The sequence below is a fragment of the Podarcis melisellensis genome (assembly GCF_964234715.1).
Source record: "Podarcis melisellensis genome assembly, chromosome: 12".
NCBI lineage: Eukaryota > Metazoa > Chordata > Lepidosauria > Squamata > Lacertidae > Podarcis > Podarcis melisellensis.
The window spans coordinates 31,705,141-31,833,948 of record NC_138544.1 but is presented as its reverse complement, the minus strand read 5'-3'; the positions used below and the strand labels follow the sequence as shown (position 1 = coordinate 31,833,948).

The 128,808-nt window shown below is 42.1% G+C and overlaps 1 protein-coding gene and 1 long non-coding RNA gene across 8 annotated transcripts; one reads left to right on the top strand and one right to left on the bottom strand.

Annotated features, from left to right (window-relative positions):
* Nucleotides 1-7,142: 7,142 nt before the first annotated feature.
* Nucleotides 7,143-73,814, bottom strand: ICA1 (islet cell autoantigen 1). 7 transcript variants are annotated; one of them, XM_081882864.1, is made up of 15 exons: nt 73,557-73,814; nt 62,794-62,832; nt 62,294-62,465; nt 60,034-60,106; nt 58,163-58,286; nt 55,045-55,243; nt 30,361-30,486; nt 30,079-30,177; nt 23,416-23,513; nt 21,042-21,091; nt 19,484-19,546; nt 19,248-19,289; nt 13,016-13,288; nt 8,585-8,680; nt 7,143-7,427 (listed from the first exon to the last, which is right to left on the bottom strand). In XM_081882864.1, exons 2-15 carry the CDS (start codon nt 62,808-62,810, stop codon nt 7,306-7,308), a joined length of 1,554 nt encoding a protein of 517 aa, XP_081738990.1. In that variant the 5' UTR covers nt 62,811-62,832; nt 73,557-73,814; the 3' UTR covers nt 7,143-7,305. The 7 variants fall into 7 exon arrangements, with proteins under 7 accessions (XP_081738990.1, XP_081738993.1, XP_081738995.1 ...); XM_081882867.1 differs by having other exon boundaries at nt 62,294-62,462; nt 73,557-73,813; XM_081882869.1 differs by lacking the exon at nt 73,557-73,814 and adding an exon at nt 73,371-73,537 and having other exon boundaries at nt 13,016-13,285.
* On the top strand, nt 13,295-18,471 carry LOC309353546. Its single transcript, XR_014161930.1, has 2 exons — nt 13,295-14,964; nt 15,165-18,471. It is a non-coding gene; the product is annotated as an uncharacterized lncRNA (long non-coding RNA).
* Nucleotides 73,815-128,808: the final 54,994 nt, after the last annotated feature.

The following is a 128,808-nucleotide window of genomic DNA, read 5'->3' as shown; positions in this document are numbered from 1 at the left end:
ATAGTGATCGTAAGAGCAGAAGATTTCTTAGTGGTGGTCTCATGCCTTTGGAATATTGTACTGGAAGAAACACCCTGTCAGCCTTGCCTTTAGAACGCCTTTCACCATAATTAATTTTTTTTAAAAAAACAAACCCCTCATTTTTAGTGTTGCCTTTCATTGCCTTTTGGGTCACTGCTCTCATTTTTTAAATGGTTGTTTTAACCTGTGTGCTTTTTAAAAAATATACCCCTTTGTTTAGTGTATGCCCATGTTGAGCCGCTCTGAACGGAGCATAAATAATAAATCGAGTGATTTGAAACTTCACCCTGAACTGGCTCTTGGAAGTGATAGAAGAGGGGAAATCGTTGCAGGGAGACAATGGTGAAAGGATAGAATGAAAAGCTTGCAGCACACTAAGGCCACTTATCCCATCATCTGTCCCAGTGTCCCATCAAAATCCCCCCCCCCCCCCAATAAATTGGCCTGGAAACTGAGCATCTCAGTTAAGCAGTTAAGTTTGGCTCATCCAAGAGGGCAATCTCTTTGAGAATTGAACACCTATGCATACCTCATGGCAGCTTACAGCAGTTAAAGTACCGTAACTCTAAATAAAGAACGGACTCTGTCACAATGTCAAAGAAATGAGCTGTGATAAAAGTTTTATCACAGAAAACATCTGCCTAGCAAGGCACCAGAAACAGTCTTCACCTCAGACAAGGTAAGCTACAATCTGTTTTTATCTTTGTGTAAACCAGCTGTGTCGATCAGCTCCAGCCAATTGGCACCATTATTCTCTGGGAGGAAGTTATGACTGTTTAAAGAGGTATAATGGTGCTTTAAATGGTGTGGATGTGACCTAAGTCATACTCTGATTAGTCCCATTGAAATATATGGACTTGAGTTAACCAGGATTATCTTAAATGTATACATGGATTCCATGTATCTGATTTGGAGTATGTCTTAGTTGGGTATCACCCATCTTGTTCTCATGGTGCCAACCAGCCTGAGTGCAAGTGCCCTCTCCTCACCTGTGGTTCCCAGAAATTGACTCACAGTGGAATTACAACTTAGCCTTAGCTGCCATGAATGAGTCTAATCCCTTTTTTAAAAAAGCCATTCAACTTGGTGTTCATCAGTACATCGTGTGGGAGCAAACCAGTTAAGTAGGTCCTTTGTGAAGAAGTATGTTCTCTTGTCTTTCCTGAATCTTCCAACATTCAGCTTCACTGAATGACCCTGAATTCTAGTATACAGGAGGAAACATGACTCCATACCTCTATAATAATACTTTTGAACACATTTCCGGTGGCCAACATAATACTGGAATTCTAAATTTGATTCTTTTTTTTTAAGCATCAACAATTCATGAAGGAAGAATACCAATAGAAAAAGTATTTCAGGAACTATATTTTCATGCCAGAGGAAATTCTTTTGTTTGAAGAGAAAGGGGAGGAATACTCACCCCACCCACATTAAACTCCAATTATGCTTCTGTGTTGCATTTTCCTTGGCTGTGTGTTTACACCTCCATAAGAGACTGCAAACAGCAGAAAGCAACTGCCTAAGCTCTCCTTCAGAATTTTATTTTGCAGAGTAATTATATATAGCCTGTTATCCTTCAGAGGCTATTCTCAGTTCTTCACATTAACCTTCCTGTGCAGGCCAGGAGACTGGTTCTCTGCAGGGTTTCCTGGCATCCAACTTTCTGTGCAGAAGCATTTCTACGTATCTCCATGTGCCCAGTTGACTTGAGATGTGGGTACAGCTCTCGTAATCATTAGTACGGAGTGTTCTTAATAGAACTTGCATCAGGACTAGGGTGTACACTAAGGTTTAGTAACCATGGTGGCACTTTCGAGGTTGCAATGAATGTTTCTGTAGCATTACCTAGATGACATCTTGACTCTCTAATGCACTGTAGAACAGGGAGTGCAGAATATTCAGACAGAACTGATTGGTCTCAAGACGTTCCATAACAAATAGGGCAAATTGCTCCCTATTTTCAGCTCAGTTCCTATGCTCAGAATTTGAGCTAGATGCTGCTTAGTTCAGGATATTCTTGTCTGCATAAGGGAAGGAGATTATCACCAAATAAGAGAATCTAAAAAGCCTTGCAGTTGGAGATCATCACATTTGATCTATTGTTAGACATGCTTGTTTCAGATGAAGGAATATTGAATTGGTCAAGGTTTCAGATAAGACTTTTTCAAAGGCTGATATACTCCCTTTCTAGATGGAGATTGGGAACCAGGAACATTGGCTCTTTTGTGTCACCAGACAGCCCGGGCAGCAATGCCTACCAAAATGGCGGTATCGGCTGGAGTGAGCTTCTCTAGTCCCAGTCTTCATCACTAGAAGGGATGGAGTTGCAGGCACTGGCTAACATCATCCAAACCACCTACTTAACAATTGTAAGTGTACATGGGTATCAGTTGATTGGAGAACAAAGCCGCCAGTTGGGCACCAAAACAGCTCCAATGTGCTTTATTTTGCTAGAGCAATGTATCTTTAAAGGCATACATCAAGAAACAGGGCAAATCTTGAACTGTAAAGAACAGCTGTTGAGGCAAGGCACCTGACATTGGTGGAATACCAGATTTCTTTGTGGCACTGTAGAAGCTGAAACCACCTTAATCAATGCACAGGATCCCTGATCTCAGGTTGGCCAGGATTTAAAACACATTCTTGCCAACCTGATTCCACTGCGGAGAATAAAATATCGTTTTGATAATGTTGCACTGTCCTCAAAACATCTTTGCTTCCATGATGTGTCATTAAGAGCCTACGGCAGGACTGCTAGCTCCAGTCCCACCTGCCTCATCAATTCCTGCATACTTAAGCATAATATTTTTTTGCTCTCAAGTTGGCTTTCAGACTAGTCCCCTTTTAAAAGCAGGAACACACGAGCCCCCTTGCGTATAGAATTGCGTCTGTGTGAAATGGGTTACACGCTGCCTGCAGCCATTTCCAAAACAGTGGCAGCTGCAAAAGAGCTTAGTGGTGAAGAAAATAAACTGGGAGCCAGGGAGCCCTTAGTGAAAAATTCACATTGGCTGTGAGTTCACTGGATGGCAAGCACACAATTTCTGACAGAAGAGGATTTATGCCGGTGTAGACTTCCAGGATGTACATACGTGTGCATGTACAAGCTACTGTGCTGTATGCAAACAAAACACTGAACCTCTCTGAGGGTTGCCTCATACATGTATTTCCCAAGATTAACTGAAAGTCTGCAGCAACACACAAATCCCCAGCCATTTTTCTCCCTGCAGAGAGATACTTGCCGACACACACAAATGCTTGCCAGAATTTTAGTAAAACCCATTTGCTGCTATTGATGTTTGATTAAAAATCAGTTTAGTTTATTATTTTACTGCTTCGTTGTAAGCTGCATTTGGAACTGAACAACATTTCTTCACTTCAGACACTTGGTCTTTTCTAGTCCAAGACTGATGGGCCAGCACTTTCTAGGGTCTCAGGAAGAGACATTCCCCCATACCTGTTACCTGAGTTATTTTAACTGGAGATGCTGAGTGGGGCTGAAACTGGCTCGAAGTTGAAAGGCAAGGTAGAATAAATCTTGTTAGGAGCTTACGTTGGGGCCTGCCCTTACGTTTTAACATAAAAACATAAGAAGTCTCCTGCCCATCTAATCCAGCCACCCAGATACTTGTAGGAAACTCACAAGCAGGACTCGGGCACAACAGCACTCTCCTCGTCTGGGGTTTCTAGCAACGGATATTCAGAAGCATATTGCCTTGGACTGTGGAGACAGAGCATAACTATGATGGCTAGTAACCATTGACAGATAGCCTTATCCTCCATGAATTTGTCCAATCCTCTTTTAAAGTCATCTAAATTGGTGGCCATCACTGCCTCCTTTGGGACTGAGTTCCATAGTTAAACTATGCACTGCAAGAAGCAGCACTTTCTTTTATCTGCCCTGAAACTTCCAACATAAACTTTTCCACTTCATGCCATGCATAATTTCTAAAAAAATTCTGTCATGTCACTTCTTACTTGCTTTACACACTCTTTGGAAAGGCACTGACTGGCCCATAATGTTTCTGCTCCTGTTATGCTTAAAGGATTATTTAGGCAGATTTAGATAAGAGTCCATAAAAATTACTCAATCTGTTCTCTCAACGACTCCATCCGAGGTCCCCAAAGGCAGCCTCTCTTAACTTAGCAGAAATTCATGCTAGCTGAAATCATTAGGGTTTTTTAAAAAAATAAACGTTCCGAGGACAGCAAATCCATCATCGCTGCTTCACCTCCCACCCCATCATAAACTTTCTGCAGCATTTAAAAATATGCTACTTAAAATAACAAAATATGCAACTATGGGGCAGTATCTCAGTATCTGCAAATCAAAAGGAATCCTTAAGCTGGTCCGATAACGGACTTCTAATTGTTAACAGAATGATTAACAGCTTTGCTCTGTTATATAATGGAGACTGTGCATATGGCCAGCATAGCAAAATCTTATAAAAGTATTCTACATACCATGACTTTTTGTTCCATGTAATATATAGTTTTTTAATTACAAGATACTATGAATTATATGTGTCTGGTTGCCAAGTTCCTTTTCTAGACTCTCATTACTATAACTTCCATTGTTTAAAGCAAAATAGAAAAATATATACATTGCTCATTATGCAACACTAAAGGACAATGCACTCTTTGCATTAAACAACACAGGGGGCTTCAACAATATGAAATACAACACATATATCTGAAGGGAAGTTGAATTGCTGCAAATATAGTTCCGGCTTTTCTGTCTCAAATCATGTGTCAGTTCAGCTATTGTATCTGAAGTGTGATGTGAATTGGTGGCAACGCAGACCTTTGTTACACTTGTGCAGTACTCTCTGCACAATACCCTGATTGAGTGGGAGCCATTTGCAGCTCAGATGTCTATGATCTGTGACCTAAAAACAGCTCTAATTAAGTCTGACACAGTAGCGTATTAGCTTGCTTGAAAGCCACTGCAATCTATTCACATTATTAGCACCTCCCCCCCCCAAAAAAAACATTCTACCTCTATAAGATGGCAAAGTTACAGCTTCAGTTCATTTGTTTGGCTGTAGATCTAACATAGATTTGGACCAAAATAACAGCTCCAGAGATTTTTAGTGCACTGTAAACAGTACATGGAAATGCAGAAGAATCCTCAATATATTTTGGAATGCACAATCCATTGTTGATAAGACCACCAGCTGCCTCCAGCAAAATTTAGCTTTGCCTTTAAACATATAATTATATGAGACTCTGAGTCACCGTCTTACGGGGCTTCAACAATATGAAATATAAATTCAAGCGATGTGAGATGCTAGTTTGCACTGGGATTTTTCTCTCCCCCCCTCCTCAATCCCAATAAGGACAAACAACATGAAGAGTATTAAGAGGCAATTGTCAGAAGCACTTTAGACATCAGATTTAGTTAAAGTGACGACGACAAAGGACCATTCCACAAATTACACTTTAAACAAGTACACCCAAAAGAATGTGTGTTCCTATGAGCCTCGAACATGTGATCTACTTCAGGAGGCCAAGGTTCAAAACTTCACAGATATGTGCAGAACTTCTACCTTTGTTGCATTAGCTTAATCCAGGAAAGCCTATCATAAGCCAGGGGTGTGTGTGTGTGTTCTTCTCAGTAAGCCTTTTATGCTGTTTTAGGGCACTCTGAATATCCAGGTACCTGAAGGAAGGTTTCCATCAGTTTCAAATTCAGAAATCCTGCATCATGAATTTAAGCTTGCATGAAAACAGTGTCAAAGTAAATGTCTGGCTGGCAAAATAAATGTGCTTTTCTTAAGTAGACTGGATCTGCGCATGAAGCAGAATGAGGTGGAAGGAGAGGTGGCAGAACGGACTAACATTTCAGCAAGGAATCATGTTTCTGAGGCTTCCATATATGAAAGCTAACTGGATGGAAACTAAAATAGTTGATATAGAAAAGTTGGGAGAAGTCTAACAGGATTATTATTATTTTTAAAAAGCAGGGGGAGCATTCAAAAATATTATTCCCACCTGTGATCTGTTGGTCTGCTCTATTACCTCAGAATTCTCACCTGATTTTATTTTTTGAAGGCAGTGAATGATATCTTCTGATCAGCCCAGACTCTGAGGTCCAGCTCCAAGGGCCTTCTGGCAGTTCCCACACTGTAAGAAGCTACAGGGAACCAGGTAGAGGGCCTTTTCAGTAGTCACACCTGCCCTGTGGAAGGCCCTCTCATCGGATTTCAAACATGCAACTATATGACTTTTTAGAAGACATCTGAAGGCAGCCCTATACTGGTTTGTTTTTAACATCTGAGGTTTTATTGTGTTTTTATTATTTTGCGGGGAATCACCCAGAATGGCTGGGGCAACCCAGTCAGATGGGTAGAATATAAATTAAATAAATAACAATAACAACAATAATAATTTATTATTAAATAATGATTGCATCCATTGAATTGCTCCCATTTCCCAGGACAAAGGTTCAGCTACACTTTTTCTTTTTGTCAAAACCATCTTTATTAAAGGAGAGTGTCGCGACAGAACATGTGTGTATGAAACCAGCTTTGATGAAAAGTGCTTTGTATGGAAACCATGATTACTGTAAATACACATGTTGGCAAAGTCAATACCACCTGGTCTCCAATTGCCGAAACTGCTGGTACAACTGAACATGCCTGGAGGATGTAGTTTGGGCAGTCGGCTTGGACTTATACAATGCCATTTGCCTAATAATTTAAAATTAGAGAATGAGCACAGTAGATTCATAGATACTCAAATATAGTTCTCTAATAATTAGCCCCAGAGTATAGATTTTTCACTATGGATACTAACAAAAGAAATTATAAATTAACATCACAGCAGTATGTTATATACTACTTTCTAAATGGTAGTATCAAATATACCACTGGGTCATGCAGTCTCCAGTTACATGATTTTGTTTTGATTTACACAAAGAAAAAGATATAAAAAATAGGTTTATTATTTATATTTCACTCTTGAGTTAGCTGTGGCGCTCTGCCTGCCAAGAGCCAAGTTACAGCAAGTACACTAATCTATTCAGTAGTCTTCTCTAAATCCAAACTTCGTTTGATACATTCACATACAAAAAAAGAAGTTGCAAACTCTTTGTACAAAACAAGAGCAAATAACTGTTACCTATAGAAAGGGGTTAGGTCAATCCCTTGATTTTATTAGAATGGCACAGAAGTGAGAAGTAAGTCGTACAACAGTAAACTGATCTGGTTTTAAACTCTTCTAAAGCCCCAAGAAATGCATTTTTGAATGGTGAAGTGAGAGTTACCACAGGCAGACAACTCATGCATTGAGCAATTCGTGTTCTTTATCTGTTTTCCCAACTGCATCTGGGTTGGACAAGGGGTCCAGATCAGCAAAGAGGCTAAACCAAGCCGTTAGATCTTTAGAGGAACTTGCAGCTTCTGCAAAAAGGAAAAACAAAGACAAACAATCCCCAAGAAGTTAAGATTTTTGCTTGACAGTTTTTTTAAAAAAATATATATACTAATGCTGAGATAAACAAACATGGTACGGACTTAGAATGCACCACGGAAGAAAATATGTAGTATATGCCTGATAGAACCCATATTCATGTATTGCTTTTGACAGAAAATTTAAATATTCTGCAGTTATTATTATTTCATTTCTATATTTTTCTTATACTTATTAGAAAAATCTCAAAGCAGTTTACAGCTCTATATTATTTATTTATATATTTTGCAACACACACACTGCCCTTAAAGTTGACTACAATAAGAAAAAACTCAATATATTGCAGTAAAATATTATGGAAACTAAAGCAGCATAACTGGCAAGTAAAAACGAAGATATCAGATAACAGCAGTAAAAAGAAATTAAGAGGATCTCAACTGCCATTAAAACGTCATTAAGAACACAAACAAGAGATTGGGATGGGTTTTTCTTGAAAGATAACGATGTTGCTCAGAAAACACATTTGAAGAGGAAGTTTGATAATTTAGGTGCCATCACAGAGAAGGCATTTTTAGCAATTAGCCACTTCCCTGGCTCCTAAGCACAGGGACATCGGAAGAAGAGGAGGGTGGCCCACAAACTCCCTCAAATGGTGGATTGGCTCATGGTTTCTCCATTCCCAACCACTTCGTAGCATTTAAATGAATTCATCTTCACTTGGATGAGCCTTTGGAGGTTGTACAAAAAATGGAAAGGGAGATCACCAAAGACCCAACACTGGGAGGGCCCTAAGCGTCCATTCTGCCTGCAGCCAGGAGTACTTGAGTTCATAGAGCATCTATAGAAAGGGATTTTGCCAACACAGTGATGACCCAGTGGAGTTTTCGTTACCGAAACAAGACATCTCCACTCAAGTCTTGGCAACATTTTAACGTCAACCAACTAGCAAGCAATGATATTCAAGTGCCGATTACTTAAATAACATGCCAATTAGGGCACAATTAGAGGATAATTCCTGAAAGGAAGCCATTCTATGTAAATAGTTGTGAGGCTACACACACACACACACAACCAAACACCTGGAAAACTCTAAGCTTTGTGTTGCTGTGTTGGTGCACACACAATCAAAGCGTAACGTGTTTGTCACCTTTCATAGGTGTCTTGTTGATGGTCGTGTTCAGGCTGTTGGATTTCTGGGCGGTCTGTGGGACAGGCGTAGGGCTGGTGCTGCTGGCTGCCCAACCTAAAATTCAATAACACAGTTGCATTTCTGTCAATCAACTATAATTACTTAACGAGCTCACACTGCTCACGACTGTAATAATTGAAGCTTGAAACTCTTCTGTTAAAAACAATTTCTAAAAATCCTGTCCTGATCTGTTGCTTTACAGCTCTGGCTTCATTGCTTTATGTAGGTCTTTACATTTTGTACTTTGTATTATGTTACTTTAATCCTGTTGTAAATTCTTCTTGTGTACTTTGGAATAGAAATTAAACAACTCTCATTTCCTTACCGGTTACTGCAACAGGGTTGTATTTGAGTCTGCTTTTTTTTTTTTTGCATTCACTTTAACTGTCTTGAGTGCTCCATCAAATCCATTCATCTACTGAAACTAACAGTGCAGCTTGTTTTGACAACTGATATTTTTGAAGTTGTTAGCAGAGCTCATGAGCAGATCTATCTGCTGACTGGGGTGGGGACCTTTAGACTGCCGTTTCAAATAGTGAACAGGAGTCAATCCAGCCTACCGTCTGGAAAAGGCTCCCACAACAAACAGGCTCCAGCCCTTCTGTAATAGATCTGCTAGTATTACTACTAGCAGTTCAGGTGCCTGACACGTGCCCTATGGGTCTGTAAGTTTGGTCCAAAAGGGTGGTTAGGAAAAACTTTTGAATAATGTTACAAAGTAGTGTTCTCCATTGCTAATACAAGCAAGGTTTACAGGGGAAATTGGCCTTTGGGGGGAAAATATTGGTGCTTACTAGCTGGCTGCTCAAAGAGCAGCTCATGATATGACTAGATGCAAGATTATCAGTGAGACATTAAGGAAACCAAACTTCCTACTCTTCTGCCAGCAACCGTACAAATGTGGAAAAGGTGAAGCAAGCAGTCATTCTCTTGGCCTCAATTAAATTTAAAAATGGAAGCAACAGCTAGATTGTTCAGCCACAGAAAAAAGCTCCTGTACACATAAATTAAAAATGATTCCTATAATTATTATTATCAAAATGAAATACAGGTAGGAGTGGAGAAAGGGATTGCCTTTTTGTTAAAGCAGTCTTTGCAGTTAGAAAAGTAGCCAGAGGAGGCAGTGACATAATCAGTGGACTGACTGAAACACACTCAGATCATTTGTTCTTTTTGCCTTCTTTCACCTGCAAAGGGAGCCCTTCAACAATAACAGTTTATTGCAGCACAATAGTGCCTGGAGGACCAAGTGAAGACTGGGAATAAATGGGTGCAGTAACAATACGGTTTTAAAGGCAGACAAAACAGACAAAAAGACAAAGGCTGTATTTACTGGATAAAAGACTAAGGGGACAGGAAAATATAATTAAGACAATTTCCGGTGGATGTAAAGTGTTCCATATATTCTTAACCCACATCTGAAGTGAAGCATGCCTGTATGATGCCTGCCTCCTTGCTGGTCAATGGGGATTAACAGGCATGCTTAGTTGATAAATTGCTGAAATGTGCACAGGCTGAATTCAGAGGCAACACAAAACCACAGAGTACTTGGGTAAACCATGGTTTGTTTCAATGTCTGAACTTGAGCTTCCCCACAAACTGATCTGGTTCAGATGTAACACTGAACACTGGGATCTTCAACTGTGGTGTTAGCGTAATCGCAGTTTTTTATTACATCTGAAACCAGCTTTAAAATGATTTAATCCCACTAAAGTAAATGAGATGGAAGAGGTCTAACAGCTCTTAGGACACCTCCATTATTATTTTTAAAAAAACAGATAATCAATTTAATTGATCAGCAATAACTAACGACGTGAACACAGTTAGGAACCTGACTTAGCAGAAGGTTTTTTTCAGTCTGCCAGGATGCTTTTGTATACCATTGTTTGCTCCAAGGTATTTTATTATTTGTAAATGCTTGGGATTTTACCTGGAACCTTATATAAGCAAAAACATCTGCTCTATTAACATATGATGCCATCAAAGATAATTAATAGCTAGATGGGAAACTGAGACACAAAGCTAGCAACCTGTATATAACTGCTTTGATCACACAACAGTAAGTTCTCTAGTTTACTTAACAGGCATTGTGGAATAAGGCAGTAATTTGCAGTTGAAGAAGACTTGTTTTCTGCCAGTCATACGCTAAACAGATCTCTGAAAAATAATCCTAGCAAAGAGACATTTTCAATTAACAAGCAAAGCCTGTGTACTTTGGAAGAAAACCACTTACATTACTAGGAATGGAAATTCTGAAAAATAGTTGCCACGGTTGGCTCCTCAGCCATGCAAAATGAGAGGTTACTTGCATTTATAATACACCTTCAATTATTTAACAGGGCATAGCTTTTACTGGTTAACTTAGAAGGAAAACAACCTCTCTCCATATTGTGCTGGATGTCATAGATAACCAATAGCATTGCAAACAGTTGTGTTCTTTCTGAAGGGAAGTGTGTTGGCAGTGAACCAAGGAGACACGAACCCCAGCCCTTGCTCCACCCTGATCTCTCTCATTGGCCTTGGGGAAGTCATGCACTTTCAGCCTGGGGTCCCAGCCTGCACTATGGGTTTCTTAGAAAAGGAATGACATAATTGCATTTGGCAAAAAAGAAAGCGTTCTGCAAATGTCGTAAATAATACATTTCCCCATCAGCCGTTCCTTTAAGTGATCTGTGACTGTGTTGCAGCCTCAACTGCGTAACAACAAATGTACAAGACTGCATGTTCGAAAGAGTTGGGAAGAGAACAGGCCCGTAGTCCAAACTGGGTGTGGTGGGGTGGGATACAGCAGCCTTCAATTCAGGGCAAAAGCAAGATTCAAACTAAGACCTCCTGGCTCACTATTCAGTCTTTTAGCACCAAACCGTATGCAATGCGGAAGATTTGTGAACGATAGTTTTCATTTAAAAGTAGCTGATCTACACTGGGGCCACAGTGCTGGGGGAGAAAGGTCTAACCATCCCCCATCTGTGCCATTTCCCGATTTAAATCACACTCATCCAAAAGCAGCTATTTGCCACAACAATATGCAGGTATCACACATCTCTCCCACTCACTGGCTGCTTTTAAATTTAATTGCCCTCCCTACCCTTGGTGATAGTTTGTAATTAAAAAAGCAGCTACCAACAATCATAGGAGATCCTGTTTGCAGATCTGCCCCACTGTGTCTGGTTTGCCTCTTAGTGACTTTCCTACGCCATATCACCTTAAAAATCTGAGTACTTCAATTCCATTAAGCATCTGCACTACGCTAGACAAAGAGGCCAGATATGCCCCTGTCCACAGGCCTATTAAGCCAAAGTGCTTGGATTGAAGCCACTGAAGCCTCACTGATGACACGCTCCTATTTTAGGCATGCCAGTCTTGACAAGGTCCCTTTAACAACAGCTTTTTTTATTGCTACTCCAGGCTCTACTATTTTCTTATACCTGAGGAATGTCAGAGGAATAATTTTCCCATCAACAAATGACAAGCAAACCAGCCCACGTTAACACCCTGGAGGAGTTAAGAACCCTTCACACACGTCATCCCTTCACTCTAAAAATAATGAGACAATTTTTTCCTTTCACCCTCTACGCCTCCCTCCCACAACCACCATCTGCCCAAGAAACAGCGGAGAGATTAACATAGAATATTGGCAGCAAGGAGGCTGGTCTGCTGTGCAAGGAGCACTGAAGCAACAAGAGCTGCAAACTAACAAAGCACTTTCATTCTGAGCCTGTTGTGCAGATGCATCTATTTTACAGCACCAGAGTAGCCAACTGATACTTAAGGCAGGGTAAAAATAGGGAGAGGAAAATGCATAAATGAGCTTAGTGTGAGTAACCCAAGGGAAGGAGCTATTTCCTGGAAGGCACACCTACAAACCTCATGGGAGAGCGTTAGCGTGACTGAGAGAAGAGACCTGATTCAGATGTAATGTTGGCTAAGACCTAGTTCAGCTTTATGTGAACAAGCCTACTTCCCTCCTGTCTGCATGGAGATTGTAAACATTCATTTCCATTTTAAACTAACTGCAATTTGTTGTTTTGTCTGAACTGGGAACTACAGTCAAGTTTCCCTATGCTTATCCAAAGAAGCCAGGATCAGAAGCCATGGCTTGATCCTGGCTTGTTCTGACAAACCACTGTTTATCCTAACCACAGTTTGTCCCAATTTGGACAAAACAACCAACTGGGGGGGGGGAAATTACTGCTTCGCAAAATGATGCATGTTTAAAAAATGTGTCACCAACATAAAGTTTGGAAAGCTCTGGTTTAGTGGTTATGGCTATATCCTCCCTAGTAAGTATGTGTCTTAGTTCACATGCATTCATGCATGGCACAGTGCTCGGCATCAGGTTGGTGGACTGAGCCCATCTGATTGCTAATCAGCCTAAAATAAACCTACCTTGAAGGGAGGACTGCAAGTCATTCATGTTTTGGTCTAAAAGCTGAGAAGGAAGGAAGCCTGACGCTGATGACTTATTGTTCTCCATTTCTCCTGCGGAAGAGCTTGTGGGCATGTCAGCAAGTGGGTCCTCTCCAAATACAGCTGTCCACTCTCTGCTGAATTCGCCGTCATCCAAAGAAGAAGCATTGAGAATCTCGTTCAGTAATACCATATCATCCTTATCAGTAGCCTCAGTCTCCAAAGAATTTGCAAGCGGGTCCATTGATGCTGCTGGGAGAAGCAGGAGTACAAAGCAGAAAGAAATCAGAAAAAAAAACAAGTAAGGGTTGAGGAAGATACTTAAGGAATGCCCATTCAGATCTACCAGTAGTGAAGGAACTATAGCTCCACGGTGCATGCAGAAGGTTCCAGGTTCAATCTCTAGAAGTCCCAGTTAAAAGGAACAGGATAGACCTTTGCTTGAAATTCTTAGGCTTCAGAGTAGACAATAAGGGATTAGCTAAGAGACCTGGTATAGGCCCTAGAGACTGAGGCATAGATAAAATAATTTTATGGGGAGCACCTAAACTAGATGATCTTCCAACTGCACCTCTCATTCTGGAATTCAGTCTGGACATTTATGTTTTCTCACCTCTCAGTTTAACATCTTTAGATGCCATAGTTCATGCAATAACTCATGTTTTGACAGTTATTTAAAATGCAGACATCTCCAGTGGCGTACACCCCCACTTTTCCAGATAAAAACCAGATATTTCAACAAAAGAACTACTTTGACCAATGATCCAAAATGATGAAAAACCCCTTTCCTGCAGAAGTCCTTATCCTTGTTGTAATAGAAATGTGATTTAATATGGACAAGAAACAGAAGGTTCATGATGGATTACCTAGAAAAGGAAGAGCTTACTTTACAGTTACACTATTCCTACTGAGCAAAGCATTCCAACCAGGAATTTTGCTGAATGGGGTTGACCTTATGCTGGCTCAGATGTCTACAAGATGAAAAATGAAGGAAATACATAATGGAGAAGCATAGAATGCCCCCTCTTCTGGATGACAAGTAAACAGGAAGGGAATATGACTTGGCTTCTTTACCAGTGTGGAAGGCAAAGAGATACAGTGATTCATTGTACTGTACATTGAATATGTGCCCATGCACTGGAGGGGCAAGAATGGCTGCTCAGGGATAACAAACAGTGTCCAATCAACCACTGTTGGGCAAAAGGAGTTAAATTTTAGCATGTAGAAAATTCTAGGTAATAATAATACTTCTTCAGAAATGGCAAAGTCGGCTATGGAATTTGCTACCGCAATTTGTGGTGATGGCCACCAGCTTGGACAGCATTAAAAGGGAATTAGAGAAAATTATGAAGGATAAAGCTATCAGGGTCTGCTTGTCATGATAGCTACAGGTAGTAGACCTCTGAATTTCAGTCGCTGTTGAAGGGGAAGGGAGCTCTTGTGTTCATTTCCTGGTTATGGGATTCCATAGGCATCCCGTTGGCCACGGTAGGAGAAAGCATGCTAGACTAGCTTAAGTTTTGGTTTTATCCCACAGGGCTCTTCTTATGGTCTTAGGAAAACTCAATGAACCAGCAAATGAGTCACTAAAGCCTACTGCTAGCCTATCGTTTTACTTTCCACCTCCCTCTCAAGGAGACAATGGAAAGAATGGTGGAAGCTTCAGAGCTCTCCATTACCATGTTCCCCTAGCCTCTTTGAAATACGGACCAGCTTTCAAAAGCGAGCCTCACCATATGGGAAGTTTTAAAATAGCACCTCCATGGGAAATGGACATGTGATTCTACCCTGAGAATCTGTCCAGCCACAATGTTTCTTCCCCTTCTCTAGAGAGCATGTTTGTGGGAAGAACTGTGTGGCAGAAATAACCCTGACCACCTTTACCAAGACATCTACTCTGTTCTGGACTGATGGTTTAGTTTTAACTTGTTTGATTGTACAGTAGTACCTCGGGTTAAGAACTTAATTCGTTCTGGAGGTCTGTTCTTAACCTGAAACTGTTCTTAACCTGAGGCACCACTTTAGTTAATGGGGCCTCCTCCTGCCACTGCACGATTTCTGTTCTCGTCTTGAAGCAAAGTTCTTAACCCAAGGTAATATTTCTGGGTTAGCGGAGTGTAACCTGGAGGTACCACTGTATTGTATCAGTTATATTCAGATGTTAATCCACCCTGGGACATTATGATGAAGGGTGGGCAAGAAATATAGTAGACAATGAACAACAAGGTTACCCGTAAGACCTCCTGTCCCTGTAAAGACCTGCAAGATCTGTAGAACATCTGGGGAAAGTTTATTCAGAATATAACAGGGTGGTAACTCAGCAAAGGGCCCCTTTCTGCCATTGCCCCTGAATTCCAGAATGCATTTTCCTCTGCCATACGTGAAGCATTATCCATCCTTTGCTTCAGACATCTTGCAAAGATGTATTCTTTTTGCCCAAGCTTTCCCTGACCAAAAGAATACACCCTGTTATTACTGTATTCCTGCTTTTATCTGTTTTCATAATATATTTTTCCTAGTTATTATAATCCCTTTTTACTGTTTTATTACATTTTAAATTTTTATATTTCTGTACAGTTTGTTTACATATTAATCAGTTCAGAAATGCTTTTAAATCAATCAATATTTATTCACACATCCCAGGGGTGTTCCAAAACAATTTGCAATAATAAAAATACACAATCCACAATAAATTTAATAAGTCAATACAAATATGATATGCTTAAAAAAAAGGTCATCCAAAAAGGGGGGGGAGAGAAAGGATCATAAAAAACAACACAAATTATCCATTCACTCCGTACAAGGTGAGCATCAGTTGCTGCCAAAAGCCCAAGCTGTCCAAGTGCCTGGGAGAATAAAAATGTGTTTGATGCTAGAATTTGTCTGATGCCATCCTTGCCACAACTTCGGGTTCACAACAGTTGGCAATGCCAGTCTGGCCAACTTCATTTCAACCTACTCATAAGGAAGCATACTCCAGGGGGCTGTCACAGCTGAATTATTTCAGAGAATGAATTCCATCTACTATTGGAACATTTTTCTACAGTGAATTTGAAGACTGAACACTGACCTCATTAGAAACTGAATTTAGTATAACCAGCAACATACTTCTCCATTTCCCCTCAAACATGATCTCTTTCAGAATGTGAGCTTTGGAACTGTACGTGCTTTTCATTTCAGTGCAACTACCTGAGGCCCCAGTAGGTCCTTTATCTGGCATTGCTGCTTTTCGTCTTCTCCAGAAATTGACTTTTGAAAAGAAGAATTTATTTGTGAGGTGTGATGGGACAGCAGATGATCAAAACTCCCAAAACATTGCTGTTGGAGGCAACCTGGTACCCATCAGATCTTTTGGACAGCAATTCCCCTCAACCCCACCCAGCTTAGTCAATGATGAAGCTGTAGTTGAAAACATCTGGAGGGAACCATGGTAGAAAAGGCTAGTGTCTCCAAATAGGCATGAAAGTGCTTGAAGCTTTGCTCCAAAACTGCAGCAATGTGTATGATGCTAGGTGTTTTTTGAAATCTTCCTGTCATTTGAAATCTTCCTGTCATTGCTTCATCACTGTGGAGCTCAGTAGCTTACCTAAAGTAAGTGGTAGCATGTACAATAGGCAGCTTTCTCTAATAAAAGCCTCAGCTGGCCAAGTAACCTTCTCTGCACTCAAATTATCCACACATAACACAGCAAAGATAAATACTTTCTTGTAATGAGTTGGGCATATTAGAAATGTATAGATGAAAGAATCTTTCATCTATACATTAAGTAGGTCTTACTCAAAAGTGACTGAGTCTTCTTTCAAACACATAGAGTGAAGTTATTGGAGGCATGAAAAGAGGAGAAGTTAGGGGACAGAGTTGACTTTAAAAAATGCCTATGAGTCAACACCACTTGGGAGAATAAAAAAACACCTACACACTATGGATAAAACCAACTTGGATGAAAGAAAACAGCAGCTTTAACCTGCACGATGGCTGACAATTTTGAGGGCTGAATGTTCTGTTTACATCTTCAATCCTCTTTGCAGTTACACACTTACTTGTCAAGAAAGGCCAATATTATAAGTAGTCAATTACACTGGTATAATCCAGTGTGAGTTTCCAGCTGCATCAAAGATGGCAGTCAAAAGTTGCATCCTAGCATACCAAATTTGGAATTAATTAGGTATTAAAAAAATTAGAACCACCCTCCTCTCTCTCAAAGAAAACAGGATTTGTGGTTCACTACAGCCAGAAAGCCACAATACAGGAAATATAAGCAGTCTTCAGTCATGGTAAAGCTTATGTTACAAGTGGGTGACATCATTGATGTTTCACTTCACAAGCCACAGCTGACCCATGTGGCTCAAATGAAAAGCAACTGTGCCAAAAGACTCTCTTATTGGTCTAGATGTGGCAAAACATTCTTGATAAATGTGACATAAAACACTGCAACTCTTGTCTCCTTGGTGTAAGGCACATCTTATGTTGTAAGACTCCTCTTTATTTTGACTTCTCTGCCCTGATATATTACATAGTGTTTTAATGTGTTTGAGAGAGCCTGTTTTGCTTCCTGGAATTTCCAGATCTAGCAGGGAATCATGAAGTTACAACATATATTGAAGACATGGTTTTAGTAGTAACATTTCACCATTCCTCTGCTATGCTAGAAATTACATCTACCACAATAGCAAATAATAATAATGATAGATAATAATGATAGATTTTTTAGTAATAATAATAATTACTAACAGAATTATAGCAAAGAACAAGGCTATTTGATGCAGTCATCATATACTGCTGGTATTTCACAAAGAAGTCGTGTATAATAGACTCTGTGTTCTAAAAACTAGCTATGTACTCACTAGGAACAGAGTTCTTATTAAAGAAGGGCCAACATGACTTTTATCAATAAACTATTTGCACTGCTGTTACTTCTCCCTTCTCTTCCCTTTTGTTCTTTGCCTTGTGTTCAGCATTTCCTTGCCGCTTCCTTTTTCCAACAGTAAATCTATCCCTTCTTTTCATAAATTGTCCTTTGCCATCACAGTATTGAAGAAAGAAAATTCTACAGAACACAGTCTGCTTTTTACCTTCCATTGATATAGATTTACTCCTTCATGTGGCATACTATGAGATTGCTGTATGTTTAGCACTTTAGTGGTTAGCCAAGCCAAGCTTAATTCACAGTCACTTCTAATGTGGTTGCAAATGTCAATACAAGATGGTTCTGCTTCATACATTACACACAGTGGTTTTTTTAAATGAATAAGTATATGTGTAAAGGCAGCTACTGCTGGGAAAAACTTGTGAGCTAATAGGTTCCCTTACACAGTAAATACTAGCCACCCCCATGTGTGGGAGTTGTGCTGAAACAATCAGAATCAGAAGTGATAACTTCAGCATGACGCAACCAAATGTGGGAATCTAGCTTCAGAGGCAAAAAAAAGAAAGAAGCGGGGAGGGATAGGTACAAGAAGAGGTATGTTTTACTCAGAGCAAACCTGTTGAAATTAATGGATTTAGTCATGTTACTTTTTACTCTGAGTAAAACCTAGCTGAATACCACCCATAGAATTATTGCCAGGATGAATGTACTATGGCGCACACACCTGTCACCCCAAAAAACACAGTCGCTATGGACCACTGAAAAATTCAGTGGAAGAATAATTGTTGCTTACAACAGCATTTCAAGTCAAGGAAACTGACAGACACTATTACTATCACAATCAGTTCAGAAGGAGATACTTTTCTACATCAATAGCATACTAAATGGTTCACAAATTGAGGTGAATGTTCTTCTACAACTCTTAAGCGCCCAAAGTGGATGATCACATCGAGACATAGCTAGCTTTTATATTAGTAAAGATTAAATAATGCAATTGTTTAAAAGATTAAATTATCCAGTTGGAGACCAGCCTCTACCAAAGGTGTCTTGGACTTCGAAGACGCTTGAACTTAGGCCGAAAGGGAGAAATGTGCTAAGAGGAAGGCACGCTTGGCAAACCCGCACCGTGATGAACTCTTGTCCGGAAACTTATGTTCCCACTGTGGAAGGACGTGTGGATCCAGAATTGGCCTCCACAGTCACTTATAGACTCACTGTTAAGACCATGTTCATGGAAGACAATCTTACTCAGCTACAAGTGATCGCCAAAGAAAAAGAAGAAAATACTATGTTTGGTGCCCCTTTGCAGAATTGATAAAACAGTCAGACAAAAAGATTACATACCATTTTCCTCAGGTTTCAAGTCTAATAAGTCATCTATGGCTCCTAAAAATGACAAAACATAAGGGAAAGTTATTGAGCTGTAGGCTCTTATATGTACATTTCATACTTGCAGTTATACCATTTTCTTTAGGCAGCAATCATATGCAACTTGTCTGTCAGTAAGTCCCACTGAACTCAATGCATCTTACTTCTGAGCAGGCATGTATAGGGCTGCACTGCATGTCTAGGAGACATACCTGAATTCTCTCTGTGGTTGAAGCTCTCCCCAAAAGTACTCAGGATGTCCTTAGTTTCTTCTGCTGTAACCAAAATATTTTCTAGGTCAGAACCTAAAGTGCTTTAAAACATGGAATGTGCTTCAAAGGTTTTCTAGTATGACACTCTTTGCACTGTTAACTTGCAGTTAGGATTTCACATTTAACCTGAAACTATCCCAGATAAATTATTTACCGGTGGTGTCTTAAAAGTCTCCAGAACCACACACACACATTCTATATATTTATACTCTCTTACACACAGACACACACACTCTCTTTTCAGTACTTTGTAGCCTACTACTGGGCACTCACAAAAACTATCTGCAGTTCTTAAAAGGTCTCCTTTAATTCAGTAGGTTGTATTAAACAGTAGTTATGCTTAGAATGAACCCATTGAAATCAGTTGACTTAAGTAGCTTGAGTTCATTCATTTCAATGGGTCAACTCTGAGCATGACTACCACTGAATATTACACAATGTCTTTCCAAAGCAAAACTCGTTTCACAAAAACACCATGATCTAGGTCTAGTGTACCTAATGGGTGCCACTTTAGGAAAGGCCACTGAATCAGTTCCAAATATGGTCGACCATTTACCAAGTTTAATCATTTAAGGAAGTGATAAATATCAGCATTCTAATCTTCCTTATTTGGCCATCCTCCCAGCTAAGCTAATCACCAGCACAAGACAGAATGTTGCACAATTAAGAACATACTGCCAATAACAGAGAAAGGGTTGGGTTCCTACTTCTGTTACCTACAGATAAAATCCCATTTCACTCTTCAAAGTATATTTGATGATGTAAAAGTCTCCCCTCAATCTGCAGCTGCAGTGTGATTCTGATAGTGAGGTGCATCTGTTCCAGGTTAAGTAATTGGTTTACAATGAAATTATTTCAAAAATGCAGATTTCCCCCCCTGCCAGGCTGCCTACAATTAGAAATAGATTATGTTTTTGCTCCAGTTAATTATCCATAAATCCAGCTGAATTAAAATACTTTTGACAATGTTTGGTAACCTTGCTCTTAGGCCCTCACCTGGAACAAGTTAAAACCTCAACCAAGCCCAGCTCCACCATTACAAAAAGCATGCAGGGGATGCAGGGAAGGTAAAAAAGTCTAGTGTGTTTGGAGAAGCACAGCAGAGCAATGCAACTAATTTAGCAGTGGCCCCAATCTATTTTTTTTCTGGAAAGAGGTGAGGTGTGACGGTACCACAATACAGGCAATAGCACTAGCACAGTGAGTGCTGTGTTATAGAGCACAGGCTGGAGGTCACTCAATGGCAGCAAGTAGAAGGATATGGAGGACTACACTCCATTATATTTATTTTCCAAGGTGCCTTTAGAGTTGTTAAATAAAATCTCTATTCTTAGATCTCTGCTCTTAATTGATTTCATGTGCTTCGGATTTTTAGAGCTAGGTTAAGAAAACCCTGACTGAGACAATGCTATAACAAACTGGCACATAGCATCTATTAGGATGAATGAGAGACTTTTAAACAGGCTCAACGTTTGAAAGGCATAATAAAAGAAAATACCTGAGCTGGTTGATTCCTTGGTGTGGCTGTCCTCATCTAACGAAATTAACCTTAAATTGGAAGGTAAAAAAACAAGAACTTAGTTTATGCTGTGGTGTAGCATGCTATCGGGGAAAATAATGGCAAAAAGTTACAACTGTCTCTGCCCCCTTTCAGTTTTTAGGAACCATGTAGAGATACACTCAAATTCCAAGGTGTTTTCAGAAAACAAAAATATGTTGGCATTTCACGCAGTAAAGGTACAGTGACAGGAGGAATAATCCTTCTAAATGTAATGGTCAGTGCAGTGACTGAATCAAAATGAGTTTGGGGACCCTGTCTAAATTACAAGCTGCTAACAACATCCAGGGGGCACCATGCTGGATATCCTTGCTTTTGAGATTTAGAACTTGGTTTATTTTGTTTTCTTCTAAAGATTTAAAGAGAGCAGAAGATACTCAATGTTCCGTCTGGAGGACAAGAGGAACTACTCTCCCTCATACGATGTGGAGGGGCCAGCAGAACCACTGAATAAGCAAGAGGACTGATTACATGGCAACTGACGTGTACTGGCTTGGCAGGCATAATTGCTATTACTCTGCCTGATGTCATTCTGTGATTTTATCTGAACCATGAGCCCAGCGCTTAGGACATATCTGTTGCGTCTTTAGGTGTGCAAGATGAACACAGGTTAAGCTGAGTAGCAGAAGCTTTTAGAAATAAAGCTCTGGTGCAAAGCAGGACAGAACAGGGAAGAAAAAAGAAGAACACAACATGAATTTCTGAGCTGCTTATGCAGTCAGGCTGAAAAGGAAGTTAACATCCGTCAACATATTTATGTGTTCTTTTTAGTGTTCCTCATGCCTGTTAGAAGTGCTTTGCTGACGTGAAGTTTCTATATCTAGGAAGAGGTTCCATGTGGGAATTTTCTTCACAGCAGTCTTTCAGAATTCCTTGTATACTGTTAAGCAAGACATTTACAATAACTGTGAAGAAGAGTCTTAATCTGCTTCCCTTGGAACACAATAGGTGGAGTGAAAATGGCTATCTAGAAAAGTGACTCAGCAGTGGGTGTTCTCAAGCTTCCAAACCAGTAATGTAGAATCTGATGCCCTTCAGATGTTGTCAGACTCCCAACTTCCATCAGCCCAGGTCGGTGTGACGAAAGGTCAGGAACAGTGGAAGCTGTGGTCCAAAAACATCTGGAAGGTCACAGGTTCCCACCCCTCATTTAAATATCTAAAATTAGAAAGACACAAAGCAAAATTATCTAACCTATGTCACACTGCTACTTCAAAACATTTCCCCCACAAACAAAACACATTTTGGAGAAATAAAAAGCCAACGAAATGAGGTCTAATGACAAACACTGAAAGCTGCTCTTCAATGAATCAACAACTAGCCTTCCCTTAACCTTGAATATTCTAAACAGCTGGCCGTGTGATTACAGCAAGGCTCATACCCTCCTCGCTGATTCTGGATGTTTCCATAGAAGGAGGATCACATCTCTTTCTCCTTTTCACATGTCCCCATCAGCCAAACTACCAAAGATTAAGATACAGCCTATCTGTATAGTGCCTCTTGACACCAGTAACTAGAATCCCACCAGGCTTAGTTCTCAGGGTATACTCTTACAGCGTGCTTGCCGCTGTACCGGATCACTTGCCAAACCCTGTATAGATTACAAAAGCTAATCAGTGCTCAAAGTGAGCAATGGATATGTTCCAATTCATGTATGCAATAGGAGCAGTGATGAGGAGGCAAAGTATAGAGAGAAATGTGCTTATATCTTCTGTATGATATACCTAAGATGCTTATTGCTTTGCTGACCCACAGTATGTCAGTGAGGAGGAGCAAAAAAGGGAAAGGGGCAGCATTCGGGAGCAAAGCCCAGGCACAGCAGATAGGTGGACTAATGTAATGTAATTAATATCTATGCAATGTAACACTTTCCCTATGCAAAAGGGCATCTGTAGGGAAACTCATGAAACATGTGCATGGAAGGCAAAAGTCAATGTGTATTTTGCATGCCTGCAAAATATTTTTCAAATGTGTTGTCTGCAGGGAAAAATATTACAAGGGGAAAGAAGAAAATAAGAAAGAGATTCAGCTAGGGGAACAAAAAGATCATAAAAAGGAATGGGTGTAGAAAGGTTCTTCCATTCACTTCAACCAGTTTTTGTGTGCTTTAAAATGAGAAGGTGATTTCCAGGCAAACTCAGAGAAGCTTCCATCTCCTTCCCACTGTCTGTCTCTTCTTTTTGGGATACTCATACACTTTGGGATTGGGGGGGGGAATATGCATTTTCCTAACTGTAGAGCTAAAAATAATCTGAAAGCCCATTGTCATCCACAGTATTATTTTCTTCCAACAGATTCTTATCATATGGCTTACTGATTCTGCTGATCATCTTCTAATCTGGCGTTCTCTAGCCGCAATTCCTCCTCTTTTTCTTCACTCTCTGTTAGTTTATTTACAGGCTCTTGTAAGCTCTGGGTCACCCACCAATCAACGTATGAAAAAGAATATAGAAAGACAACAAGAAGGAATGTTGAAAACTTATCCAAAGTTGCATTAAAACAGTTTCATAGTGATGGAAATTACTTTTATCTAAACAGGAAAAATGAGAGCTCCTAAAACATTAAGAGGCCAGCAATTAAAATTCAATGAAAAATAACTTTAATGGAAACAGAATGGAAAACAGGCAGGTAGTTCGATAAATTTGATTCAAATGTAATAGAGATGATTTTCAAAAGAAAAGCTAAATATACACTGTGGCAAACAGGCAGAGATGACCCATCCTGCCTCATATGCATTAAAAAATTCTGTTAATATTAGGCAACAGCTTTGATATGCAAGGTTCTTATGAATAATAGGTAAAATACCACAACAAGCTTTTTCTTGTCTTGTTCCCATCTGTGATTCAACTATGCTACACATGAGAAGACTACTATGTAGGAACATCAATGGTTTTCACTTGGGTATCATGTATTTTGGGGGATCTTTGGGGAAATTAATATATAAGGGGGGGGGAGAAAAGAAATGGGCTCGACAACCTGGACAAAATGCTCTATGGAAGCCCACCTCCCAGACTGCGCATGTTCTCTCCCTCTCACACACATCCCTCCTCCCCCAACCTCCTTCCTTTCTGCCGCCTGATAAGTGAGCGAAAGAAGGGGCTCAAGGAATAAGATCCCCTTTCTTTACTTTGTAAATAGAAAGAAAAAAGGACCCATTTGTCCCCTTCCTGGAGAGAGTTTGTGGACAAACTGGCCTTTTCCCTTCTTTAGTTAAGTACAAGATAAAGAGACCTGGCTTACCATGCGGAAGGAAGGAAGGAAGGAAGGAAGGAAGGAAGGAAGGAAGGAAGGAAGGAAGGAAAGAGAGGGTTGCTGTTGCTTTCTTCAAAACATTTTATGGAGGTTGTTGAGTTCCAGCATACCCACCAACCTTTGTGAAATAAAGCTGAAGAAAGCAACAGTGGCTTGTTCTTTTCCACCTGCTCATGCAATCTTCCATTTGGTTTTCTCCTTTTCTCCTCCTTTCAGGTCATGTGACAGTGGCAATAGTGACTCCTATGTCTTTCCTTTTCCAAAGGCAGAACAAAGCTCCAGACAGTTGTGCCCATCACCTTAAATTCTCAACACTTTGAGAAACCAAGGTGGTTCGGAAGGGTTGTTCCACATCATGCCCACTATTTTAAAAAATGATGTGTGGGTGTGGGTGTGAAGGAATGAAAGGAGGTGAAGAAAAGATGTTTTGGGCAACTGTTGCTGATGGGCTGCAGTCATCTCCCCACCCTGGGGACATCAGGGCCATGGAGCTATGATGCATCGTTCAGTTCTAGTACCACCACTGAGTGAATTTTATTAAAGTGCATGCCACAATTAGTTTGTTAGGCAGGAAATTCCTTTGGTGGCCTTGTGCTCATAAGAAGCACTTTTGATCCAGCAGAGGTCTCCATTAATGGAAGAAGAGGGGAGGGTGGGGTGTTTTTTGTTTGCCAGTTCATCCTTCCTCCTGAAGCATCTAGATGTTCTGAAGGGTCCCCCACTATCTGGATTCATTTTTTGTGACACTGGATTCTACAGGGCAAAAATCGCCTCCCCTTTTCATCCATTAGTAGAGGCATTCACGGGATCAAAAGCTCTTCCATGAGTGCAATGGCTCTAGCAGGATTCCTCCCATAGTCTTTAAGGCAGAGCTTTCCAAACTGTGTGTTGCAATACGTTAGTGTGTCAGCTGCAGTGTGTACATGTGTTGCACGATAAGTGTCTGTATTTCTTATAAGGGGTTAGTTTAATCTCTGGTTTTGCAAGTTGTGGGATTTATAATAGAAGATAATAGAAGATATAATAAAATGCTGTTCCAAGAATCAGACTCCTAACCTCATTATTACTATGCATTTTTTCAGGCTGTCAAAAGACTGAACATTCCACTTATAAGTTTACAGCTACATTTTCAGTGTTCTGCCCACTTAAGATTATTTTTGTTTAAAAAAAGTTTTCTATTTCATGTTATTTGCTGTTGCATGGTCTGCATTCTGAGATAGGGAAAGTGATGCATCGGGCTGATAACTGGAATGTTGGTGGTTCGAACCCACAAAGAGACACCTGTGGGCAGGATTCCTGCATTGCAAGGGATTGAACTAGAGGACCTTCGAGATCCCTTCCAACTCTGTGATTCTATGATTTGATGAGTCTGATAATAGTACTTTAAAGATGTTTGACTAACATGTTGTCACCTACCATGCACGAAGAATGTTATTTTATGCAAATACAAGTTACAAACAGCAAAACCAAGATTTTTTAAATTAAATTATCTATCCATCTTTTGAAATACTAGGGCACACAATAAACCAGGTGGGGTACAATCAGATTTTCTTCACACATTCTCAGATGATCTACCACAAGGTTCTTAATTCCAAACAGGGTGCCAAGTGGAGAATATTCCGTCTTATCTCCATTAGCTCCTGTGTTGGTCCCAAAGCTAAACAAACTGATTCACTAGTGGAGGCGTTGCAAAGTCCTGCCAATGTAATGCTGATCCAAAAATAGCTGTTTGTACTTAAGTTACCTCTGGTATTTTTAAGTGTTTTTAGTTAACAAACAGGCAATTTCATTTCTTCCTCCCGTCACAATAAGCTTTTCTATAAATATTTACATGAATTAGAAGCCCAGGAGATGCATATATTCCTCAAGCAGGTGAATTAACAGAAGAGGCAACAGCAAAACACTTATTAAGGAACATTATTGCCTAGTTGAACCTTGATTTAAGCTTGCAAAAAAAGCAATTTAGATAAGATGAATATTTTTTACACAATAATTATTTATACATAGTCTAGGCCCGGTCACCTTTAGAGACTAAGAAATTGCCTCCAGATGATTTATGAGAGTTGGTATAGATTTTTTTAATGTGACAATGAGTAACAATGAGTGTGTAAAAGCAGGGTAGGAAACATGCGAGCTACTAATTTTGTATATTTGCACATCTGAAACAGTCACTTAATCAAGATCGCCGACTGATTTTGAAAGAATATATTTCATTAAGGAATTTCTATGCTTTTCTTATATCTGGGGGTAGTGGCGTCACTGTGGTCTCCATCCAAGGCACTGAGTGTAGCAGAATATCCAAATGAACACAACCATAGTGTGACCTTATAACCCTTGATAGCTTCACCCTTGTCTTTTTAATTATTCCAGTTACCTGAAATGTTTTATACTGTGATGCCAATAAAGGAATTTGATTGATTGACCCAGATACCAGTTACACCACTTAGATCAGTAACAGCAGCAGCATAGTTCAGGACTAAATAATATCACCCTATAACCTTGTGCTCTTACATCAATCTAACATCACCCAAATGGAACCATCTTTAAGAAAACATAAGAATGGACATAAAACCCAGAAATACATTCACAAGTTTTAATGTTTCTGTTTTCTTAGATACCTTAGAACAATATTCAGAAGGGCCATTTTCAAGGGCATAGATTCTGGTTGCTAAAATGCTAGTTGAGGTAGCAAAACAGGAGTTCAAGTAGGAACACAGGAAGCAGCCTTAATACTGAGTCAGACTGGCCCACCTAGCTCAGTTCTTGTCTACACTGACAGGAGTCTCACCAAGCCCTCATGGACATGATTGAACCTGTGACCTTTCTGCAGGCAAGGCAGGTCCTCTACCACTGAATTATGGTTAGCATCCCTTTGAAAAAGGAGGAGTACTGCAGGTAAACACTCCATTAACTGTCTTGACCTACTTCTGGTCATTCCATCTTTGCAACTGAAGTGGATTGTAACCAATGAAAGCTTATGCAATATTAACAACTACATAATTGGTCAGAAAAAGGTGCCACTGAATTCAAACTTTGAATAAGTTAACCAAAAGCCTACATGATAATCCTAAGCATACAGACAAAAGGGAACATGGAAAGAAATTGCAAAGAAAGCAGCACACTCACAATAACTGCGTTCTGGATTAGGAAAATGAACACAGTACAAGTACTAAAGCCAAACTTTGAAATTTATGCCAAGCAGAAAATTAAAACACAATACATGTTAAATGACTATGTTATGGCAGTTTCAGTAGCATTCTGGTACAAAGTTATACAAATTGTTTTTCTTTTTAACTACTAGTGACAAGAAGAACTAGGTAATTGTAAATAAGGTTTATTTTTAAAATAAATAACGTTGAGTAATAGGAACGACGTATCTTCTGGCGATGATAATGTTAAAATACAGAATACATGAAAGCAGCAGATAGAAGCTGCTGATGAAACTGTAAAGACGTTAATTTATCTCACAGGCTTTGTAGCTGCCTCTGTGTCTAATCAAACTCATTTAAAATTGGGAATGGACTCCCCCCTCCCTTTTGCAAGATACATAGCAACCATATAATACAATTTGTAATGTAACAGATACCAGATACAACCCCATCAAATCCTATTTGCCTTTTCATGAGAAATGGTGAGGCTCACAGCAGTAGTTATGATTACTAGGTCTTCAGACTCTACTGCAACATTTAAGAATTTTAGCCTCCTTCTCAGGGTTGTGGAGATGACAAGGAACCTAGTTATATTTTCCTGAGCTCATCTTCAACATTTCTTCAATAATATTTTCTAAATCATAAAATAGTGATGCTTCACTACTGACCATTGAGAAAAGGGAAATTGAGAAAACACTGAAGGTCTCCTAATACAAGGTTACTGCAATTTATCCTTCCACCATTTCCTTCCTCACATATTACCATTCTTATTTGTTCCTATGTCCTCTTTTCTTTCTCTGCTTTCAATATTAAAGCAGTTAAAATAAATTTATTTATCTAACAAAATTTATATACTGCTTGACTGTAAACAGAACCTCTAAGCAGTTTACAAAGCTAAGTGGTTTACAAAATATCCAAGTTTAATATTTCAAAACTTAAAATGTTAATCTTTAACAAAAAAAGGAGTCAAGAGGAATCAACACTCTCCTAACAATAAAAAGAATGAATTCTGAAAGCTTGAACAAACTCCCCTGGTTACCCCCAAGCAACAAAATTCTTGGACTTGTTAGTGCATTAAAAATATTCTCTTAAACACAAATACAACTATCAGGAAACACAGCTGCAATTACATTACTTCCACAATATACCCTGAAGCTAAGAAAACAATTTTTATCAGATTGTTCATTACCAGAGTTTAGCGAAGAGAGAAGAACTCCCACTGCTAAAGCAATGTATTATTTCCAGACACGTTCCCAAGGGCAGAGTCTCTCTTTCTGGAGATAACACTTTAGCATGAATAAATGATCACTTCATAAAATTGTTGATTTTTTAATTATATTATTAACTAAAATAGAAAACTGAAAAGTAAACCTGTTGAACTTAAAAAGCATAACCTTCACCAAGTTGTACTCAGATGCTAGAAAACCGACACACTTCCTTAATTTGGACAGCTGCAGTGTGGTCTGTGCAAATAATTATTTAACGAAACTAAGAACATGCTTATTCTGCATTAGGAAGGCAAGGCATTCCAAAAGATAATTTTCCCGTATGCTCATTTCTGATAACAGGAGAACACACTTATAAGCAAGCTTCACTAGTATGAGTGTGCTGTAGTGGCTATTGTGTTGGACTTACTGACCAAACTTACATACCTGCTTAGCTTCAAATTCAAATATCTGCTTTGTAACAAAGTTCAAGGCCAAACTAGATGTGATATGGATTGTGCAGCTGGTTTATTTAACTAACCACTGTTTGTTTTAAACCAAAATTCCTGGTTTGCATATAGCACTGAGCAGTGATTCTTCTGAACTTGACAGAATTCCTCGCCAGGCCATGCAGGGGTGGGGAAAGGGGGTGAGGCAGATGCTTTTCTCTAGGCGACTGAAGACTGTCTGCAGAGCACCAAACCATGGTTTAGAATTATAAGGTAAAGGTACCCCTGCCCGTACGGGCCAGTCGTGTCCGACTCTAGGGTTGCGTGCTCATCTCGCTCTAGAGGCCGCAAGCCGGCGCCGTCCAAAGACACTTCCGGGTCGCGTGGCCAGCGTGACGAAGCTGCAGCTGGCGAGCCAGCACCAGCGCAGCACACGGAAACGCCGTTTACCTTGCCGCTATAAAGCGGTACCTATTTATCTACTTGCACTTAAGAGTGCTTTCGAACTGCTAGGTGGGCAGGAGCTGGGACCGAACAACAGGAGCTCACCCCGCCGCGGGGATTCGAACCGCCAACCATACGATCGGCAAGTCCTAGGCACTGAGGTTTTACCCACAGCGCCACCCGCGTCCCATTGGTTTAGAATTACATGCATACCAACCCAACATTATGGGTTACATACATGGGTTGACCCAAATGTATGGGATTACAACATACGTTTTAACATTCTTCTTAATACATGTTAGAAGTGCCTGCTAGCATAGTGTGTGTGGACTAGCTGCACTTACGAGATATAGAAATTGATGAACACTCCTAAGTGTAAAAAAGTTCTACAAAAAGGAAGCTTGACACCCCTCTTTCATTTATCCAAATTACTTTGCCAAGTAGGCTAGAAATGAACAAACCACTATATGTGCCTTACCTTTAGCATCATGAATTCATATGGCTGATACCCTTTGAAACTTTCATGAATAGCTGCCATGGTATGAGATGTTTTTTCCCAAAAGTGAAGTAGGGTTGTCTGTAATGGAAAGAACCAATGAAAGTTAACACTTGCATGTTGACTGACACTTAAGATTTCCTGCTCATATACCCAACCTTAGCCTTATGGGGAGGAAAACTTGATTGGACTGCTACATAAAGGCAGGTGGGTATCATTATTAAGCAGAAGTTCTGGTTTAGTGGATACTTTCTTTTCTGATACCTGGTATGTTGTGAGCACATGAGACAGAAGATTACATCGGCTTGCTCCGAGAAGATCCACTTTTTGACAAACGTCAGTTTTCAGTTTGTCAAAGTTCAGTTTTGCATGGCGGACTTGTGCTTGGACCTATAAATATAGAGAGTTTCAGAGAGTAAGAGCTTCTTCAGATACCAGGACATCCCAGAAAACAACCACTCATCAGCATGTCTGTCTTATTTCCAAATAATTATTCAGCAGAGTCATTATTTGTTTTATTTAATGGATTTATAGACCACACTTCAATTAATAAGTTCTTGGAAGTACTAGCGAATAAATTTGATTCTCCAGAGGTAAGCAATATCCACAGAAGCAAATAAATTTTCATGCTTGAAAAAGGCAGATTACACACACACACACACACACACACACACACACACACACACACACTTACAGTGCAGTCTCAACAAAATCTATGTCAGGGCAAAACAACAAAACCCAAAGTTTGTTGCAGACATAGCTGCTACCTCTCTCACTCTTGGCAAAGACAGACAATGAATACCAGTGACTAATGGTAGGTCCAGCTCTCAAACATGCCTATTCTTCCATCAATATATTAAGGTCATATTTCTCAGGTGACCCACTCTTTCTTAGACCACATTTTTGTCAATAGAAGAATTTTCAAACATTACCCTGGAACCTAATCCAGACACTTCCAGAGCTCAAGCCACCTGGGACGTCTTCTGACAATGTTCCTGACCTGTTCTATAATATATTGACTGTCTACATTCTAATCCTACCATGTTCACACATTAACTTAGACACAAAGGTTTCTGTGCTTAAACTGGCAAAAGATACATGACACAAACGATGCATGTACTTCTGAATTATCTCACTCAGGCAACAGTGGCTGGGGGATGGGAACAGAATCATACTTCACCTTTTTTATTTATTGCAGGTGAACTCATTCACTTAAACACACAACATATGATTTTTCACCTGATTATTACTAATTGCATTTATTAGTCTCTCTTTTTTCACAAGGAGTGACCCAAAGCAAAATGAAACAAACATTAAAATGAAATATAATAAGCAGGACAAAATTAACCTAAACCATTCAAATCTGAGTATTATTTTTTTGCATGTAAGCTTTTGTTCAAAATGCAAATACTGTGGATTGGCTTGACTTCACTTTGTTGCAAGTGGTATTAGAGTATCGGACTTAAAAATACAGCAGGGTTGAAAAGACAATAGAAATGGTATCTATGTAAACTGATCTTTCTATTCCCACTCCCATCCTGTAAGGCTGCAAAGGATTGCAGTTGTGATCCTACCATTTCATTTTCAAAATATACTGTGTAACCTAGTGACTGGTTTAATAATAATAAAAAAATCTAATATGCTTTACCCATATGTCAATGCACCCCAGGATTCATTACTCAAACAGCTTAGTCAGTAGCAGTCCTGAGCACTTCAAAATGAGCATTAACTGTAGCAGAACGGGCATTAGCTTCCAAGTATTTGTCTTTGGGAAGAGTATGATTAAACCAACATCCCATAATCTAGAATCCTGTCTCACAACATACTGTAATATCCACCAAAAAACTCATACATGCGGTCTTTGTTTATTACAACTGTTGTTTCTTAAGAGAAATAGTTTTTTTCTTATGCAACACCACAATTATTTTCTTTTTTACGGGATGGATAACTTATAAACAGGAAAGGATGACTAACATTAGATGTACTTGACCCAATATGTAACATAAGGCCATATGCTTTCTGTGTCAATACCGGTTATTATAATACTTAGAGCACTGTGGTGTTACCAAATGCTACATGTTTTCCTCTGCCAAGACAGGAAATGTTCCAGTATCAAGTTTTATTAACACGGATGGATTCTATTTTATACTTGGAAGGTACAAGAGGTTCCAACACAGCAGTGCAGGGCATTGAGTACAGAATTCAGAACAGCAGAATCATAGAATTGTAGAGTTGGAAGGGACCCTTGTCATTTAGTTGCAACCCCCCGCTATGCAACTAAAGCATCCATAACAGATGGCCACACAACCCCTTTTTGAAGATGGGGACAGTTCCCTGCCTCCCATCTGCAGGGAGCTCACCTGTTCTCCAAGAATTCTCAAAGATTATAGACAGAGGCTCTGAGATTATATCCACAAGCTCCTTTACTACCACTGAATGCAACACATAAGGCCCTGGAGATTTAAATTCATTTAAGGTAGCTAGTTGTTTCCTTACCACCTCTTTTCCTATCTTGGGCTGTAGCTCCCTCTTTGCCATCTTTTATTCTATTATCATTATGTTGAGAACTGCTTTCCTTTTCAGTGAAAACAGAGGCAAAGTAGGTGTTAAGCAGGTGGAGAAAAGAACTGCTTCTCTCTACAGGAATGGTGAAGAAGGAGCTATAGATGGACTCAAGGGCTGGCTTGATGGCAGCCCTTCTTAGAATCATGGTCAGAAATAGGGTTGACAAACTCTTGTTTGGACCTAGCCAAATTTATCATTAATACTGGAAGTCACATTGGCAAACCACAGTTAGCTTTGGGAAGGGAGGGGTAATTCACAAGAGAAGGAAATATGAGGAAAAGAGTGTGAGAGCTTGTGAGGTAGTCATGGTCTTCTAGGAGAATGAAAATATATAGTCTTTAAAATGAGCTCATTCCACACAGGCTAATCCTTTCCTACCAATCATTACCAAGGCAACTGCAGATGTTTTCAAGTTGTGTGACTGAACCCAGAGCCCCATGACTTAGCTATCAATTTAAATGAATGGGAAAGCTATTACATAACAACTTGCATCTGGGCATGCACTAGAATCCACCACCCACAAGGAATAATGGAACTGGAGTACAGGCTTCATTCACATGAGGGAAACAATGCATTACAGTTCTCGGAGTAAATAGGGATTGGGTCTACTCTTAGAGAGAAATCCCAGAAAGTGATAAATTACAATGAAATATTTTCCACAAATGTCTTTCTCCATATTACCCCCTTATTACTCCTGTGAATGTTCCCATGAATGTTTTCCAGGAATTTTTCCTCAGACATTACCTCAGATACAGGTCACAGAAAAGTCTTTGCTTTATTAATGTTGGGACATTATCTATGTACTCAGTGCAGTATCCGAGTACAGAGAGGTAACAGAAGTATCTGTTAATTCACAGGACCTGATGCCTCCCTCTCCACCCTCTATTCTCAGATGACAATACCCATTATGCTGATTCAGGATCTATAGGGGAACACATGCAGCTTTTTTGCTGTAAAGGAGATGAGATACGGTTTTCTAACCACAAACGCTGGGAATTTCCTAACTGAAGGGGATGCACTATGATGTCCAGCAGTAATATTAAGTTTATTAAACTTATTTTGTTTTCCCCCCTGTAAGAATATCAGTGCACGTTTAGCTCTTCCCTGTCCCCCAAACTGATATAGAGAACTGAGCCAGGGAGGGCAAGATATTTTACTGGATATTTGCTGGTGAAACAGAAATTGAGCTTTGAGATTTACAAAATGGGAGTAAAATGTGGCAGAATGGGCTGGTTCTGGCAAAACAATTCTGGATACATAAACTGGTTTATTGAGCCAAAAACAAGTGTCATGCTCAAACATTTCCCTTTCCCCATTCCCTTGACATGCTGGCTCCAAATGTGATTTGCTTAAACTTGTTTCCCATGACATCTGAATGAACATCTTCAAGTTAACTCAAGTATTCAAGTTACCAGAAGAGTGTCTACTTTTGCAGAACACAGAAAGGGTTTAGGGGCAATAATGCTATGAGCTGTGTAGGAGATATTTTAGATTTACAATGTAAATGGTATTTTGGTCCTGCCAAATTGTACCATTGTATTGTTATACTGAATGTATTTTTAGCGCATTCCTATGCCTGTTTATGCAGAAGAAAGTCCTACTGAATTCAAAAGGGCTTACTCCCCAATACGACCGCACAGGATTGCAGCCTTAGTTAACTAAGTTATGTATGTTTTTCTGTTGGCACTGCATTGTGTTCTATTGGATGAGGGGATTTAGCAGTGCGCACACAACTGAATTATGGAACTTGCTCCTACAGGAGGCAGTGATGACCACCAACCTAGATGGCTTTAAAAGAAGATTAGACAACTTCATGGAAAGGGCTATTGAAGGCTACTAACCATGATGGCTATCCTTTGCCTCCACAGTTAGAGGCAGTAATGTTTCTGAATATTAGATGCTGGAAACACGGGAGGAAGTGCAACTATACTCAAATCGTGCTTGCAGGTTTCCCCACAGGCATCTGACATGGCACTGTGAGAACAGGATGCTGGACTAGATGGGTCATTGAGCTGATCCAGCAGGCTCTTCCTATGTTCTTACAAATAATCTTACTCCACCAAGCAGGCATAACTAGAGGATAGGATTGCTCTATTAATTGCTTGTTGTAGTTTCTGATATTTGAAGGAAAACAGAACTCTTTGCTGCTTTGTTTTCTGATCATTTCAAATGCTGAGGTTTTAGAAAGACCCCAAACAGGCTCTATTTAGGCCACTAAAGCTGGAGAAAACAACAGGCACCCATGAGGTCAGAATACTAGAACGCTTTTGCTTTTAAACTGTCATATCTGTTTGCTGCCCTGGGCTGCTTGGAGACAAAGGGCGGAGTATAAATTCCCTCAATGATAGTGCAGTTATTATTTCAATTTCTAACCTGGATTCTGACTTCAGTTTCTAATGGATGAAACCACCATTAAACATGTGTGTCAACACAAACTTAATTTTGGCATATTGATTGTTCATTCATAGCCAGCCCAAATAAGGCCTTACACCACTCTCTAGAAAATAATTCTGCTCAGATTTTGCAAAGGACAGAAACCAAAAGGAAGCAAAAAGCTTCTACATTTCCATAATGTGTACAGTTAGTGGGTCATCTGCAGAACTATGTGATAAAAATGATTTACAGCTGGACTGAAATGGAGAAATAAGAGTAAAGAAATAGGGGATGAATGGAAAAGTAAACAGGAAGGAAACACAGCTGCTGGGCGGATGTTTTTTACAGAACAGATTTGCTATGATTGCCACTCTCGCTTTCAAGACTTGGTAGAGGGTTGGATTATACCTAATGTGGTCCATCTGCTTTACTTTTGCTACATAAATTAATTGCAAGCATAGAATGCAGCTTACTTTTCATCTCTTTTTCTCCGTTCAAGACTCAAACACAAATATTGACTGAACTGAATTAAAGGAAAAACACACAGCTGACTGGGCTAGCATGCCATTTCTCCCTTTGGATTTTCACTGTTCTTGTCTCAGTTTTCAGTGTTCAACACTGAAAGCAAGTAAAACCTGAGCAGGGTGGCAGACAGGAGAGTCTAAATGGCACCCGGCAGGAAAGCGTTTCTGACACTACAGGCATCCTTTGCAAAATGATCAGTTGATTTTCAAGGAAACTGAAACTATTATTGTTCCATTAAGAAGCAATGCAGAAACACATCACTTTTACTAAGAAAAAGAGAATTTTAGTTTGGTAATAATTGGGGTTTTAAGGATCTAAGTTGTGTTTATCATCTCTTAGAAGGGATGATTGGGATGGTTACATTTTAGTCTTCTTACCTGAATACTCCCATCCACATGTAAGCACTGCGGAGCACTACAAGACTTATCTTTGTGTAAGCACACACAGTTCATGATGCAACCCCCTTTTGTTTTCTCAAACTACTGCTCAATATTATCTAGTTTTGACAATAACAGAATACAAATCTCAGACTGCCCTACAACACCAGGTTTTGTGGCTAGTTGACAAAATTTCACAGAAGCAATAAAGGAACCGTCTATAACTTTATAATTTTTTGACAGAATTGGGTGATGTTTGTAGGCATGGTAGCCCCTTTTAAGGGGATGCATACTGTCAGGTTTCAGAGTAGCTGCAGTGGTTTTCTTGTGAGGGCAATCTTTACAGTTTTGGGGGATTCCTCTAAGCTCCCCTAACATTTAGTGGGCAATTTGTAGGGGGCGGGAAGCACACACCAGCTTCGAGGTAAGAAATCTACTGAATTCCAGTAGGATAGATGCAGGCTCAGTCACCTTGAAGCTTGATTTAGATCAGGCATGGCCAAACTTGGCCCTCCAGCTGTTTTGGGACTACAATTCCCATCATCCCTGACCACTGGTCCTGTTAGCTAAGGATGATGTGAGTTGCAGTCGCAAAACAGCTAGAGGGCCAAAACAGCTAGAGGGTCATAAAATGGGTGGTGCAAGAGATAGATATGGCTGTAGGAGCTAGAGAATTATGACGAATGGAGAAAAAACAAACAGCTTTGGGCTTGATTTCTGCTCAATTGGCACCAAAAATCTCAGAAACCGAATGCAAAGCTGAACTGGCAGGAATGAATGTGGCAGAGGCACAAGGAACTGACCATCCCACATTTTCCAAACAAGCACCATTAACAGAACTAGAAAAGAATGCAGAACAGACAATGACAAGGTGATATATTACTTTAACTTCCCTCCCCCAAGGCACTGTGATTGAAGAGCCCTGGTGAAATCATTCCAATCAGATCTTCAGTCAGGGAAGAGCTCACCTTGCCTCCTCTCTCCACATTTGCATTTTCCTGGTACAGCAAGCTTCAAACTCTGAACAGACCTAGAACCTAGGCAGAGTGTATATTTTATGATGGTTCATATTCACATTCAATCTGTTACAATGTATCTTCAACCAATTCGCAGCAAAAAAGACTGAAGGAAAATGGTTCTCTTTCCAGAACAATATGCCCAATATGGACCATGCCACTACAGTGGTACCTCGCAAGACGAATGCCTCGCAAGACAAAAAACTCGCTAGACGAAAGGTTTTTCCGTTTTCGATTTGCCTCGCAAGACGAATTTCCCCTATGGGCTTGCTTCGCAAGACGAAAACGTCTCGCGACGTCTAAAAACAAAGACATGTTTTTTTGTTTTTTTTTTATAAATATTTTATTAGGTTTTTAATAAACAAATTTCCACTTTCAAATACAAACTTCCATAGATCCAATGGACTCCCCCCATCTCCCGAGCACTGCATTCCCTGTGTAACCAAAACCTCAGCAATTTGTTAACTTATTTTATACATAACAATATATCTTCCATTTTATCGTGTTATCTGATGTAAACATTTCAGTACAATTGCATTAATTTTTAATTTCCACACAATAAAAATATTTCATTATCTCACTTCTGTCTTATAGTGTCTTATTTATCAATTCAGAAATTTGCCGATACTGAAGCTATACCTTCCTAGATAGGAGCATTTTTTAACATTCATACAACTTATAATGCTTTTTCAAATAGTCCTTAAAATTTTCCCATACTTCCTCCGTTTCTTTTTCTCCCGAGTCTCGAATTCTGCCAGTCATTTCAGCCAACTCCATATAGTCCATCAGCTGCGTCTGCCATTCTTCCAATGTGGGTAGATTTTGTGTCTTCCAGTGCTTTGCCAACAAAATCCTCGCTGCTGTAGTAGCGTACATAAAGAAAGTTCTATCTTTCTTGACCATCCTCTGGTCTACCATGCCCAGAAGGAAGGCCTCCGGTTTCTTAGGTAAGGTGAATCTCAGCACCTTTTTTAGTTCATTATGTATCATTTCCCAGAAGGCCTTCACTTTCGGGCAGGTCCACCAGAGGTGTAAAAATGTCCCTTCCTCTTCCTTACATTTCCAACATTTATTATCGGACAGGTGATATATCTTTGCAAGCTTGACTGGGGTCATGTACCACCGGTATATCATTTTCATAATGTTTTCCTTCAAGGCAGTACATGCCGTGAATTTCATTCCGGTGTTCCATAACCTTTCCCAGTCTTCAAACATAATGTTATGCCCCAAGTCCTGTGCCCACTTTATCATAGAGGATTTGACCATCTCATCCTGTGTGTTCCATTTAAGCAGCAAGTTATACATTCTCGAAATTAGCTTAGATTTTGGCTCAAGCAACTCTGTTTCTAGTTTCGATTTTTCCTCCTGAAAACCCACTTTTTTGTCTGCTTTAAAAACTTCCTGGATTTGAGCATAATGCAACCAATCTCGCACCTTGTTTTTTAACTTTTCCATACTCTGTAGCCTCCATTTATCTCCAATTTTTTCAATTATTTCCCAATATTTAGGCCAGTGGGCCTCCATATTGAGTCTTTTACGTGCTTTGGCCTCCATCGGTGAGAGCCACCTCGGAGTTTTACTCTCCAATAAGTCTTTATATTTTGACCAGACCATGAAAATTGCCCTTCTGACAATATGGTTTTTGAACAATTTATGAACTTTAACCTTGTCATACCACAAATATGCATGCCACCCAAAAGCATTATCAAATCCCTCCAGGTCAAGGACATCGGTGTTCTCCAATAAAATCCAATCCTTCAACCAGCAGAGGGCTGCTGCTTCATAATATAACCTCAAGTCCGGCAGGGCAAACCCCCCTCTTTCTTTCGCATCTGTTAGTATTTTAAACTTTATTCGGGGCTTTTTGCCCTGCCAGACAAATTTAGATAAATCCCTCTGCCATCTTCCAAAACATTCCACCTTGTCCACGATCTGGAGGGCCTGAAACAGAAATAACATTTTCGGCAATACATTCATCTTTATAGCAGCTATTCTACCCAACAAGGAAAGTTTCAGTCTTGACCATGTTTCCAAGTCTCTTTTGATCTCTGACCAACATTTCTCATAATTGTCCTTAAACAAATTCAAATTTTTGGAGGTCAAGTGCACCCCTAAGTACTTTACTTTTTTAACCACATTTAATTCCGTTTCTTTTCTGAACTCCTCTATTTCAGTAGTTGTCAAATTTTTTGCTAGGACTTTAGTTTTTTGTTTGTTCAGCTTAAATCCCGCCACCCGACCAAAGTCAGAAATTAATTCTAACGCTCTTTTAGTACTAGAGGCTGGCTCCTGTAGTGTTAATACCAAGTCATCTGCAAATGCTTTCAGTTTATATTGTTTCTCTCCGACCACAATTCCCTGTGCCAACCGGTCATTTCTGATCATGTTCAATAGCACCTCCAGGACTGAAATAAACAACAGAGGAGATAGAGGGCACCCCTGTCGTGTCCCTTTTTCAATTTTGAACTCCTCTGTCACCACGTTGTTTACTATCAATTTAGCTTTTTGTTCTGAATAAATTGCTTCTATTCCATTTTCAAACCCCCGCCCTACTCCCATCCTTTCCAAATTTTTCTTCATAAACAGCCAAGAAATGTTGTCAAAGGCCTTCTCCGCATCAATAAAAATCAACACCGCTCTTGTGTTTGAATTAATCTGTAAAAACTCCAAAATGTCGATGATGTTTCTTGTGTTGTCAAATAAGTGCCTACCAGGGAGAAAGCCTGCTTGGTCCTTATGAATCACTTCATTTAAGACTTTCTTAAACCTACTTGCCAAAATGTCTGCAAAAATTTTGTAATCCACATTTAGGAGTGAGATAGGACGGTAGTTTTTAAGTTGAGTTTTTTCAGATTCTAGTTTTGGGATCAACGTGATGAAAGCTTCTTTCCACGTTTCCGGTGCCTTCCTCCCCTCCATAATCTGGTTGCAAACTTCCAGCAATGGTTGTATCAATGAATCCTTCAATACCTTATAATATTTGGAAGTAAGCCCATCAGGTCCCGGAGATTTGCCCAGTTGAAGGTTCTGAATGGCGCATTCAATTTCTTGAGTTGTAATATTACAGTTCAGGATTGCTCTCATTTCCTGGGGTATTTTTTGTAATCCATTAGTTATAACAAATTGGTCCACCTCTGAGCTTTTTTGTGGCCTTTGAGAATAAAGTTCTTTGAAATATCTCTGGAAGGACTTTCTAATTTCATCGGGTTTCTGAACCATTCTCCCTTCAATCTCTAGATTTGTAACTGTGTTAAGTTTTTGTCTCTTTTTCAACTGCCAAGCCAACAATTTTCCACATTTGTTAACAGATTCAAAGGATCTTTGTTTCATTTGTTTAATTTTCCATTCCACCTCTTGATTTATCAGTTTCGAATATTGTGCCTGGAAAAACTTCACTTCTCTCAATACTTCCTTTGATTTAGGCCTGGATCTCAGTTTTCTCTCTCCTTCTCTTATTTTCTCCAAGATCTTCTCCTTCTTTTCATTCCAGAGTCTTTTTTTAATCGTGTTCTGTTGTATTAGAAACCCTCTTATAACTGCTTTGCTTGCGTCCCAGATTATTCTTTTTTCCACATTTGTCTTTAAGTTTATTTCAAAATAGTCCTTTAAAACTTTTTGGGCCTTCTTAACAATCTCCTGATCTCTTAACAAAGCGTCATTCATTCTCCATCTGAACGATCCGGTTGTATTTAGTCTCAGTTCCATTCTCAAGGCGTTGTGGTCGGAGCAGGTTTTTGGGCAGATTTCCACTTTTCTGGTCTTAGGTGCCAGCCCTCTAGTTATCCATATTTGGTCGATTCGCGTCCATGTCATATGGGCCTCAGAAAAAAAAGTTCCTTCTTTCCCTAGAGGGTTCTTGATCCTCCATATGTCAATCAAATCCAAATTGTCAGTCATTTCAAAAAAGGTTTTTGGTAGTCTGCCATCTTTCGTTATATTAGCACTTTGTGACTTATCCATATTCACTGAGGCGACACCGTTCATGTCTCCCAACATGATAATGTTGTTGTAGTCCAAATAGTCCAGCGTAATCTCGTGCAGCTTCTTAAAAAATTCCGATTTTCCATCATTTGGGGCGTAGATTCCTAGAATTAAAAACTTTTCTCCTTGTGTCTGGATTTCAATTGCCAAAATTCTGCCCTGTTCATCTTTAAATACAAATTTTGGGGACAAGTTCTCCTTTGCATAAATCACCACTCCTCTTTTCTTAACTTTATCCGATGAAATAAATTCTTGGCCTAACCTTTTATTGATTAACACTTTTCTGTGGAGTCTTGTCACATGCGTTTCTTGCAGGCAAATAATGTCCAATTGTTCTTTTTTCAAAATATGAAATACTTTTCTGCGTTTTTCTGGAGAATTCCCGCCATTTATATTCCAACTAAGAAGCTGTAGAGACATCCCGGCCTACTTCTTGGGTATCACAGTTGGGTATCTAATTTGTCGTCCTTTTCCGGAAGCTGTGGTGCCGGGCCGCCTCCAGATGGTATGGATCCTGGTGGCAATCCCGGTGGTGGAGGCCAGGAATCTGCAGCTCTCTTTTGGAGGTCCTCCTCGTTGTCGTGTAGGAACTTCTGGTGGTCTTCTGGTGTTTTAATTCTTACCTTCTTTCCTCTATAGGTGAATGACAGACCTTGAGGAAATTCCCACCTATAAGGGATTGCGTTGTATCTTAACAATTTGGCCAAGTCTGTGTATGTGGCTCTAAGGTCCAACAAATATTTAGGAATGTCTCTATAAATTTCTGCCCTTTTGCCTTCAACTTCCAGGGATTTTTTAAAATGTTGGCCTAATATCTTGTCTCTTTCCTCTCTTGTTCTCAAACAAACCAAACAGTCTCTGGACTTATCTTTCTTAACCGATCTTCCCAGTCTGAAGGCCGTCACAATCCTGAAATCTTTATCTTCTTCAACCCCCCAAAATTTAGAAAACAACTCCGTCAAGAATTTCTCTAGGTTGCCCTGTTCCAACTCTGGGACAGCCCTCAGCCTAAGATTACATTCCTTACTTTTCAGTTCCACCATTGACAGGTAGGCTTGCTGTTCTCCTACCTGTCTTTTCAAAGGTCTTACTTCCCCTTTGATCTCTTCCACCTTCTTGCACGCTTGCTCAGCTTTTTGATTGGCTTCCGCAGCTAGTTTGTAGTTCTCCGCCGTAGCTCCTTGCAGTTTCTCAATAGCCTGAGTGTGCTGCGAAACCTGATCTGTTAACTTGCTGATAGTAGATGTAGCTCTATCAATTTTAGATGACTGATCGTCCACCTTCTTATTCAGAAGTGCCAGTTGTTCCAAAATTTGTTTCAAGACTAGATCAGTTCCTCCAGCTGCCATTTCTTCTGTAGCAGGCGTTTCAACTTCTTCCTCCTGCGCCGTCAGCACAGTTGGCACCGAGGATCTACGATGATGAATCAAGGTTGTTTGGACAAGCTGCCCAGCTCTCTTATCTTTTTTCTTTTCTTTAGCTTCCTCAGCTAAAGCTTCCTTAGCTTTAGCTGCTCTTGTTTTCGCTGGGCCACTCATTCCCCAGCTGCTGTTCAAGGTCAAATAGTCTTTCAATCCATGAGAAAGGCAAGCCCAGAGTATAAACAATTAAACCACAAAAAATCCCAATAGGATACAGTTCCCAGACCTCAATGCCTCCGCAAATCCACTAGGGGGGTTTTTCATAGGAAAGAAAGTTTCTTTTCCACCATCAAAGCTCCTATTTCAACTGAAGTCCCCAAGTTCAGAAAGGAGGCTTTCAGAAAGTTCTGTTTCAAATTAGTGCCACAAGGTAACGGAGAGGTTTCAATGACAGTATTAAAGCGATAGTGTATCCATCAATGCAACAGTTTATGTTAAGAAAAAAGTTTCAGCAGCCTGACAGTACTCCTTTACAACACTGGCAGTCCAATAACTCGGTTATCCCCTTCAATTCCACATCTCTTCACAGTAGGAGGAGGATTCTCTAACACAATGAACCAAAAAATTAACTTCTTCACTCTTTTCAATTTCTAGAAACACACAGTCTATTAATGCCCCTTCTTACTTCTTTCAAAATCTCTTTTTAGCGCTTCAGCCCGCATCGGGTTCTTTTGCTTTGCTCTGATTAGCAGGACCGGAAGGCGGACTTCCTGTTACTCGCCTCCCGTTTTCAGCCGAAATAGACAAATTTAAATTAATCCTTAATCAGTTCTTTGGTACCCCTTACTCACGGGTAGATTGCAGCCAATTTCGATGTTTTTCAAGAAGAAAGGTCGGCGCTCATCAGCAACAGCAGCGCGGCTTCACTTCCGCGAAAAGAGCGATGAACTCACAGCGCCGCTCCCCCGTTCACGATCCGGAGCCTCTTACGAGGTCCCTTCCTCGCTTCTGGGGGGGCTTCTGGCACCCGCCGAGTCCCACGGCCACAGGCTCGCTCTGCCTGCGGTTTGTCTGAATGGGTCTCCGCTTCGCCGTAGCGGACGACCCTTTTTCGCGGAGCCCCTCTTCACTGAGTAAAGAGGACCGCCATTGCCGTTTTGCGCCGCCTCCGGAAGACCGTTTTGTTTATAAAGTTAATTTATTTTCCCTTCAGTTTTTGAACTGCTCTTTACAGTATGTGTGACTTTAAAGAGCAGTTAATAAACTGTTGTTGTACCAAATTTGGCTTTGTTTAGACTTTTTTTGACCATAGGAACGCATTAATTGATTTTCAATGCATTCCTATGGGATTTCGTGCTTCGCAAGACGAAAAATTCGCTAGACGACAAAAATTGCGGAACGAATTAATTTCGTCTTGCGGGGCACCACTGTATAAGACTGCCACTCCCAACTGCAATATGTAAAAAAAAGAATTATGAGTGCTTTTGATTGTCTATATTGCAATATACTTGTGGCTGGTGACATAAACAAGGCACACACCAGGGAAGGAGAGGAGAGAGACGTGGAAGAGAGCCACAGTCCTCTGATGGCACAGCTAGCCATGAAGGGGGGAGGAAAGGAGAAGAGAAATGGTGACACCATTTTGAAAGCCCCTTCTCTCACCTCAGCTGCTTTCCTGCCCAAAGAGCCAGGTTGCTTTATTTGCCTGAGGGAGGAAAGTTCCTACCAAGCCAGTCCTATCCTTCTCCAGAAGTTGACTATTGTCTTTGGAAGAACTCCATAAGCGTGGCTGGAAAAATGAAGAGAGAGAGACTGGCAACTGATGTGTGTGTGTAAGAAAACGAGACAATTTCTGGCCTAAGTTCTAGTATTAGAAACTTGACTTCTTTCCTTCATGGATGCAGTAACTAACTTCTTTATTCCATGGGAACTTCCCTGCTTTTTTGTGGGAAGGGAAGGAAAGAAGACAGTTGTTGCACTGGAAGAGTCTTTTTTTATATATATAGCCACAGGAAAGGGGATAGGAGGAAAACAAGGAGTGGATTTTTATGGAAATAATTGGGTTCTACAACTGCATATTGTTTACTTGTATTCACAGTCCACCTTTCTTCCATCAGGGAACTCCACACTGTCACCTATCCCAGCACTGACCAGACCCAGATGTGCTTAGATTCAGCAAGGTGGCAGCCTCATGTGATGGGAGCCATGCTCAATAGCTAAAAAGAGAGGCTACCCCTCAGGTATGTGTGCTAGTCATTCCATATGCCCTGTAACCCTGCACCTTTAATTGTGAGGGTGTGTGCAAATAATCTGTAGTTCTTCAGAAATAAGGAAAACCTGCTTGCCACATGCTGAGAGGCATATTCCAAGACTCTTCCCTGATACTGAACACAGATTCCAGGCTTTATCTCTGGTGATTCATAGCACAAAGGAAACATTGGGCAGGGTACCTTTTTCTCTGTGTGCTTGGTCTGATTCATGTGTACACAAGAAACTGTGTGTGCAGATTCAAGTCCCTTGCTTCCTGAGAAGCAGAGGCTCGGGGGTATGCGATTTGAAGAAGAAAAACACCAGGACGTGAGCAACAAGCTGAAGACCTATGAAAAAACAGTTTTGAGGAAGGATGCCAACATTGGGATATATGTTCTGTGACCTGGCATCAGTGGAGTGAAATGGAGTGGGCATGCAAAGGAAACTCTGAAGTATATGGGTTAGCAAACTCCAAAAAAAGGTGACTAAGAAAGATGTGTGAGAGGGAGAAAAAGAGACGGAGAGGCAGAGAGAATGAGAATAAATTTACCAGCCAAAAATTGGCTACCAGACCACTAGGATCATTTCCGTTGTAAACAAGGGGTGGGGCACATTCCCTTCCTGGTAAACTTCCAGCGCCACGTGCCAGTGGTAGGTAGAACCAGAGGCAAAACTGGATGGAGCAATGTTTGTAAAAAATTATTTTTTGTACAATAGGCTAGCATCTGCATACGCTCACTCACCCTCCTCTGTCCTTCATCTAGACAAGTGAAGGGCTTTATTAAAGTTCAAGGGCACATTCCATTCAGACGAAAACGCTCAGCAAGGGTGTGGAGCTGGGCTGAGTGAGGGGTGCTGCCTGGAGGCTGAGAAAAGTCCAGTTTTTTACCCAGTAACATTAGTTTTCATGTAATCTAGGGAATCAGCCTTTTATATTAACCTGGCCTGCATTACGAAGATTTCTTTTTCTACTTAACAAATTATTCATTCATTAAGATCAAGCATAGATAGCTTTCCTCTCACAGAAGAAAACAGGAGACATCCTGCAGCAACAGAACTCTAAAATGCAACCACTCACTTACTCCAGGGCTGATAAAATATTTAAAAAGTAGCAACAGCATCTCTGCTGCAGCAACCCTCCCCCCCACAAAAAAAGTAGAGATGGCCAATGCGTCTGATGTAGAGAATTCAACAGGTTCACTCAACAAGCCACATGCTTAAAAGTACAAAACAGTGTGCAAAGATATTAAAAAACATAGGAGCTGTTCTTTATAAAAAAATAAATAAAACCTTTTGATTTATGGCTGTGGGAAAAAAGTCAAAGAGAAAAAAAATGTAAACAGGAGATTCCATTGATTTTTTTTTTAACAAGAACCTCTGGGACAGATGAGGGGGAAAAATGCCTTGTGGGCCATCTGTGAACAGTCTCACTGCTATCGTTTTGCTAAAGGCATCTATGTTTGCCAGGTGCTGCTGCAGCTTTGCTTGAAAGAAACAAATCTTGCTCAGACACATCATCGTTAAAGAGTAAAAAAAAATGTTTATGGTAGCGCTTCAGATTCCATGCTCTTCTGTCAAGAGAGGGAGGATAAAAAACAACCACCATGAACTGTTTTTTTAATAAAACAACAACAACTCAATTGCATCATTCTGTACAACCATGTGCATTATTAAGTGCAAATTAAGAATTTTATGAAATGTAGCGTTTGATACATATTTGGCTGGGGCTGTTAGAAGTTGGATTCCAACAACATCTAGAGGGTCAGAGGTTTCCCACTCGTGATTTAGGAGATGTCATCATCCATATCACCAGAATCAGCTGCAGGGCCCACATGGCTACATTCCAGTTTTATGCACCCCAAGTACCTGAATGTGTTCTCAAATTATGAACATTTATTGCTCTATCAAGCAGATAGGACAGTCTTCCCATCTCATGGAGAAACACTACATATACCCTCCAACTACCAGTTACTGCTTTATAGAAAGTTTTGAGTGCTTACATTCTATCCTATGCATCTTTATGCAGAAATACCTTTTGTTGTGTTATGTCAGACTTGCTTCCAAATAACTCTGCTTGGATTGTAGCACGTGCCTCCAGAGCATCCTTCTCAGCTGGAGGGATGCAGCAGCTCCATGCACCAGCCCCTCGCTGCTTTTTCAGGCAGTGTGGGACCTGCAGGGCACCTGAGCTGCCACAACCCCTCTGGGCACCCTCACAGCCCTGAATCATCCCAGCATCGGACAGAGGGGCAGCACCGTCTCTCCGATGCTTGGGGGCCATGCTACACCGTCTGCCTGGCTGCCCCTCATGCCGCCCTGAAAGCCCAGCATCACTTTGTGAGACTCACAAAAATGGTGTTGAGCTCACAGGACATCTGAGCTGTTGTGCTCTTCTCAGGTGCCCACCAAGCTCCAGCTGGAGGGCAGCTGAGAAGGAGGTAACAGGCAAGCACCAGCCCAACACTCCTTTTGCGAGCAGCACAGGGCTTTCAGGATGCCTAAGCTGTTGCCGCCTCCTCAGGCTCCCTCCTACTGGAGGGTGTCTGAGAAGGATGCAATGGCTCATGACGGGCAGAAAGGCGCCTACCTTGAAACCGCACCGGGGGGGCACCCCCAGCACCCCTCACGCTATGCCTCTGACACTGAAGCAAAGTCAAGAAGAAGAGTGAGCAATTATTGCTTCACAGAGCTAGCAAGCAGCTTACATTTATAAATATTCACATTATAATGTAATCAGATATTACATCAATAGTTTAATATGAAGTCAACAGTCAGATAGCAAAAAAAAAAAAGTCTAAAATATAATTTCATGATTAAGGTTGAGAAAGCAACCTAAGGGCATTCTGTAAATCTACAGTATACCTCTCTTGGATCCGGCTCCAATATTTATCTTGTCCACACTGGCTATGGTACAACATCAAGTATAGCCATAATAGTAATGATGATGATAAACCTTTAACATAGTGCATTAACACATTGTTTTCTTTATTGGTATAGTGAAGATCTGAAATATAGTGACTGTTTAATATCAACAGAAAATCTTTAGAGGTTGTGAACAACCCCAAAGCAGATATTTTCCCTTTGAGATGTAACAGTGAGCTGGTTTGAATTCATCTTAAGAAGCTGAGATATGGCCAAGCGTTGTGCCAATGTATGCAGCCCCTTCACAAGCATGTGCCAGGAAGTCTTTAACCAACAATGGTTTTGCATTTCTTCAAAAAACACTACAACAACAACCACTACACAATAAACAGTCATTAAAAAAATAATCCAGGAAAATACAAGCTTTGGAACAATTCAGGATATTAAGCCACTGTTTGAAGTTAGTTTAATACCCTGGCTTACTCCAGGTTCCTGGTTTGGACAAAATGGGAAACTATGTTTAATAATGAGCTGTCCAATTTTATTGATTGCACCTCAGAGGAGTGAAGGGCTTGTGCAGGCTAGCAAAGGGCTCCTTTATATCCCCATTTATTAAGCCAAAATATGATTATCCAAGCATTCCCAGTGACTCATTCAGGTCTCTGTTTGGGGGGAACATTGATACAGAAACTGTATTATTCACTGTAATACATACATTGAATTCTGCATGTGCCCAAGGGTTTTAAAAAGAGCCCGTTACCCTAGTTTCACTTGCATCACAAAGCAAGTGGGAATAACTGGAAGAGCTGTGTATCTACAATACCACTTTTATTTTAATTCCATTCATTAATTTAAAAGCACTTCTCCTAGAACATCATTTCAGTTTTTTATTTCTTAAGACTAAAATGGAGCAGATGGGGAAGGAAATCACTCAAGGGCATTCAGTCTACAGTTACTACAACATTCTACAAGCAATACATCTTAAGATGATGTAATATGTTCCCAGAAGCTTGCTTCTATTTTTAAAGAGCAGTTTTCATTATGGATTTGAAGGGCATCTCTATCACGCATTATTACACTGCTTTTAACCTATGAACAGCAATGATGTAGTCCTCCCAGCCATTTAATACATACTAAGTGACTGCAGGTAGACAGTTATTGATCATAGAGTAACTACAATGCTTTAACCAGTAGCCCTGCTATGGCAATTAAAATTCATGAAGTATATATGTTTGCTTTAAAAAGATTCTTGGAGCATTCCTCTAAAGTGAATTTTCCTTTCCATTCCTCCTTCTCTTCCTCTGAGTAATCAGAGAGTGAAAAGATCACAAGCTGGCCAGACACAATCCAGTTAAAGAAGAAATTCTCTGTCTCCTGTTCCAAAGCAACTCTCCGGAGTTTGAAAAATGACACTGACCGAGGATGAGTTTGCACTAGGGGTGCTCAGTGGCATCAGACAAGCCCTTAGCTGCAGTGGGGTGCTTCTCGGCTTGTCCAAGTGAAGCAGGTTCTGTACAAGGCACCCTGCAAAGTACCCCTCCCCAAGGCCCTTGTGGTGACCTAGAGCCAAAAACGAAACAACAGACAAAAGACTGCTTAAAAACCCCCAAAGCTTTATATCATCTTTCATATAAGGAAAATACGTGTGTGTGAGAGAGAGTGAGAAAGGAGTGATAGGAAGAGCAAATGCCAGGGTGGAGAGAGGGAAAGCTCTGTTGTGACTGACACGTCAGGTTTGTAAGTGGAGGAAATTATTTTACCCTGACTCACGTCCCTTTTAGTTCCGCGCGCGCACACACACACACACTCAAAATCAACTTTAAAAGGTGCCTAGCACAAAAACCTCTGGGTCAATTTGCCTGAAATTGGACAGTTTCTTATCTAGGAGCACCTTTCTCAAGTCTGACATTTTCAGACTATTTCTCCAAGAAACCCAAAGGAACATTAAGTGGTATCATTTTGACCACCCCTAAAATTGAAAAGGTTGCCCTTGCTGGAAAACAACTGCAGCTATCAAATTGGCAGGATTCACCTCCTCTGAAGGGGTAGCAATTGCTTCAGCTTTGGTCCAATTCTACAAAGAAATAAAGAAAAGTTATAGATGGCTCCTTTAAAAAAACACCTCAAACCTTAAGAGGAGACCAGTACAAATAACTCTGGAACTGTTTGCTTGTAATTTGTCATGCTTAATCCACTCTGAAAAGGCTACAAATTGCACTCACTTCTATCAAAAGGGGGGAAACGTTACAGTTGTATTTTCTCTCCCAATAGTGAATTAGGGCATTGTGTAATTCCCCCCCCCCCAATGCAGACTGCCTCAAAAGGCTGTGGCTCTGCATGCAAGGGATCCCAGGTTCAATCCTTGGCATCTCTAGGTTAGGCAAGGGGGAAACCCTGCCTAAAACTGAAACCCTGGTGGGGCTCTGCCAGTCAGTGTAGCCAGTACAGTGGTACCTTGGTTCTCAAACGCCTTCGTACTCAAACGTCTTGGTTCCCAAATATCAAAAATCTGGAAGTGTTCCGGTTATCAAACGTTTTTCGGAAGCTGAACATCCGATGCGGTTATCAGTTATTGTTTCCGTGCTGCCTGCACCAATCAGAAGCTGCACCTTGGCTTTTGAACATTTCGGAAGTCAAACAGACTTCCAGAATGGATTAAGTTTGGTGCTTTTGTTTTTGCTATTTATTTTGCGTTTTTGTTTTTGATGCTTTTTCAGTTAATTTGTTTTTGTGACTGTGTGGAACCCACTTCAGCTACTGATTGATTGATTGATTGTGTGACTGCAGAAATGGATAAAAGCCCCCCATCCAAACAATGACTATCATCAGTGCAGGCAAGAAAAAAAAGTAGTTTTAATTTTTATCATCTACAATACTGTCTTATTTATTTTATAGATTGATTATTGCTTTCATTTTATGGATCAATGGTCTCGTTAGATAGTAAAATTCATGTTAAATTGCTGTTTTAGGGGTTGTTTCTAAAAGTCTGGAACAGATTAATCTGTTTTGCATTACTTTCTATGGGAAAGTGCGCCTTGGTTTTTGAATGCTTTGGTTTTGGAACGGACTTCTGGAACAGATTAAGTTTGAGAACCAAGGTACCACTGTACTGAGCTAGATGGACCAGTTGATATTTCCTATATTTCCTGTTTTCAACAGAGGACCCTGATTGTGCTAGGTTGAGTCCAGGGCCCCAACCACGTAGCAGTTCTTTGCAACTCATTGCCATGCACACTGTGCGAAACACCTCCTCCAAATTCTGCACAGAGCAAAATGTACATTTTGCAAATTGATTGAATTTGCATGGTTGCATGTGTGAGTTTCTCAGGATACTGACTTATGTGTACAAATGCAGAATGGTGGAAGACACACAGCTCTGGGTTTTTACTATCAGCTGAAATCCATAAAATGGCATCCACTGCTACACAGAGCCAGAACACTTTATAAACCTACTAGCAAAATGGCTGCCTGACATAAATAAGCAAAAGAGGAGAACATTTGCAGGTAGGAAAAATCAGCTAACGCCCTGCTTTTGCTCTGTAAACATGACTGATGGCAGCTCTGTTGGACTGACAAATTTCCATCTGCCAGCTTTTTTCAACCAACAGGTAACTCACCAGTTTGTACTGATGAAGGTCCAAAGAATAGAAATAGTAAAAACCAAGGCCAATAGAGTAAAGCATTCCCCCCCAGCTTGAATGCAGAAAAAGAGAAAAGACAATATGCTTCAAGAAATGCAGCTCCTTTCCCAGTAAGTTTTCACTGCAGTGCAAAGAGCATGAAAACTGTCATACTGAAAGTTGCCATCCAGTAATGCTTAGATTTAAGTTGGTGGAATGCTACTGAGTACCTACATAGATTCTCTTTGTACTTCCTAACATACACAGGTTAGCTGTAAAGTTTAGATAGGCAGATCCTTCCCATTGTTCTATGTAATTTATGGAAAGAACAACAAAAACTCCCAAACAAAGAAGGCAAAGAGGTGCCTAAAATGTATGAAATTATATGTTGCAATTGAGGGCAGGAAGAGAAAGAGGAGAAATGAATGGCTGGCATTTCTCTTGGCTTGGCATAATTGAGGAACAAAACAAAAAAGGCCACGTGAAGCAAAATACCCTGTATTTTGAAACTGCCCATCATTCAAAGCAAGTCTTGAATGCAATTCTGTAAAAGCTCTAATAAAGCCCAAACATTAGGTGCACATTCCTGATAAGTCCTTAATGGGATGCCAGGTCCCATATCCTGTTTCAGATAAAACACCTTAATCACAAGGATATATAATCACAATATGTTTATACGCATATATAAACACCTAAAGTAGACCTAAGCATGCAGTGTGGCAACTTCCCTGTAGCACAGTACAAAACTGAGCATTCTTGATCTCAGTAACAATACCAAAAGGTATTTGGGGCTATCTAATTGGAGTGGTGGATAACCCAACAAAGCAGCTGGGCCCCTTAAACACAGGGATATTGCTTGCCTGACATTCAGTAGTTGGAATGCCAATGTGTGCCCAGCAAGGATAAAACCATCACAGAAGTCACTCCCAAGGAATTATGAAAAAGACTACTGCTCCCTTGCCAACTTCGTATGGAATGTACTCAGGTGTTTTGCAGTAGGTACCTTAACTAACAGATTTGTTACATACAGTGGTACCTCAGGTTACATACGCTTCAGGTTACAGACTCCGCTAACCCAGAAATAGTGCTTCAGGTTAAGAACTTTTCCTCAGGATGAGAACAGAAATTGTGCTCCAGAGGTCCGGCGGCAGCAGGAGGCCCCATTAGCTAAAGTGGTGCTTCAGGTTAAGAACCGTTTCAGGTTAAGAACGGACCTCTGGAACGAATTAAGTACTTAACCCGAGGTACCACTGTACTTAGGAAATTTACTCACCTTTCCCCAGTGTTTTTTTTCTTAAAAAAATGTTTAGATGTTTAGGGGTACTCTCATTTTCCTACTCATATTGAAATACTGCCCTGCAATGAGGCCAAACTTAGATTCACAAAATGTTTAGGGGTATGCATACCCCTGCGTCCCCCCCTAGAAAAAAAGCGCTGCCTTTCCCCCAACACACCAAAAATGAATAAAAATCCCATCTGCTCCGGGGCACTCAGTGTTACCTTCACTTTTCTAAAAATAAACATTGTTCAGCAATGAGATCTCATCCACACTTCCACTTGTCCTGCCAGTTTCTCCTGTAAAAACCCGCTCTTTACCTCTGATTTGGAATAAATGTTAATTGTTTTTTCTGTGCATTGATGTTTGCTCCAATTCAGTGCTAAATAGTAGCTTTTTCCTGGGGAAAGGAGTGGGGCAAATGGAAAACCACTCAGACCCATGTCTAGAAAGCATAGAAACCGTCTTGGACCTGTGGGACAAGCAAAGTGTGGACGAGCCCCAAGTCAGGTATGCTGAAGCTCAATGACATTACTGAGCATAATCTTTCATATTTGCAATTATGCAAGTATTGCACATGGGAAAAGACAATAAATGAAAAGTAACTTTATTCTGACCATGTTCCCTACTGCAACAAATGACTTCACTTGAAAACTGAAATTGTCCCAAATATGCCAGTATTAAAAATGTTCTAATGATATAGTAACACACAACTTCCACTCACCCAATCATAATAAAAAATTGCCACATCACCTGCATTGTCAACTGCATTCATCATGATTAGGAAAAGAATTTACAGCTTTTTCTTTTCCTAGCACATCTACAACCTCCTGAACAAAGACAGTGTAGTCCCCCTTGTTATGTTACAAATCCTCAAATATCTTGAAAGAGCTAGTAAAATACTGCCACCCAATGGCACAAATCAGAGTTGCACACTAAAAGACAAAAGCAGCTCCACTGTCCCTTCAGAACAGCAGACACCTAAACACGGAAGTAGTTCTGTGTTAATTCTCATCAAGGAAACATAAGACATTTGCTTATCAAATTTTCAGCTGTGAAGCAATGCAGATGTCCACTGCTGTTACAGAATGTGCTATGTAAAACCTGGTGTCCAGAAGAGGAAGTTAGATTCTTCATAGTTACAGGGTGTTTAGCTTGATATTTTGTATTATAAACAATTCTAAAAGGCAAGTTCAGTAAGAGTGGGAAAAGGTTCAGAAAAGGGCAACCCAAATGACCAAGGGGATAGAGCGACTATGAAGAAAGGTCACAGCGGTTGAGACTTTTGAGTTTAAATAAAAGGAGAGTAAGAGGCAATATGAATCAAGTTTATAAAATTATGCATGGCATGGAGAGAGTTGATTGAGAAACGTTTTTCTCCCTATCTTAGAACAACTCCATATCAACAAGGTTTCAGGCCTTCAAATGCAGGCCTGAATTCTTGACAAACTAAGAGTCTCCGAAATGATGGCAGGGCATGTAGCACATACTGTAGATCTGCTGCTCAGATTTGCCCCAATCAACCAACCATCTTGCAAAAAATTTCAGCAGAATCTGGCTACACAAAATGTCTTCTGCCCATCTCCAGAGGCCACTTAGCCAGTTTTTAATATATATTTATAGCTATAGATGCCTTCACTGGATTGTGAGCTGAGAAGCAACTTGTAGCTCAGGAGGACTGGACCCACTGGGGACTCAGCTAAGGTAAAGGGACCCCTGATCATTAAGTCCAGTTGCAGATGACTCTGGGGTTCCGGCGCTCATCTTGCTTTATTGGCCGAGGGAGCCAGGGTACAACTTCTGGGTCATGTGGCCAGCAGGACTAAGCCGCGTATGGCGAACCAGAGCAGTGCACGGAAATGCCGTTTACCTTCCCGCCGAAGTGGTACCTATTTATCTACTTGCACTTCGTGCTTTCGAACTGCTAGGTTGGCAGGAGCAGGGACTGAGCAACGGGAGCTCACCCCGTCACAGGGATTCAAGCCGCCGACCTTCTGATCGGACTCAGCTACACAGCTGCAAATAAAAGATTTTGAATGTGTTGTAAAGTGCAATATGCAATTGTGACACTAGATGGTGACTGTGAGCTATGGCAAATTCAATGCATTTTTCAAAATGAATTTTTAACAAAAGCATTTTCAAAACGTTTTTAACATGTGTGTAGATTCCACCTGGGTATAGAGGCAGAATCAACAAAGAAAGCTAGCAAAGTCTTCATGGAAAAGCACAGGCTGCATGCATCTTCTATAGATCGCAATCTATTATATGTTTACCTGAGAGTAAGTGCAATTGAATTCCTCTCTGGCATAGAATTGCCCAGACATTTACCTAAAACATTTATATCTGTCCTTCCTCAAAACCCTAAAGAGATGCCTACTATGGTAATATCTGATCCATTTTGTGTAATATATTATGTATGTTTACATATAATCAACTGTAATACAGTTACTTATAGAGCATTCTGTATCTACTCTTAAGTAAATCCCATTAAATTCAATGGGACTCACACCCATGTAAATATGTATAGGGTTAGGAAAACATTTCTGGTAGTTGCATCTTTCAAAGATGGAAAATATATTCACTATCAGATGAACTGTATCCCGCCACATGGGAAATATCAATTTATGATTAATTTCCCTCAGTGCTAGATGTTGAACTATATTTCTCTTACTGGGATAAAATCCATGCTCCATTACCATTTCTCAAGCATTGCTCTCTAGCAAATAGTGGGAATTTTCATACCTTCCTAAACTTCTCCATCTGTTTGTAAAGATCAGGATCCAGCTCTTGAGACACATCTTTCATCCACAATAAAGCTCCTCGGTATTCAGTTCGGCACTGCTCCATTCGATTGACCGTCAACCACGTATCGGAAATAGCTCTGTACCTAAATGTCTCCACTTCTTGGTATAGCCTGCACAAAGGAGTGCGCAATGCCAACCTGTGACCAAAAGAGCAAAAACAAAAATGGCAAGTGTAGGGACTCCTGAAACCAAACCAAAAGAGACTTTTTAGGCTTTATTTTGATTAGCAAACCAGAGAGACAAAGGGTTGCTAGAAAGGAATGCAATTCTGTTATCTCACACACAAAAACCACCAAAAAACAACAACAGCAACAAAAACTAATCAGACAGTTATGATGAGAGTGCATGACGGATCTCGTCTCCAGTTCTCCTTTCTCTGTGAACCGTCCCTCGGATCTTTCCGGGCCCCAAGCTGTTATTTGTCACTGCTCAATGTCCCACTCTTGCATCGTGGTGTTCCTCTTCTGTCGTTCGATGTATTGGTTTTTATGCTTCTGTGCTTTTATGTTTGTACATATTTTATGGGCTAATAGCCGTAAATAAATATAAGTAAGTAAGAAATGCCCATGGAAGGAATGCCAACAAGCAAATTAGAATGGACTCCTCCCCCGCAAGGTTCAGTTCGGATGGTAACATTTAGGACAATTTTTTCACAAGTACACAGCACACAATTTCTCAATGCAAGAACTGATTTAGCAAATCCATTTTTTCCTGATTGCTTCTGGTGTATTAAAAAATATTTAAGAAAGACTGCTGTTTTCACTAACAGTTCATTAATTTCCACATTCTCAAAGACTGAAGCTTTCCTTCAGAATCCTTAAAATAGCACTTTCAGAGAAGCTTTATAACCTGTTGAAATGTAACAATTAACAAGGCAATCCTATGCCCATCTACTCAGAAGTAAGTCCCACTGGGTGCAATGGGCCTTACTTCCAGGAAAGTGAATGTCGTATTGCAGCCTATACAGAATATTTATTATATCAGTGAGCAGCCCTAGTTAATTTGCACAGTATGCTGGTGCTGTGGTGAAGCAGCTAATATTTAATATGCAGACACAAGGTAAAAGTTATTGGCCATGTGGATAACAGGCTAAGCATTCAAAGTATGGGGCCAGTCTGGGTGAAATATGAAAGTTCCCTCTTGCAGTTTCTAGAATATGGTTCCTATTCCATCCTGAGATCAAGAGAAGCCTTCCCTCCAAATCACACACCTTGACAATTCTCGGAATACAGCACACACAGCACACTTTTTCTGCTATCACTTATCTGGAGATACAATAGCCTACTCACACATAGGTTCACTCTCCATTTAAACTGGAGCAAAGCTAGTTTAATCAACAAAGAATTCCAGTTTGGTGCATGCATGGGTGACCTAGCCATCAAACTCCTGAATATCTCAAACTACTCATAATGGTATACGGTATCTCTCTAAGCATTAGGAGACACAAAGGACTCTTCCTTGATTGGGCGTTCCATTCTGATGTTCCTGGTTCACATATCATTTATACTAAATTATACAAGATAGCACTGGTATTGGAGTGAACTTTTTGTACTCTGTCCTAGGCTATCAACTTCTGGCAATGCGACACCATCCACCATCCAAACATGCTTGCATCTCTAGTGAGACACATGCCTCACAAGATTGCTCTGGTGGGTCCACACCAGTCCATGATTTCCTTGCCTCTGAAGGTATCCTGACCTGGCCAATGATCTTGTGTGCAATCTGGAGCTGGGGGGACAACAGTAGCTAGTGAGATTGTATGGAACAAAGCCTTGTCAAAGCATGCTATCAGGAAGATATGACAAACTCTTAAGGTGTTTCTGGGACAAGGATGGCTTCCCCCTGGCTTGTGTCCAGCAAAGCTGAATACCACAAACCACAAGGAACGATAGCTGTTCCATCCTCCTGACAATGAAGCTGTGATACTTTTGACACTGGAAGGTGCAATAATGTCCCTGGTGTACCCTGTCTCTAGATACCAACCTGATCACAAGGATACAGATGAACTTTTTGATGAAAAGAAAACACCATTTTCTAGTTAGTGGTGCATCATACTAAACCAGAGGATGGACATACACATTTGAAATTGATGCCAAGGAGTTGGGGGTGTATGATCATACTGGAATTAAAATGAAAAGTGGAAAGTGTGTATATGGTTAGCTCCTGGGTTAAGAGGAAATGCTTGATGAGGGACTGTCCTGTAGAGGCGAGTGGGGGAAGGAAGTGAGTGTGGCTCCCTGCCTGCTGTACTTAAATATAGCTGTTGGTGTTTGAGTTTACCTGAAGTGCCTGGAGTCTTTTTTCTGAGAAAGGCAGCCCTCTTAGTGACAACACATTTGGCAAAGACTTCTGGCTTTAACAAACCAGAGATCAAGATGTGTGGCCCTCTTTGTCAGAAGGCTGAGCTGGAAACTGAGAGGGATCCTCTCTGCAGAAGGGGATGTACGTTTCATTAGCTCTTCAAATCAGAGAAGGAATTAATCTTTTAATTTCCTGCCTATTCTCCTGTGTCTGAATGAGAAGCTCAGGGAGGACAGGCAGGGACAGTCTGGGGAGGATTCAGAGAGGAGGCAGAAAAAAATCCTGTTTAAGGACCTGGAGACTGTGGTTCAAAACCCCATTTAGCTCTGAGGCTCCCACTGGGTGATATTAGGCTGGCTTAGAGAGTTACTGGCCAAACTCACAAGGTTGTCATGAAAATAAAACATGAGGTGGGGAAGAGAAAGAGAATTGTAGATGCTGCCTTGATCTCACTGGAACAAGGACAGGATAGAAATGTAATATATAAGTGACATTGAGGAAGAAAGACACCCCTCCCCCTAAAAAAAAACAAAAGAAAAAAACAGACAAAAGATACAGCCAGCAGTCCTTTCCTGCAGTCCTTTCCTGCAGTCCTGCTACCAGCAGTCCTTTCCTGCTTTTTATTAGGGCTGCTGGGAGGCTGGAGAGAGAAAAAGCTTGAAACCTGACGTGGGCTTCTTGTGCAGGCCTGCTTCAGAAGACAGGGCAAGGATGGTAAGCTATTTCATACATGAAGTCTCTCTAGTCAAACATACCTTTGTTGAGAGGAAAAGCAGAGGGCCTTTCCTGTAGCTTGCATCATCTTGCCCGCTCTGGTTTTATCCTGAGAACCTTGGGATCGGAGAAATTTCCCCAATTCATTTTCTTCTTGAGACAGAACTAAGATTAAAAAAAGAGAGAAAGTAGTGATGCACCACTAAGTTTAAAGAAGGGAAATGCTGCATTGCCCCCATTATTCAGGTCACAGAATAACCCTCTAACATAACCCTGCAATTTCTAATTAACCTTCATGAATTCCACGCACTTACGAAACAGACGATCGGGTTCACTTCAGCACATCCCTTCATGGGCTCAGTGTAATGTAACAAGAACTGCAAAATGACCTCTACGCTGAAAAGGCAACAGGAGAACGTGCTATTTTTTGCTTGAATAGAGCTATAAGCTTGGTGGGATCAGATGAAGTAGACTGCTGTGACCTGACTACAATACCTAGAATTTCCCTTGATTGTTTTACACTCTCTTTCAACTCCTTGAGCCTGATGCTCAAGTGACAGAAGTTCACAGGGGCTCGTCAAATGGATGCTGATTGAAACAACTTGGGCATCATACACCCTTCAGTTCTATTCCCTCTGTATATTTGCATTTTTTCATTTAGAAGATTTGGTTTCACAGAGTTTGCATTTAAATTAAGAAAATGTTTTAAAATATTTTTTAAAAAGCAAACTAAGGCAGGGCAAAGCATGTCCTACAGGTCCGTACACAATAGCAAATGTGAGGACCAAATTAAAAGGTATCAAGTTATGCAATCTCTCAATGGATGATTTTTACTTTTTTCTATTTCCTTCCACTTATATCCTACCTTTCTTCCATCATGTAACTCAAGAAGTTACTCAAGAAGTTCAAGTGGTTCCCAGGTAGTCACTTATCCACTCACTGATGATGATGATGATGATGATACCACCACCACCACCACCACCACCACCACCAGGCTGGCTTATTTTCAGCAGGTGAGTGGCCTCCTATGCCTTCAGACCATACTCTGGAACCATTGTTTTGCTTGAACAGCTAACACTGAAAAACAGGTACAGGAGGGTGCTGCTTCAAGCAGAGGGACAGAGGATACCCCAAAATGCTATATTCAAGTTGCTTTTGTTCTCTGCAGGACAAAATATACAGCCCCCCCCCTTTCTGCCATAAAAAGCAGCTTGGAGGGGGGGCGCACACTTTGACAGGACAAACAACAGGAGGAGAAAAAGTTAAGCAGCTCCCTCACACTCTCTACCACAGCCTCTGGTATTGCATTTCCTTTTTTATATATATAAGAACAGTTCTCATGTTTTCTGTGTAACACAATGATTGGACCAGTTTATCAATGTTGGGGCTGTCCCTACTATCAGAAAGAGTGGGGTAGCAGCCTTAGGCAGCAGTTGGGGTGAGGAGCAGCAGTGCTGGACCTTTGCCATCTGTCCTAAGGCACACACCATTGCTGGTCATTTCCCTTTGTCAGCAGACAGAGCTCTGTGTGTGATGTGGTCTGCTCTGCACCTAATAAGCTAGCCCACACCCCTTAGGTGTGGTGGAGGATGCTGTCTTGTCATCAATGTTGAAGTAAGATTGCAAGCATGATTTGCATATGGAATGGGGAGAGGAATCTTATCTTTGGCCTCAGACAGCAAAATCGCTTGGACTGGATCTGATCAAGTTCGATGTAATATCATATTTTTCTTTGTCATAGTATTTGTTTCCGCCAAATGTACAAAGCTATCTTTAAAGCCTAGACTGATAAATAATTTTAGTATCAACTTGAACTCTGATTAATGCTGCAGAATACTTCACAATTATCTTCATTTTACCACTGATTAAGTTAGGCTGAAAAGGCAAGGCTAGCTACAGCTAAAATACTTACAACAAATCCTTTTTTGATATAGTTCAATTGCTTTAAGTAAATCCATACACGTCCTCTGAATTGAATGGAAGAGCTGAAATGAAACATAAAATACAAACTATTGTTGAGACAGGAGACACAGAAAAAACACTTTCCTTAAAACTATATTTCCCTTCAAAACAGTATGTTGCTTCTGAAACCTTATCAGCTTTCCTTGCCTATGAATTCATAGTGTTTTCCTCCAATGTACAACATCACATGTGCAGCAATTTTCTAATACAATTCCTATATAAATACAAAGCGTGTAAGATGGTCTGAGCAAATCAGTTTGTCTCACGGGCATTTATGCTCTGTGATATGTTCTCTGCCAGTGAAATGCAACCATGTTTACAGTATAGCAGGAAGGCCATTCTGTGCAAGGAATGTGACGGCACAGATTTTAAGAGGTATAATTAAGGTCACAGGCAGAAAGTAAATATGTAAAATGTAATTTGCAAGCTGGAACCACTCCAAGAAGTAAACACTCAAACTATCCAATATTTCTAGAGATGAGGTTTATATTATTTTAGTTTTAGAATTTCTCAGGAAATAAATAGTTACCAAAAATAAAAATAAAAAGGAGCCCAAATTAGACATCAACATTTGCTTATTTAAAGAGACACCAGAGAGGGATTAACAGGTTCTCTGTTATCTATGCTAATTCTATAACACTGCTATGCTTGTTTTAATTCTACCATTAGGTAACGAATATCCTTTAAAATCAGACTCATAGAACTGTAGAGTTGAAAGGGACTCCAAGGGTCACCTAGTCCAACCCCCTGTAATACATGAATATTGACTCAATCATACATGACATATGGCTATCCAACCTCTGCTTAAAAACCTACATGGAAGGAGAGTCCACCACCTCTCGTGGGAGTCTGTTCCACTTTCAAACAGCTCTTACTGTCAGAAAGTTCTTTCTGATGTTTAGTTGTTTCTTGTAACTTGAACCCATTGGTTTGGGCCCTAGCCTCTGGAGCAGCAGAAAACACCTTGCTCCATCTTACAGCCCTTTAGATCAGGCTTACTCAACTTCAGCCCCCAAGATGTTTTTGGCCTACAACTCTCATGATCCCTAACTAGCAGGACCAGTGGTCAGGGATGATGGGAAGTGTAGTCTCAAAACATCTGGAGGACCGAGGTTGAGGAAGCCTGCTTTAGATATTGGAATATGGCTATCTATCTCTTCTTTACCAGGCTAAACATATCCAATTCCCTCAACCTTGCTAATAAAATGGAAAAAAAAACATCAGCAATTGCACACCAAAAGAAGGAAAGGAAATGGCTGAAAACAGACTTCTATGGCATGACACTGATTTATTTGCTACATTTGTATCCCATTCTTCCAAGAGGTTGGGGACACTTTTTTATCTTTACAACTAAATCAGGTACACGAGCCAGAAGACAGTGATTTCAATTAGGTGCATGTAGCTGTTTCTTGATTTCTCCCAATGTAGTTTCTCCTGCAGTGGTGCAGCTGAGATATCCAGGCCTAAGTCCAGGGACTTGCAGCTCAGGGGGCCCTCAAATTACCACCCAAAGAAAAGGAAATGGTGGAGGCAGAGGCAAACATCAGGCCCAGCACCAGCATCTAGGCTGGCATGGGCAATCTGAAGTTCACACTAGTTGCCACAGTATCCTTTCTTTCTACTTGTTTTATTTTTTTTTTAAAAATTGCCAGTGGGAGGCCAGCCAGACACATAAGGGATTACAGATGCTCATTTTACTATTAAAAGAATATTGTCATTTTCTACAACAAAATCTGTTTATCATCTGGGAAGCAGAAGCATACTCCATTTTATTCCTGTATTCATGATGGTGCTATGCTTTAAGCGAGTCTTAAAATGAGAAATTGCAAGTGCTCTGTATATTTTTTTCATTTATCGAGGTTGGTAAATGTGTTGGGTTTCTTTTCTTTCTTTCTTTTTTGGTGCGGGGAGGTCTGCTCTAACTTATCAGGAAAGAAAAAGCAGTTGGAAAGTACAGAATGGTGCTGGGAGGAGATAAATGTTAACAGCTGCACCACTGTTTTCATGCCTCATGAAATGCCATATCCAAGGGTCCCTCTAACTTTAGGGTGCATTTGAGGGGTAGAGTGGCCAGGGGAGCTGCAACAAGGAAGGTAGGGTTGAAAAGCCGCAGGGCATGAATGGCTTTTTGGAACCTGGCCCAATTTCTGTGACCTCCTAACATAGGATTTTCCCCCTTTGTGAGGAAATATCTGGGCTGCCATGCCTACCTCCAGTTTTGCATCCAGATCTGCATCTGAGGCCACCACATGTTCATCCTCCTTCTTTCCTGTGACTTTGATAAGAGTTTGTTTTGTCTTCCAGTATTTCTGCTGCATTTTATTGACCACAGACTTCTCTTGGCCTTGGGCATACCGATCATAAAATTCCCTTGAATAACTGCTAGGAAGCAAGATGCTAGTTTATTTACAAGAGATTTAAAAGACAATTTGAAATCATGTAAGATATCATATAAGCAGCATTTGATGCAATATCTCTGTCTGTATTTACATTCCTTGTACAGTTCTACACTGACTTGCATTTTCCCAACCTTAGCTCCTACTACAACCACCCCAGTTTTCCTGGCTTCTTCATACTTACGGGTATGGATGAACTATTCTGCAGCTAATGCATTATAGCTTGAATTTTTTTTTGTCAGTTTTAAGAAAGGCCGTGCCTTAACTCCGTTACTGCTACAGATACAGATACAAACACAGAGAAATCTACTTACTATTTGTGGTCGTCCATCTTTTGTTATTTTCTTCAAACACTATGAAATAAGGGGAGAAAAGCACAGCAAAATGATTGATGTGATTATGCATCCCAAACCTTTGTCATGTTTATACTGTTTACTTTGAAAAATATAATGCATAAAGCAGTTTGAAATTATAGAGGGTATTTCCAAAACCCCTCTGTGTTGCAATATTATCCATTTCTCAGAGAAGATAAATTCTTGTATCCTCAGTGAATCCCAAGGATTCAGCTATGTTCACGTATGGATAATTAAGTTCTCCTTAGTAAATGTTATTGCAGAATCATCACATTTTCTTTTGCATCAGTGGATGAGATCATTTCAGTTATGGTAGCCCTAAACCATGGCACAGACAACATTTAGCTGACAGATACCAATTATGCACTATATAGAGATATATATCACAGGATATATAAGGTATAGATATTCAGCAGTTTCACTATAATAAACAAACAAGAAAAATAAGCTCTTTTAGGGCCATTTTTGCCCTTTTGTGCCACTTCCAGGTTCATGGTGATGCACATGTGTGCCATCACACATGCCTTGAATGCATGTGAATGGGGAGTTGCCTGTACTGCCCCTGGTACTGCTGGATATATACTTCATTTAATGTTGAAAAAGAGGGCGGCTGAAACACATCTAACAACTCACATAAACTGTTAGAATGAAGATATAAACCCAGTACAGATACAACACTAGATTCTTGCAAATCATTAAGTGCAAATATGGAACCTATCTTATGAACACATGCCACACCCACCTTTCTATGGATAAATTTTATTCCCTCCTTCTTTCCAGTTAACCATGATGCTACATAACAATTACACCAACACAAACTATCATCAACATAAACCAGGTTCCCTCATAAGCCACCTCAAACCATGGTTATATTTTGGGCTAGTAAAGCACTAGGGGTAGTGTTCGTCCATATCGTGCTAAACATGGTTGACACAAGGAAATGAAGGGTGAGGGGAAATTGTTCCAGAGAACAGAGAAGTGAGAGCACATTACTGAAACTGGATGTCCATGCAGCAAACTGTGGTTTGTAGAAGCCAGCATTACATCTCCATCCACAAATAAAGCTAGCAAGTATTGTTTTTTAATATATATTTAAATGTCAGTAAGAGACAAGGAAAATTACCTTTTCCATTTATACTTTGGGCCTTTCAAACTGTCAGAAAACATTTACCTTTGGAAACAGCATTTTACATGGAAATAGGTTTTTTCAACTATATAGCAATGATTCACAATACTGTATAATAGGCTTAACATCAATTTAAGCCCAGCTATGCTGATGGTATGTTTTGTATGGCAGCCAATTACCAATGATATTAGTTTCATACCAATCATGATATTTACATTTACAAGTACTCCCACTGCAGTAATAGAAATACTCTAAAAAGGAATGAATATATGTAAGATTGGCAAGAACTAAGACTATAACATGCTTTGTTTCCTTCATCCTTGGGCTGCCTTCTGTTCATTTCTTAATCATAAGGGTAGATGGATGTCTTAATCACATATTCTGGACTGTGACTTCTTTATGGATATCCCTCAGCTTCTCACAAAACAAGACTGCAGCTGCTATCTTGAATAAAGGCCAAGGGGGGTAAAACTGTTGCTGCCTTAGAGCTATTTCATTTTTTCAACTCTTGAGTAAAATTAGTGGAGGATAAGTGCAAAAAAATTGTTGCTAAACAAAGTAACTTCATTTTCTAACTGCTTTTGATGCAGGTTTGTTTTTATAACAATCCACTATGCTGTTAAGGTATCATTTGAAGATAGCCTAAAAGGAATACTCCTAATGGAAGCGGCAGGATTTGGTTTAGCAGACACAATTACTTGTTTATGCAACCAGACAGGTAACAAATATGAAAACAAAAAGCCTTTCATTGTGACCTGACTAAGCTGTAGCTTGTCAGTGGCAGTTATTTGTGTTTTTTTGTGTTTTTAAGTTCCTAAATCTATCACCAACCAAAAAGCAAAAACAAATACCCTCTTGCAAAGTATTCAAGTTGATGGTTGCAATTTTGCATCAACACAGTTGTTTGGGAATCTGTAGCTTTTATAATGAATATTCCTCCAGCTGTAGTAAAAACCTAGTTAGGAACTAATATCTAGCAAAAAATCCTCAATGAATTTAGAAACCTCTTTCTGCAATACAAAATTCTCAGTCATAAAATGTGCAATGCTTTTTGCTCCTCTTACTTGGCTTTTCAATTTCAGGAAGCACAGACCATGCTTCCAATGCTGTCCATTGCAGCTGCAGCGGTTTCTTGAACCCGCCAGTACTGGGCCCCGACCCAACAGCTGAAGACCTATGCCAGGGGTAGTCAACCTTTTTATACCTACTGCCCACTAATGCACCTTTCTTGATGGTAAAATTTCCTTACTGCCCACCAGTGCTCGATGGAAGGAGGATTCAGCTTGTGCCGTAGAACCCCCTACTGCCCACCTAGAATCCTGAAATGCCCACTAGTGGGCAGTAGTGACCAGGTTGACAACCCCTGACCTATGCACTAGAGACATTCCCCCTCTCTTTCCTTTGAAATATCAGAATCACCCCCATATACCATATGCGAAATTCCTTGAGGCTCCTTTGCAAAAGTGGTTTACCACACAGCACAAAGGCTGTAGGATGTCCAAAAATCCTTGAGGTGCACAGACCTAGCTTCAATTGTTCTTTAATCCTATACCTGAACTACTTATAGTCCAATTCTAAACTCATTTGACTAGACTGTGATAGGAATCCCTGTTCATGGCTTTCAATTAAAATATGTTTACCTTGCTCCTGGAAGATTAAATGCAGAAGTCATTCAACCCTTCTACATTGGATCACATAGGGGAGAATACAATCTTCTGTACAGCCAACATACTCTTGATTAACTATATGTAACCTTTTAGATCGCTCAGTACCATTTTGCATTTCTGTTTCACTACCTTGTGTTCAACACCCTTAGCCAACACAGGGTGTGGCTGATAGAAGGTTTGGCTTTTATTTACTGATGTGCCTTAAACTTATTTTACCCAGGTCGTTCCCAGAACCAATTCACCTATCCCAGAATATCATTCTCCAATATATGTTCCACCCACCCCCTTCTCCCAGCACCTTACTGTTATTCACTTCAATGCCTCCCAAGTGGTTCTTTCCCCTGTATAATCAGCCACTCTTGTGAAGCTCCACCCGCCCCACAAAATATGCCCTCCCCCATTCTTTCTGCTTTCAGGCTCCCAGTGCACCCTCTCCTTCAACACTTAACTTCAGAAAACATGCAGAGAGTTTCTAGCTGTCCCTAATTTTGCACAAAGGTTAAAGTAAAATTAGATGTCAGGGGTCTTACAAGGGTAAAAGAAGCATTGCTGGATCAGTTGCTTTTAGCAGGATGGATAATAAAGAAAACTGAAGGCTGAGGAAAGGTAACAAATGGGCAGGCCAAGAAGCAAGAGGAACAAAGGAATAAATACAGACAGGCTAAGGTGAAGGGCGGGGGGGGGTAGGGTGGGGTGAGTCACAGCCAAATATCTCCAAGCATGGACTGTTGGCTGTTCCACACAGCAGCCTCATCCTGCTTCTTGTCGAATATAGCTCAGCTTTGCAAATAACCCAATTCTAGCAATTGTTGGGACCAATGGGAAGGAAAATATGAAGGAAACCACAGTGGACAGAAAGAAAAACTAAAGATACCCACCCACCTTTTGCACAGAGTGCAGCAGGCCTTGTGATTTCATGATTCCTCTGCCTTGGATTCTCCCACTCCTACCCACCCCTTTTGGACTGCTTGGTCCAACAGGGACCTTTGCTACTGAGGTGGTCTAGTCAGGAGAAACCTGCAGTTACAAGGGGTAACCACAAAGAGAAGGTTTGCTATGCTGCTACATTTCCCCGTATTTATTGCAGGTTTGACCAGCCTTAAGCTCTTGCTCCTGCCCTTTACAGTAAACAATGCTATCAATAAATAGGCAAAGTTAAGCTGCTACCAAGAATTTCATAAAGCATTACTGGCTTCATGAAAGGTTTTGACTGCAGAAGATAGGCAGTCAATTGACTGGCAAGCATATATGGTAAAAAAAAAAAAAAGAGGGCGAAAACAGATTTCAATTAAACAAAATTACCTCTCAGCAGCTTGCTTGTTCACACATTCCCATGTCAACCATTTGTGGCCTAGAAGCTTTCCTGCCTAGATTCCCAGCGACAATTCGACTGCCATAGGCAATCCAGGTGTGCAGCTATTTATAAATTTGGTCTGAGAGTTGGCAAGGCAAGTGTGTGTGAGAGATTCCTGACATGAATATTATCAGAGATGGAAAGTGCAACATTTCAAGGACCTTAGCTGTTTGCAATGCTTTAAACCATACTCTGAAGGTTTTAATCTAGAAAAGTGCTTTCAAGGTTATACCATTGCAAAATAGCCACCTGCCTTAACAACGGAACCAATATATAATGGCTGGAGGTACAGCAAACCAGTTTTTAAAATAAACACAAAGAACAAGTAGAAATGCTACTCTTGACCTGTAAAAATAAAAACCAGGATTTACCTGCCAATTTAAACAGCTGCTTAAAACATTCATGTAAGAAAAATACGGGTGGTGGTGGTGGGGATTAACATGGTATCCAAGGTAAAATTTACACACCAGCCTCTTGGAAACTACTATACAAAGATGTGTGATATTTTGACACATATTATAAGCTACCCTGACAAGGAAACATAAAAAGCTAAATATATAAAGCTGAAGCAAACAGTCATTGACCTAGTAGGAACATCTATTGGGAAAAACTGCACTACACAAAAACAGACTTTCCCCTCAGTATGAACGGAATATATAAATGACATTCTCAGCCTTCCAAATAAACTGTCAGTTTTTTAAAAAAAGACATTGTAGCTCTATTTGGGTTTTTCGTTCACACATATGTAAGTGCATGGAGAGGGATAGGAGAGCTGTGCCCACTGATCCTGCCTTCATATCCCCATCACCACAAACAGGAGCAGAGAGTCTGTAAAGGGAAGAATGATGTGTTTACATTTCCCCCACAGCTGGGAACCTAAGTGACCGTGCGCAGGGCACACACCATTCCCAAAAGAGCAGCTTCCACTCCACTCCCAACCCTGATATTGCTCTTGCCTTGACTACACTGGAGGCAGGAAAGCACCTTTAACTCAAAGGGTAGTTTCCTGGAGTGTGAAGGGAAGAGTTGCCAAGAATGATCAATGCAACGGAAGTGATGGTGGCAGAGAATGGTGGGAAGCGTCTACTGGGGATATTCAATACATCCTGGTCCTAGAAATAATGAGACAACTTGTCATGGAAACAACTGTACATTTTCAGGCCTCATGCAATCTCGTTGCCATGTAATTCAGCCTGCAGCTACAATGAATAGCCACCTGGCATCTCTCAACCCCTATTCCAGCTTAATGCACCTTTTTCTGTTGCTATGAAAAGGCACCTGAACATATAAGTTCAGAAGCATGCAGCTACCAAGTATAAAACATTGGCTATCCCTGCTTCTGAGTTACACCAAAGTTTTCAAAGGCCAATAAAACTACCTTAGTGACCAAGTTGGAAAAAGATCCTGAAGCTATTAGCATGAAAGTGAAATTATAACCCAACGTAACAGATATGGGGGTGAATCTTAAAACAAGTCAATGGAAGAAATTTCACAGAAATTTCCCTTGCACCAATCCCAAAAGTCACTCCGGAGGATTAGGTGGGGGGCTTCTGAATAATGTAGGATATAGCACACAGGCTGCTGGAAAGGGAAGAACAGCCCACAATCAGGCAGAGGCCTGCTCCTAATTTTGGACACACACACATCCTTCTCTGTGCTGTTCATTAGGAATCCTCATCCTAAAAAGAGGCTTTCCGTGGGCAAAGGTGTCTGAAGGAGTGAGGTAGGTGGGTAACTTTCATCCCCCCCTTCCATTCACTCATTTTAGAATACAAGCCATAGTAAATAGCCAAGGACACACTGGTTGTTCAGCAAGTTAGCTACTTTTTCTTTTAAAACGAGCAAGTTAATTGTTTCATCTTAAAAATAAATAAATCCCTTACTTGGGATTGGACACCTTATTCAACTATACTGGACCCAACTTCTAGATATTATATAAGCAAAGTTTTAAAGTATGATACATCTAAAGGACATACACAGATTCAGTTCTTACAGAGCCTAGTTGAACTCACTGCAAATTAACCATGTGAAAAAAGAGAAAATGTGGGAAAATAGGGTTGTAATGTTTTCTCCAACAAAATTTGTTGTGCAATGAAGGGCAGTGATTTGTGGAGCAGCAATGATAACTTGCACTTGTTGAATTTTCACTCCAAAGGATTAACTTGCAAGGGTTTGAGATTTTATTAGCTACATTTGCATCCCATCCTTCTTCCAAAGAAGTCAGGGTGGCATACACAAGGTCAAACTATGTTATCACAACTCTGTAAGAAAGGTTAAGCAAGTTTCATGGCCACATAGGAATACAAAGCCAGGTCTTACCAGACTGAGTCCAACATTTATTCAGCATTCCACACTAGCAATTAGCAGCATATATTGCTTTTAGCATAGCCATCTGTTAGTTTTAAAATGGTAACCCACATCTAAAACAAAATTGGTGATATCAGTCCTAATGAGAATTTGTTGGCTGGGGATGACGGGGAGTAGTAGTCCAAATCATCTGAAAGGTACCAGGTTGATGAAGGCTGAAATACTTCTGCCTCCCCACCCACTACCAGAATGAGGAACAGAGTCCTGTCTGGTCTGGCAATGTGGTATTCTAACGGATATATGCGCCCACTGAGTGATCCAGTATAATTTAATGCATTAAGCATTATCTAGATTCAGTGGAACTAAAATGTTAACTTCCAGCCTGATCATGCACCAAGTTTGGCAGAAGAATGAATTTTGTGCGGCTTTCTTCCTTTTATGCTGATACACATGTATTTTCAACTTCTATTTTTGCATCATTTTCCACATATGATAAACTACTTGACTGGGATAATATTAAGTATTCTTCAAGTTTTCTTCAAGATAAACAATTCTTGGGATCCTGGACCCAATGAACATTAAAAACTCCCATAAACATACCCATTTGTTCAAGTTGCTTTTGTTTGTAAGAATATTTATGTTTAAGAGCCAAACTTCATATTCAGAAACTTCATGTGGCTATACTCTTCCAAGGATGCTGCAGGTGAGCAATCACATGCTCAAATGTTTCCTGTTACATGCTTATGTTTCTCATTGTTCTTATATATGCAATTGCTTTAACTGTTTTAATATTTGTGACTTCTTTTATATGATATTATATTGTATATTGCTTCTGTATTGCATGTTATTTACATCATCTGCTTTTGAAGTTGTTTAGACCAGGGAACATACTGTACACCATTTCTGAACTGCATGGAGGAAAGAGACAACATATGTGAAGTGCCCTGAGATCTAGGGGTATAGGGCAGTATACAAATTTAATAAATAAATATATGTACATTTGACAAATAAAATTAGCATTCTTAGTAGAACAAAATATTCATTAAGCTGCTCTCTCTGGTATACAGCACAATTTATGTACTGAATGATTTACAACTTTATTTTGGTTTGTTCTTCCAACAGCTCTCTACAGTACATGACAACTATTTCCATTTTTCACTTGTGGAACCATTATGATGAACAATATTTTTTCAGATAGAAAACTGATGCTGGTGGCATGCCTAGAACCAGATAGTGACTGCCGAGGGCTTAAACAAATGCCTCCTTGACTCCCTGGTATATTAAAGTGCTGGGATCTATGAAATAGGCTAGGAAAGAATTTAAACACCAGTGGAGAAAGACCCAAGCAAAAAAAATTAAATGACTGCATATCCCAGGGAGTCCATATCCAGGCCGATGAAGTGGCAATGATGGGTAGTTTGCTACCTTGTGACAACAGAACCTTTCCAGCTGGTGCATAAGTTGTCTGGCTGGAAGGCAAACTATCATTTATTTGTATATTTGTGACCTGCACTTTTGCAACAAATAACAAGGCAGCTTACAACATAAATACAATGAAATCAATAAATAACTACAGTATCTGCAAAACGTACTTAGAAACATCAACAAAACAGCAATACTCATTGTTACTGTTTAGTTTGATTCTTTGTTGATAAAAAGTTGCTCAAATAAAGTCTGACATGAATGCCACACTTCTGGCGAGTCTACATCAGAGATGTCAGGAATTCTCACTTGGATTGGTTTGAAAGGGTTTCCTTCAAGTTTGTTGTCAGAGACATTTCCTGAAAGTTTTGCATGGACTTGTCAAACTCAGGTGAAAATCCTGTTCGGCTATGAAGGTCACAGGATGACTTTGGACAAGTCCCCATCTCACAGTGCCCTTGGAGACTAGGTGTGAAGCATTGCATGGAGAACACTGGCAACATATAAGATACATATAGTGAAGGATGGCTTAGGGAGGGTAGGGTCCTGACAGACTCCAACTACAAAGCTGCTGCTGAAGGGGTCAGAGATTATCTTGCTCTTAAGCCCAAAGAGACTTCCTGCTCAGGATGCCTAGAAACTATCAGGGTGGTGGTGTGTTTGGGGGTTTCTGTTGGGTTGAGAGTTTATTTTGGAGAAGCATTTTTACTGATACTGCAACTGTTTTTGTATTTTTCTTGTCAATACTTTATGATGAATTAGGTAGGGATTGTCTGATTTTATTGCATATTTAATGATGTTTTCATATCGATATTGTAAGCATGGTTTAACTATGGAAAGGCAGCATACAATGATGATGAGGTATAAATAAGCCCCCATGGAGCTTTCCATCCACCAGTTCTCCCTGTCCTCCTGTTAACCTGCCACTATTTCTAGGACAGGAGTGCAATACAGTTGCCATCAGGATCCTAAACATTTCAGATGGTGCAAATTATAAGCTATAATCCATGATTTCTGCTTTCAGATGATCATATATTGCATACTCAATGGGTCAAGCTACAAATGAGCTTTTCCCCTATGCATGCAGCCCCACCACTCCTTGCAATCAAACCAGTAAGTCTCCAATTAACCATCATTTCCTGTATCATCCAAACCATGAATCTATGGTTACAAGCTAGGATATTAAAACAACTTCAAACCATGGTTTAACATACTGGCTTGTTCTGCAGCTGATAACCATAGTTTCCTGGTTTGGATAAGACTGGAAACTTCCCCGTTCCTAGGAGCCAACTCCTAGGGGGCAAGGTCCCTTTGCACCACCAAATAATATATCTGAGGGGGCTGGTTCCCCTCCCCCAAAGTTGATAGGCATTGCCATTCAAATGGTGTGCATGTACCGCATATTGTGATCAATTATGTGGGGTGCTGCTTACATGCCTCCCAATATGTTATTCAAGTTGGCACCCCGTCCTGATTTGTCTACTAAATCAGCCGGGAAAGAAGCAAAGGGGCTGCATGCATGTGTGGGCAAAAGGCTCATTCATATTCCAGTTTACGAAGCTGAGACATGACCACCCTAACACAGTCATTATCACTGGATAATGCAATCTCTAAAACACAGATCAAGACCAGACAATTCAGGGCTTGTGCAGTGCCTAGCAGGCACCCAAAGTACCAGTCCTCAGAGCCAACTCTCAGGGGCCGGGGTCCCTTTGCCCCCCCAAAAAAATTTCAGGGGGCTTAGCACCCACCCCAAGTTAATGGACATTGCCATTCAAATAGTGGGTGGGTGCTGCATCTTGTGATTGATTATGTGAGACCGGGCTTATGTGCCGCCACCCCCCAATAATTCATTCAAGTTGGCCCCTCTGGTACCAGTGTTGTAGATTTAATCAGTGCTTTTTTTCCTTTAAAAAAAAATGTTTAGGAGTCCTCTCATTTTCCTACTCCTCTTGAAATACTGCCCCTCAATGAGGCCAAACTTAGATTCACAAAATGTTTAGAGGTCTGCGTAGCCCCAGGAAAAAAAGCACTGGGTTTCATAATAATACCCATTATTATTCCTTATCAGCTTGAAGGGTAACACTGTGCTGCTGACCTCAAAAAGTGTCAGTAGCAGCTTCCCTGCCTGCGAACAGCAGGCGCCCAAGTTAACGACTGAAAGCAAATCATGCAGCAAATTACGAAAAGGAAAAAAACACCAAACCGGGGAGGAGGAAGCGAATGCACCTGCTGGTTGTCATATCTGCTAAAAGGATGAGAAGGGAGGGCGGGGGATACCGAGTAAGCAAAGGGTGAGGCGTGGGGGGGGGAGAGATGCCATTTTGGAACCGGGGGAATTGTGGTTACCCAGGCGAAGCGATGGGGGGGTTGAATCCTGACACCCCCCCATTGCAGCTCCCTTCTCCCTCTGCCAGGGACGCGCCCCACCCTCGCACCCCGACCCACCTCCTGCTTCCAGGCATCCCCGAGCTATTCGCCTCTCCTCCTCCTCCTCCTCCTCCTCCTCCTCCGTGAGAGACACGCCGCCTGCCGCCTGCCGAGGTGGTTGGTGGTCCCTGCCCGGCATGCGCGGCTCCGCCCTGCGGCGGCGGCTACTGCTGCCTCATGAGGAAGAACCTGCTTTTCCAGCTGGGCCGAAGCGCGCTCCTTCCCAACTTACCTTGCCCGCGGCTCTGAGGGAAGAGGGCGGAGGGCGGCTGCGTGCGTCGCCCCCCCCCCCAACTCCCTCGAAGGGCTCCGCGGCCTCGCGCCCCTCCTCACAGGGGGAGTCTCATGGCGGCCGCTGCCTGGCCAGGGACTCCCCTCCCCTTTCCTCCCCCCGAGAATGGTTTGCTTTTGTTTTTACCTCACGTCGCCCGCGGCCGCCGTGGCTCCAGGTGTTCCAGCTCCGCCAGCGTCACAATGTTCCTCTGCCCGGGAAGAGAACGGCCCCGAGCAGGGGAGGAGCTTCGGCCGCCACCGTTGTTACCTCAGCCTGCCCCCCAGCCCCGAGCGCCCGGTTCCCCTCCTTTGCCTCAGGCGGGCGAAAGACCCGCGCGGCCTGACGGGCTTGTTTGTTCTTCTGGGCCCGGAGGCGCCTGGCGCGGCTGTGGCTTCCTGCGATTGTTCTCCCTTTCTCGCCACCAAAGCGCCGAGACGGCACTGCAGCTTGGAAGTGTTCCCGCTGCTGCCTCCTGCCTCTCCAAACAAATAAAATAGGGCTCCTGCGCTTTTTTTTTTTTTTGACATTCAACAGGTGAAGCTCGTCTCACTTCACCTGAGGGAATTTGTCGCAGACCCTCCAATAAGGGCGTCCTATTCCATGATGGTGATATATACTGCCTCTGCCACTCTGGGCGGCTTCCAACATATAGCTGTACCTTTATTCTCAAACTTAATCCGTTCTGGAAGCCTGTTCCAAAACCAAAGCGTTCCAAACCAAGGCACGCTTTCCCATAGAAAGGAATGCAAAATGGATTAATCCGTTTCAGACTTTTAAAAACAACCCTTAAAACAATTTAACATGAATTTTACTATTTAAGGAAAGCAATAAACAATGTACTGCAGTCATACAATCAATCAATCAATCAGTAGCTGAACTGGGTTCCACACAGTCACAAAAACAGAACAAAGAAGCCGCAAAAACAAAAACGCAAAATAAATAGCAAAAATAGACAGACCTCAGTGTAACACGCAAAATGGAAGTGTGGCACTCAAATTGGAAGCGTAACACTCAAAATGGAGCATGTTCGGTCCCCCCCAAAAAGTTCGCAAACCAGAACACTTTCAGGTTTGCAGTGTTTGGGTTTCAAGTTGTTTGAGTACCAAGGCGTTTGAGAACCAAGGTACCACTATCTAAAAACATAAGTTGAGAGAATATGCACAACTCGCAGACTTAGCATATAGAATAAGAGAAGAAGAACTTAATGTTTAAAGAAGATTGGTAAAACATTTTATTGAATATATGGGAAATAATTGTATACAGCTGAAAACGTTGGCAGCATTAAGATAAATTCAACAGTGTAAACAAGTTTTGATGGATGCAATAATGGAATACCGAATGGTATAGTTTTTTGTAAAATGTGCAGGGATTTATGATATGTAAAATGAACCATGGAAAGAGAAGAAGGGAAGTCATTGATATCTTAAGGATGCAAAACAAGTATTCTAAATTGTAAGACAGAAAGTTTAATAAAAATTGTATAAGAAAGACATAATAAAGCATTTTTAAAAAAAACCTTCCTTATATGTACAGGGTTTCCTTCAGATGGCTCAGGAGTTAGATAAGTCCATACCCTCCAATGGAAATAGGGAAGGAAAAGCAGGACATTTTGGGGCCAAAACAGAAATCAGGATGGTTTCTGCAAATCCGGGACTGTCCCTGGAAATTAGGGACACTGGGAGGGTCCGTTGCCGGACACGCTCCCTTAGGAAAAGCCCTCTTCCCACTTTATTTATACATCTATATACCACCTTTAATCCTCCAAGGATCTCAAGGTAGTGTGTGCATGGTTATCCCCTCCTCCCCATTCATCCTCACAACTTCCCTATGAAATACCGTATTTTTTGCTCTATAAGACTCACCTTTTCCCTCCTAAAAAGTAAGGGGAAATGTGTGTGCGTCTTATGGAGCGAATGCAGGCTGCGCAGCTATCACAGAAGCCAGAACAGCAAGAGGGATTGCTGCTTTCACTGCACAGCAATCCCTCTTGCTGTTCTGGCTTCTGAGATTCAGAATTTTTTTTCTCTTGTTTTCCTCCTCCAAAAACTAGGTGCGTCTTGTGGTCTGGTGCGTCTAATAGAGCGAAAAATATGGTAGGTTAGGCTAAGACATAGTGACTGGCCTAAGGTGAGCTTCATTGTGGCCAGGGGGTACCAACTTGAATAAAAAAATAAGGGTGGGGGAGGTAAGCCCTGCGTTGCATAATCAATCACATGACGTGGTGCACACACACTATTTGAATGGTGTTGCCCATCAATTTTAGGAGGCCAAATATTTTATTGGGGGCCCGAAGGGCCCTTAGGAGTTGGCTCCTATTGTTCATGGCTGAGTAGGGATTCCAATAGCTTTCCTATGCAAGAAACAGATTTGAAACATCGGTGTATTTAGATATGTGCCTAAAGATCAATCTTTCCCAGACGTGGCACCCTCTGGATGTTTCATACTACGATTCCCTTGAGCCCCAGTCAGCATGGTCAATGGTGTGGTGGGAGTTGTAGTCCAACATTTCTGGGTGCCAGGCTGGCCTAACCTCTCCTCTGATTTACACTCATTCTAATTAGCAGGCACTGCAGAATAGTTCTTTTCTGGGCGGCACCCAGAAATAGCAAAAAACAGTACACTCGCGTATTGGAAGGAAGGATGTGGGGGGATATAAATTAAATAAATAAATAAATAAATATATCCTGCCATTGGTTTGTCTCTGGGTAGCATGATCCATCTGGAAAAGAAAAGAAAAGAAACAAAGCTATAGAGAATATAAGACTGTTTACAGTGGGGGCTGCTTCATTAGGTATATGGGGCACTATCCAACCATCCTGATACTGCCCTCAGCTAGCCGCTCACCTGCCTGCCTCCCTATGTACAACTAGTCTAGAGAATGGCACTGTGTGTTGGTTTCCTGCTCCTTAGACTCAGCTTACCCTTTGTAAAACTTAACAGGGAAGCTGAGGTCAAAACTATAACTGGCACTTCCAATGAACACGAACCACCACTGTCTCATTTCATTGCATTTATTTGTATGCCACGTTGCCACACACACAAAAATTATGCTCAAGGCAACTTGCACAAAGAAAGCAATACAGTGGTACCTCAGGTTAAAAACTTAATTTGTTCTGGAGGTCCGTTCTTAACCTGAAACTGTTTTTAACCTGAGGTACCACTTTAGCTAATGGGGCCACCTGCCGCCGCCACTCCGTTGCACGATTTTTTCCCTCATCCTGAAGCAAAGTTCTTAACCTGAGGTACTATTTCTGGGTTAGCAGAGTCTGTAACCTGAAGCGGATGTAACCTGAGGTACCACTGTATATTTCAAAACAAAATGGTACAAAAAGAGTTACCTAATAACATAGCCAAACAACATAGTAGCAAACATAATAACTTACAAAAATCAACATTTCAGAACTATAAATATATCATGATTACATAAACAACACCCAGGATCCAATAACAAAAATAACAAGGAAACTTTGCAGTTTCTGCTTGGCCCTAGAAACACGCCTCTCATGATGTTGCTCTCAGTCCTTCTCCTGTAGCAACTGTCTGTTTAACTCCCCACTCCACTTTACTTCTAAAGATCACAAAAACTCAACTACACAAGCAGCAGCACTGAGCATTTGATTCTTGTTTTGAATGCCTAAGTTTCAAATAACAATTACCCGGTATGTGTAACTGAACAGCAGCTGGTCCAGTAAGTATGTGTAGGTTTTGGGCATTAGAATCACAAACCTAAGCTTTCCTCTAAAAAAAGTGAAAGTTTGAAGATGGACGTTAACAGTTCAAGAGGTAAAATATAATTATGAATATGTTACTTTTAAAAAAAATCCAACATCACTTCTCTGCTATCTCTGCCCATGCCCAGAATTTTCAGTTATAAATGTCTGTTGTTATATGTTGCAATTGTACTGTTTTGCAATTGTACTGCAGAAGGCTCATGGAATGTAAATGCTATTGTTTTAAGAACAGTATCCTTTTTTCCTGCTGGGGTTTAGTACAGTGGTTTACTTTTGCAATATTCTCATTATTTCAACTTCCACTCTCTTCCATATCTTTATATAGTGCACTGTACTGCACGCTGTTCGCCTTCCATTTAATTTTCTGTCACTGAAAGCCTTATTCCTTTGCCAATATTTTGGTATGTAATGTACATGCAGACAACAAAGGAACCTGGGCTGCTTTTAATTTGAATAGCAAGAATGAAACATCTGGAGTGAAAATCTAGTGGATGTTCTGTGGAAATCTAACTTACACAAGATAGGAATATTCCTTTTTTTCACTGAAATGGAACAAAATAGTGGGAGGAAAAGAAATGGCAAGGCATGGGGGTGGATCTGTGTGAGTTCTCACTTTAAAAGAACAAAATCTGCCGTTTACGCATCCACTTGCAGTGTTAATTTGTTCATGCATTTATTACATAAATAAAATTTAAACTTAATTTCATCCTTGATATCATTAAGCGGCGCAACTGCTTTGATTAGTCATAATTCAAAATGAACTTTATAAATCTATTTGTAATGCAGGAGAGATTTTGTTCACATTAAGGATACACCGTTTAAATGCACTTTATGATTGTCACACTATTTATGATTATATTACTCAAACTGTTGTGTACAGGCATTCATCATTTGCAGGGTGAGAAACAATCACATTTATATGTTACTGTTCTTCCAAGGACCTTAGAGTGGCACCCATGAGATTACCGGTATTTCATTCTTTCCTCATAATAACCCTGAGTGCTACTACACCCACCCACCCACCCACCCACCCACACACACACACAAACAAGCAATCAATAACAATTGTAATATTGCCTCAGGGAACAATGTGAATGAGCCTGCACATACCTCAAGCTCACACTTTGCCTTCTTTTTTTGCTCCACAAAAGTCTAAATTCAGGGAACTGTGGTTTGTTTGAATTATGACTAATGATAACAAGCCAGGATCAAAAGCATGTTCTCAGATCTTGACTTGTTCCAAAACTTATAGTGAATACAAACCACAATTTACTGGGCTTGGAGGTCACAGGGAAGAGCAGTTAACTTAAAAGTGAACTCCTTCCACATAGTGGGAAATGATAGCTTCCCACAAAATCTGAACATATACACAGTGGTACCTTGGTTCTCAAACTTGGTTCTGTTCTGGAAGTCTGTTCCAAAACCAAAGCGTTCCAAAACGAAGGTGCGCTTTTCCATAGAAAGTAATGAAGAATGGATTAACCTGCTCCAGACATTTAAAAACAACCCATAAAACAGCAATTTAACGTGAATTTTACTATTTAACAAGACCATTGATCCATAAAATGAAAGCAATAAACAATGTACTGCAGTCACACAATCAATCAATCAGTAGCTGAACTGGGTTCCACACAGTCACAAAAACAAAACAAAAAAGAGCTGCAGAAACAAAAACTCAAAATAAATAGCAAAAACAGGCAGACCTTAGTGTAACACTCAAAACAGAAGTTCAGCTTCTGAAAAAAGTTCGCAAACCAGAACACTTGCTTCCGGGTTTGCAGTATTTGGGTTCCAAGTTGTCTGAGTACCAAGACGTTTGAGAACCAAGGTACCACTGTGTATAATCTCAGTACATTACCATTCAGTACAGCCATGTAATTTTTCTTATTAATTCCCCAGTATTGAACAAATTGATTAAGCATTTTAAATACTGTATATTTAAAGTGCTTTTTCTACTGTCCCTAAAATGAATAATTCACATTAATTTCAAACAGCTAATGACAGACTTTATTTTCCCACAATTTATTTAGAGTTGCTGTCCGCTGCAACACTGAATTATCAGGCACCTTTCTGCTATCAACAGACGGAATGTCAACTCAGTTTCTTCAATGCTGCCTGGTTTTTGTAAATATCCCAGAATTATCCATCTACTGTAATTGACTTGCTCAGGTTCTGAAATGCAGAGAATTTAAAAGAAGCCCCGATTAGGAAACAAGATGGCAAGAGAAACATTGAGTCAGTGTGGTGTAGTGGTTAAGAGCGGTAGTCTCGTAATCTGGGGAACCGGGTTCGTGTCTCCGCTCCTCCACATGCAGCTGCTGGGTGACCTTGGGCCAGTCACACTTCTCTGAAGTCTCTCAGCCCCACTCACCTCACAGAGTGTTTGTTCTGGGGGAGGAAGGGAAAGGAGAATGTTAGCCACTTTGAGACTCCTTAAAGGGAGTGAAAGGCGGGATATCAAATCCAAATTCCTCCTCCTCCTCCTCCTCCTCTTCTTCTTCTTCTTCTTCTTCTTCTTCTTCTTCTTCTTCTTCTTCTTCTTCTTCTTCTTCTTCTTCATCTGTGTAGGTATTAGGGCTGCAGTTGGATTGAAGAAAATGTGGCAACAAACTAATATGGATATTCTTTTGGAATTTACTGAATCACCAATGGACATCTATGATGCTGAGTCCTATTAACTTTAGGGCCCTTTGCTGGTGTAAACAGGTGTACTGATGTAAAACTAAGAAGAAACTATAGAATTTCTGAACTGGTAACTTGGCTAGTGAATGAGCGCAAGCCAGTTAAAGTTAGGTGCACTTAAGGATCATTGAAATAAATGGGGTGTGAGTGCTTAATGGTGCGCAAGTCAACCATTCTCACCCAGGCATATATAATATTTTTGGGATGGAGTTCAATGACTCCAAGGTCTTTTCCCGTAAAATATATTTCACCTATCATCTCTATAATTGACATCAACTGCACCTCCTGCCATTTCTCAGCAGAGCCTTCCTAAGAAGTTTTTCCTCTTTTGAAGAGATTTGCCAACAATTTTCGTTCACCATCAAGGCTTCTAGGTAAAATGACCTAGTTCTGTGGGGAAATTACAAAGTGTGTTTGAAAGTATATAATGAGCGTACTTGGAATCCTTCAGCAACTTCCCAGCTTGGTTTTTAAAATGCTATACTACCTTTGGTTTTGCATGTCTGGGAAATAAAGTTCAGACTCAGTAACTCTTTCCCTTCCCAACTTCTCACTGCCTTTTATTTGAACTAATTGCCCACAGTACCTTATAATGTTACAAAGATAAACAAGAAGTAGGACAGGAGATTGAAGAAGATACTGATCACTGGAGTATAGTAAGCCAGTAAGCTTCCAGATAGCCTACTGGATGTGCTTAGTGGTAAAAAAAGGACGAAGCAGAAGTTTCCCCCGACAAAAGGTGCATTAGAAGTTTGGTTTAAACTATATATATATATATATTGGTTTAAACTATATATATATATATTCCACATAGGTTGTCCCTGTAGATGCAGATGGAGAAAGAAAGTAATGTCTGACAATCACACTTGCAGCATGCTCCCAGGTATTGGTCTGTGCTCGCATGGTAGTCCATTCTTTACCAAACAAATCACTACCAACCAGTGGGGCCCATAACAGCATAGTCACACAGAGTCAGAAGTTACTTTGAACGTATGGTCACATCTGTAGAGATGCTTCATGATTTTGGAGAGCCTGTAGGGGGTGATAGAAGAAGGAACTTAGAATTCCCAGACTACGACTGGGGAGCCATTGTTTCTGAAGATGTTGTTGCACTCCAACTCCCATGATCCCCCACCATTAGCCATGTTTGCTGAGGCTGATGGGAGTCGGGCAACATCTGGAGGGCCGCAGGTTCCTTGGTCCTGGTGCAAATGCAGTGTCAAATCCAGGAATGGGGTACCTTTATCAGCTAAGAGGGGACATAGTCTGGGGAGAGTCCCAAGGGCCAGATAGGACTGAATCCAAGCCCTGGGCTTGAGGTTCCTCACCCCGAGGCTAACCCATGCAGGAAGATGCTCTGTTCTCTTTCACATGTTCTATAGTAAGAAGCTGGTCCCTTTGGTTCTTGGGGAACCTATGCCAGAAATTCCAGACAAGGAAGCCATGCAATATAAATGTTTTCTAGTATAATGCTTTTAAAACATTATAGAGTTACACACTTCTTTTAAACACATTCTTACACACACACAGAGCCACTGAATATCATCAGCTGGCTCCCATACTCATCACGTTGCTTGTTCCCAGTCCACCTGTCTCTTATACCACTCATGCCACTTCTGTCTTTCCTCCTATATATTTCCTTCTGAGACCACTATGTGCACAGCAGACAGGAACTTAGAAGGACACCATTCTCTCTCTCCCACTCCCTGCTTTTATCAACCTTCTGGAGGTTGTGGTAGCAGCACAGCAAGGTCTCTTTAATGGAAGTCTGAGGGAATGCATGGGCTACAAAGAGGGCGTCTATCTCTTGCTGTTCCTGCCATAGCTAAGGACCATGCCTGATGTCAGGTGGGCATGGCTTGGCCAAAACAACCTAGTTGGCCAAATGGAGAGTCCTGGCAGGCCTCAATCAGGACCATGGGCTGGAGGTTCCACACCCTTGGTTTACAGGGATGTGCTGATCTTTTTCCTAGAGTGAGCACCACCACCATGAAAATGATTCTGAAAATTAGTCCTAAGAGACACAGAGAGAAAGTGAGAGGCTGCAATTTCAATGGTTAAAGCTCAGCCCTTGGTTTGGCAGTAGATCAGCCAGCTAAGAGCACAATTTACCTGAAAATTGTGCTGTTCTATTTTTCTTTCTTTTGAATTTCTTTCTTTCTTTTTAATTATGGTGCTGGAGGAGACTCTTGAGAGTCCCATGGACTGCAAGAAGATCAAACCTCTCCATTCTGAAGGAAATCAGCCCTGAGTGCTCATGGGAAGTGCATATCCTGAAGCTGAGGCTCCAATACTTTGGCCACCTCATGAGAAGAGAAGACTCCCTGGAAAAGACCCTGATGTTGGGAAAGATGGAGGGCACGAGGAGAACAGAACGACAGAAGACGAGATGGTTGGACAGTGTTCTCGAAGCTACCAGCATGAGTTTGACCAAACTGCGGGAGGCAGTGGAAGACAGGAGTAGCTGGCGTGCTCTGGTCCATGGGGTCACGAAGAGTGGGACACGACTAAATGACTAAACAACAACAACAACAACAACATTTTTCTTTCCTATTTTGCATTGGATATTGTGCTGTAAAGTTTTGTTAGTGAGGTGAAGTTTTAACTGGTGGGACTGCAAGTTAAACATACACACTCCCTGTTTTTGGAGTCTGTTTTGTTTCTGGTATACAGTAGGAAAAAGTGAAAAATAAAACATTAAAATGGCCTTTCTCTCTGACTATGAGGGGAAATGTTTGTTTATTAAATTGTAATTTGCTTTTCCTTTCAATAGCCGCAATATTGATCCGTTTTTGGTAATATGCACATTAATTTTTTGAATTGGTCAGAAGGTGCATGGTTAGGCCACTCAAAATACTCTGGTATGTTGTCACCGTAAAATAGGATATTAAGGTCTTTTTGTGTCATCTGCAGAAGATTCTCTTTTGCTTCTGTCTCTCTGTAGTAACTTATTTGGGTTGCCAGGTCGCTTCTCTGCTGACAGCTGTACCCGTTGTCTTGTTGTGAAGCAGCACTTGTTTAAAGAAGAAAAACTGTATTTTGTCTGCTGAGAGCTACCAATTGCTGTGGAAAATAGTCTTTCCAACTCCATCTCTAGGTACAAGTGTCACTCATTATCTCATGCACCTTTGCTGAACTGAGAAAAAGTGGCTGCAATTCTGATTTGCGAAAAGTGGCTGCATGCGAGTCCAACAAAACTGCTATTTTTCAAAGTGCGGATCAATCGCTTATACAACACCAAGGACAATTTCTCTCTTTTTCAGGGCAGAGATCATCTGGCTCAGAAGATAACCTGCACTCTAATGTGTAATAAGGGCTGTTTCCTGGACCATGTAAAATAGTTATTATTTTCTCCTCTGAAGACTTATGGCTTAGATTTTCTGGTTCTCTCTCAATAGGCAGTTGACCTAGTCTATCTGGGTTTCAGAAGAGCCGATGATATGATATACTCTGCAGAACACCACATCATACAGAGTATTACTGCTAGTGTTAAACTTTATAGGAAACCATTAAAGGAGAGGTGGGAACTGCAAGCCCAGGGACCAAATGCAGCTCTCTGGATTTCTCTATCAGGCCTTTGAGACTCCGTTCAGGCCATGCCTCCCCCTCCCAAGCCATGCCACTCACCTGCCCTGCTCCACACCCTCCTTGAGTGCTTTCCCCTGACTGGAATGTGTTTTGAACTGTGACTCTTGCTTCCTGGGTTGCGACACTGTGGCTGTGTTCACAAGGCAGTTTATTCTGTTTTCCTGAGATTTCCCTCACTGTTGATTTCTGCATTTATACTTGATTATACTTTGGGACGCGGGTGGTGCTGTGGGTTAAACCACAGAGCCTAGGACTTCCTGATGAGAAGGTCGGCGGTTTGAATCCCTGAGATGGGGTGAGTTCCCATTGCTCGGTCCCTGCTCCTGCCAACCTAGCAGTTCGAAAGCACGTCAAAGTGCAAGTAGATAAATAGGTACCGCTCCTGCGGGAAGGTAAATGGCATTTCTGTGTGCTGCTCTGGTTCGCCAGAAGTGGCTTAGTCATGCTGGCCACATGACCCGGAAGCTGTACACTGGCTCCCTCGGCCAATAAAGTGAGATGAGCACCGCAACCCCAGAGTTGGTCACGACTGGACCTAATGGTCAGGGTTCCCTTTACTCTTTACCTTTATACTGCATTTTACATGATGTAAAAGCCATTTCTGGAAATATAGCAGAACACAAGGCAAGTTCAGTGCTCATTTCTGTGTTATTTGCACTCTCCTCCTCTGGAAGTCTGTCAAAGGTAAAGGACCCCTGGACTGTTAAGTCCAGTCAAAGGTGACCATGGGGTTGTAGCTCTCATCTCACTTTCAGGCCGAGGGAGCCGGCGTTTGTCCACAGACAGTTTTCTGGGTCATGGGCCAGCTTGACGAAACCGCTACTGGCACACAGAGGACCAGTACAAGTGCTAGAGCACACGGAAACGCCATTTACCTTCCTGCCGCAGCGGTACCTATTTATCTACTTGCACTGGTGTGCTTTCGAACTGCTAGGTTGGCAGGAGCTGGGGCAGAGTAACAGGAGCTCACCCCGTCGCGGGGATTCAAACTGCTGACCTTCTGATCGGCAAGCCCAAGAGGCTCAGTAGTTTAGACCACAGCGCCACTATAGCTCAACTGAAGAGCACATACCTTGTATGCAGAGGGTTTGAGGCAAAATCCCCAAGTAGGGCTGAAAAAAAAGTCCTTACTGGAAAACCTGGAGAGCAACTGCCTGTCAGCATAGGCAAAATTGAGAGAAATGGGCCAATGGTCTGATTTAGTACACAGCAGCTTTCTGCCACTCATGCCCTCAACTTGCCTCAGTTTTCCCCCTTGCATAATCTTGTCTGCCAGCATAACATTGCTCTCTGCAGGCAAAAGGGGGTTCAAGAAGAGCTATCCTATCCAGCACAGCAGAATTGACTTGAGGATAGGCTGACTCGGTTAAATTATTAGATCTTGTTATATAATGCCTCTCTGTAATTATAACTGCTACCCTGTTTGTGATTACAGAGGACTTACATTACAGCCTCTCCCTCCTGCTTCTAAATAATCCGCATCTTTCCATCTTTGGTGTTTTCAATTAAGATTTAATGCATTGAAGCTATATTTCCCCTTCCCTTCATGGTATTCATTAGAGGACCTTATATTTTCCAAACTCCACTCTGCTGAAAATAATTACATTAGATCAATATAGGGATGCCCAGTGGATTGTATTACACAGCTCATCGGAAAGTAGTGCAAATATATATATTTCTCCCCATAAGGTCTGCATTAACCAGCTCAGTGACCAGAAGTGGGTTGATGATCTAAGGCTTTTATTTTTAGTGCCTGAAACTTCCACTGAAGGCACCTTGAAGGGAAAGAGCTGTTGGGGGACTGTTCTGCAGCAGTTAAGTGGTCTTTCAATTTTGCTTCCTGAAAGAAGATGCAAGTTGGGTTATTGCTATCACAGTTTCTCCAGTGAACTTGGTTGCAACCAGGGTTGCTGCGCTGTAAGATCTTAGGTCCATATAGTTAAAGCCATGGTTTTCCCAGTAGTGATGTATGGAAGTGAGAGCTGGATCATAAAGAAGGCTGATTGCCGAAGAATTGATGCTTTTGAATTATGGTGCTGGAGGAGACTCCTGAGAGTCCCATGGACTGCAAGAAGATCAAACCTCTCCATTCTTAAGGAAATCAACCCTGAGTGCTCACTGGAAGGACAGATCCTGAAGCTGAGGCTCCAATACTTTGGCCGTCTCATGTGAGAAGAGAAGACTCCCTGGAAAAGACCCTGATGTTGGGAAAGATGGAGGGCACAAGGAGAAGGGGACGACAGAGGACGAGATGGTTGGACAGTGTTCTCGAAGCTACGAACATGAGTTTGACCAAACTGCGGGAGGCAGTGGAAGACAGGAGTGCCTGGCGTGCTCTGGTCCTTGGGATCACGAAGAGTCGGACATGACTAAGCAACTAAACAACAACAACAACAAGATCTCAGGCCCATATTCTCACAAGCAGGTATTAACTGAACATCCTACAGCAGCACTGATAATATCTGGTGAGTGTGTGAAGGCAATATGTCATAAGCAGGGAACCTATGACCCATAGAACATTCTTAGATTCCAACTCCCATCAGTCCCAGGCAGCAAGGGGCAATGGTCAAGGATGAGGGGAGTTGTAGTCCCAGAGCATCTGGAAGTACACAGTTGCCACATTTCTGCTTTCGCCCAGTTGTCTCCCTTCTCTAGGTCAGCTTTTCAGGTTTGAATGCTCAGAAAAACCTATCAAAGTTTTTCAACAGATTGATTGATCCAGTTCGGGCAAGCGAATGGATACTTTGCTGGTGCTTTCCTGATTATACTTTGTACCCAACAGCACTGTTGTCCCAATGCCTCTTTCAGTCTTAAAGTTTAAGACCAAGGATGGAGAACCATTTGTGGCCCTCCTGATGTTCTCAGACTCCAGTTCCCATCAGCTCCAGCCATCATGGCCAAGCATTATGGGAGTTGAAGCTCAAGAGCATCGAATGTAAGAGACTTTGAGTTTGATAGGTCTGACTAGGTAGTGTGGTTAAAGTTACACCATAAATTTGGCTCCTTTTCACTGTGTTTCATTGTCCAAGGGTTTAACCTCAAAGCCAGCAAAACGCTGTTTGTATGCGGCAATAGTGACACCTGGCGGCTGTTTGCATTCACCACAATCGTTTTGCAATACACAACCTCTGTAATAGGATTGTACAAAAGACTTAACCAGATTACGGTTCTTGTACAGAGCACAGCACATTTTCATGTTCTTGTTGTTGTTTTAAAGAGAGCACACGCCTCTCTCAACAGCAAGATTACTCCCTCCCGTCTAGGGATGAGGATTTTTTTTTTTATTCAGTTCATATTTAAAGTCAAACCTACCCAATTCCTGATGAGTGGAGGATCCAATCCTGCTTGTGTCTGCTTCTGCAGAGCATTCTTTGTGGCAAACATGGTGTGGAAGCAGACCCCTGCAGCCAGCAGGATTTTACCCTCCACTCACCAGTAGGTTTAATCCTACTCAGTTTGACTGTGTGTGTGTGTTTTCCCTTGCTGGGAACAGGCACATCCAGCCAGTGCTCGCAATGCAGCATGGTTTTTGTAGTCAAAAGGTTGCATTAGTGCTTAGTCATTGTCCCCCCACCTCTTTGCTTAGCATCATACTTGGGGATTGTCACCCTCAGGCAACTGTCAAGGTCCCAGCATTCCTTGCCACCATCTCTGGACCCAACACTTCTGACCAGTAGTGTCTGAGGGGGCCCTGGACAAGAGGTGCTGAGTTGAAGGCATGGTTTCAAATACAAGCTGAGTTAAATGCATATCTGAGGGATTTAATTCTGATATACCAAACTAAAGAGATTTCCCGTCTATTCAGAGGTCATTCTGGTATCTATAGTGAGAATTGCATCATGGACCTAATAGTCTGAAACTGAGCAAATGTGTTTAAAGCCTTAAATATATTGCAAAATAGGTGAAAAGCATATGCTTTGTGAATTTTCCAACCACTGAAAAAATTGCGTGGCTACTCTTCTGGTGCAATTTACAGCTAGGGATGTGTGAATCTGTCAATTTCCAGTTTCTCTCAGATTCTCATTTTTCAGATCACTAAATTTCCACATCAGATGATGATGATGATTACTATTATAAAATCCTAACAAAAATACATCACCATTTTAAGGAACATTTCTCTTACTAAACACATTTTTTTTTGTATGCAGCTTTGACTAATGCACACATATTGGGAAGTAATTTTCCCTATTGTAATACACTTGTGTATTCCCACTAATATAGGCATTTTTAATAGGGTTGTGCATTGGGACTGATCAAATTCTGGATCCTGAAATGAACCAGGGTGATTCAAGCCAACCTGGGTTTCCCCCAGAATAGATTGAGTCAGCCCTGGATTACTCTGGGTGCTTCCATTGCAATCCAGGGCTGTCAAAAGGATGGAACAGTTGGTAGTGAAGTGGCCGAGAAGGAAGCATGAACAGGTTGCCAGCAAGCATCTTCTCCCCATATTCTCAACTGCATGTTTACTGTGGTTTGGGTTTTCTGCAAACTCCGCTCTAACATTTACAATTTTGTACACATTGTTTCGTCAGTGAAACAAAATTCAGAGATGGGTGAATTTAGAAGGACAGTCATCTTTCAGCTTGCCCACTGGTTCAGGAAGAGCAAATTAAGTAGTTCCTCATTAAAATGTAAACAAAGCCAAGTGTTTCCCTGCCCCTATTTATGACTAATAGCATCTAACCCCCTAAATGGCTGAGTGGGGACTTAGAAACATGCCCCCTCACGCAAAGAGCTAGCTCTTGAAATATACTCAAAAGGAAACCATCCCTTTCACTAGCTATAGGAACTGAAAGACCACTAGTTGACTTTGTCTTATTTTCTGCTACGGAGATGAAGGCTCAAATGGGAAGGGGAGATGTCCGCTGTTGCCCTGAGCTCATCAAAACTCATTCCAGTTAGGAGGGCTCCAGAGACTCGCACTGAAGCAATTAGAATTACAAGCTTTGATGAAACTAGTTCACCGCTGCATTCTTCATTAGTCATTTATGATAAATAGTTCTCAAGCTACTTCAAGCATCCCGGAGCTACCTATTTTTTCTCTTCTCGTGTTGGAAACGCCTCCCGAGATCCAGCCTATCTGCCACATTCCCAGTTTCCACAGCAGGGCTGGGGGACCTGTGACCTTCCAGATATTGTGGGACTGCAACTCCCATAGAGATGGGTGAATCTGTCAATTTTACTTTCATTTCCCCCATCTTAAACACATTTCATGTGTGTTCATACAAAGAATCCACAGTCTATGCAATAAATACAGCAGTGTGCTTTTGAGCAGTGCTGCAAAGGCCTTTCCACACAATCTGGGCTAATCCAACCATTTTAGTTTCTTTTTTCTCCAATCTTAAATTGTGGAGAGAACTACATCTTCTGTACATATACCACATCAATTTGTACAGGGGTCTCTCTTACCTTGAGTGTTTATTTGTACTGTTTTAAAACCTATTTTCTTTTGTTTTTGTTGTATGATTGCGAATCGCCTTGGGACTTGCATGAAGGGAGATTAATGGATTAATAAAACAACAACAACAACAAGAATAAATCTCACTCTTACATTTTTTCTGGCTAGGTTTGAAGAGACAGCTTTTAGTCCATGTGAAACTAAGTCAAAATTGGGCCTATTTGCACATCCTATTCACCCAGCTGTTTTCCATGTTTTATTTGCACTGATTCAGGATTGCATTTCTGGAACAATCTTAGGAACATAGGAAGCTGCCTCCTACTGAGGGCTTATCCTTACTTATCTTTTGCTCTGCAGTTTCCAGGCACCCTGACATGGAGCTTCAAAACACAGAGCATGCCTGGAAAGAGTGGAGGAACGGTAAGGGTGTTATGATAAGGCTTCAGTGAGACCATTGGTCCATCAAGCTCAGTATTGCCCACACAATGTTCTCAGCAAGGAGTCTCTTCTGGTCCAACCTGGAGATGCCAGAGATTGAACCTGGGACCTTCTGAGTTATGGCTCTTCTCCATCCTGAATACCCTTTTTAGGGGTGTTCAAATGAAACACCTTTCATGCACTGAGAGGGAGACTGGGGTCTTGTTTGCCAGAACAAGAAATGTTATCCCAGAGCTGCAACCATATACATGTCTATCTGCTTCTTGTAATGTTTCCTGAATGGATTCCTTACATTTCTGAATCTGTATAGTTTGGTGTGTGTTGTCAGAATTATTTTTCGCAATGAGAGCACGGAGTAAATTAAGCACAGAGGTTTTACTGATCCAAAGTATCAATTTCTCATTGGTGAATCAAACATTCTCCAAACCCAGTTTTATGCTTGTCTATCTGTCTGTCTCTAAATAATATATTTGATGGCTGCTTAACCTTCTGTTAACCTGCTCTATTAAAATTCTTCAGACACACAGTAGCAATGCTCATAATCTCCAGTTCATTATCTTAATTAGATCTGTCCTATATTGTCCCACTGTTCATTCTCATTAGTTTTTAAAGGTGATCAGCCTCCAAAAAGGAATATGAGCGGAATTCAGTGGATTCTATTGTGGCTGTTTGGCTCTCATCTACGTTTGGATCTTTCAGGTGTAATAATGACAGCGCTACTGGTACATTTAATTAAAAGTTACTTTCAAATGACGCGAATGCCCATTTTGGAAAATGAAGACAAAATTAACTCAGGGATGTAAAAGGCCTGTAATGGAACTGAACTGAACTGGGCTCTGTATCAAAATATAAATGAGACATGAAAAATGTTGCAAAAACGAAGAACCCCAGAAACACTTTTTAAGCAAAATTCCTGCCTGCGCCGAGAGCAGTTCGTTAAGGGCAAGAGACATTTTGTGTCAAGAGGACGATGTATGATTATGTCATTCATTTCATTATGACCCCATTAACCATTTCCCCTATGTATCATCACAACAGTCATCTGAGGTAGGGTAGGCTGAGAGAAAGTCACAGCTAAAGGCCAGTTACTGCTATCAATGGTTACATGCCATGATGACTACATTCTACCTCAACTTTCAGAGGTGAAACCTGAGGTTATCGGTGTGCCCTCAGACAACAGCTCCTGTCCTCCCTAACCTCATGCAACATCGGCTGGGGCTGATCAGAATTCAACACCATTTGGAAGGCACCAAGATGGCTACCCTTGCTTCAGATTACAGAGAAATTGTGGACTTGTTTACAGGCAAGTCTTATAAGCCTTTCTCTCCGACGCAAGCTCCTGCATGAAAAGATTAATGTGATTAGAAATTTAGAACACTTTTTTTTTCTGGGAAAAGGCTTTCACTGCCTTTTTGTAGTCAGGCTATTATGTTTCTGCATCGACCAGATTGCCCACTGCCTGATAGTTAACCTCGAGTAGGTAATTAAATAAAATGAAAGAAAAAAGAAGATGAGTGCATCCTGTCTGCTACTCCATCAGGATGAGTCTCTTTTCTGAGTCTGGCAGTCGGGAGGGGCCGGGGGGAGGGGAGTGCGTTTGATTTCCCTTTGTCAAGAGGCAATTGCAACATTCAGCGAGCAAAGACAAGTGTCACTTTAAACACAAAGTCCAGGCTTGTTCAATCCATAGCTGAGAAAAGGGTGAAGTTGTGCAGCTGGGTGGCGATGCTTCTTCTCAGCAGCTGTCAATGAAAAAAGGACACGAGCTCTCTCTAGACGTCAAAAGCTTCATCTGAGGATATCATGCGTATCTTCAGATAATGGCAGACGTTTTCAATGCATCCCAAATGGTTCCACTGGGACTGCTTCTATTCAGATCTTTGTAGCTTTCCTGTGTTTTTATTCCTTGGAACCCAGGGGTTCCAGAGGCACCACTGCGGATTTAAATAGGTGATAAACAGACACCTACATCTCTATTTGCTTGTGAGGTCAGAAGGCCATGGATGTCATGGGGTTCTGAGGAAGAGTGGGCAGGGAAAGATGCAGACCACCATGAGCCCAGAAAGCTGCCTTATCCTGTCAGACCCTTTGTCCAACTAGCCCAGTCTTGTCTACCCTGACTGGCAAATGGCTCTGTGAGATTTCAGGCACTGAGACTTTCCCAACCTGAATTGGAGATACCGGAGATTGAACCTCTGAACTTCTGCATGCAAAGCAGATGCTCTACCACTGAGCTTTGGTCCCTGTGTATGAAGTGATTGCTCAGTGGAAGAGGACACAAAGTCATGGTCACATTGTGCCTCTTCTGCTTCTGAACACCTGGCATTGCTACTGACTCAGCCTGACCTTTAACCAACCTTCTCTACTCTACCCCATTCTTCTTGACATTAGTCATCCTTGCAGAGCTTGGGAAGTTTATTATTATTATTATTATTATTATTAATAATAATAATAATAATAATTTATACTCTGCCCATCTGGCTAGGTTTCCCCAGCCACTCTGGGTGGCTCCCAGCAGAAGACAATAAAACATCAAACATTAAAAACTTCCCTAAACAGGGCTGGCTTCAGATGTCTTCTAAAAGACAGATAGTTGTTTATTTCCTTGACATCTGGTGGGAGGGCATTTCACAGGGCGGGAGCCACTACCGAGAAGGCTCTCTGCCTGGTTCCCTGTAGCCTCACTTCTTGCAGGGAGGGAACTGCCAGAAGGCTCTTGGCGCTGGACCTCAGTGTCTGGGCTGAATGATGAAGGTGAAGATGCTCCTTCAGGTATACCAGGCCAAGGCCATTTAGGGCTTTAAAGGTCAGCACCAACACTTTGAATTGTGCTCAGAAACGTACTGGGAGCCAATGTAGGTCTTTCAGGACCGGTGTTATGTGGTCTCGGTGGCCACTTCCAGTCACCAGTCTAGCTACCTCTTTCTGGATTAATTGTAGTTTCCAGGTCACCTTCAAAGATAGCTCCACATAGAGCTGATTCTGAAGTTCAGGTTCAACATATCCCTGGAGGAACTCAAACCAGTTCACAAGCATCCCTTTAGAAAGTGAACTAGATAGAACTTTCATGGCTGTTTCTGTTTTTTTTTAATGTTTAAACTCTTTGGGTCATAGAGTCATAGAACTGTAGAGTTGGAAGGGATCCTGAGGATCATCTAGTCCAACCGCTTGCATTGCAGGGATATGCAGCTCTCCCATACAGGGAACAAACTTGCAACCTTGGCATTATTAGCACCACACTCTTAACCCACTGAGCTACCCAGGCTGACAGTCTTAAGGCTTAAAGAGCATAATGGTTAGGTAAAATAAATTGGACAGTTCACATTCACACTGTGGGTTTCTTTTGCCTTAAGTATGTTTTAATATCCCGACACAGCAGCTTGTAACATTCTGGATGCTGATCAGAGTATTGCTGTTGTTTACTGCTGCAGGATAACCCCGTGGGAACTTACTGATGAAGGAAGGGGCCCACCAGAGAATGCTTTGCCAAGCCCCTCACCCACAAAAACTGAATCCATTTTTTCTTTTCTCTTCCCAAAAAACATGGCCTCCCCGCTGCATTGAGCATCAAGAGAGATCTTTCATGGACATAAGAAGGCTTTTCTTTTAAGAATGCCTGTGACTGATCTGTTGGGAAATATTTTATGTGACTTTGACCAACTGAGACTTTTTAATGTTAATATCTGCAGGTGACAGAACAAATGCATCAACTTTTTTTTGCCCCCCAGTTTTGATCTACAATTATCTCTTTGAAGATTGGGAGAAACAAGCTCTTCAAGGAAATAAGAAAGAGTGAGAGGGATCGAGAGAGGGAGAGAATTTGATCGTCATGCAAGGAAAATATCAAGATGGATAGAATGCAGAGATGAACACTAAATGTCAGTCTCTGGACTATAATGAAAATGGTCTGCATTCCTATTATTTCCTGTCCTCAGGTCTCATTATAGTCATTTTACCAATGAATACATGCATAGTATGCTATTTCCTTTTCTCATTACCATCTTTGTCATGGAAAAGAGGCTATCAGAATCTTAATGACTCAGTTATTTAAGCCATTTCTGTATTCTTTATATTTTGAACAACCTCTCTGTTTCACTTCTTCCCCACAGGTTATTAATGCCGAGAATGGGAATTGCCATCAAATTGCTGAACAATGAAAAGGCCAAAGTATCAGGATTGCTATTATCTCCGCAACAAAGATTATAACAAGAGCGAGAAAGAGGGCCAGGATGAATTCAGCACGTGTCTCCCCAAGGCAACTGACATTAACAAATATGATAAAGAGCTGGATCTGAAGTCCGTGGAAGTGAAGGGAAAGACTTCCAAGGTCCCCAAGTTACTCACCCTGATGATGAGGTGCTGTGTTAGCATTGTTGTGTTAGCTCCCTACTTCTGCGAATGGTGTGGAAGTTCCAGGGGCAGTTTGGCTTCCTTTGAAAGGAGAGCTGTCTAGAGGCAGAGGGCTAAGCAGAAAGACAGCCTTGAAAGAGAATGGCATCAAACATCCGCCTCCCTATATATCTTTTAGCTAAATTCCATTTTGAAAACACACATTTAAATGTGGTGTGTGTGTAATGGGATTTCCTTGTGACTGGTTTCCATGTGACTGAATAAAATTATACTGTGGTCCAGGTTGTATTGGTGTTTTGCAACTTTGACCTGTTGCAGGACCTTAGCCAGACCTTAGCAGAGCATACACAGAGTTCCAGAAAGCAATCAGTTGCAGGCAGGATGGACGAAGCAGGAACAAGACGCTGCTACTAGTAACTTGGTTACTTAGAGGTGTTTATTATTTACAGCGGTCTCTACAAGTTACTATATAGAAGAACAGAAACGGATCTTAACTAGCTCTCTCTTAACAAACTCCAAATGACTCTCAGAACACCACACTGACCAACAAGCACTCCAGTCAGTAAGGTCATAAGTCATCATGCCTGTGTGAGACCTCCAAGGCTTCATATCTCTAGGCAGAATAACCCCTCTCTGCTCAGTCATCTTGGCTTTTAATTGACTCTGTGTGAAGCTGCACAGAATGGCACATAGTAAAAAATCCCAACAGGTTGTGTGTGCTGATCGTGGAGGGATGAATGTCTTGCTTTGCCTTGTAGATCCCTGGAGGGTAGACTTCATGACTTTGGGGTTCATCCCCATACTATGCTTCTCTGATTTCTGATGGAGCCAAAATGGCACCGCCAACATGCAAGATAAAAGTATTAGTGTGCTTGGAGGAGCCTCAAAGTTTGCAGAAGTACAATGAAATTAGAGTTTTAGAAAATATGTAAGACCTCCCCTTCAAAAAGCAACAACCAAAAACCTTAATGAAGTCAGAATGTTCTCAGTGCCCAGAGAATGCTGAGGGGGAGAGGGATGGAAAACTGTTGGTGGAAGGAGAGGGAGACTAGAATACTGAATAAGGAGCCTTCTACACTATATCACAAGGGTAGCCAACCTGGTGCCTTCCAGATGATACAACTTCCATCATCCCTGACCATTGGCCATGCCTGCTGGGGCCAATGGGAGCTGGAGTCCCATGACATCTGCAGGTGTCAAGGCTCTCCCCTGGCTGCAGCAAGAGCAGAGAAAACAAGGTAGAGTCTTTTTTTTTAATGAGTTTTATTCAATACTAATAATGACAGACAAAAGAACTCAAGAAGCCTCAACGAAGGTGTTGCTCCAAACTGGGCTCCTCCTCCCTCCTTCTGTCAGGAGTCCAGGTTCCCAGCTCGATAACACAGTAAGTGTAGGTAATTAAAAAGGAGGATTTATTGTAGAACCATATTGTCAGAAAAGCAGTGTTCAATGTCTGGACAAAATATAAAGACTTATTGGAAAATAAAACTCCAAGGTGGCTCTCACCTATGGAAGCTAAGGCCCGAAAAACACCCAATATAGAGGCCAATTGGCCAAAATATTGGGAGATACTAGAAAAAGATGGAGACAATTGGAAATTGCAGAGTTTGGAGAAATTGAAGGATAAAGTGCGAGACTGGTTACATTACGCTCAGATTAAAGAAATTTTTAAAAATGACAAGAAGTTAGGGTTCCAGGTGGAGAAATCGAAATTGGAAACAGAACTGCTAGAACCAAAGACTAAGGTACTTTCTAGAATGTATAACTTGCTGCTAAAATGGAACACTCAAGATGAAACGGTTAAATCCGCTATGATAAGGTGGGCGCAGGACATTGGGTATAACATCATGTTTGAGGACTGGGAAAGGTTGTGGACTACTGGGTTGAACTTTACTGCATGTAATGCTCTGAAAGAAAATATAATGAAAATGATTTATAGATGGTACATGACCCCAGTCAAATTGGCAAAAATATACCACCTGTCTGATAATAAATGTTGGAAGTGTAAAGAAAGTGAAGGAACATTCTTTCACCTCTGGTGGACATGCCCTAAAGTGAAGGCCTTCTGGGAAATGATATATAATGAATTGAAAAAGGTATTTACGTATACCTTCACTAAGAAACCAGAGGCCTTCCTCCTGGGCATTGTCGGCCAAGGGGTGGCAAAGAAGGACCGAACCTTTTTTATGTATGCAACAACAGCAGCAAGGATACTCCTAGCGAAGCACTGGAAAACTTAAGATTTCCCCACACTGGAAGACTGGCAGATGCAACTGATAGACTATATGGAACTGGCCGAGATGACGGGCAGAATTCGAGACCTGGGAGAAGAGAGGACGGAAGAAGACTGAAAGAAATTCAAGATTTATTTACAAAAATATTGTAATTTGGCTGAATGTTAAGCAGGTTGCTAAATCATAAACAATCGGGCACCACTAAATTAGATAGAATTAGGAAGACAAGTGAGATTGAGAAAATGTGAACCATTTGGAGAACTATTAGATTATAAATTAAGATTGTGGGACATAAAATGCAAATAAGATGATAAATTGCTGGAAAATTCCTTTTTTATGATGAAAATGGGAGCGGGAGATGAGAGGAAGTCCAGAGAAGTTGTGAAAATACGTCATGGCAGATATTGTATTGTGAACCAACTATGTATTCATATTGAAAAACTTTAATAAATATTATAAAAAAATAAAAAATAAAAAGGAGGATTTATTGCAAAAACAAACAGATAGCTTTGGACGGCTCTGACAAAGCGGCCTACATTATCACTCAAGATGACCCTTCTGAAGACTCCTTCCAGTTCCTACAGAAGATATTGAACCTTCACCCCTTACGTCTCTTGTTTTGCTTCCTGTCTAGCAGCCCTCCCATTCGCCGACCCTTTGGACTTATTGGATCAGCTCCAACCTCTTCCTGTTCTGTAAGACTGTCTCTGTGCCTGTTAGCGCCTGTTTGAGCTTTCTGAGAGCTTTGGCTGTGTTCCAGCCCACTCTCAGTTGTTCCCTTGGCAACCAGCCATCCAAGGTCAGAGGGAGTCAGCGCTGGCAGCTCTGGCCTCTGCTCAGCCTGCATCAAATCTAAATCTCTCTGTTCCTGCCCGTATTCTGCAGCTGGCTGTAAAGTTCCACTTGGAGCTGGCTCATTCCTGACACCTTCCTAGCAAACAGCATTTCCCCTTATGGTGGCCACTCGTGGCCAAATGTCTTTGAGTCCTTTGTTCCTGTACTCTTAACGAATACCACATTCTGGGAGAAGGGGGATCAGAAATACTTTCCAGTGACAACGTATCATCTGGCTGCCCGGCTGCAGTTCCCCCCACTTCTTCTAACACTTCCCAACTTTTCTGTTTATCTCTCTCTGAGCTGTGACTTTCCTCAAACCCCTCAAAGCCCTGCTGTAATTCAAGGCTGTCTCCCTCTTCTCCTGCAGTGTCAGGAGAAGGGATGTGTGTGATCTCCACCATTCCTCCTCCTCCATCTCACCCTCTTGAGTCCAATCCCTGACATCAGGGCACCTTGTTGGCTACCCCTGCTGTAGCGTCTTGTCCCATGTCCAACTTGTGCTTCTCTTGCTTGGGCAACAGAGCCAGTTCAAATGTTATATTGTACCAGGCACAATATTGCAGAGCTGAGATTCACTAGCACTCTCTCTCTCTCTGTGTGTATATGTGTGTGTGTGTGTGTGTGTAAATGCTCATCAAATAGTAAAATCCAGATTGCTGGTGTATGGTTCTCACCCACAGTCAGATCCAGGTGCTCCAGAGATCACTTCAGGTCACTTTGAGAGAATCATGTTGAGATGCGTGAGTCAGCAATTTGGTGTTAACATTATTAGTGGGTATGCAGGAAAGCACAAGTAATTTGTGTGCATTCACCATGCCTCCCGCAGTGCAAAATTCAAAACAGCCCTTGGGCTGCCTATGTATTAGGGGAGATGACTCTCAAAGGGTGAGTCACCCGAACAGCCACGATGGCCCACCAGGACTACAATGTCTCATTGCAGATCTGTAAAAAGAAGAATGGAGAAATTAAAAGTGACATTTTTAAAGCCCTACCTTTATAATCCAAATGTATGTGTGGGGAATTTAATTAGTGTCATAATTTTTCTAAGTTCAAGCCATCCCCAGAGTAACTTTAACGTAACTTCTGAAATTAATTAGAGCATATTATTTCTTAGAGGAAACAACCCTTCACAGTCTGCTTTGCAGTCACCGTTTCTTCATGTTATCTTTGAAACATTCTCCTGATCTTCAGCAGAAACGCCAACTTAATAAAGTTCTTAATATCAAGTGAGGCTGCTTGAAGCCTGATGAGCCAAAACTGTGTATGCCATTTCTCTCTATTGCTAAGCCAGAGTTTCTGAAATACTTATTAAAAGGGTTAGAAAATGAGACAGAAATCAGCGTATTTTATGAAAAGAATTACTCATTTTCTGAGCCCTCCAAATTGTCCTAAAGAAGTTCCATTTGTTGTTTCCAACCCTTTATTTCCCCTGAAACGGAATCATAATTCAGTTATCTGTTTAACTCCCTTTTTAGAACATGCACTTTTCTTGATGGCAATAATAATCAACAGAGATAAATTAAATTAATATCTTTACTGATGCAATAAATTAAATCACTGTCTCTCTTTATCTGTCATCGGAGTGCAATATCACACGACAGGCTATCAAAACATTCATTTCTGGGTCAGAGATTCATGTATTAAGTTGGAAGCGTTCCTTATTTCATCTACTATTGTTACATAAATAGTAATGATAAGGACAAGCTGCAATAAAATGTTGCTGTGTGAACAAGGTCAGCTCACTTATAAGCTAAAGTTAGCTGCTTGCCTCAAGTGGTTGGTTACCAGGGTGGCGGATCAATGCCTCTAGCCCAGGTGTCAGCAAACTTTTTCAGCAAGGGGCTGGTCCACTGTTCCTCAGACCTTGTGGGGGGCCGGATTATATTTTTTTTGGAGGAAATGAACGAATTCCTATGCCCCACAAATAACCCAGAAATGCATTTTAAATAACAGCACACATTCTACTCTTGTAAAAACACCAGGCAGGCCCCACAAATAACCCAGAGATGCATTTTAAATAAAAGGACACATTCTACTCATGTAAAAACACACTGATTACCGGACCCTCCACAGGCTGGATTTGGAAGGCGATTGGGCCGGATCCGCCCCCTGGCCCTTAGTTTGCCTACCCATGCTCTAGCCCATGGGTCGGCAAACTAAGGCCCAGGGGCCGGATCAGGCCCAATTGCCTTCTGGATCCGGCCCGTGGATGGTCCAGGAATTGCTGCGCAGATCATCAGCACGCACAGGTTGTTTCCCTCTCTCTCACATGGCAGTGGTGGTGCTTCCTCCCTCCCTCCTCCTGGCTTCTCCCTGCCCTGCCTACAGGAGGAAGGGAGCTGGGCTTTGTTGGTGCCAGCAGCAGCAGTGCTCTAGCGGCCACCATTTAAAGCAGCCACTCTTCGGAGCCCTTTCAATCACCGCTCATCGTCCCTCCACTGCCAGCCCCTGCCGCTCGCAAGACACAGGTAGGCAGCGACCGGGGCTTGTGGTACTCTTGCATCATCATTTTTTTTCAAAATATAGTCTGGCCCCCCACAAGGTCTGAGGGACAGTGGACCGCCCCACTGCTGAAAAAGTTTGTTGACCCCTGCTCTAGCCCATCATCAGAGGCACCAGTTTCTCAGGATGATGGGGCTAACACAACGTCCTGACATTGTGTGTGCAACGTGTGAGGAGCCAGGGGGTGGAGCCAAATGCCTTCTGAATATTGAGGGGCCCCAGCTCCCTCAAAACCACCCACATTTTGGGGGCACTGATGCTTCAGCCCCTAGGAGCCAGTGCCTATGTCCACCACCCACTGTTTCCACCCCCCATCCCCTGCAGAACTGCAGTGCCTTTTGGGTGGTGGCGCCTGCCCTGTGGAACGCCCTCCCATCAGATGTCAAGGAAATAAACAACTATCTGACTTTTAGAAGACATCTGAAGGCAGTCCTGTTTAGGGAAGTTTTTAATGTTTGATGACTTCCATTTTTAATCTGTTGGGAGCCACCTAGAGTGGCTGGGGGAACCCAGCCGGATGGGTAGGGTATTATCATTATATTATATTATATTATATTATATTATATTATATTATATTATATTATATTATTATATTATATACCGCTTGCTGATGCTGACCAGCCAGTCATTCCCCAATATAAGAACAACAACAACTTTATTATTTATATGCTGCCCATCTGGCTCTGTGTGGCTCCCAACAAAATATTAAAAACACAGTAAAACATCAACCATTAAAAACTTTCCTGAACAGGGCTGCCTTCAGATATTTTCTGAAAGTCAGATAGATCCAGTGGTTACAGAAATAATCTACTCAGATTTGATTTCTACAGTCCTTTATAATTCAGCATGTACTTTAGGATCTAGTCCAGGACACTCTACCTTAATAGGGTTTTTCCAAGGGCTCAGACAGTGGTTATTCCCTGCTTGGTACCTAAGACCCCTTCAATTGCTGTCAGACCCCAAACGCCCATCATTCCCCTCCATTTTTCCATTCCAGCTGGCACTGATGGGAGTTGGAGTCCACCAGCACCCTTATTTTAAACAGAGATGCTGTGCTCTTCTGCCTGCCAAACCTCTCCTCTGTGACTGAGACATGGTCCATTCCCTGCCATTCCCTGAGGGAAGGAAAGCACGTGCTTCTTCCAACTCATTTTCAATGGGTTATAAATAGAAGCAGAAGACTAAACTTAAATAAGTGCCTCCTTTAATAAAAGTGTCCCATGTGCCGAAATAGGAAGAGGGGGAAAAACTGTTTTCATGGAAATGTTCAAGAAGTGATTTCAGGAACAATATCGGAAGAGTGATGAGATTATTAATGAGTCAGGCTCACACAGCTGGGCCTGAAAAAGAGACTCCGACACTTTCCATTTTAAGATGATTTCCCTCTCTCTCTTTCTCTGTGATTTACTTTGCTTCAGTCCGGTTCTGAATGGGTTTGTACATTGGATAACAGCCAGAATAAGAGAAACACTTTTTTTTAAAAAAATGCAGTTGTAGCCTGTCCATCTCCCAGGGAAGGGATGAGGCACCTGTGGTCCTCTAAATGTTGCTGGACTACATATCCCATCATCCCCTGCCCATTGGCTATGCTGGCTGGGACTAATGGGAGATGGATTCCAACACCATCTGGAGGGCCTCAGGTCCCTTGCCCTGCCCCAAGGTGCTGGACTGGGTAAATGCTTTATAATTATCTTACCCTAGACAGGGCTACTGCAGGTTTTGAAGGGGGCTTGGGCAAAGTGTTCTAAAGTACACCCCCCTCACAAGTTAGTGAGCTCATGTTTGCAATAACAGTTAGAACATAAGAACAGTCTGCTAGGTCAGGACAATAATAAATTTATTAATAATATATTTTTTTATTTATACTCCACCCTCCCTAGCCAGAGCCGGGCTCAGGGTGGCTAACACCAATAAAATCACAGCGAAAACATAATAGGGGGGGGAACCCAATTTAAAATACAGGTTAAAATGCAATTTAAAATGCAGCCTCATTTTAAAAGCAGCTGATAAATCAAGACCATAAGGGAGGGAAACATTAGGGTCAGACTGAGTCCAGACCAAAGGCCAAGCGGAACAGCTCTGTCTTGCAGGCCCTGCTTAAAGATGTTAAGTCCCGCAGGGCCCTAGTTTCTTGTGACAGAGTGTTCCACCAAGTTGGGGCCAGTACTGAAAAGGCCCTGGCCCTAGCTGAGACCAATCTAACCACCTTGTGTCCAGGGACCTCCAAAATGTTGTCACTTGTGGACCTTAAGGTCCTCCGCGGGGCATACCAGGAGAGGTGGTCCCGTAGGTAGGTGGGTCCTAGGCCGCATAGTGCAGCATCTTCACTGTGGCCCATCTAGTTCAGCATCTTCACAGTGACCAACCAGATGCCCATGAGGATCTGTATGAGGAACCCTCATACAGGACCTGAGTACAAGAGCTCTCTCGTCTCCTAGGGTTTCCAGCAACTGGTATTTCGAAGCATTACCTTGTAAAGGAGGAGGAGGAAGAAAAAAAGCACATAGCTTAGAAGCCTTCTTCACACCTTCACAGAGGTGGGGCACACGGGGCATTGTGGGCAGAAGGAGGTAACACCACCATATTAGCTACTCATCTTTACACGCATTATTCCTTCAGTTCAAGCAGGAACTCCTGACCACTTTCTTCCATGTTTTGGCCTTGCATTTGCAACAAGAGCATCAGGATACGGTGTGCTTATGTTCGTAGGAAGTAGTTAAAGGAAAAAGAAAAAGAACAGTTGTGTGCATTTGATACTCTTTTTTTTATTGGGATAAGGAGGGCGATGGGAAAATCTGCATTTTGGTTGAGAAGGGTCATGGCTATCTTATTCCCTATCTCATTCCTTCCTAGACAGCTCTCTTTGATGTTGCAGTTCAAGCATATCACATCAAGCTCTTGTGACACACAGCCAGATGGGAGAGGCTAAAAGTCAGCCCAAGCATTGATTTTGAAAAAAACACCCACCCTGGCAGATTCCAGGGATCCATATTTAGCGCCGCTTGCCTGCAGCAAACATCTCAGGCTAGCAATGTTCAGAAACCAATGGGCGGAAGAACAAAGGAGGCAACCTCTTGTAAGGTTCTTGTTGCCAGTGGTCATTTGTCTTTTAATTGTTACAAGCAACAGCAGACAAATGTGCCTGAATGCCAGTGTCTGGAAGCCACAGGAAGGCAGAGTACTCTTGTGGTCAGGTCCTGCTAACAGGTATTGTTGTCAGGAGCTCGGCCTACACTCAAGTAGGACCCTGGCAGAGACACATGCCCGACTGGCATGTTCTCTCCCTCCTGGCCGATCGTTTGGGAGCTTCAAAAGCTTTCTTCAGCCCGAACATCACAGCAACCAATGCCAACTGACACTGGCACACTTAGGGATCTGCAGAGTTTGCGCAGTTTGCGTAACAGACCTCAGCAACTCAGCATTTTGGCTAATCTACTTTATTTACATATAAACACACATGGAGCACTGTACCATGGCTCCCTCTCTCTCTGGCATCAGACAGCAAAGAGAAAGAACAAAGGACAATAATCCCACTTCATGGAACACAGCAAAACAAACATCCTGTCTCCTTCACTTCCCACTTTGTGGAGTCAAAACATATCACGTCATGTGAAAGACAACAATCCCATGACTGCAATCAAGGAGCAGGAATTCTAACAGGCATCTGCTTGGCTACTGTGAGAACAGGATGCCAAACTAGATGGGCCAATGGCCTGAGCAAGCAGGGCTCTTACGATAAAGATGATAAACTAGAGAAAAGCACACGCAGATCAACAATGCTGGTATCTCAAGTAATATCTCTTTGATTCTTCATTTTGGCTGATTAGGTTTTTAATATGTCATTAGCAGTGTATCCTCTATCCTGGTCAACATCTGAATTTATTTGAAATTGTTACAACCACACCTGGTTTTATACATGCAATTGTTTTAATTGTTTTTACATTTGCAATTACTTTGTATATGGTTTATATTGTATTGTGAAATTGCTTTGAGATGCTTCATAGGAACCAATTAAGAAATGAAATAACAAACAAACAAATAAACAAGCAAACAAATAGAAATGTGTAAGTGAGCAGTTACTAACTCTTAACAGAGAACAGTGAACCATGGTGAGGGAAAAGCATTATTTTTCTGAACTTCTTCCTACATTGGAGGGGTGGTGGAATCGCTTTCCCTCCAGATCTTTTCTTTTTGGACCAAAAAGATAGTGCCCTTCACTACACACACACACACACACACACACACACACACACACACACACAGGTCTGACAGCCAAGCTCCTGCTAGGGACTTCTTCTTTGTTCCGGACCAGACAGTCTATTTCTGCTTGGTAACAGCAAGCCTAATGGACCCTTATTATATAGCTCTCTCTGGAAATCATGCCAGTGCTCCTTCAGAATTGGCCGAGAGCTGTGTTGAATCAATGAGGCAGCTGGCACCCTCCCCGGAGACTGAATGCTTTACCTTTTTGATTCATGCGCTCTATGCGAGCAGAGATCCAGGATGCCATGAGTGATTTCTCTTAGAGGCAGGTGAGAACAAAAGAGCTTTGTAAACCCAATTCAATAGAAGCGGCAGACATGGTGCTCTATTGATTACGAAAATACATACGCAGTCCAGAAGCATTTTCTCCGTAATTGATTTCTGGGCGAGGTGGAGCTGAGAGTCCTAACAAATAAAACATTCCATACCGGGATTGCCCTGCCTATATATATATCAGCAAGTGTGTAGGATCGGCCGCAGCTTCTTATAAACAGAGTTCTTTGCTGAACAACATTTGCCCACTGTAGATTATATACTCAGTCCTAGAAATGATAGATGGAGAGAGATGGATTCTCTTGCATTTCTGGCCATATAAATTCCAGAGAAATGATTACAGATGCATAGAAGTTCTGGGAGGGAGTTGCCCAAGAGTGATAAAGAGATCTTGGGGAAAACTTACTATTATTGTTGCTATCTTGATTTATGTCCTCTCAAGAAAGCATGTAGAGTTTTATCCTCCTGCTGATTTTACGGTTCACAACAGCACACTACCCTCAGGTTTGAAGATGGCACGGGAAGCAGTCTTGAACCAATGCCAGCAGTGACTCTCTGTCAGCGCCCAAGAGGTTTGGTAACAAAGCTGAGAAATATGGCTGGGTCATGTTTGACTGAAGAGACCAGACCTATGAGAGGGTGGCTGAGAGCAAAGACTAACTACTTGCCGCCTCCTAGTTAGGTTTGTCTTTTTTCTCTGGAAGCAAGCTTGAATAGCTGCCAAAGCAAACTCTTTTTCATCCCTACCTCCCTTTGTTTCTGGAGAAGATTTATATAATTGCTTGCATTTGGGCCAGGCTTTTTTAAAATGTGGCTGGTGTTTTTGTTTTGTTTTGTTTTGTTTTGTTTTGTTTTGCATGACTCGGGGATAATGTCCATGCAGTCTGAAGGTGAGGGTGCTGGGAGGCAATCGCTCAGTGCTGCTAGGCAGAGAAGCAAATTGTGATTGCAAACCAAAGAATCTTTGTCAGGCTGTACAAAGAGGGCGTCTCTTCTTTAGGAAGGCTGGAGTCCAATACTTTGGCGTAGCATATAATTTTCTTATGCTGAGGGTTCATGCTGTGGTTCCAGCAAATATACCTTTGACTCACATAATCCTTTAATATGCATTTCAGGAAAGGCTTTTGACACATAAAGGATGCTAGACAGAAGTTATGAAGAATGCTGATCCTTTCTGTGTTAAGAGAATTAAGCTGAAGGAGCAAAATCTAGCCCGCCAATGCTTATGTTTACCAAAGTACAATAAGCATTTTAAAGACTTTCATTGCCTCCTTTATATAACCTATTTATTAAATTATGCCCTTGCTCGTGACCTTTCTTGTACAGTGGTTACAGACACTTCAGGTTACAGATTCCGCTAACCCGGAAGTAGTACCTCGGGTTAAGAACTTTGCTTCAGGATGAGAACAGAAATCGTGTTCCGACGGTGCGGCAGCAGTGGGACGCCCCATTAGCTAAAGTGGTGCTTCAGGTTAAGAACAGTTTCAGGTTAAGAACGGACATCCAGAACGAATTAAGTACGTAACCAGAGGTATCACTGTAGATGGATACCCAGGTTGTTATTTACAGGAGTGTGCTAGCTGGTGTCTAACTCCAGCTGTCCATGTTGTGAACAGGACATAGTATGAGAAGAAGTCTCAAGTGAGACTCCCCTAGCCTTGTTTAAACTAAAGCACATAAAAAGCCGGCTGGATCAGGTCAATGACAAATGACAACATTCTGTGCTCACAAGTGGCCAAGCAGATGCCCGTAGGAACCAGCAAGCAGGACTCAAGCACCAGAGCCCTCTCTCCTCCTGGGGTTTCTAACAACTAGTTTTCAGAAGTGTTACAGCCTCCAACCGTCGAGGCATAGTCTAGTCAGTATGGTTAGTAGCTCCATTTTGAAAAATAAGCATATCTTTCTGCCTGGCTAATTGTTAAGCAGGCCAAGGGTGTATACAGGGCACTGATGCTCCCGCCCACCCACTTTTAAACATATATACAGAGCCATGGGTTCTAGAAACTTGAATTTCTAGTGAAAGCTGAGCTTCTGCACCCACACAGAAGTCATGGCCCCCACACAGCCCAGCTGTAAACTTCTTGGCCATTTCCCCTTCCACCCACTACAGCTTTTATTTCATCTCAATAGGATGGAGGTGTGTTTCTCCTTCCCAAATTGATGATGGCATCTAAAACACTGGATAGTCCATCCCAGGCACTGGTAATCTCTTTAAGTGGTTCCATATTTCTCAGGCACCTTTCTTCTTCGATCTTTCCGCTGGACCTGCAAGACAGAGCTATTCTGCCTGGCCTTTGGTTTGGACTCAGTCTGACCCTTATGTCTTCCCTCCCCTTACGGTTTTGATCTATGGGCTACTTTTAAAATGAGGCTGCATTTTAAATTGCATTTTAACCTGTATTTTAAATTGTTTTTCTTTTCTTTTCTCTCCCCCCCCATTATGTTTCTATTGTAATTTTACTGGTGTTAGCCTCCCTGAGCCTGGCTCTGGCAGGGGAGGGCAGGGGATAAATAATAATAATAATAATAATAATAATAATAATAATAATAATAATAATAATTTCTCCCCCCTCATTTTCCTTGTGTGATGTCACTTTCCTCTCTGCCTGTGCTTGCCATCTCATCTCCTAGCAGCCAATATACGGTGGAGCAACAGGTGTTTCCATTTTGAGTCTTCTGCCATTGGACATCAAAAGATGTCTTCCCTCATGTTCTCTTTCTTCTCTGCCAGTCCCTGCTTCTGGGTCAATGACCTTCCCTGCTCCCCATTCTTTTACAGTGGCCTTCCCTGGTTCCACCCCACGCCTTACCATCAACTTGCATGCATTTTCTATTTGTGCACCTCACCTTTGCCAGGAGGACTTTGCTCTTGCCACAGCAGACATTTTGCCTGCCTTATTCCAAACACTGCCTGCATCCCCCTTTAAACTTGATAAGAACCCCTCTGGTTGGCAACTCAGTTGACACTGTTTAGCATTTCCTGGAAGAGTGGTAGCATTCAGAGTGGCTGCACAGAATAAGACAAACAACAGGCTGGCCCAAGGTAATTCAAGGTCAGCTTTGGGGCTGAGTGGGGATTTGAACTTCAGTCTCCCACATCCTATTCCAACACTAACCACTGCACCACGTTGGCTCTCAATGACTCCCAAGACATTTTTTTGCTGCTTGAGGCAAAGGACTACTTTCCCATTCCACATACAGAATCCAAATAGATGGACAATTGAATCTTCTTTAAGAGCGTAAGAAGAGCCTGTTGCATCAATCCACTGGCCCATCTTGTCCAACTTCTTGTTCTCACAATGACCAGCCAAGTGTCTATGGGAAGCTGTCAGGCTTCAGGGAAATGGATCCCTCCACCAGTGGCAGTAATTAAGTAGATCAAACGAAAGGAGCGCTCTTACTAGATAGTTCTTAATAACCACAGTGAGAGACAAAGGAATGAATATCTCTCTAAAATGGCGTTGATCCCAGTTAAGGTTCAGCCCCTCCATCCCCATTAATCTACTTCACTCCTACGCCATGTAATCTGAGTTTGTTGCCTCTGAGTTTTCTGTTCTATCACTCTCAGAGCCCGTCTAGTCCTAGGTGAAGGGGAGTCCAAGGACACTGAATCTACTAGCTGTCTCTTTCCTGGTGTTCCCCCTTCTAGCTGTTCCTCACCCAGTATTTCCCAGCTTTCCCCCTCTGGACTATGCCCCTCTGCAAACCACCATTCTAAATCAATACTGTCCTCCTGCCCTTGGGAAGGTTCAGGAGAAGAGAGGGGTGGCTCCCACAATTTCTCCTCAGTCCAGCCCCTTACAGAAGTCCTCAAACATGCCCTGAACACAGTAGCACTCTCCCCTCGTGTGATTTCCAGCAACCGGTATTCAGCAGCATTCCTGCCTCTGACAATGGAGGCAGAGTATACCCATCATGCTAAACCATGGTTTCAGCCTCCAAAAAGGGGCAGACTTTGGTCTTTCAAATTTAAGTGGCACCCTGATTGAGGCCAAAATTTGGCACCCCCGCCAGAGAGCCAGTGTGGTGTAGTGGTTAAGAGCGGTAGTCTCGTAATCTGGGGGACCGGGTTCGCGTTTCTGCTCCTCCACATGCAGCTGCTGGGTGACCTTGGGCCAGTCACACTTCTCTGAAGTCTCTCAGCCTCACTCACCTCACAGAGTGTTTGTTGTGGGGATGGAAGGAAAAGGAGATTGTTAGCCGCTTTGAGACTCCTTTGTGTAGTGATAAAGCGGGATGACAAATCCAAACTCCTCCTCCTCCTCCTCCTCCTCCTCCTCCTCCTCCTCCGCTGCCGCCCCTTCTTCTTCTCCCTTTCTTCTTCTTCTTCTTCTTCTTCTTCTTCTTCTTCTTCTTCTTCTTCTTCTTCTTCTTCTTCTTCTTCTTCTCGCCTTCTGTTCTGCTCAAATCACTATGACAGAGTTGTGATGCCCTACATGCCCCCTAGGCTTGGTGCCCAGTGCAGAGGAACTGCTTGGGTTGCCCTAAATCTTCCCCGTCAGAGGAGCTGCCCTCCAGCCGCTGCCCGCCTTCTCCAGCTCCGCAAAGCTGCTAGCAGCGCTGTAGAAAGGTCGGCAACTCTGGGAAACGGGGGGGGGCGGCACCGGAGGGATCTTTGCACCACGGTGTCGGATATACTTAAGACGGCCCTGATCCTGTTCTCACAATGGCCAACCAGTTGCCAATTGGAAGCCTTAAATATTGGAGATTGGACAGCATCGTCTGTTGCATCTGAGTACAGTGGTACCTTGGGTTACATACACTTCAGGTTACATACGCTTCAGGTTACATACTCTTCAGGTTACAGACTCCGCTAACCCAGAAATAGTGCTTCAGGTTAAGAACTTTGCTACAGGATGAGAACAGAAATTGTGCTCCGGCGGCATGGCAGCAGCAGGAGGCCCCATTAGCTAAAGTGGTGCTTCAGGTTAAGAACAGTTTCAGGTTAAGTACGGACCTCCGGAACGAATTAAGTACTTAACCCGAGGTACCACTGTACAGCAAGGTAAAAGGAGCACAGGACAGCATCTCACATAGCTGTATTCTTGCCAGTGCTCTCTGTTCAACACAATTCACTGCCCAAGGCATCTTCCTCCCTCTGCCTAGTGGTAAGCCAAAGATATTGCTATAATGTTAACATTGCTAAAGTGGGACACAGGTGGCGCTGTGGGTTAAAGCCTCAGCGCCTAGGACTTGCTGATCGAAAGGTCGGCGGTTCGAATCCCTGCGGCGGGGTGCGCTCCCGCTGCTCGATCCCAGCGCCTGCCAACCTAGCAGTTCGAAAGCACCTCCGGGTGCAAGTAGATAAATAGGGACCGCTTACCAGCGGGAAGGTAAACGGCGTTTCCGTGTGCAGCTCTGGCTCACCAGAGCAGCGATGTCACACTGGCCATGTGACCCGGAAGTGTCTCCGGACAGCGCTGGCCCCTGGCCTCTTGAGTGAGATGGGCACACAACCCCAGAGTCTGTCAAGACTGGCCCGTACGGGCAGGGGTACCTTTACCTTTACCTTTTAACATTGCTAAAACACGGGCAATGCAACAACAATAACCCATTTGTGGAAAGAGCAGCTATACGAAAATTAGTTTGTTGGAATAAAGGGGTGGCAAAGTCCATTAAAAAAACCAACAACTTTTTGTGCAAAATATACAAAATATTGTTATAAGCAGAAAGATATGCAGCAGATCCACAGATAAAATAATCATGTAAACTTACAGAACCACTTACAGATTTACGAGAACAATCTAATAGCTCATCCTCATTTATATGGAATGGTGTGATTGTTCTGTTTTTTTATGAGTACAAAGAGACTAGGAAAAATTTGTTATGTTTATATTTCAATTACTCAAAGTTTATGGAAAGATTTTGCAAGAACAAGGTGGATTATATTCTATCATACTATGTTATACTATAGCTGTGTCTTCTGTGTAAAGAACTTAGATTAATTTGATCTTGTGCTTTATTGTTCCAATAAAATACAAATAAACTCTATTTTTCAATGACCTGATTGCCTTTTTGTCGGCCTCCTCTAAATCTAATAAAGTCACCCATCCATTTCCCAAACTTTAACCAATCAGGAAGCAAGAGAAGGTAGCATGGGGTTTTTCCATTTTTGACAGGTCACCTTACAGAGACCATTGTTAAAGGGAGCAAGGATTTTGCATTGCACACTGAATACAAATACTGTATACTCTTGTCTGGAAAGCAGAGGCAGAGAGACTGGTGTAGAAGGAAATATTTTAGGGGAGCACCCGCTATCACTCACTGCCTCTTGAAATCATTTCTAAGCCCTCTCTTCTCCTTTACGTACATAAACGCCATTTAGATTATTTAGGGTTGAATGATAAACTATCTACAAATTTGGTTTAGTATAAAATAAAATTCTAAGAATTTGCCATGACTTTCAGATTTCAGACTAAGAAGCAGTGTGGTAATTCTAATATGCACAGCGCAAACAGATTGGCCTTTTCTCATCTGGATCAGTTTGTTCAGATGTGTTCACTCGCAGCTCCATCGTGTCCCATTCCCCCCCCCCCAGATTTGTTTTTTAAACATGAAAAGTTTGCATTTAAATTCTACACCTTTCCTCTCAAAGTATGCATTTTCCTGTGCTTTTGGGGGGTGGGGGCACAGAATCAAAACTGCATCGCAACATTCAGAGAAATGTGTGATCTGATTGATAGATGCATTCTGATTACTACGTAGTCCTGGCCAGTGAATTAGGCTTTAAATTGCAGACTCAACAAATTTCTCCTCTTTCCTTAATACAATGCAGCAGATAGTTACAGAGATACATTACCACTCGGCCTCATTAGATGATTAAACTTCTCCAAAGCGTAGTGGGATATACAAGAACAGGGTCAAGAGGCATTATTTTGGAAGGGATGCTATTCACCCCCCCCCCCCCGTGGTCCCTTCCCATCCCTTGTGTGCACTGTCTTCTTCCAGTTCCCTTCTTCATTGTGTATGGAGATGATGAAGTTCCTTGTTCAAAGTCTCCTGCTTCCTCTCTCCTTCTCCAGCATCTCCTTGTCACGCGAGTCTCCCCCCTCCATACTTTGCATTAGCAATTTCCTGCTTGGCTGCTCCTCCACTATAAAACAAGCTGGGAGATTTAGCGATCTCGCAGCACAGGTTGAGTAACAGCTCTTCCATTTCCTTTTCTGACAAAAATCTGCACCTCTCTCTCGCCTCGCGGAAGCCCTCGGCCTCTGTAAGTTCAGACTTCAGAAGCGTTGAGAGCAGAACAGCCAGGAAATCTGGCGGGGAGAGAGAAAGAGCGGCGTCAGCCATTTTAAAAAGGCTTTGTTCGTTCCCATCTCCCCCACGCCATGGCTTGGTTCTGGGTAACGTGCTTCTAATTGCCTAAGCACCTGCGCTATGAAAAGAGATGTATTTTCAGTGCCGATGAGCTATATATAGTAGGCACGCAAATATTGGCTTAATGCAGTCATTTAGAAAAGGCTCCATTTTGTGTACATGAAGGTTTGTGCCACAGCTGAAGCCTTGCCTTATGCTTCCAAAGGCAGCTGGAGCCAGACACCAGGGGAAATTCCTAGGCTGGTCTAGTGAGAGTTTAGCGAACCTGGATTTCTCTCTCTGTCTCTTGGATGTCCTATGAATGTAAGAAGAGACCTGCTGAATCAGACCCAAGGCCTATCAAGTCTAGTGCTTGGTTTCCTCCAGTGGCCAACCAGATGCCTATGAGAGGCCGATGAGCAGGACACCAAGGCCACAGCCCTCTCCTGCTCCACAAATTCTGCTATGGAGCCCAATGACTGTTTGAATTTTGGGTACCCCACTTCCATTGGCCGATTTGGCTAAAAACTAGAACTTTCCAAGGGCTCCAGAGGCTTCCCTGACAGAGTAGACTTGTCCAAAGGCTTTCTGTGACAGTGTGACACAATGATGTCAACATATCAGGGTGGTTTAGGAGGCCTCTGCCCATATATGGTGTGATGATATAATAACATCTTCAGTGTAGGAAGCTTCTGCCTAAGCCGCTCAGAACTGTGAGCAAATCTGTCAGATTCCGTTAACGCCTGAGGTGAAGCCAAGTCCAGCTAAAAATCTTGTCTTCAAATCTCAAAAACTGAATGTGTGAACCTGCTGGTCATTTACAATGTTCTCTATAAGGAATTAATTCTCTTGCTAACAACCTGGAAGGGCTGTAAAACTGTCTTTCATCATGCTTTTAGGATTTCTCCATGGAATCATTTTTCTAAAAAAATAGGCTTTTTGTGTTTAATACCATTTTAGGCTTTGTTTTTCGCTCTGCTCTAAGATTATTTGAATTACGCAGGAAAAGTGGGGTAGAAATGCATTTATTTTATTTTAAGACAAAATAAAGTAGCTTTTCTTTCTTCTTCATGTAAGTGGGGACTCAGCTTACGTTAGTCAATAAATAGCATTTTGAATGTGTTATAAACATGCAGCACCAGATGGTGCTGTAGAGCAGAAAACTTTTCTATGCAGTTTTGCATAGCGTTTTTCTTCTTTTGTTATAACAATTTGATCTCTGACTTATTTACATTGTTTTCCCCCCAGGATGGTGTCAGAAAGGGAGAAAAGAGGAAGTGGGGTGGTTCAAAATGGCACACAATGTATCAATTGAACAATAAATGTAGCAAGTAAAAAATACTGGAAATGGTCGCAAATAATTATAATATCAAAAAGCTGTGACCGTTCCTGGACTGGGATAGCCTTACCACAGTGGTCCATGCACCAGTAACCTCGTACCTTGATTACTACAACACATTTTACATGCAGCTGCCCTTGGATCTTGTCCAAAAGCTGTCTCTAGTGCAGAATGCAGTGGCCAGGCTGCTCACAGGACAGGAATTTCATTAGGTCACGATGTCCCTAAAAAGATGGGTTTCTGCTAGGTCATGGTATTCTTTATTGGCTAGTTTTAATTGCCAAATTTTAATTGCCAGTTATTCTTTACGTTGGATGGTGAGGTAAGTGTTGTTCGTTCTAAAGATTTATTGCTTAACACAGAAACTGTAGAAGCTTTTAAGGCTTAGTTATAAGAAAGCTAGGCATTTCTTGGGTTGCTTGTGTGTAACAGAGAGAGCTCGATTTGAATCTGACTGAGGAAAGTTTGCTATCCCAGCAATGAGGTTTGGGGCCTGTTCCATTTCATGTGTCATTTGCTCAGAGAGAGGTAGAAAAACTTGGGGCGTCTGTAACACTTCCTTCTCTAGATCCTATTAGCATCCTGTGCATCACCCTGAAAAGCCCTTGGTTTTAACATCAACCAAATGTACTGTACTGCCTAGAAAGTGCTGCCACAAAAAAGATGCAATACTGGATTAGGGGCAGTGCCGGATTTATGTATAGGCTAAGTAGGCTGAAGCCTAGGTCCTCTAAATCGAGGGGGCCTCCCCAGCCCCCCAGTGGGCAGTCTCCCCTCTCCCAAAATTGCAAACCCAAGACTTCATGCAAGGGCAGGGCAACTCAGGCCCAGCAACTATTAGACTCAGGGCTAGCCAGTGGGGCCCAACTTGATTTTTTTTTTTTGTAGGGCCCCAGTTTCACAGCCAAACTCTGCAAAATCTTATAGATATAAATAAAATCCATCTAGATTGCCCTGGTGCAGGGGCCCCCTAGGAGCGGCCCGTGGGCCCCAATTTGGTCCAATTGCTCCAATTGCCTCCGGCCTGCCGGCAAATTTGTTAATAACTGTCACTCAATTTTGTTTATAACATTCTTCCATTTACTTCTAGTTGTGAGGGTGGGGGTTGGGGAGGGGCCTCAGAAGTGGAGTAGCCTAGGGCCTCTCTTCATCTAAATCCGGCCCTGATTAGGGGACACACTTCCGTCTTTGGCCATTACAACACAAAACACTGGCTTGCACCAATGGTGGTTAGAACTGATGGCAGGCTGCTGGTGAGCAACATCAAGCCAACTGATGCTTGCTAGGCCATCTTAACCCTTTCTTTGATCATTATCTGAGACTGGTCAGAATAGTCTACTGGGGGCCAAAGACCTATTTGCTCTGCCATAACAGGGCCATTCTCGGCTTTGCCTTTCCCCCCTGATAAGAACAAAACAAAATGATCTTAAGTGTCAGGAGCGATGCCTCAATGCCGTCCCCATCTGCTGCTTCAGGAGGATTTGGGGTATCACATGGCAGAACAGAATTCCAAAGATGTGAGAGAGCCAGTGTGGTGTAGTGGTTAAGAGTGGTGGACTTGTAATCTGGGGGACCGGGTTCGCGTCTCCGCTCCTCCACATGCAGCTGCTGGGTCACCTTGGGCCAGTCACACTTCTTTGAAGTCTCTCAGCCCCACTCACCTCACAGAGTGTTTGTTGTGGGGGAGGAAGGGAAAAGGAGATTGTTTGCTGCTTTAAGACTCCTTTGGGTAGTGATAAAGCGGGATATCAAATCCAAACTCCTCCTCCTCCTCCTCCTCTTCTTCTTCATCTTCATCTTCTCCCAAGTATACATTCCCAGCACGTTTGCACTCCGTCTCAGTGACATGGTAATGTCCACAGGATTCACAAAGACATGCTCTACAGGGAGCTGGTTTCAGGCACCGGACCAATTAGCAGACCAAATTTGCATTATAAACAGGGCTTTTTCAGCCGGAACTCACTGGAACTGAATTCCAGCACCTCTCAGGTGGGTGCCATTGCCATTATAAGAGAACACGGGTGGGTTCCGGAGCCTCTTTTTCTAGAAAAATGGCACTGATTATAAAGATGCCTGCAAACATGACATGAAAGCTGGCAACATTAACCCTGCCATGTGGGGGCAACCCTTGCAGATGACTGCAGTGCCTGGAGACAGGCAGTCAAGTCTTGTATCCATAGCAGTGGCCAGAGGAGAAATGACCGCTGGGAGGAGTGCAGAGAGAAGGAATGCTGTGGTGCATCTGCAGCAGCACAACCAAACACCTTCATCTTACCCAGCTGCAATAAAACATGTCTCTCCTGCATCAGTCTCTACAGCCACAGCAGGAGCTGCAACCTTCCAACAGCTTGACCTCACCCCCAAAGGTGCAGTCTTTCACTGTTTCCTGAGAAAGACGAATGCCAACCTTAACTTCTGTAAACTTTTTGGGATGGGGTGGGGCTGTATTGCTCAGAATTAAAGACCGGCTGAGGTTCTTTGTTCAGAGCACAGGTATAACATCATTTATCATTTTAAAAAATACTGTACTTGAAAATGATTGAAAGTTTCCTTTTCAGGCTCTGAGTAATTGGGCTCGAACTCTGATAGACAGTTTCAGTGTCTGTCTTTGACTGTCAGGCTTGTGGGCTGTTGATAATAGTTTAAAACGTAAATGCTTCAGAACAATTGTGTGTATATGTGTGTATTAAAATCAAAGTTATCCCGTGCCACACCAGCTACATCTAGATCTGTACGTCTTCATGTTATCCTGTTGCTACATGATATTAAACATGGCCACAAGATGGCGGTAGAGGATTATAGCAATGCCGTGCAATTAAGAGGGCTTTGTAAATCACATCCTTGTCCAAGTCAAAATAAGAAAGGACTTTTACATTAAATGATGCAAGTCTTTAAAATCGGTCGTTGCTCTTTATTCAGATGTGCCTTCGCTGCCTCAACTGTTTTTTTTTTTTTTTTACAATTCTGTAAAGAGTGACACAAAGAAGGAACAAAACACTGTACAGAACATTTCAAAACATTTTTTTTTTAAATGTGATGTATACTTTTTTTGCTACTTATCTGTTGTCAAGAGCTGCCTTTCACTCCCTTTGGTGAGGAGGAAGGGCTGGTCACAAATTTGAAACAAACAAACAAACAAACAAACAAACAAACAATAAAAGTAAAATGGGAACTGGTTTAGGGGAAGAGGGAGGTGAGTTGAATACCCTGCTTGAGCTCTTTATGGTCTGGCTGGTGGGATTCTCAAACAGCAGCACTCCTGCTGGGAGGAAAAGTTACACTGCAGCTTTTTGTTGCAGCGCCAACTTGTATCTAGAAGATGCCAAATATTGGAGTCAGAATAATGAAACCATAGAATTGTAGAGTTGGAAGGAACCCTGAGGTTAATGTACTCGAAATGTTGATTTCAGATCTCCAGTGTGTACACGTTGGGCAGGCTCTTTGGGGAGAAGGAGCCATTCAGCCCAGCTCTGCTGTATTGCCTTTCCAAGCCAGAGGGACACAATCTCTCTTGGACAACCTTCCAGGGCTGAGGCTGACTAGAGGCAAAAATGGACAGAGCAACGTACCTTTGTCCAGGAGGCTCCATTCCAGCTATGCAAAAGGCAGAGCTTTCTACACACACACACACACACAAGCACACTCATCCCTCCATCCAGGCAAGGAAAAAAGCATCACCCCTGTTGGATCGCCCATTCCAGCCAGGCCAAATCACCAGCATGGGGTGGCATGGAGAGAACCCCAAAGGTCAAACAGAGAGGCTTGGAGGGCTGGGTTGGGGGCCTAAGGTTCCCCACCCCTGCTGCATAGTCTGTGCCCCTATCAAGGTGGCTTGAGTAGGGCTCCTGCTTCAACCTCTATTCTCTTCAGCAGCAGCCATCTGGGAAGAGTGGGGAAGGGCAGCCTGTCGAACAGCTCTTACTGTCAGAAAGTTCTTCCTGATGTTTAGTTGGACTCTCCTTTCATGTAACTTGAAGCTCTTGGTTCGAGTCCTACCCTCCAGAGCAGGAGAAAACAAGCTTGTTCCCTCTTCCATGTGACAGCCCTTGAGATGGGTATCATATCTCCTCTCGGTCTCCTCTTTTCCAGGCTAAACATATCCAGCTCCTTCGACCGTTCCTCATAAGGCTTGGCTTCCAGACCCTTGATCATCTTGTTTGCCCTCCTCTGCCCACATTCCAGCTTGTCAATATCCTTCTTAAACTGTGGCGCACAGAACTGTGGGTGACCTCCATGCTGGAAAGCCAGGTAAACGAAGTCATGGATTCTATTGATGCAACTTGCGGTTCTCTAGCAGCAAAGCCTGTTGGATTCCTCCCATCCTGGGTAGGGCAGCTGAAACAAGCCGATGATCAGAAAAGGTCTCGGTTCATTGCCTCTATGAATGCACACAACTAGCATTTCTATTAAAATGTCCAGAAAAAAATTATATTTTTAATGTGTGGCATTCAACCGTGAAAAGGGACACTAGACAGGATTAAAAAAGAAAGAAAAAGTAATGTAATTTCAAAGTCAGAAGAGACGGGGATGGTACTAAGGGTGAGAATGGTTTCCTTGCTCCGTAATTAAAATCATTTTCATAAATTAAATTAAAAGTGAGCAGGAAGCAGAAAAACATGTCGCCGGCTTTTATTTATTTATTCCGACTTAGCCAGATGTGCTGCAGTTTGGGAAGAAACTGCAAGCAATGGATTGATGGCAACTGCATCTATTGACCCAGACAGGGGACTGAAGTGGGCTTGGCAATCGTTCACTCGCTGAATTACAGCAAAAGGGTAAGGATGCATATTGTTTCAAAAAGATATCACACAGAATGTGCACATGGTGGTTTCAATTTACGGCTAGCCATGGAATTGGCTCCATCAATAACATCAGGAGGGACAGGACTGGTGGATAGATGTCCAATACTCTTCCTTGAGCCACAGTTGCGTTAATCTGAAGAGCTAGTATCTAAAATAGCTAAGGGTGCTTTCACAATGAAAGCTAAAATGCGCCCTTTATACCAAATCAACCCCAGGGCTAATTTAATGCTTTATGACATACAGCTAATAGCTCAATTAGTTACTTAGCAGCCCAGCCGTACCCATGGCTACTTAAAAGGAAGCCCCATCGAGTTCAGAGAAACTGAGGGGTCATATACCCTTTTTCTTGACCTGTATTTTGATCATATCATGTACTGATTAATTCCCCCGGGTCCAAGAGCTTTCCTCGTTGCCTCGTGAAAAATTGCCTGCTGAAATGGGTCTTATCAGATGCATGGAAAAATCTGAAGAGAGGTTTTGCTTACCAAGCTCTTGATACAGTGGGCAAAATCAGATTTTCCAAGTCACAGCCACAGAAAAATGAGAAAAGCTCTGGGACCCCGGGGGAATTAATTGGTATACAATCTGATTACTATATGGGGCAAATGAAGGTGTGGCTGAGCCCTTACTCTCAGGTAAGTTGGTTTAGGAGTGCAACCTAATTGATTTTTTAATTTTTTAGATACATTAAAAAAGGCAACCGGATATTGCTAACAAGCCTCACCCTTCACACCATGTCATGGCAGCAGCACTGCTTGCTAGGGATGGAGAAATCCATTGTTTGCAGTTTCTAAGTCCTGCCCCCAATCTACAGTTTGCCACATTTCAACATCACTTTTCAATTTATGTTGTTGTTGTTGTTTAGTCGTTTAGTCGTGTCCGACTCTTCGTGACCCCATGGACCAGAGTACGCCAGGCACTCCTGTCTTTCACTGCCTCCCGCAGTTTGGTCAAACTCATGCTGGTAGCTTCGAGAACACTGTCCAACCATCTCGTCCTCTGTCGTCCCCTTCTCCATCTTTCCCAACATCAGGGTCTTTTCCAGGGAGTCTTCTCTTCTCATGAGGTGGGCAAAGTATTGGAGCCTCAGCTTCAGGATCTGTCCTTCCAGTGAGCACTCAGGGCTGATTTCCTTCAGAATGGATAGGTTTGATCTTCTTGCAGTCCATGGGACTCTCAAGAGTCTCCTTCAGCACCATAATTCAAAAGCATCAATTCTTTGGCGATCAGCCTTCTTTATGGTCCAGCTCTCACTTCCATACTGTATCTATTTTAAAGATCTGAATGAAAATCAGTGTTTCTCCCAAAGTGTACATTTCAGCAAGCATACCAACCGAACTGACTTTCTCCCTGCCCTGACTTGTAATGGCTTATAAAGTTCACAAGATGGTGAAGTTCACCTGGGTAAAGGGAGACCAAAAGGAAGGGCTAGCAGGAAATGCCTCCAGGTGTGCCAACATTCCAGGCTATTGTCAGAGGTGTTATGCCTTTGAATCCCAGTTTCTGGGAGTCACAGGTGGGCAGAGTGCAGGTTTCCCATGGGCATCTGGTTGGTCACTGTGAGAACAGGATGCTGGACTACATGGGCCATTGGCCTCATCCAGCAGGCTTGCCTTATGTTCTTATGGAGAGTAAAAATCACAGCTTTTCCTGAGAGTGTTTTGAGAAAGCTGTTAGTCTCATAGACTTCGATCCCTGAATGACAACAGGTTCTATAAGGGTCATTTCCCATCTTATACAGTCACAACACAAGACTGAGGCAGCAATTTGGGGGGCAGTCTTTGCCAAATCTAAGCATATAATAAGGAAGGGCTAATAATACACACTAATATTTCCCACCCAAGGGCATGTGTATGACTAACAAGCCTCTTCTAATCTCTTGCCATTCCTAAATTTTCTTTGAGAAAACATGTTCAAGCTCTCACCAACGCAATAGCATGTCTCATTAAACAGGAGAATATGTCTATATCTGTTTCTATATGTACACTGTGCTGTACCCCACAACCTTACTGTACTAGCAACCCTACTGTATGCTTGAGAAATGTGGACCACTTATAAATGCCATCTCCAACTCCTTGAAAGATTCCATCAACGCTGTCTCTGAATTTTTTTACGCATCACTCGGGAAGACAGGTGAATTAATGCCAGTGTACTGGAAGAAGCAAAGATCACCAGTGATTCTTCAACATCAGCTTTGTTGGACTGGTCATGTTGTGTGAATGCCTGTTTATCGTATTCCAAAGCAACTACAGTGGTACCTCGGGTTAAGTACTTAATTCGTTCCAGAGGTCCATTCTTAACCTGAAACTGTTCTTAACCTGAAACACCACTTTAGCTAATGGGGCCGTAGCACAATTTCTGTTCTCATCCTGAAGCAAAGTTCTTAACCTGAAGTAATATTTCTGGGTTAGTGGAGTCTGTAACCTGAAGCATATGTAATCTGAAGCGTATGTAACCTGAGGTACCACTGTACTCTATTCTGAACTTAAAAATGGTAAGCATAATGCTGATGGTCAACAAAAGAAGTTTAAAGACTCTCTCAAGGCAAATCTAAAAAAGAGTAGTATAAACACTGACAACTGGGAAACACAGGCCTGTGAGCGCTCCAATTGGAGAACAGCCTTTACCAAAGCTGTCGTGGGTTCTGAAGACGCTTGAACTCAGGACGCAAGGGAGAAACATGCTAAGAGGAAGGCCTGCTTGGCAAACACTCACCATGATCAACTCCCACCCAGAAATCTATGTCCCCACTGTGGAAGGACATGTGGATCCAGAATTGGCCTCTGCAGTCACTTATGGACTCACTGTTAAAACTGTGTTCATGGAAGACAATCTTACTCGGCTACGAGTGATCGCCAAAGAAGAAGGAGGAGGCCCCACATGAACTGACACATCAAAGGAGGTACATTGCAGAAGTCCCATTGACTGCGCCTGACTATAGAGTTAAAGAAAGTCACATCTAGCCTGCTGCAAGGTAGGCCAATGTTGCCTCCTCACGTTCCTGCTTCTGCCTATCAACTTTAACTGATAAGCAAAGTTTTTCGGCTGGCTTCCTCTCCTGGTGTGGCTGCTTCAGTGTTGTTCCTTCTCCAGAGCTTCCACTCCTGTCTCCTCAGGAGTAAATTGTGGTCAGTTGCTGGTTGATGTTGACCCATGACATGGTCTTTTTGGTGGTGGTTTCTCAATTGTAGAATGTCCTCCTTGGTAAGGTGTACCTTATTGACTTTCAGAAGAAGCTTAAAATCATTCCTGCTTACCCTTATTGATTTATTCCTGTAAAGACTAATTTTTTCTGTGGGGACTCTAAATCTGCCCAGGAGAACACTGACCTAAACTGATATCCCTCCCCACCCCACCAATGCCCTTGGCCCTTAACAGTTACATGAAAGGGGAAAGTTCAGCGTGTGCATCTTTCTCCTGTGAGGAGAAAGATTTGCCAGCTGAATTCCTGCCTGTTTTTTTGTTTGTTTGTTTTTAATAGCAGGGACAATTAAAGGCACAGGAGTCCTGCCAGGAAAAAGTTGGCAACCTACTGGTGTATGACACTCAATTAACCTCTATCCAAAAGTTGTGGCTTAAGCAGACCAGGGATCAAGTCAAATGAACTATGGATTGACTCAGACTAAACCAGTCATGCTTTAGTCCTGTCCAGATCAGTGGGACAATTTAGCTGACCAGCTTAAGTGCCGTTGACATCAATAGGATTACAGCATGACCAACTCAGTGTAGATCCAATGCTATGATAATAATGTTTGTTGTCAACTTCTCTTTGCCTTGGGGAACCTGTCAATTAATCGTCCCTAGGGTGACCAACATAAAGAATCCCACTAATTGGATTTTAATGACAAACTTCACTTTAGTCACACAGCAATTTTTGAAATCTAATTATCTCTTTAGGAGGACCACCCAATTCATTGCTTTTCTGCAATGTATTATTTGCTCACTCCTCACAAGCCTCTCCTTGTAATTTTGCTGTAAGGTATTTTTCTTGTACAAGTGTGCATGAGTAATTAAAAGCGTGGCATTCCACAGAGTACTGCTAGAGAAGACCTCTCGTATCTGATAAATTAACTATGTGAGATGTTAAAAAAACAAACCAAAAACCCCAAACAAAGATGCATTGTATATTTGGCACTTCAATCTTTTTCACATCGGCTTTCTGGTGAAGGAAGCCCATGAAGCTGGAGCCTGAGGTAAATTTACAGTGCAATGTTATACATCTCCACTCAGAAGTAAGTCCCATTCAATTCCTGTAAATGCCCTTTGGGGTGCAGCATTTTTATACATGACCTCAACAGCTACTGCTGAGTTGTTTGTTTCTAGGTAGCTTTGGAACGCAGACTTTGCTTTTCCAAACTATAAGTGTGTGTGTGTGTATCTAAATTAATGCACTCAACTGAAGACACTTCATCATACAGTGGTCTAGTTTTCATGTCATGCAAAACCAGAAGTGGCTTGCTTGATAGCTGTTTTGCCCCACTTCAACTCCTCTGGAAGCTGCATGCCCAATGGTGGGTGTGGTCAAAAGTGGGCATGACCACCCTGACTTACTGACCATCAACCACATCTACCATGTCATCATGCCTGAGAAGGTGGAGCTGGTCACCAAGTTCCCCTGATGCTGTTGCTCACATGTAGCTCTGGTTTCATTACTCTTTTTGCCTTTTTGGAGAGCCAGTGTGGTGTAGTGGTTAAGAGCAGTGGACTCATAATCTGGTGAACCGGGTTCGCGTCTCTGCTCCTCCACATGCAGCTGCTGACCTTGGGCCAGTCACACTTCTCTGAAGTCTCTCAGCCTCACTCACTTCACAGAGAGTTTGTTGTGGGGTTGAAGGGAAAGGAAAATGTTAGCCGCTTTGAGACTCCTTCGTGTAGTGATAAAGCGGGATATCATATCCAAACTCCTCCTCCTCCTCCTCTTCTTCTTCTCTGCCCAGAAATTTTTGCCATTGCCGCTCCACAGGCACCCTTGGTATCTTGACTGGGAGTGGAATTATGGTGCTGCCTTTTAACAATGCTTTTAAAAAAAGAGAGCATTGCCCTGTTGAGTGTGGTGGTTGAATTCACACTGAAATTGAGAATGCCTCAATTTTACTGAAGGCTTTAACACTGGGATTTTCCATAGGGCTATATTAAACTCTCTGAGTTCCTATATGGGTTGATAATTACTGTATTTTTCCGTGTATAAGGTGATACCCCCCCAATTTTTTAAGTTTAAAATTGGGGGTCGTCTTATACACAGAATGTCGCAATTCTGCCGCCATCCATATTCTCTCCCCACCAGCCTCCCCTCACTATTGGCCTCACGACAGACCCTCGTCTGGCACTCCTCCCCCCCCCAGCAGCTCCCACTCAGGACATTGTCCCTTCCACCCCCAGCTGCCCTCTGGCTACCCAGACCCCACATTTCCCAAGTGCACCCACTCAGGCATTTCTGGCAGTCACAGCTCCTTGATCAGCGTGCATGTGCTGGTGCTCATGGAGTAAATACGGTACATACCGTAAATACTGAGACAAAAGTGCAACACAAAGGTGGGAGAGCTGGAGCTGCAGCTGCAGTAGAGTTACACTGAGCTGACAGGAGCAGCCAGCATTACACAGTTTGCCTCACTGTTTGATGTTTAAATATACGGTACTAAATATACTGGTGTTTTGAATATTTCATAAAATATCAAAGTTGTTCTGTTTGGTGTTTAAAATATTTATTTCTTAATTTGGGGCTCAGAAAATACAGTAACTGCTGCTGTTCTCTGCTAGTTCTGATGTGGTCTTTAACCTTAGATCAGGTGATTAAGGTATTGAATTGCAAATAGCCATTTTGAAGGGAGTTATGTTTGGTCTTTTGTTCCCAGCCAGAGTGGAAGTAAGATGGGATAAGGGTGCTCTTCTGGAGCTGCCTAGCTCCTTGGGGCTGGAAAAAAGGCTAATGAAGGCTGGAATGGGGGAGAGACACAGTTTTGATTTCTGGAAGAAGTAAAGTTATTTCTAAGACGCTGAACTTGTTCTGGGCATGTACAAGATCTTATGGAACTGTTTGGATACATCGTTTACTGTATTTTGTTCTGTTCTGAGGAAAGTTCTGTAAGTAAAGCTTTGAATCAAGCTTGTGGGTGGGCCTGGACAATGTTTGCTTCCAAAAGGAGTCTGCTTTTATGCATCCAGTTGCTTCTAGCTACGCAGTCTTAAGATCTGCAATATGCCCTCACTCTTAACTGGCTCCAGAACACGGCTGCTTGAAACTAAATGCTTCCTGCCCTTGCTCCAAGGGGTTCCTGGAGAACAGAAGTGTTGGCTGGGTGTTGTCATGAAGCAGCCAGCGCCTTAAAATAAACAAGGGGCATGAGTGGGTGGGTAACATTTGCCCTCCTTCCTGTAACTGCCCAAAGTTTGAGTCAAAACACGTTAGTTGCAAGTGTGCAGAAATGCCCTCCTTATTTTCCTTTCTGAAGTGGCAGAGAGTCTGCCTTTTTTGACTTCCACATTTCACAGATGGGGATTGGTCTTCTTGCTTGCTCTGGTATCCGTCTGACTTCTTCGCTTGCAGGCAATAAAAGTCACCTGTTGTCCCTCCACCTTCTCCAGCCATTCCTCCTTCTGGGGCGAGAGCTGCCTGCTGTGGAAGATCTAGGAAAAGTATTGCTGGGATAATCAGAATCTAGCGCTCGAGGGACTAAGTGCTACATTGCTGGGCTGTCATTGAGGGAGTGAAGCTGGGTCTTATTTGACTCTAGCAAGAGGTGAATTGAGCCTTGATCAGGGAGAACAATTTTAACACATTTGGCTGCATGCACGCTGTCTTTTATCTGCGGAAGGTTTTGACTGTAACAGGAAAAATGAGCATGTTATTCCTGTAGCGCATGTTTCTGAGCTCATTTATCAATGGAATGAGAAAAGTTGCAGAAATGGTAAGAAAAGGAAAAGGAAAGTTATAATACCCAAATCAGGCTTCTGCAATGCATGACCCACTAAGGACTGTGCCCTACCAAGGCTTCATTTATCCCTCTGAGGTTTTTTCGCTGACCACCCAAGGCTGCAACAATAGAAAAGTTATTATTATTGTTGTTATTATTACTACATTTCTACCCTCACTTTTCCTCCAAGGGTCTCAAGCTGGCATACATGGTTCTTCCCCATCTCACTTAATTCCCCACAACCACCCTGCGAGCTAGATTAGGCTGAGAGGCAGCGACTGGTCCAAAATCAAACCCAGTGAGCTTCAGGGCCAAGTGGGGATTTGAACCCTGATCTCCTAGGTCCTAGTCAGCCACTCTGACCACTGCACTACACAGGCTCAGGTTGTCAAGCACATGACAACTGGCTAGTGTTGCTACAGGTTTTGCAAGGCTGCATTGAATCAAGTGACTTGGGTCTAAGCCAGGCCACACCCCCTCTCTGTAGGCCACACCCCTTGCTGGCTCTACCAGTGTTTTTGTTCAGCAAGAACTTTTGCTTCTCTGCCTAGAGAGCGGTATGTGGGTAGAAAGCAGCTTGTTGTACAAAGGTAAAATTTACATTCACCGGTTTGCCCAGGCCCCTCCACCCTTGACCTTGGGTTGAAAATTGTTCCCTATCACTGATTTTAACCCAAAGCAATTCACAGTCTGATTCTCTCAGCCAGGCGCAGTCAAACTGGTCCTCTCTGTATGTTTTGCACTCCTTCATTTGCATCCATAGGCTTTGCAGGTTGTTCTGTGTCACAGGAGCACGTCAGTCAGTATTCACAAAGATCAAAGGTGGAGTTAACTCTTTACAGTGGTACCTCGGGTTACATACGCTTCAGGTTACATATGCTTCAGGTTACACACTCTGCTAACCCAGAAATAGTGCTTCAGGTTAAGAACTTTGCTTCAGGATAAGAACAGAAATCATGCTCTGGTGGCGCGGCAGCAGCAGGAGGCCCCATTAGCTAAAGTGGTGCTTCAGGTTAAGAACAGTTTCAGGTTAAGAACGGACCTCGGGAACGAATTAAGTACTTAACCTGAGGTACCACTATATTAGCAAAAACGTGACCTCCACAGACTTGGTTGGATTGTCAGGCCTAATGAGAACAGCAGCTCATGCCCAGGGGTCTTCCTCCATGAAAATCATTTGCCAAGACTGAACATTCCCACCTCCTTACTAGGGCTTTCCCCAAGCAATTGGAGACTGAACCTGTATGCAGCCAACCTCTCCTCCACCCTCTTCATGTCTCTTCTGGTTCTGGAGACAAGCAAGGATGGGAGCTTGTCATAGCAGAAGTGGGGAAGACATCTGTGAGTCTTCACCAGCCTCACTCATCTCTGCCTCTTCATTCCACTCTCTGGTTTCAGCTTCTGCCTCTGATTCTGGTCTTCTCTCTGCCACCAACTCTTCCAGCTCACTAAGCCCTGTTAGCTCTTTGGCTTCCAACACCTCCTTCTGGAGGCCAGCTTGGTATACCAGCTTGGTATAGTGGTTAAGAGTGGTGGACTTGTAATCTGGTGAACTTTCTCGCTCCTCCACATGCAGCTGCTGGGTGACCTTGGGCTAGTCACACTTCTCTGAAGTCTCTCAGCCTCACTCACCCCACAGAGTGTTTGTTGTGGGGGAGGAAGGGAAAGGAGATTGTTAGCCGCTTTGAGACTCCTTAGGGTAGTGATAAAGTGGGATATCAAATCCAAACTCCTCCTCCTCCTCCTCTTCTTCTCCCAATCTTCTCCCTCTATCCCCTCCCTCCATCATTGTCCCACCACTACTCCCCAGGCTCTGAGCCTTCTTCCCTTGGTGGTTCTCCAGCTGGTACCTCCGACCATTCCTCTGTGTCCAACCAGTCCATGACATTCTGCTAAGGCACTTTGTCCTTGCAAGTTAGCGGCAGCTCCCCCCCCCCCACACACATCCTAGCCTGGTATAACAGCTGCCTTCAGTTCAGCTGCATTACCATCCCTCTCACCCTGGGGCCATGTAAAATTCACTGCACCACGATCAGAGGCAAGGATGCTTCTGAATATCAGTTGCTGGAAGCCACAGGTGGGCAGAGGAATGCTTGCACCCAAGTCCTGCTTGCAGGTTTCCCATAGGCATCTGGTTGGCCAGATGCTGGACTAGATGGACCAGCAAGCCTCTTCTTCTCTTCTGGCAAGGAAGGACCAGTTGCCCACCATCTGCTATTATGAAGGATTTTATGAAGCTTTTTTGCCTGTTTCATAAGAGCCACAAAACCGAGCCATAACATAAAGCAAGGGAGAGGATAGAGAAGCTTCCTTGGCGTGGCACTGTGCTCCGGTTGCAGATGAGCAAGCCACTACAGCAGCTTAGGGTGATACATAGGGTCGTTGTGGCTTCCATTGTCATTTAACTCAATGAAGCGAAATTGGCATAAAGTTACAATTCCAAGGAGACGCAGTAGGGAGTAAGCCCCATTGAACTCAGGCTGGGTTTACTTCTCTCGGTAAACATGGTGGGATTGAGCTGTCAGTTGTACCGTTTTACTTCATTGGGTTGTGGATCGGGCTGCCTCTTATTACAAAATAAAACGGTATATTCTTGGTCTTCTTAGGTGGTAAATGCTAATTGGGTGGATTAAAGAGGCAGCAAGAGGGCACAGCTTGTAGAATGATATCACACTTACAACCTTTAAAGATTCTTATCTTAGGTATGCAGATTTCCCTGCACAGAACCTTAGAATTGCAGAGTTGGAAGGGACCATGAGGGTCATCAAGTCCAACCCCCTGCAATGCAGGAATCTTTTTGTCCAACGTGGGTCCCGAACCCATAACCCTGAGATTAATAGTCTCATGCTCTACCAACTGAACTATCCCATATGCTCTAGATAAAAGTTGCTTGTTCAACAGGCACACACCTGGTAGTCTAGTCATCTGTGATGATAGGATAGGCCTGTTTTGGGAGCTCCAGCTGGTGCAGAATGACGCAACCAAACTGTCGTTGGGGGCGCATGGCCAACAGAGTATGTGGCACCATTCTTGAAACATCTGTACTGGCTACCCATCTACTGGTAGTATTGTGGTTTTCCTGAATTGTATTCATTTTATTGATTCATTTATTGCTGTTTGCTTTATGTATATATTATTGTGAGCTGCTTTAAACTCAACATTTGTTGCTGGAAAAGTGGAATACAAATATTAAATCAAAATCAAACCAAAATCCTGTGGGAGTGAGTTTCATAGTTTACCTAAATGCTGAGTGAAGAAGTACTTCCTTTTATCTGTTTGGAATCTTGTTCAGCTTTGTTAGATGTCCATGAGTTCCTGTATTATGAGAGAGGGCAAAAAGCTTTTCTTTTATCTACTTTCTCCATGCCATGCATAATTTCCACAAACTTCTAACAGGTTACCTCTTTCTTAACTAAAAAGTCCCAGATGCTGAAACCTTTCTTCAGAACATTGCCACTCCATCCCCTTTCTCACAGCTACCACTTTCTGGAATCAGCATCACCATTGAGCTATCTGCTACAATGCCAGAGTCCCACTTTTGGTCAGTCATGAGTCACAACCAGCTCAGACCCCATGAGCAATTAAGATTTTTTTGCCCATTAGAACAGGGTATTAAAGTTCACTTGGGTGGGACTACAGCAGGTCCTGTTACCTTTTCAGTTTCTGACACCTCTTCTTCCCAGTCTTCTCCCTCTGACCACTCATAGTTGTCCCACCACCATCACTACCTGGGCTCTGAGCCCTTTCCCCTTGGTGATTCCCCAGCTGGTTCTTCCCGCCACTCTTCTGTGTCCAACCAGTCCATAACATCTCCTTGCTTACAACCATTCAAACATTAGCACAGTCAAGGTCAGTCTCATCCTCCTAAATTTCACCATTGCCTTGATAAAAGACAACAAGGAGAAGGGTGGGGACAAAACCAGCATTAGTTGGGTCTACCTATCATTGACTCCAGCTCTGCCTGCCATTGGCTTCATCTACTCTTGCCCTCCCTGCCTTCACCCAATGGGCAGCAGCCTCCACTGGTGGTCAAGCATCTGCTTTGCATGCTGAAGGTCCCTCATATATCCAGGAATGGCTGGGACAGACCTTTGCCTAAAACCCTAGAGAGACATTGCTGTAGACACTGCTGTAAATGGACCCATTGTCTGATTCCAAGGCAACTTCCAAATCTCCTCTGACCCTCCTGTCCTTCTGTGTTAAGATATAAGACACTTTCCATTTAAACCTGCATTTCTTCAGTAATAGAGGCAGACTCCAGGGTTTGTTTTTTTGCTCACTTCCCAAGATTGCCCCCCCCCCACAAAAGGATAGGAATGAAAAGTTACTCTAGATTTTCACACAACTTAACTTCCCAGCTGCTTCGTTGTTGTGATTCTCCCTTGAAGTCAATGAAGCTAAACTGATTTAAATCTGGTCTGTAGTTCTGAATTATACAGATTGTCTCATTCCCCTTTCTTTTTGAGCTCACTTCAGAGACCAATTTAAATCAGAATGCCTGGAACGATATAGGCACACTTCAGCAGTAAGTTCCATTGCAATCACTGAAGCTTACTTCCAAGTAAACACCCCTGCTCTACAATTCCAAAGCTAGGCAAACACATTTTTTAAAAAGGGTTTCCATTGGAGGGGGAAATGGCATGGGTGATAGGGCACACACCTCTCCATTTAAATCCGAGGTGTGGAACCTGCAGCCCTCTGATTGTTGGACTCCAGCTCCCATTAGCCCCAGCCCAATGACCAGTTAGG

Bases quoted from the DNA above. Each gene is read 5' to 3' on its own strand.
- ICA1 (XM_081882864.1), bottom strand. The intron at 30,487-55,044 runs GTATGAAAATTC...CTATATTTATAG, and splicing joins AGATGGAGAAGTTTAGGAAG to GTCCAAGCACAAGTCCGCCA. The intron at 23,514-30,078 runs GTAAGGCACATA...TGGGTGACCCAG, and splicing joins ATGAATTCATGATGCTAAAG to AGCTTACAAGAGCCTGTAAA.